This window comes from Amia ocellicauda, chromosome 8 (genome assembly GCF_036373705.1).
Source record: "Amia ocellicauda isolate fAmiCal2 chromosome 8, fAmiCal2.hap1, whole genome shotgun sequence".
Lineage (NCBI taxonomy): Eukaryota > Metazoa > Chordata > Actinopteri > Amiiformes > Amiidae > Amia > Amia ocellicauda.
In genome coordinates this window covers 114,607-258,295 of record NC_089857.1, presented here as the reverse complement: position 1 = coordinate 258,295, position 143,689 = coordinate 114,607, and the positions used below count along the sequence as shown (strand labels likewise).

At 42.0% G+C, this 143,689-nt stretch overlaps 36 non-coding genes across 36 annotated transcripts; all 36 read left to right on the top strand.

Moving 5' to 3' along the window:
- Window positions 1-45,586: 45,586 nt before the first annotated feature.
- trnag-gcc (transfer RNA glycine (anticodon GCC)) lies at window positions 45,587-45,657 on the top strand. The gene has a single exon. It is a non-coding gene; the product is annotated as a tRNA-Gly (tRNA).
- Window positions 45,658-46,012: 355 nt separating this feature from the next.
- On the top strand, window positions 46,013-46,083 carry trnag-gcc (transfer RNA glycine (anticodon GCC)). Its single transcript has one exon. It is a non-coding gene; the product is annotated as a tRNA-Gly (tRNA).
- A 570-nt stretch (window positions 46,084-46,653) lies between these two features.
- On the top strand, window positions 46,654-46,724 carry trnag-gcc (transfer RNA glycine (anticodon GCC)). Its single transcript has one exon. It is a non-coding gene; the product is annotated as a tRNA-Gly (tRNA).
- Window positions 46,725-47,927: 1,203 nt separating this feature from the next.
- On the top strand, window positions 47,928-47,998 carry trnag-gcc (transfer RNA glycine (anticodon GCC)). The gene has a single exon. It is a non-coding gene; the product is annotated as a tRNA-Gly (tRNA).
- Window positions 47,999-50,359: 2,361 nt separating this feature from the next.
- On the top strand, window positions 50,360-50,430 carry trnag-gcc (transfer RNA glycine (anticodon GCC)). Its single transcript has one exon. It is a non-coding gene; the product is annotated as a tRNA-Gly (tRNA).
- Window positions 50,431-53,922: 3,492 nt separating this feature from the next.
- trnag-gcc (transfer RNA glycine (anticodon GCC)) lies at window positions 53,923-53,993 on the top strand. Its single transcript has one exon. It is a non-coding gene; the product is annotated as a tRNA-Gly (tRNA).
- Window positions 53,994-56,644: 2,651 nt separating this feature from the next.
- Window positions 56,645-56,715, top strand: trnag-gcc (transfer RNA glycine (anticodon GCC)). Its single transcript has one exon. It is a non-coding gene; the product is annotated as a tRNA-Gly (tRNA).
- A 1,073-nt stretch (window positions 56,716-57,788) lies between these two features.
- trnag-gcc (transfer RNA glycine (anticodon GCC)) lies at window positions 57,789-57,859 on the top strand. Its single transcript has one exon. It is a non-coding gene; the product is annotated as a tRNA-Gly (tRNA).
- A 6,943-nt stretch (window positions 57,860-64,802) lies between these two features.
- trnag-gcc (transfer RNA glycine (anticodon GCC)) lies at window positions 64,803-64,873 on the top strand. Its single transcript has one exon. It is a non-coding gene; the product is annotated as a tRNA-Gly (tRNA).
- A 356-nt stretch (window positions 64,874-65,229) lies between these two features.
- trnag-gcc (transfer RNA glycine (anticodon GCC)) lies at window positions 65,230-65,300 on the top strand. Its single transcript has one exon. It is a non-coding gene; the product is annotated as a tRNA-Gly (tRNA).
- Window positions 65,301-66,571: 1,271 nt separating this feature from the next.
- trnag-gcc (transfer RNA glycine (anticodon GCC)) lies at window positions 66,572-66,642 on the top strand. The gene has a single exon. It is a non-coding gene; the product is annotated as a tRNA-Gly (tRNA).
- Window positions 66,643-67,913: 1,271 nt separating this feature from the next.
- trnag-gcc (transfer RNA glycine (anticodon GCC)) lies at window positions 67,914-67,984 on the top strand. The gene has a single exon. It is a non-coding gene; the product is annotated as a tRNA-Gly (tRNA).
- Window positions 67,985-69,255: 1,271 nt separating this feature from the next.
- trnag-gcc (transfer RNA glycine (anticodon GCC)) lies at window positions 69,256-69,326 on the top strand. The gene has a single exon. It is a non-coding gene; the product is annotated as a tRNA-Gly (tRNA).
- Window positions 69,327-70,307: 981 nt separating this feature from the next.
- trnag-gcc (transfer RNA glycine (anticodon GCC)) lies at window positions 70,308-70,378 on the top strand. Its single transcript has one exon. It is a non-coding gene; the product is annotated as a tRNA-Gly (tRNA).
- Window positions 70,379-73,454: 3,076 nt separating this feature from the next.
- Window positions 73,455-73,525, top strand: trnag-gcc (transfer RNA glycine (anticodon GCC)). Its single transcript has one exon. It is a non-coding gene; the product is annotated as a tRNA-Gly (tRNA).
- A 3,076-nt stretch (window positions 73,526-76,601) lies between these two features.
- Window positions 76,602-76,672, top strand: trnag-gcc (transfer RNA glycine (anticodon GCC)). Its single transcript has one exon. It is a non-coding gene; the product is annotated as a tRNA-Gly (tRNA).
- A 1,408-nt stretch (window positions 76,673-78,080) lies between these two features.
- On the top strand, window positions 78,081-78,151 carry trnag-gcc (transfer RNA glycine (anticodon GCC)). Its single transcript has one exon. It is a non-coding gene; the product is annotated as a tRNA-Gly (tRNA).
- Window positions 78,152-78,503: 352 nt separating this feature from the next.
- Window positions 78,504-78,574, top strand: trnag-gcc (transfer RNA glycine (anticodon GCC)). The gene has a single exon. It is a non-coding gene; the product is annotated as a tRNA-Gly (tRNA).
- Window positions 78,575-79,848: 1,274 nt separating this feature from the next.
- Window positions 79,849-79,919, top strand: trnag-gcc (transfer RNA glycine (anticodon GCC)). The gene has a single exon. It is a non-coding gene; the product is annotated as a tRNA-Gly (tRNA).
- A 1,562-nt stretch (window positions 79,920-81,481) lies between these two features.
- Window positions 81,482-81,552, top strand: trnag-gcc (transfer RNA glycine (anticodon GCC)). Its single transcript has one exon. It is a non-coding gene; the product is annotated as a tRNA-Gly (tRNA).
- A 1,562-nt stretch (window positions 81,553-83,114) lies between these two features.
- On the top strand, window positions 83,115-83,185 carry trnag-gcc (transfer RNA glycine (anticodon GCC)). Its single transcript has one exon. It is a non-coding gene; the product is annotated as a tRNA-Gly (tRNA).
- Window positions 83,186-84,166: 981 nt separating this feature from the next.
- trnag-gcc (transfer RNA glycine (anticodon GCC)) lies at window positions 84,167-84,237 on the top strand. The gene has a single exon. It is a non-coding gene; the product is annotated as a tRNA-Gly (tRNA).
- A 1,652-nt stretch (window positions 84,238-85,889) lies between these two features.
- On the top strand, window positions 85,890-85,960 carry trnag-gcc (transfer RNA glycine (anticodon GCC)). The gene has a single exon. It is a non-coding gene; the product is annotated as a tRNA-Gly (tRNA).
- A 981-nt stretch (window positions 85,961-86,941) lies between these two features.
- trnag-gcc (transfer RNA glycine (anticodon GCC)) lies at window positions 86,942-87,012 on the top strand. Its single transcript has one exon. It is a non-coding gene; the product is annotated as a tRNA-Gly (tRNA).
- Window positions 87,013-90,088: 3,076 nt separating this feature from the next.
- trnag-gcc (transfer RNA glycine (anticodon GCC)) lies at window positions 90,089-90,159 on the top strand. The gene has a single exon. It is a non-coding gene; the product is annotated as a tRNA-Gly (tRNA).
- A 3,700-nt stretch (window positions 90,160-93,859) lies between these two features.
- trnag-gcc (transfer RNA glycine (anticodon GCC)) lies at window positions 93,860-93,930 on the top strand. The gene has a single exon. It is a non-coding gene; the product is annotated as a tRNA-Gly (tRNA).
- Window positions 93,931-94,705: 775 nt separating this feature from the next.
- Window positions 94,706-94,776, top strand: trnag-gcc (transfer RNA glycine (anticodon GCC)). The gene has a single exon. It is a non-coding gene; the product is annotated as a tRNA-Gly (tRNA).
- Window positions 94,777-97,849: 3,073 nt separating this feature from the next.
- On the top strand, window positions 97,850-97,920 carry trnag-gcc (transfer RNA glycine (anticodon GCC)). The gene has a single exon. It is a non-coding gene; the product is annotated as a tRNA-Gly (tRNA).
- A 2,166-nt stretch (window positions 97,921-100,086) lies between these two features.
- On the top strand, window positions 100,087-100,157 carry trnag-gcc (transfer RNA glycine (anticodon GCC)). The gene has a single exon. It is a non-coding gene; the product is annotated as a tRNA-Gly (tRNA).
- Window positions 100,158-101,023: 866 nt separating this feature from the next.
- On the top strand, window positions 101,024-101,094 carry trnag-gcc (transfer RNA glycine (anticodon GCC)). The gene has a single exon. It is a non-coding gene; the product is annotated as a tRNA-Gly (tRNA).
- A 2,183-nt stretch (window positions 101,095-103,277) lies between these two features.
- trnag-gcc (transfer RNA glycine (anticodon GCC)) lies at window positions 103,278-103,348 on the top strand. The gene has a single exon. It is a non-coding gene; the product is annotated as a tRNA-Gly (tRNA).
- Window positions 103,349-105,101: 1,753 nt separating this feature from the next.
- trnag-gcc (transfer RNA glycine (anticodon GCC)) lies at window positions 105,102-105,172 on the top strand. The gene has a single exon. It is a non-coding gene; the product is annotated as a tRNA-Gly (tRNA).
- A 794-nt stretch (window positions 105,173-105,966) lies between these two features.
- Window positions 105,967-106,037, top strand: trnag-gcc (transfer RNA glycine (anticodon GCC)). The gene has a single exon. It is a non-coding gene; the product is annotated as a tRNA-Gly (tRNA).
- A 2,743-nt stretch (window positions 106,038-108,780) lies between these two features.
- trnag-gcc (transfer RNA glycine (anticodon GCC)) lies at window positions 108,781-108,851 on the top strand. Its single transcript has one exon. It is a non-coding gene; the product is annotated as a tRNA-Gly (tRNA).
- Window positions 108,852-111,596: 2,745 nt separating this feature from the next.
- Window positions 111,597-111,667, top strand: trnag-gcc (transfer RNA glycine (anticodon GCC)). The gene has a single exon. It is a non-coding gene; the product is annotated as a tRNA-Gly (tRNA).
- Window positions 111,668-114,273: 2,606 nt separating this feature from the next.
- Window positions 114,274-114,344, top strand: trnag-gcc (transfer RNA glycine (anticodon GCC)). Its single transcript has one exon. It is a non-coding gene; the product is annotated as a tRNA-Gly (tRNA).
- Window positions 114,345-143,689: the final 29,345 nt, after the last annotated feature.

Genomic DNA, 143,689 nt, shown 5'->3' with positions numbered 1-143,689 from the left:
ATGAATTGTTAGGTTTTCTTGCACATAGTAATGTAAGGTCTTCACCTATGACAGAGAATGATCTTAAGTATAGTGTGGGAGCAAATCAAGCTGAGAGAAGCTTGTTTTGTATGGTTTTGCAATATCATCATTCTGTTAAAGTTACATATGCTCAACTGCATTACACATGCTTACAAATACAATTTGACAACATTTCATGTTGTTTCAGGTGAGAATGAACTTGGTTTCAAGATTTTAATGAATTGCTAGGTTTTCTTGCACATAGTAATGTAAGGTCTTCACCTATGACAGAGAATGATCTTAAGTATAGTGTGGGAGCAAATCAGGCTGAGAGAAGCTTGTTTTGTATGGTTTTGCAATATCTTCATTCTGTAAAGTTAGATATGCTCAATTGCATTGCATGTGCTTACAAATACAATTTTAAAACATTTTAAGATGTTTCAGGTTAGATCTGACTTGTTTTGTGTGGTTTTGCAATATCTTCATTCTGTAAAGTTTGATAAGCTCAATTGCATAGCATATGGTTACAAATACATTTTTAAAACAATTCATGTTGTTTCAGGTACGAATTAACTTGGTTTCAAGACTTTAATGAATTGTTAGGTTTTCTTGCACATAGTAATGTAAGGTCTTCACCTATGTCAGAGAATGATCTTAAGTATAGTGTGGTAGCAAATCAAGCTGAGAGAAGCTTGTTTTGTATGGTTTTGCAATATCTTCATTCTGTAATGTTAGATGAGCTCAATTGCATTGCATATGGTTACAAATACAATTTTACAACATTTCATGTTGTTTCAGGTACGAATGAACTTGGTTTCAAGATTTTAATGAATTGTTAGGTTTTCTTGCACATAGTAATGTAAGGTCTTCACCTATGACAGAGAATGATCTTAAGTATAGTGTGGGAGAAAATCAAGCTGAGAGAAGCTTGTTTTGTATGGTTTTGCAATATCTTCATTCTGTAATTTTAGATGAGCTCAATTGCATTGCATATGGTTACAAATACAATTTTACAACATTTAATTTGGTTTCAGGTTAGAATTAACTTGGTTTCAAGACTTTAATTAATTGTTGTGTTTCATGGCAAATAGTAATGTAAGGTCTTCACCTAAGAGACAGAATGATCTTAAGTACAGTGTGGGAGCAAATCAAGCTGAGAGAAGTTTGTTTTGTATGGTTTTGCAATATCTTCATTCTGTAAAGTTAGATATGCTCAATTGCATTGCATGTGCTTACAAATACAATTTTAAAACATTTTATGTTGTTTCAGGTGAGAATGAACTTGGCTTCAAGATTTTAATGAATTGTAATGTTTTCTTGTAAAAATACATGTAAACTCTTCACCTATTACAGAGAATGCCCTTAAGTATAGTGTGGGAGCAAATCAAGCTAAGAGAAGCTTGTTTTGTATGGTTTTGCAATATCATCATTCTGTTAAAGTTACATATGCTCAACTGCATTACACATGCTTACAAATACAATTTGACAACATTTCATGTTGTTTCAGGTGAGAAAGAACTTGGTTTCAAGATTTTAATGAATTGTAATGTATTCTTGTAAAAATACATGTAAACTCTTCACCTATTACAGAGAATGCCCTTAAGTATAGTGTGGGAGCAAATCAGGCTGAGAGAAGCTTGTTTTGTATGGTTTTGCAATATCTTCATTCTGTACAATTAGATATGCTCAGTTGCATTGCATGTGCTTACAAATACAATTTAAAGACATTTTAAGATGTTTCAGGTTAGATCTGACTTGTTTTGTGTGGTTTTGCAATATCTTCACTCTGTAAAGTCTGATAAGCTCAATTGCATTGCATATGGTTACAAATACGATTTTACAACATTTCAAGTTGTTTCAGGTACGAATTAACTTGGTTTCAAGATTTTAATGAATTGTTAGGTTTTCTTGCACATAGTAATGTAAGGTCTTCACCTATGACAGAGAATGATCTTAAGTATAGTGTGGGAGCAAATCAAGCTGAGAGAAGCTTGTTTTGTATGGTTTTGCAATATCATCATTCTGTTAAAGTTACATATGCTCAACTGCATTACACATGCTTACAAATACAATTTGACAACATTTCATGTTGTTTCAGGTGAGAATGAACTTGGTTTCAAGATTTTAATGAATTGCTAGGTTTTCTTGCACATAGTAATGTAAGGTCTTCACCTATGACAGAGAATGATCTTAAGTATAGTGTGGGAGCAAATCAAGCTGAGAGAAGCTTGTTTGTATGGTTTTGCAATATCTTCATTCTGTAATGTTAGATGAGCTCAATTGCATTGCATATGGTTACAAATACAATTTTACAACATTTCATGTTGTTTCAGGTACGAATGAACTTGGTTTCAAGATTTTAATGAATTGTTAGGTTATCTTGCACATAGTAATGTAAGGTCTTCACCTATGACAGAGAATGATCTTAAGTATAGTGTGGGAGAAAATCAAGCTGAGAGAAGCTTGTTTTGTATGGTTTTGCAATATCTTCATTCTGTAATGTTAGATGAGCTCAATTGCATTGCATATGGTTACAAATACAATTTTACAACATTTCATTTGGTTTCAGGTTAGAATTAACTTGGTTTCAAGACTTTAATTAATTGTTGTGTTTCATGGCAAATAGTAATGTAAGGTCTTCACCTAAGAGACAGAATGATCTTAAGTACAGTGTGGGAGCAAATCAAGCTGAGAGAAGTTTGTTTTGTATGGTTTTGCAATAGCTTCATTCTGTAAAGCTAGATATGCTCAATTGCATTGCATGTGCTTACAAATACAATTTTAAAACATTTTAAGATGTTTCAGGTGAGAATTAACTTGGTTTCAAGACTTTAATTAATTGTTGTGTTTCATGGCAAATATACATGTAAACTCTTCACCTATTACAGAGAATGCCCTTAAGTATAGTGTGGGAGCAAATCAAGCTAAGAGAAGCTTGTTTTGTATGGTTTTGCAATATCATCATTCTGTAAAGTTAAATGAGCTCAATTGCATTGCATATGAATACAAATACAATTTTACAACATTTTATGTTGTTTCAGGTGAGAATGAACTTGGCTTCAAGATTTTAATGAATTGTAATGTTTTCTTGTAAAAATACATGTAAACTCTTCACCTATTACAGAGAATGCCCTTAAGTATAGTGTGGGAGCAAATCAGGCTGAGAGAAGCTTGTTTTGTATGGTTTTGCAATATCTTCATTCTGTAATGTTAGATGAGCTCAATTGCATTGCATATGGTTACAAATACAATTTTACAACATTTCTATGGTTTCAGGTTAGAATTAACTTGGATTCAAGACTTTAATTATTTGTTGTGTTTCATGGCAAATAGTAATGTAAGGTCTTCACCTATGAGACAGAATGATCTTAAGTACAGTGTGGGAGCAAATCAAGCTGAGAGAAGTTTGTTTTGTATGGTTTTGCAATATCTTCATTCTGTAAAGTTAGATATGCTGAATTGCATTGCATGTGCTTACAAATACAATTTTAAAACATTTTAAGATGTTTCAGGTTAGATCTGACTTGTTTTGTGTGGTTTTGCAATATCTTCATTCTTTAAAGTTTGATAAGCTCAATTGCATTGCATATGGTTACAAATACGATTTTATAACATTTCATGTTGTTTCAGGTACGAATGAACTTGGTTTCAAGATTTTAATGAATTGTTAGGTTTTCTTGCACATAGTAATGTAAGGTCTTCACCTATGACAGAGAATGATCTTAAGTATAGTGTGGTAGCAAATCAAGCTGAGAGAAGCATGTTTTGTATGGTTTTGCAATATCTTCATTCTGTAAAGTTAGATATGCTCAACTGCATTACATATGCTTCCAAATACAAATTGACAACATTTCATGTTGTTTCAAGTGAGAATGAACTTGGTTTCAAGAATTTGATGAATTGTATTGTTGTTTTGCAAATATAAATCTAAGCTCTTCACCTATGACAGAGAATGCCCTTAAGTGTAGTGTGGGAACAAATCAGGCTGAGAGAAGCTTGTTTTGTATGGTTTTGCAATATCATCATTCTGTAAAGTTACATATGCTCAACTGCATTACATATGCTTCCAAAAAGAATTTGACAACATTTCATGTTGTTTCAGGTGAGAATGAACTTGGTTTCAAGATTTTAATGAATTGTAATGTTTTCTTGTAAAAATACATGTAAACTCTTCACCTATTACAGAGAATGCCCTTAAGTATAGTGTGGGAGCAAATCAGGCTGAGAGAAGCTTGTTTTGTATGGTTTTGCAATATCTTCATTCTGTAAAGTTAGATATGCTCAATTGCATTGCATGTGCTTACAAATACAATTTAACAACATTTCATGTTGATTCAGGTTAGATCTGATTTGTTTTGTGTGGTTTTGCAATATCTTCATTCTGTAAAGATAGATATGCTCAATTGCATTGCATGTGCTTACAAATACAATTTTACAACATTTTAAGATGTTTCAGGTTAGATCTGACTTGTTTTGTATTGTTTTGCAATATCTTCATTCTGTAAATTTAGATGTGCTTCACTGCATTACATATGCTTACAAATACAATTTTACAACATATCATGTTGTTTCAGGTGAGAATGAACTTGGTTTCAAGATTTTAATGAATTGTAATGTTTTCTTGTAAAAATACATGTAAACTCTTCACCTATTACAGAGAATGCCCTTAAGTATAGTGTGGGAGCAAATCAGGCTGAGAGAAGCTTGTTTTGTATGGTTTTGCAATATCTTCATTCTGTAAAGTTAGATATGCTCAATTGCATTGCATGTGCTTACAAATACAATTTTAAAACATTTTAAGATGTTTCAGGTCAGATCTGACTTGTTTTGTGTGGTTTTGAAATATCTTCATTCTGTAAAGGTAGATGAGCTCAATTGCATTGCATCTGGTTACAAATACAATTTTACAACATTTCAGTTGGTTTCAGATTAGAATTAACTTGGTTTCAAGACTTTAATTAATTGTTGTATTTCATGGCAAATAGTAATGTAAGGTCTTCACCTAAGAGAGAGAATGATCATAAGTACAGTGTGGGAGCAAATCAAGCTGAGAGAAGTTTGTTTAGTATGGTTTTGCAATATCTTCATTCTGTAAAGTTAGATGAGCTCAATTGCATTGCATATGAATACAAATGCAATTTTACAACATTTTATGTTGTTTCAGGTGAGAATGAACTTGGTTTCAAGATTTTAAAGAATTGTAATGTTTTCTTGTAAAAATACATGTAAACTCTTCACCTGTTACAGAGAATGCCCTTAAGTATAGTGTGGGAGCAAATCAGGCTGAGAGAAGCTTGTTTTGTATGGTTTTGCAATATCTTCATTCTGTAAAGTTAGATATGCTCAATTGCATTGCATGTGCTTACAAATACAATTTTAAAACATTTTAAGATGTTTCAGGTTAGATCTGACTTGTTTTGTGTGGTTTTGCAATATCTTCATTCTGTAAAGTCTGATAAGCTCAATTGCATTGCATATGGTTACAAAATCGATTTTACAACATTTCATGTTGTTTCAGGTACGAATGAACTTGGTTTCAAGATTTTAATGAATTGTTAGGTTTTCTTGCACATAGTAATGTAAGGTATTCACCTATGACAGAGAATGATCTTAAGTATAGTGTGGGAGCAAATCAGGCTGAGAGAAGCTTGTTTTGTATGGTTTTGCAATATCTTCATTCTGTAAAGTTAGATATGCTCAATTGCATTGCATGTGCTTACAAATACAATTTTAAAACATTTTAAGATGTTTCAGGTCAGATCTGACTTGTTTTGTGTGGTTTTGCAATATCTTCATTCTGTAAAGGTAGATGAGCTCAATTGCATTGCATATGCTTACAAATACAATTTGACAACATTTCTTGCTGTATCAGGTCTGATCTGACTTGGTTTCAAGATTTTAATGAATTGGTAGGTTTTCTTGCACATAGTAATGTAAGGTCTTCACCTATGACAGAGAATGATCTTAAGTATAGTGTGGTAGCAAATCAAGTTGCGAGAAGCTTGTTTTGTATGGTTTTGCAATATCTTCATTCTGTAATGTTAGATGAGCTCAATTGCATTGCATATGGTTACAAATTCATTTTTACAACATTTCATTTGGTTTCAGGTTAGAATTAACTTGGTTTCAAGACTTTAATTAATTGCTGTGTATCATGGCAAATAGTAATGTAAGGTCTTCACCTAAGAGACAGAATGATCTTAAGTACAGTGTGGGAGCAAATCAAGCTGAGAGAAGTTTGTTTTGTATGGTTTGCAATATCTTCATTCTGTAAAGTTAGATATGCTCAATTGAATAGCATATGGTTACAAATACAATTTTACAACATTTAAAGTTGTTTCAGGTTAGATCTGACTTGTATTGTATGGTATTGCAATATCTTCATGCTGTAAAGTTTGATGAGCTCAATTGCATTGCATATGGTTACAAATACGATTTTACAACATTTCATGTTGTTTCAGGTACGAATGAACTTGGTTTCAAGATTTTAATGATTTGTTAGGTTTTCTTGCACATAGTAATGTAAGGTCTTCACCTATGACAGAGAATGATCTTAAGTATAGTGTGGGAGCAAATCAAGCTGAGAGAAGCTTGTTTTGTATGTTTTTGCAATATCATCATTCTGTTAAAGTTACATATGCTAAACTGCATTACACATGCTTACAAATACAATTTGACAACATTTCATGTTGTTTCAGGTGAGAATGAACTTGGTTTCAAGATTTTAATGAATTGCTAGGTTTTCTTGCACATAGTAATGTAAGGTCTTCACCTATGACAGAGAATGATCTTAAGTATAGTGTGGGAGCAAATCAGGCTGAGAGAAGCTTGTTTTGTATGGTTTTGCAATATCTTCATTCTGTAAAGTTAGATATGCTCAATTGCATTGCATGTGCTTACAAATACAATTTTAAAACATTTTAAGATGTTTCAGGTTAGATCTGACTTGTTTTGTGTGGTTTTGCAATATCTTCATTCTGTAAAGTTTGATAAGCTCAATTGCATAGCATATGGTTACAAATACATTTTTAAAACAATTCATGTTGTTTCAGGTACGAATTAACTTGGTTTCAAGACTTTAATGAATTGTTAGGTTTTCTTGCACATAGTAATGTAAGGTCTTCACCTATGTCAGAGAATGATCTTAAGTATAGTGTGGTAGCAAATCAAGCTGAGAGAAGCTTGTTTTGTATGGTTTTGCAATATCTTCATTCTGTAATGTTAGATGAGCTCAATTGCATTGCATATGGTTACAAATACAATTTTACAACATTTCATGTTGTTTCAGGTACGAATGAACTTGGTTTCAAGATTTTAATGAATTGTTAGGTTTTCTTGCACATAGTAATGTAAGGTCTTCACCTATGACAGAGAATGATCTTAAGTATAGTGTGGGAGAAAATCAAGCTGAGAGAAGCTTGTTTTGTATGGTTTTGCAATATCTTCGTTCTGTAATTTTAGATGAGCTCAATTGCATTGCATATGGTTACAAATACAATTTTACAACATTTCATTTGGTTTCAGGTTAGAATTAACTTGGTTTCAAGACTTTAATTAATTGTTGTGTTTCATGGCAAATAGTAATGTAAGGTCTTCACCTAAGAGACAGAATGATCTTAAGTACAGTGTGGGAGCAAATCAAGCTGAGAGAAGTTTGTTTTGTATGGTTTTGCAATATCTTCATTCTGTAAAGTTAGATATGCTCAATTGCATTGCATGTGCTTACAAATACAATTTTAAAACATTTTATGTTGTTTCAGGTGAGAATGAACTTGGCTTCAAGATTTTAATGAATTGTAATGTTTTCTTGTAAAAATACATGTAAACTCTTCACCTATTACAGAGAATGCCCTTAAGTATAGTGTGGGAGCAAATCAAGCTAAGAGAAGCTTGTTTTGTATGGTTTTGCAATATCATCATTCTGTACAATTAGATATGCTCAGTTGCATTGCATGTGCTTACAAATACAATTTAAAGACATTTTAAGATGTTTCAGGTTAGATCTGACTTGTTTTGTGTGGTTTTGCAATATCTTCACTCTGTAAAGTCTGATAAGCTCAATTGCATTGCATATGGTTACAAATACGATTTTACAACATTTCAAGTTGTTTCAGGTACGAATTAACTTGGTTTCAAGATTTTAATGAATTGTTAGGTTTTCTTGCACATAGTAATGTAAGGTCTTCACCTATGACAGAGAATGATCTTAAGTATAGTGTGGGAGCAAATCAAGCTGAGAGAAGCTTGTTTTGTATGGTTTTGCAATATCATCATTCTGTTAAAGTTACATATGCTCAACTGCATTACACATGCTTACAAATACAATTTGACAACATTTCATGTTGTTTCAGGTGAGAATGAACTTGGTTTCAAGATTTTAATGAATTGCTAGGTTTTCTTGCACATAGTAATGTAAGGTCTTCACCTATGACAGAGAATGATCTTAAGTATAGTGTGGGAGCAAATCAAGCTGAGAGAAGCTTGTTTGTATGGTTTTGCAATATCTTCATTCTGTAATGTTAGATGAGCTCAATTGCATTGCATATGGTTACAAATACAATTTTACAACATTTCATGTTGTTTCAGGTACGAATGAACTTGGTTTCAAGATTTTAATGAATTGTTAGGTTATCTTGCACATAGTAATGTAAGGTCTTCACCTATGACAGAGAATGATCTTAAGTATAGTGTGGGAGAAAATCAAGCTGAGAGAAGCTTGTTTTGTATGGTTTTGCAATATCTTCATTCTGTAATGTTAGATGAGCTCAATTGCATTGCATATGGTTACAAATACAATTTTACAACATTTCATTTGGTTTCAGGTTAGAATTAACTTGGTTTCAAGACTTTAATTAATTGTTGTGTTTATTGGCAAATAGTAATGTAAGGTCTTCACCTAAGAGACAGAATGATCTTAAGTACAGTGTGGGAGCAAATCAAGCTGAGAGAAGTTTGTTTTGTATGGTTTTGCAATAGCTTCATTCTGTAAAGCTAGATATGCTCAATTGCATTGCATGTGCTTACAAATACAATTTTAAAACATTTTAAGATGTTTCAGGTGAGAATTAACTTGGTTTCAAGACTTTAATTAATTGTTGTGTTTCATGGCAAATATACATGTAAACTCTTCACCTATTACAGAGAATGCCCTTAAGTATAGTGTGGGAGCAAATCAAGCTAAGAGAAGCTTGTTTTGTATGGTTTTGCAATATCATCATTCTGTAAAGTTAAATGAGCTCAATTGCATTGCATATGAATACAAATACAATTTTACAACATTTTATGTTGTTTCAGGTGAGAATGAACTTGGCTTCAAGATTTTAATGAATTGTAATGTTTTCTTGTAAAAATACATGTAAACTCTTCACCTATTACAGAGAATGCCCTTAAGTATAGTGTGGGAGCAAATCAGGCTGAGAGAAGCTTGTTTTGTATGGTTTTGCAAAATCTTCATTCTGTAAAGTTAGATATGCTCAATTGCATTGCATGTGCTTACAAATACAATTTTAAAACATTTTAAGATGTTACTGGTTAGATCTGACTTGTTTTGTGTGGTTTTGCAATATCTTCATTCTGTAAAGTTTGATAAGCTCAATTGCATTGCATATGGTTACAAATACGATTTTACAACATTTCATGTTGTTTCAGGTACGAATGAACTTGGTTTCAAGATTTTAATGAATTGTTAGGTTTTCTTGCACATAGTAATGTAAGGTCTTTACCTATGACAGAGAATGATCTTAAGTATAGTGTGGTAGCAAATCAAGCTGAGAGAAACTTGTTTTCTATGGTGTTGCAATATCTTCATTCTGTAATGTTAGATGAGCTCAATTGCATTGCATATGGTTACAAATACAATTTTACAACATTTCTATGGTTTCAGGTTAGAATTAACTTGGATTCAAGACTTTAATTATTTGTTGTGTTTCATGGCAAATAGTAATGTAAGGTCTTCACCTATGAGACAGAATGATCTTAAGTACAGTGTGGGAGCAAATCAAGCTGAGAGAAGTTTGTTTTGTATGGTTTTGCAATATCTTCATTCTGTAAAGTTAGATATGCTGAATTGCATTGCATGTGCTTACAAATACAATTTTAAAACATTTTAAGATGTTTCAGGTTAGATCTGACTTGTTTTGTGTGGTTTTGCAATATCTTCATTCTTTAAAGTTTGATAAGCTCAATTGCATTGCATATGGTTACAAATACGATTTTATAACATTTCATGTTGTTTCAGGTACGAATGAACTTGGTTTCAAGATTTTAATGAATTGTTAGGTTTTCTTGCACATAGTAATGTAAGGTCTTCACCTATGACAGAGAATGATCTTAAGTATAGTGTGGTAGCAAATCAAGCTGAGAGAAGCATGTTTTGTATGGTTTTGCAATATCTTCATTCTGTAAAGTTAGATATGCTCAACTGCATTACATATGCTTCCAAATACAAATTGACAACATTTCATGTTGTTTCAAGTGAGAATGAACTTGGTTTCAAGAATTTGATGAATTGTATTGTTGTTTTGCAAATATAAATCTAAGCTCTTCACCTATGACAGAGAATGCCCTTAAGTGTAGTGTGGGAACAAATCAGGCTGAGAGAAGCTTGTTTTGTATGGTTTTGCAATATCATCATTCTGTAAAGTTACATATGCTCAACTGCATTACATATGCTTCCAAAAAGAATTTGACAACATTTCATGTTGTTTCAGGTGAGAATGAACTTGGTTTCAAGATTTTAATGAATTGTAATGTTTTCTTGTAAAAATACATGTAAACTCTTCACCTATTACAGAGAATGCCCTTAAGTATAGTGTGGGAGCAAATCAGGCTGAGAGAAGCTTGTTTTGTATGGTTTTGCAATATCTTCATTCTGTAAAGTTAGATATGCTCAATTGCATTGCATGTGCTTACAAATACAATTTAACAACATTTCATGTTGATTCAGGTTAGATCTGATTTGTTTTGTGTGGTTTTGCAATATCTTCATTCTGTAAAGATAGATATGCTCAATTGCATTGCATGTGCTTACAAATACAATTTTACAACATTTTAAGATGTTTCAGGTTAGATCTGACTTGTTTTGTATTGTTTTGCAATATCTTCATTCTGTAAATTTAGATGTGCTTCACTGCATTACATATGCTTACAAATACAATTTTACAACATATCATGTTGTTTCAGGTGAGAATGAACTTGGTTTCAAGATTTTAATGAATTGTAATGTTTTCTTGTAAAAATACATGTAAACTCTTCACCTATGAACGAGATTGCCCTTAAGTATAAAGTGGTAGGAAATCAGGCTGAGAGAAGCTTGTTTTGTATGGTTTTGCAATATCATCAATCTGTAAAGTTAGATATGCTCAATTGCATTGCATGTGCTTACTAATACAATTTTACAACATTTTAAGATGTTTCAGGTTAGATCTGACTTGTTTTGTATGGTTTTGCTATATCTTCATTCTGTAAAGTTAGATGAGCTCAATTGCATTGCATATGATTAAAAATACAATTTTACAACATTTCATTTTGTTTCAGGTTAGAATTAACTTGGTTTCAAGACTTTGATTAATTGTTATGTTTCATGGAAAATAGTAATGAAAGGTCTTCACCTAAGAAAGAGAATGATCTTAAGTATAGTGTGGGAGCAAATCAAGCTGAGAGAAGCTTGTACTGTATGGTTTTGCAATATCATCATTCTGTAAATTTACATATGCTCAACTGCATTACATATGCTTCCAAATACAAATTGACAACATTTCATGTTGTTTCAAGTGAGAATGAACTTGGTTTCAAGAATTTGATGAATTGTATTGTTGTTTTGCAAATATAAATCTAAGCTCTTCACCTATGACAGAGAATGCCCTTAAGTTTAGTGTGGGAGCAAATCAGGCTGAGAGAAGCTTATTTTTGTATGGTATTGCAGTATTATCATTCTGTAAAGTTAGATATGCTCAACTGCATTACATATGCTTCCAAAAAGAATTTGACAACATTTCATGTTGTTTCAGGTGAGAATGAACTTGGTTTCAAGATTTTAATGAATTGTAATGTTTTCTTGTAAATATACATGTAAACTCTTCACCTGTGAAAGAGATTGCCCTTAAGTTTAGTGTGGGAGCAAATCAGGCTGAGAGAAGCTTATTTTTGTATGGTATTGCAGTATTATCATTCTGTAAAGTAAGATATGCTCAACTGCATTGCATGTGCTTACAAATACAATTTTACAACAGTTTATGTCGTTTCAGGTTAGAGCTAACTTGCTTTGTATGGTATTGCAATATCTTCATTCTGTAAAATTAGATGTGCTTCACTGCATTACAAATGCTTAAAAATACAATTTAACAACATTTCATGTTGATTCAGGTTAGATCTGATTTGTTTTGTGTGGTTTTGCAATATCTTCATTCTGTAAATTTAGATGTGCTTCACTGCATTACATATGCTTACAAATACAATTTGACAACATATCATGTTGTTTCAGGTGAGAATGAACTTGGTTTCAAGATTTTAATGAATTGTAATGTTTTCTTGTAAAAATACATGTAAACTCTTCACCTATTACAGAGAATGCCCTTAAGTATTGTGTGGGAGCAAATCAGGCTGAGAGAAGCTTGTTTTGTATGGTTTTGCAATATCTTCATTCTGTAAAGTTAGATATGCTCAATTGCATTGCATGTGCTTACAAATACAATTTTAAAACATTTTAAGATGTTTCAGGTTAGATCTGACTTGTTTTGTGTGGTTTTACAATATCTTCATTCTGTAAAGGTAGATGAGCTCAATTGCATTGCATATGCTTACAAATACAATTAGACAACATTTCTTGCTGTATCAGGTCAGAACTGACTTGGTTTCAAAAGTTTGATAAATGGTGTTTTCTTGAAAATATACATGTAAGCTCTTCACCTATGAAAGAGAATGCCCTTAAGTATAGTGTGGGAGCAAATCAGGCTAAGAGAAGCTTGTTTTGTATGGTTTTGCAATATCATCATTCTGTAAAGTTACATATGCTCAACTGCATTACACATGCTTACAAATACAATTTGATAACATTTCATGTTGTTTCAGGTGAGAATGAACTTGGTTTCAAGATTTTAATGAATTGCTAGGTTTCCTTGCACATAGTAATGTAAGGTCTTCACCTATGACAGAGAATGATCTTAAGTATAGTGTGGGAGCAAATCAAGCTGAGAGAAGCTTGTTTTGTATGGTATTGCAATATCTTCATTCTGTAAAGTTAGATGAGCTCAATTGCATTGCATGTGGTTACAAATACAATTTTACAACATTTGATGTTGTTTCAGGTGAGAATGAACTTGGTTTCAAGATTATAATTAATTGTTGTGTTTCATGGCAAATAGTAATGTAAGGTCTTCACCTAAGAGACAGAATGATCTTAAGTACAGTGTGGGAGCAAATCAAGCTGAGAGAAGTTTGTTTTGTATGGTTTTGCAATATCTTCATTCTGTAAAGTTAGATATGCTCAATTGCATTGCATGTGCTTACAAATAAAATTTTAAAACATTTTAAGATGTTTCAGGTTAGATCTGACTTGTTTTGTGTGGTTTTGCAATATCTTCATTCTGTAAAGTTTGATAAGCTCAATTGCATTGCATATGGTTACAAATACGATTTTACAACATTTTATGTTGTTTCAGGTGAGAATGAACTTGGTTTCAAGATTTTAATGAATTGTAATGTTTTCTTGTAAATATTCATGTAAACTCTTCACCTATTACAGAGAATGCCCTTAAGTATAGTGTGGGAGCAAATCAAGCTAAGAGAAGGTTGTTTTGTATGGTTTTGCAATATCTTCATTCTGTAAAGTTAGATATGCTCAATTGCATTGCATGCGCTTACAAATACAATTTTAAAACATTTTAAGATGTTTCAGGTTAGATCTGACTTGTTTTGTGTGGTTTTACAATATCTTCATTCTGTAAAGGTAGATGAGCTCAATTGCATTGCATATGCTTACAAATACAATTAGACAACATTTCTTGCTGTATCAGGTCAGAACTGACTTGGTTTCAAAAGTTTGATAAATGGTGTTTTCTTGTAAATATACATGTAAACTCTTCACCTATGAAAGAGAATGCCCTTAAGTATAGTGTGGGAGCAAATCAGGCTAAGAGAAGCTTGATTTGTATGGTTTTGCAATATCATCATTCTGTAAAGTTACATATGCTCAACTGCATTACAATTGCTTAGAAATACGATTTGACAACATTTCATGTTGTTTCAGGTGAGAATGAACTTGGTTTCAAGATTTTAATGAATTGCTAGGTTTTCTTGCACATAGTAATGTAAGGTCTTCACCTATGACAGAGAATGATCTTAAGTATAGTGTGGGAGCAAATCAAGCTAAAAGAAGCTTGTTTTGGTATGGTTTTGCAATATCTTCATTCTGTAAAGTTAGATGAGCTCAATTGAATTGCATATGGTTACAAATACAATTTTACAACATTTGATGTTGTTTCAGGTGAGAATGAACTTGGTTTCAAGATTATAATTAATTGTAATGTTTTCTTGTAAATATACATGTAAGCTCTTCACCTATGAACGAGATTGCCCTTAAGTATAAAGTGGTAGCAAATCAGGCTGAGAGAAGCTTGTTTTGTATGGTTTTGCAATATCATCAATCTGTAAAGTTAGATATGCTCAATTGCATTGCATGTGCTTACTAAAACAATTTTACAACATTTTAAGATGTTTCAGGTTAGATCTGACTTGTTTTGTATGGTTTTGCTATATCTTTATTCTGTAAAGTTAGATGAGCTCAATTGCATTGCATATGATTAGAAATACAATTTTACAACATTTCATTTTGTTTCAGGTTAGAATTAACTTGGTTTCAAGACTTTGATTAATTGTTATGTTTCATGGAAAATAGTAATGAAAGGTCTTCACCTAAGAAAGAGAATGATCTTAAGTATAGTGTGGGAGCAAATCAAGCTGAGAGAAGCTTGTACTGTATGGTTTTGCAATATCATCATTCTGTAAATTTACATATGCTCAACTGCATTACATATGCTTCCAAATACAAATTGACAACATTTCATGTTGTTTCAAGTGAGAATGAACTTGGTTTCAAGAATTTGATGAATTGTATTGTTGTTTTGCAAATATAAATCTAAGCTCTTCACCTATGACAGAGAATGCCCTTAAGTGTAGTGTGGGAACAAATCAGGCTGAGAGAAGCTTGTTTTGTATGGTTTTGCAATATCATCATTCTGTAAAGTTACATATGCTCAACTGCATTACATATGCTTCCAAAAAGAATTTGACAACATTTCATGTTGTTTCAGGTGAGAATGAACTTGGTTTCAAGAATTTAATGAATTGTAATGTTTTCTTGTAAATATACATGTAAACTCTTCACCTGTGAAAGAGATTGCCCTTAAGTTTAGTGTGGGAGCAAATCAGGCTGAGAGAAGCTTATTTTTGTAAGGTATTGCAGTATTATCATTCTGTAAAGTTAGATATGCTCAACTGCATTGCATGTGCTTACAAATACAATTTTACAACAGTTTATGTCGTTTCAGGTTAGAGCTAACTTGCTTTGTATGGTATTGCAATATCTTCATTCTGTAAAGTTAGATATGCTCAATTGCATTGCATGTGCTTACAAATACAATTTAACAACATTTCATGTTGTTTCAGGTTAGATCTGATTTGTTTTGTATGGTTTTGCAATATCTTCATTTTGTAAAATTAGATGTGCTTCACTGCATTACAAATGCTTAAAAATACAATTTAACAACATTTCATGTTGTTTCAGGTTAGATCTGATTTGTTTTGTGTGGTTTTGCAATATCTTCATTCTGTAAGGATAGATATGCTCAATTGCATTGCATGTGCTTACAAATACAATTTTACAACATTTTAAGATGTTTCAGGTTAGATCTGACTTGTATTGTATTGTTTTGCAATATCTTCATTCTGTAAATTTAGATGTGCTTCACTGTATTACATATGCTTACAAATACAATTTTACAACATGTCATGTTGTTTCAGGTGAGAATGAACTTGATTTCAAGAATTTGATGAATTGTAATGTTGTTTTGCAAATTTAAATGTAAACTCTTCACCTATGACAGAGAATGCCCTTAAGTATAGTGTGGGAGCAAATCAGGCTGAGAGAAGCTTGTTTTGTATGTTTTTGCAATATCATCATTCTGTAAAGTTAGACATGCTCAATTGCATTACATATGTTTTTAAATACAATTTTACAACTTTTCATGTTGTTTCAGGTGAGAATAAACTTGGTTTCAAGATATTGATGAATTGTAATGTTTTCTTGTAAATACACATGTAAGGTCTTCAGCTATGACAGAGAATGCTTTTCTAATGCTAGTGTAGGAGCAAAACAGGCTAAGAGAATCTTGATTTGGAGAGAGTGAATGACATCCATACTCGTATATAAATGTTATGGGTTGTTACATCAAATCATGTGATTTAAATCCCTAACTCCGAAACATGATATCCCAACGAACAGATGTCCTATCCACTCCAAATTTTAGTTGGGCACCCCCAATTTACCCTGGCATGTTCGTGCCAAACTTCAGACCCCTGTCTTCAAAGGGAAAGGTTATTGGAAGTTTTGAAAGTGATCAGAGTGTATGGCATCCAAACTCGCATATAAACGTACGGGTTGTTACATCCAATCATGTGATATAAATCCCTAACTCCGAAACATGATATCCAAACGAACAGGTGTCCTATCCACTTCAAATGTTAGTGGGCACCGTTAATGTACCCTGTCATGTCTGTGCCAAATTTCAGAACACTTTTTTCAATGGGGCAGGTTTCAGGAAGTTTTGAAAGTGATCTGAGTGTATGGCATCCAATCCCACATATAAACGTATGGGTTATTAGATCCAATCATGTGATATAAATCCCTAACTCCAAAACATGATATCCAAACGAACAGGTGTCCTATCCAGTCCAAATTTTCGTTGGGCACCCCCTCATGTCTGTGCCAAATTTCAGACCCCTGTATTCAAAGGGTATATTGTAGGAAGTCTTGAAAGTGATCTGAGTGTATGGCATCCATAGTCGCATATATATGTATGGGTTGTAACATCCAATCATGTGATATAAATCCTTTACTCCAAAACATGATATCCAAACGAACAGGTGTCCTATCCTCTTCAAATGTTAGTTGGGCACCGTTAATGTACTTTGGCATGTTTGTTCCAAACTTCAGACCCCTGTCTTCAAAGGGGCAGGTTTAACGAAGTTTTGAAAGTGATCTGAGTGTATGGCATCCATACTCGCATGTAAATGTATGGGTTGCTACTTCCAATCATGTGATATAAATCCCTAACTCTGAAACTTGATGTCGAAACAAAGAAGTGTCCTATCCACTCCAAATTTTAGTTGGGCACCCCCAATTTATCCTGTCATGTCTGTGCCACATTTCAGACCCCTGTATTCAAAGGGTATGTTGTAGGAAGTCTAGAAAGTGATCTGAGTGAATGGCATCCGTACTCGCATATAAACGTATGGGCTGTTACATCCAATCATGTGATATAAATCCCTAATACCAAACATGATGTCCAAAATAACAGGCCTCCCTTTGTCATATTCTCTCCAAATTTTAGTTGGGCAACCCCAATGTACCCTGTCATGTCTGTGCCAAATTTCAGACCCCTGTATTCAAAGGGTATATTGTAGGACGACTAGAAAGTGATCTGAGTGTATGGCATCCAAAGTCGCATATATATGTATGGGTTGTAACATCCAATCATGTGATATAAATCCCTAAATCCGAAACATGATGTCCAAACTATCAGGTGTCCTATCCACTCCAAATTTTCGTTAGGCAACCCCAATGTACCCTGTCATGTCTGTGCTTAATTTCAGAACCCTGTTTTCAAAGGGGCAGGTTTCAGGTAGTTTTGAAAGTGATCTGAGTGTTTGGTATCCAATCTCGCATATAAATGTATGGGTTATTAGATCTAATCATGTGATATAAATCCTTAATTCCAAAACATGATATCCAATGAACAGGTGTCCTATCCACTTCAAATGTTAGATGGGCACCTATAATGTACCCTGGCATGTTTGTTCCAAACTTCAGACCCCTGTCTTCAAAGGGGCAGGTTTTAAAAAAATTTGAAAGTGATCTGAGTGTATGGCATCCATACTCGCATATAAATGTATGGGTTGTTACATCCAATCATGTGATATAAATCCCTAACTCTGAAACTTGATGTCGAAACAAACAAGTGTCCTATCCACTCCAAATTTTAGTTGGGCACCCCCAATTTACCCTGTCATGTCTGTGCCAAATTTCAGACCCCTGTATTCAAAGGGTATATTGAAGGAAGTCTTGAAAGTGATCTGAGTGTATGGCATCCAAAGTCGCATATATATTTATGGGTTGTAACATCCAATCATGTAATATAAATCCCTAACTCCGAAACATGATGTCCAAACTATCAGGTGTCCTATCCACTCCAAATTTTCGTTGGGCAACCCCAATGTACCCTGTCATGTCTGTGCTTAATTTCAGAACCCTGTTTTGAAAGGGGCAGGTTTCAGGAAGTTTTGAAAGTGATCTGAGTGTTTGGTATCCAATCTCGCATATAAACGTATGGGTTATTAGATCCAATCATGTGATATAAATCCCTAACTCCAAAACATGATATCCAAACGAACAGGTGTCCTATCCAGTCCAAATTTTCGTTGGGCACCCCCTCATGTCTGTGCCAAATTTCAGACCCCTGTATTCAAAGGGTATATTGTAGGAAGTCTTGAAAGTGATCTGAGTGTATGGCATCCATAGTCGCATATATATGTATGGGTTGTAACATCCAATCATGTGATATAAATCCTTTACTCCAAAACATGATATCCAAACGAACAGGTGTCCTATCCTCTTCAAATGTTAGTTGGGCACCGTTAATGTACTTTGGCATGTTTGTTCCAAACTTCAGACCCCTGTCTTCAAAGGGGCAGGTTTAACGAAGTTTTGAAAGTGATCTGAGTGTATGGCATCCATACTCGCATGTAAATGTATGGGTTGCTACTTCCAATCATGTGATATAAATCCCTAACTCTGAAACTTGATGTCGAAACAAAGAAGTGTCCTATCCACTCCAAATTTTAGTTGGGCACCCCCAATTTATCCTGTCATGTCTGTGCCACATTTCAGACCCCTGTATTCAAAGGGTATGTTGTAGGAAGTCTAGAAAGTGATCTGAGTGAATGGCATCCGTACTCGCATATAAACGTATGGGCTGTTACATCCAATCATGTGATATAAATCCCTAATACCAAACATGATGTCCAAAATAACAGGCCTCCCTTTGTCATATTCTCTCCAAATTTTAGTTGGGCAACCCCAATGTACCCTGTCATGTCTGTGCCAAATTTCAGACCCCTGTATTCAAAGGGTATATTGTAGGACGACTAGAAAGTGATCTGAGTGTATGGCATCCAAAGTCGCATATATATGTATGGGTTGTAACATCCAATCATGTGATATAAATCCCTAAATCCGAAACATGATGTCCAAACTATCAGGTGTCCTATCCACTCCAAATTTTCGTTAGGCAACCCCAATGTACCCTGTCATGTCTGTGCTTAATTTCAGAACCCTGTTTTCAAAGGGGCAGGTTTCAGGTAGTTTTGAAAGTGATCTGAGTGTTTGGTATCCAATCTCGCATATAAATGTATGGGTTATTAGATCTAATCATGTGATATAAATCCTTAATTCCAAAACATGATATCCAATGAACAGGTGTCCTATCCACTTCAAATGTTAGATGGGCACCTATAATGTACCCTGGCATGTTTGTTCCAAACTTCAGACCCCTGTCTTCAAAGGGGCAGGTTTTAAAAAAATTTGAAAGTGATCTGAGTGTATGGCATCCATACTCGCATATAAATGTATGGGTTGTTACATCCAATCATGTGATATAAATCCCTAACTCTGAAACTTGATGTCGAAACAAACAAGTGTCCTATCCACTCCAAATTTTAGTTGGGCACCCCCAATTTACCCTGTCATGACTGTGCCAAATTTCAGACCCCTGTATTCAAAGGGTATATTGAAGGAAGTCTTGAAAGTGATCTGAGTGTATGGCATCCAAAGTCGCATATATATTTATGGGTTGTAACATCCAATCATGTAATATAAATCCCTAACTCCGAAACATGATGTCCAAACTATCAGGTGTCCTATCCACTCCAAATTTTCGTTGGGCAACCCCAATGTACCCTGTCATGTCTGTGCTTAATTTCAGAACCCTGTTTTGAAAGGGGCAGGTTTCAGGAAGTTTTGAAAGTGATCTGAGTGTTTGGTATCCAATCTCGCATATAAACGTATGGGTTATTAGATCTAATCATGTGATATAAATCCTTAATTCCAAAACATGATATCCAATGAACAGGTGTCCTATCCACTTCAAATGTTAGTTGGGCACCGTTAATGTACCCTGGCATGTTTGTTCCAAACTTCAGACCCCTGTCTTCAAAGGGGCAGGTTTTAAAAAGTTTTGAAAGTGATCTGAGTGTATGGCATTCATACGCGCATAGAGATGTATGGGTTGTTACATCCAAACATGTGATATAAATCCCTAACTCTGAAACTTGATGTCCAAACTATCAGGTGTCCTATCCACTCCAAATTTTCGTTGGGCAACCCCAATGTACCCTGTCATGTCTGTGCCAAATTTCAGAACCCTGTTTTCAAAGGGGCAGGTTTCAGGAAGTTTTGAAAGTGATCTGAGTGTTTGGCATCCAATCTCGCATATAAACGTATGGGTTATTAGATCCAATCATGTGATATAAATCCCTAATTCCAAAACATGATATCCAAACAAACAGGTGTCCTATCCACTTCAAATGTTAATTGGGCACCGTTAATGTTCCATGGCATGTTTGTTCCAAACTTCAGACCCCTGTCTTCAAAGGGGCAGGTTTTAAAACGTTTTGGAAGTGATCTGAGTGTATGGCATCCATACTCGCATATAAATGTATGGGTTGTTACATCCAATCATGTGATATAAATACCTAACTCTGAAACTTGATGTCGAAACAAACAAGTGTCCTATCCACTCCAAATTTTAGTTGGGCACCCCCAATTTACCCTGTCATGTCTGTGCCAAATTTCAGACCCCTGTATTCAAAGGGTATATTGTAGGAAGTCTTGAAAGTGATCGGAGTGTATGGCATCCATAGTCGCATATATATGTATGGGTTGTTACATCCAATCAAGTGAAATAAATCCCTAACTTTGAAACATGATGTCCAAACTATCAGGTGTCCTATCCACTCCAAATTTTAGGTGGGAACCTCCAATGTATGCCGGCATGTCTGTGTCAAATCTCAGACCCCTGTATTCAAAGGGAAAGGCTTTATGAAGTTTTGAAAGTGATCTGAGTATATGGCATCCATACTCGCATACCTATGAAAGAGAATGCCGTTAAGCATAGTGTGGGAGCAAATCAGGCTGAGAGAAGCTTGTTTTGTATGGTTTTGCAATATCATCATTCTGTAAAGTTAGATATGCTCAATTGCATTGCATATGGTAACAAATACAATTTTACAACATTTTAAGATGTTTCAGGTTAGATCTGACTTGTTTTGTGTGGTTTTGCAATATCTTCATTCTGTAAAGATAGATGAGCTCATTTGCAATGCATATGGTTACAAATACAATTTTACATCATTTCATGTTGTTTCAGGTTAGATCTGACTTGTTTTGTGTGGTTTTGCAATATCTTCATTCTGTAAAGTTAGATATGCTCAATTGCATTGCATGTGCTTACAAATACAATTTTACATCATTTCTTGCTGTATCAGGTCAGAACTGACTTGGTTTCAAGAGTTAGATAAAGGGTGATGTTGTCTTGCAAATACACATGTAAGGTCTTCACCTATGAAAGAGAATGCCCTTTAGTATAGTGTGGGAGCAAATCAGGCTGAGAGAAGCTTGTTTTGGATGGTTTTGCAATATCTTTATTCTGTAAAGTTAGATAAGCTCAAATTGCATTGCATTATGTTTACAAATTCAATTTTACAACTTTACATGTTGTTTCAGGTGAGAATTAACTTGGTTTCAAGATTTTAATAAATTGTAATGTTTTCTTGTAAATACACATGTAAGGTCTTCAACTATGAAAGAGAATGCCCAAAAGTATAGTGTGGGAACAAATCAGGCTGAGAAGCTTGTTTTGTATTGTTTTGCAATATCATCATTCTGTAAAGTTACATTTGCTCAACTGCATTACATATGCTTACAAATACAATTTTACAACATGTCTTGCTGTATCAGGTCAGAACTGACTTAGTTTCAAGAGTTTGATAAATGGTGATGTTTTCTTGCAAATACACATGTAAGGTCTTCACCTATGAAAGAGAATGCCCTTAAGTATAGTGTGGGAGCAAATCAGGCTGACAGAAGCTTGTTTTGTAATGTTTTGCAATATCTTTATTCTGTAAAGTTACATATGCTCAACTGCATTGCATATGGTTTCAAATACAATTGAACAACATTTCATGTTGTTTTAGGTTAGATCTGACTTATCTTGTATGGTTTTGCAATATCTTCATTCTGTTAAGTTAAATATGCTCAACTGCATTACATATGCTTACAAATACAATTGAACAACATTTCATGTTGTTTCAGGTGAGAATTAACTTGGTTTCAAGATTTTAATGAATTGAAATGTTTTCTTGTAAATACACATGTAAGGTCTTCACTTATGAAAGAGAATGCCCATACGTATAGTGTGGGAGCAAATCAGGCTAAGAGAAGCTTGTTTTGGATGGTTTTGCAATATCTTCATTCTGTAAATTTAGATGTGCTTCACTGCATTACATATGCTTACAAATTAAATTTGACAACATTTCATGTTGTTTCAGTATAGAACTGACTTGTTTTGTGTGGTTTTGCAATATCTTCATTCTGTAAAGGTAGATGTGCTCAATTGCATTGCATATGCTTACAAATTAAATTTGACAACATTTCTTGCTGTATCAGGTCAGAACTGACTTGGTTTCAAGAGTTTGATAAATGGTGATGTTTTCTTGTAAATATACATGTAAACTCTTCACCTATGAAGGAGAATGCCCTTAAGTATAGTGTGGGAGCAAATCAGGCTGAGAGAAGCTTGTTTTGTATGGTTTTGCAATATCATCATTCTGTAAAGTTAGATATGCTCAATTGCATTGACTGTGCTTACAAATACAATTTTACAAAATTTTAAGATGTTTCAGGTTTGATCTGATTTGTTTTGTATGGTTTTGCAATATCTTCATTCTGTAAAGTTAGATGAGCTCAATTGCATTGCATATGGTTACAAATTCAATTTTACATCATTTCATGTTGTTTCAGGTGAGAATGAACTTGGTTTCAAGATTTTCATGAATTGTAATGTTTTCTTGTAAATATACATGTATACTCTTAACCTATGAAAGAGATTGTCCTTAAGTATAGTGTGGGATCAAATCAGGCTGAGAGAAGCTTGTTGTGTATGGTTTTGCAATATCATCATTCTGTAAAGTTAGATATGCTCAATTGCATTGCATATACTTTACGTAACTTCCTTATTTTCTCTCATATTCCATTCAATCGCCATCAAAACTCTTGTGCTGAAAGTGGCAGCACATTTCTTTCACTCATACCAAACTCCCTTTTTTCAGCTTCCCAAGCCTCATCAACTTTTAAACCCCTTGTCAACTTCCTCAAACATTCATCAACATCGCTCAGACTCTCTGAAAACATCACTCTGTATCCTAACAGCTGTTCTTTCTCCTTTTCCTAATTTCTTACTAGACAATTCAAGTTATATTTATTGACATGTATTATTACTTTTTATACACATATTTTGCTCCATTATTTGAGTTAATAAATTCAGATATTTGCCTAATAAAATATATTTTTAGAAAATAAGCATTTTAATTTATTTCAATAATGATTCCCAGATACCTCAGGAAAACTAATTTTCAAAACATTTGTTCAGTCAATGATTTCACCAATGAAGAGCCTGCTTGGGCACTAAGACTGTCCGCCTCATATATGTCTTTATTGTGTCACTTCCTCCTATTGAAGTCCAATCTACACCGGTACAGGTTCAGAAGAACTGTTCCCAAAGCCAGATTGAACTGATCAATAGTTCATTTCTTACCTACACCTTGTATTTAGGGAACTTATATCTGGGGATTTCAAAAACTCTTCATTGTGGAACTCACAGCTACCAAATGACCACACCTTTAATTTCCTGGAGTATCTGGTTATCTATGTATTCATATCTTCACCAAATTTCTCAGATTCCCATTTCAAAAATTCGCTCTAATTCAATTTTCCACATTTCATTTTTTATTTCTGGTTCGTAAAACTCATTCTAATAGTATTTGTATGTTTTATTTTCTCCTTCAAAATTATGCAATACTAATTTTAGCTCACTTATTCAATGCTCATAATTTATATTTCTATAGTATCCTTAAAATTCTTACCCTTTGACTAATTCACTCATCTTAAATCCAAGGTCTAATTTTAACTTTTATTTCAGGTATTTTATGCAATGCACCAATAACCAAATATTTTCTAAAATAAGACTATAATATGTCACTATATTGCTTACATTCTCCTGCTATGGATTTTACATCAGGCTGTCACTCAGGGCTGCACCAGAGTGCTGCTCCTGTGGATTCCAGCCTTTAGTTTTCCTTTAATTTAACTTTACAGAATTTGTCCATAATATGATTTTTAACAAACAAATTCTTGTTCTTCTGAGTCTTAGAGGACACCGTTACTATTTATTTACTTTATTAGTATTATTAATCTATGTATTTAGTGTATATTTTTTATTACTTTAACATTATTCTTATAATAGAATGCATTATTAATTTCTTATTTCTGATGCTTTATGCACTCTGTATACAGTTAAATGTCTAAATCCTCATTAATCTGTTGTTAAAACATCAATAACTGTGTAATTGTAAATATAATTCTGAAATTATTGGTTACTTCCCTTCTCAGTCTTATTCTGGACTATGCACAATATTAAAAATACAAAGCATACAAAACAGACATTTACCTTACATAACCTTCAGACTATTATGTTTATATATATATGTACATAAACACACAAAGCACATACAGATTGAAATCCAAAGATAATTCAGATATTAGATTAGTGGTGTGTTTTGTTGACCCTGCAGCGTCTCAAACAGCCCTTAGCATTTATTTATTCATTATATTGTTCTTATTAAAAATCAGATATAAAATAATCTTTGAATTACACTACTTTGGGGTTTTCTTGATCTATTATGATCAATTTCTTCTCTAAATTCTTATTATTCAGACAAAGAATTATAGAAACTGTCGGTTTTTATCTTGTCTTTACCATTTTAAGTTTAACATTTTAAACTTGTAGGAATTCACATACAGACACGTATTTTAACGCCATTATGCCAATCCTACCTTTGCCAACGATGGGGCTATATCGCTGGACTTTATGTACCTCAGGTTCCTTCTGGCTTTGACTGCCACTGACTGTCTCAGCGTACAAAGGTTTCCTTGCTTAACCTGGGGCTCAGCAGGCCTCGTCGTACTTTCGGTTCCCTTGGTATCTCTCCCCGCAGATCTATCTTACCTGGAGTTCACCCTACTGTGAACCTCCGCTGTACAGTCAACATTTCTATTTTTTTTACCTCAACCTCTCCACAGGTTCTCTTTAAATTACAATCTGAGAGCCTCACACAATCCCGAGATCATATCTAAATATACAGGGTGGTCATTTTTAAAGCTACTCACCCATATTTTGGTCCCGGGAGTGGAGGCAAGTTCAGATCCTCGTTCGTGACGCCAAGTTGTAGAACCGTCTCAGAAATAAGTGGAGAAGTCGCGGAGATAAAGCAAATAGAACTTTAATCGAGCCGGCTCGGAAGCCCCACGTCAGAAATAATTCCTTCAGTGAGACTTAATGTTTACAAACATGAGTACAACTTTATAGGAAAAATGACGTAACATCTTATGGCCGTTCATCCAATCGGAACATACAGGACCATGTCCGTTTACGATCTGTCCTCCCGTGAAGAGGTGATGGATACAAAAAGCAGATGTCCGTCTTTGATGTGCACTAGGAAGATGCGATCCCACGGTGGTCATTTACCTAGTGTCAATCGCTCATTAACAGAAACATTCCTGCCTATCTTGAGAAATGATTAAGTCATAAACAAATTCACAGCAGACATCTGTAGGCAATTTCAGCACTGTGTAATCTTTCATTACTGACAGGAGATTCTAACAAACCAACCTTGTTGACCCTTTACTTGTCCTGCTAAATCTAATCTGCTCAGTCTGTATACAAACTACTTCTAATGCTAGTATTAATATAAAACATTATATAATTATCACAAAACACTTTCTTCAACATCCTATACAGAGTCTTAACTGAGGTCTGGGTCTGATTGGTACTTATTCCTCGTTCTGCATAGAAGATGATGACTGCATCGTGCCATCCAGAGGTTCGTCTGTGCCTCATTGGCTCGTGTTGGCTGCATCTTTCTTGTTTAATGGATTAAAGTTCTGATTGGTACTTATTCCTCCTTCAGCCGGTTCAAACACTTGTCACCTGAGCATTGGTCCTACAGTGGTAGAGTTCTTGCCTGACACGTGGGAGTCCTGGGATCGATTTCGGCCAATGCATTTTCCTCGTTCTGCATAGACGACGATGACTACATCATCCCATCCGGACGTTCCTGATACCCGCGCCTTTGTAATCCCGAGGTCTGGGTCTCATCGGTATTAATTCCTCATTCATCCACTTGATACCCTTCTCACCTGAGCATTGGTCCTACAGACGTAGAGACCTCACCTGCCACTCGGGAGGCCTTTGCTTGATTCGCGGCCAATGGTTTTCCCCGTTCTATATAGAAGAGGATGGCTATTATTGTAAGAACCAGACATTTGTGTCTGTCTCTCTCTCTCACTCACTCATCTATCTATAAAGATTGGTACTTCTTTCTACATCGTCCCATCCGGACGTTCCTGTTTCCCGCGCCTTAGTAATCCCGAGGTCTTGGTCTGATTGGTACTTATTCCTCGTTCAACCACTTGAAACCCTTGTCACCTGAGCAATGGTCCTACAGTGGTAGAGTTCTCGCCTGACACGCGGGACGCCTGGGATCGATTCTCGGCCAATGCATTTTCCTCGTTCTGCATAGACGACAATGACTACTTCGTCCCATCCGGACGTTCCTGATACCCACGCCTTAGTTATCCCAAGGTCTGGGTCTGATTGGGACTTATTCCTCCTGCATAGAAGACGATGACTGCATCGTGCCATCCAGACATTCGTCTGTGCCTCATTGGCTCGTGTGGACTGCATCTTTCTTGTTTAATGGGTTAATGTTCTGATTGGTACTTATTCCTCCTTCAGTCGGTTCAAACACTTGTCACCTGAGTATTGGTCCTACAGTGGTAGAGATCTCACCTGCCACTCGGGAGGTGTCTGCTTGATTCGCGGCCAATTTTTTTTCCCCGTTCTATATAGAAGAGGTTGGCTATTATTGTAGGAACTAGAGATTTGTGTCTCTCTCTCTGTGTCACTCACTCACTCATCTATCTATAATGATTGTTACTTATTCCTCGTTCAACCACTTTAATCCCTTGTCACCTGAGCATTGGTCCTACAGTGGTAGAGATCTCACCTGCCACTCAGGAGGCCTTTGCTTGATTCGCGGCCAATGGCTTTCCCCGTTCTATATAGAAGAGGATGGCAAATAATTGCAACAACCAGACATTTGTGTCTGTCTCACTCACTCACTCATCTATCCAATTATCTTTAATGATTGGTACTTCTTTCCCATTCAACCACTTAAAACTACATCGTCCCATCCGGACGTTCCTGTAACCCGTGCCTTAGTAATCCCGAGATCTAAGTCTCATAGGTACTTATTCCTCTGTAGCGTTATTTTGGGTGTATTTTGATAAGAGCATTTTGGCTCTGAGCTGAAGCACTTATCTAAAGAAGACCTCTCCCCCCCAAAGTTATCAGATTTCCTTAACTCATCAGCTTGGAACTGGTTTGCATCAAAGTGACAGTTTACAGGAGGATGTCACCGAGAAGAGGCCAAATAGTTTGGAATTCTGCTATGAGATGTCTGGAGAAAGGGGCCTGTAGGTGATCAAAACTCTTTGAAGTGGACGAGAGCCGAAATCCCGACATAGAGCTACGAACCCGGGCCAACCGGCATTTCCAAAAGATGGCATGGATTGACATCAGTCATAAATCAAGCCCCCCTCCAATAGGACACTGGGGGATGAAACCGAAATCCAATCTCAAGAACTCAAGAACCAATCACCTATTGATCTGACAGACTATAAGGAACAGCGCACGGTCTCTCTCTCTCTCTCTCTCACCTGAACCAGAAACTCGCTGCCACAGCTCAACCTGTAGCTCTGTTGCCCGAACCGGAACCAGAAACCAACCAAGTCTTTGCCGGCAACAGAAGAGTTAAACTGGGAGAAGGAGATTGAGCCGTACGAAGAATTCTTTTAAAGGACTTTATTAAATAAAGAACTTTACAGACTGCGCTGCCCGCCTGTGCCCACCTGATCAGTGGAGTTTTACAGCTGGACAATTGACTAAGTCGACTGTATACGAAAGTGTCAGTCATTTAAATAGCTATTTGAGTCTTAAGAAACTTGACCCTTGGAACAAACAGGGCCCTGCTTTCCTCAAAGACTTTGTCTTCAAGTAACTACGGTGGAACCCTGCTTACAAAGAAGATTTTGTGCACAACCTTGGAGCCTTCAAACCAGTGGAAAATCTGTTTGGAAAAGACTCTACATTCGCGAAACCCCAACTTCCAGGTGAGTAGATAGTAGGGTTTTTTGGGCGCGGCCTATTTTGTTATGACGTATGCCCTAAGCTTATTAATATTCCTACGTCATAATTGGGGGGCGTGATTTTAGGTAGAGTTATTTCCTTAATTATTCCTATGTCATATCCGTCAGAAAGTGTACACCCATAAAACCCTGAACAACAAGGCCGCCCATAACCCATTGTTCTTGTTGTTCTTGTTGGTTAACTGTAGAGTGTGAATGGGTCGGCTCTTCCTGTAGTGGTTGGGTGGTCTTTTTTAAATATACATGTAATGGTTTAGTAAATCTAAACCGTTATAAGATCAACAAGTTCTGTTGTCTGTAATGGTCCCAGGTCTTAACAATGCCAGTTTTGAATAGTGCGTTTATCATATTCACACTGTCTCTGTCTCTGTCTGTCTCTCTCTCTCTCTCTCGCCCAATCATTTTATAAGATCAACAAGTTCTGTTGTCTGTAATGGTCCCAGGTCCTAACAATGCCTGTTTTGCATAGGGTACTTATGTTATCCACACTGTCTCTGTCTCTGTCTGTCTCTCTCTCTCTCTCGCCCAATCATTGTATAAGATCAACAAGTTCTGTTGTCTGTAATGGTGCCAGGTCCTAACAATGCCTGTTTTGCATAGGGTACTTATGTTATCCACACTGTATCTGGCTCTGTCTCTCCCCTCAAATTTAATTAAAAATAAAATTAAAAAAGAGTGTGTGTGTGTGTGGGTGTTTGTGTGTATAGGTTAATTGTTTTTGTAAAAAAAAAAAAAAGCTGTGGTTATTTTTTATCTCTCACATAATGTGTTCATTCGTTTTACTTAAATACATTCTAGGGTCTTAAAGCTCATAAGGGTTAGACTTAAGATAAGGATATGCTTTTAAGGTATTTTAGCGGTCTCAATCCCTGATGATAAGGAATCATTTAAAAAATAAAAACAACTGATCACTCAATGCTAAATAGATCACAACACTCAATGCTAAATCACTCACACCATGGGGGGTGGGGGTGGGCTCAGACAACAGTAGGTATGGCGTGTGGTATCAAAACATTCAGAATACTTTTAACCTATATAATTTATAAGCTTTGTAAAATAAACCCAAATATCTCTTTTGCTGGGATAAAAGCTGTTCTGAGTAGTTTGTGACTTGTTTAATACCAAACAAAGCATCGCTATTAAAAAAAAAAAAAAAAAATCACTGTAAAAGCGCTAGTTATTTTAGATCTTTATAGTTATTTTCTTGGCTCAGGTTGTTTTTTAGCGCTTATAAAGGCCTGAAATATTGTTAGTGGTTGTTGACTATAGGTCTAGATGCTTAAAAATGTTTTTTTGAGAGACCAAAAGGTTCTAATAAAAGTTTAGAGTAGAGAGGAGAGAGATCGTCTCCATCTTGGTTTCTATTTGAAATTTGATGCAGTGTCATTTTATTGGTTGGTTTTGATATGTTAATTGGTAACAGGGCGGCACAAAGGCCAGACCAGAACAATGCCTTACAAGCAGATCCGGCATGTGGCCATCAGTATAAGTATGAAGGTCTGGTCTTCAGCTCGACAGACTCATACTGACCTTTTGATTTAAGACTAAAGATCAACAATGTCCGGAAACAACATCAGCGACTTTTTAGGTAAGTCTTCAGATTATTTTCATTGACTCAGAGCGTGTTGTGTGCATGTATTGTAAATAAGGCTATAACATCTGTTTTAAGTTCTGTAAAATTATTTTTCAGCCAGTCAACAGGAGTTAATTCCCAACGCTGAGGAGATCATCTGGAACAACGACGGTAAGATTTTTGTGTTTGCGCTCATGGGTTCTTATGTATGGGTGTGTGTGGTTTTGAAGCGGCTCATTAGAGTTATGAAAACATTTTAATATATATTAATGCCGGTCTCTTTAATTACACAGAAACTATCGAAAGGCCTGTGATTAATGTGTCCGAGGATCGACCAAGAGAAATGGTTGTCCCTAGACAGGCTGTCTGCCGACCGGGTAAGAACTAAACCCCCGTTTGTTTGTATAACGTTTCTGTAAGATGTTTGAGTCCAGTTTTGTTAATTTAAAAAAATTATCCTTTCTAACAGTATTAAGAAATGTGGTTCGAGACAACGAAAGGCCTTCCACATCGAGGGCTTGTTTCGTTTTACCTTCGAGAACAGTAACCTTTCAAGAATCTGAAAGGCCGTCAGCCCCAGTATCTGATAGCTATGAGTATATATCTGCAGTCTGTAAATAAGAGGTTAAAGCTTTTTATAAAGCGGTGTGGTTAAAGGTTAAACATGTCTCTTACCTTCACAGCGGTGCAAAAAGCTAAACCAGCCGAAAAACATAAGAAACGATTATTCTGTGGAGGTAAGTAAGATCTTTCAAACTTTAATGTTTTTAAAAGGGCTTTGTTTGCCTGTTGAGGGCTAATATTTAAGCGATGTGTGCCTGTTTCCTGTAGGGCGGGGGGTTCTGGGAAAGATCTTTAGAAGTCCGGACAGGTCTAGGCTTGTTTCTGGGGAACGTGTTTAGAAATTACCGATTGCCGTACCGTCTGGTTAGGAAGTTAAGCCGTCCGAAAGGGTTTAGTAAGTTGTTTGGCTTATCTCCCACTATTATACTTCTGTTTTAAAGTGGTTGTGGGAAAAGGCTTGAAGGTGTTCATTGTATTTAATATTTAAACAGATCGTGAAAACGTTTGTGAAACAGGAAGTCCCGGGATCAGGAAGCGTTTACACTTGGAAGGTTCGTTTAAAAATTAAATGTTGTTGTGTGTGTGTGTGTATAAAAGTGTTTTATTAACAATATTACAGTTTTTAAAGAAACATTTAAGAAACAGTTTATTTACAGCGGCTTCTCTGTTTTACATTTATTATCAAGTCCTAATAAATATATTGTCTGTAAATAATAAGGCGTTGTAGTGAATGTCTAAGGCTATTTTCAAAGGTCTAAAAAAGCTAAAGGTTTTGAATGTCCTGGACATGTTGTTTTAAGTTTGATTTCTGTCACCGTTTAAAGATGTAAATGTAATGTATATTTTTATTCTTCCCAAGACTCTTGGGATAGTCATTCTCTGGATGAGCTATTGAGGACAATTACCCCGTCAGTGGGATCAAACATCTTCCCCGGTGAGATCACCGAGAGGATCCCCCACAGGGGTCTTGGAGACCCCCCAACATCTACTCAGGCCACAGCCTTCTGGGGGTAATTCAACACCCCAGATTCAGCCCGCCGCATTGTCGGGCGGAACAAATACAGCCATCCAACAACCTCAGGGGTCGCCGTCAGTCAGGGCTGACACACCACCCAACGACGGCCTGGTTTCAACATCGTCCCCCCAGACCCGTTTCTTGGCTACAGAAACGCGGAACAGTACCCCGCGCTTGGCCAGGGTGTCACCGCAAAGGCCTTCATGGTCTCCGTCCGTGAGTATACGCTCGCTCCCTGCCTCCTTCGACCGAGATTTACCGGAGCGACCATCCTTTGAAGCTGAGCCAGGCCACCAGCCTACTTCCAGCTACTTCCTGAAGGTCGGCATGAGTTGCTACATACTTTGTTACAAAATCAAAGACTTGTGTTAGTGGGGCAAAACCTGGTGATAGAGTGCCAAAACACCCTTATTAATACCCTTACTAACTAATTGTACCGTATTTAATGTTTTAATAGACACAAAACGCCTTACTATTGTGGGTTGTTGGAAAAATAAAAAATAAATTAAAAAATGTCCGGACTTGGTAAAAGAACTCACGAACTAAAGGATTATGAACAAGCTAGGGCCCCAAAAAGACCTTCCCGAGAGAACATCCCCGGTCCTGTTGTGAACTCCTCTGATGTCCCAATGAACCTGGAACTATTACAAATGATAAATGATTTAAATAACCCCCAATTACCACCGATAGAAGGTGAATTAACAGACTTACCGGTGAACCCCGACCTGTTACTGATGGTCAATCCTGATTTGTTTGAAATGGTGGAGGCTTTGGAGGAGCTACCCCGACCAAATTCTGCCCCTATTATAAATTATTTGAGTCAATTAGAACACAGGATGGCTGCAGAAGCAGCCGTCACTATAGAGGAGGATCTTGACATTAACCGGTTGGATATCTTTGAAGGACTTTTACAGGCTTTAAATGAGCCTCCTCAAAAAGGGGGTTTTGTAGATGTCAGCGTTTTTTTGCAGAACTTTTAAATTGTGACAATTATGCAGAAATATTTGTCAACATACACGAGGCCTTGCAAAACATGCTTGAACAGGTTGCTGAAAGGGTCAGACCTCAAGATGTTGTACAGTTAGAACTCCGAGGGGATGACTTGTTTAGCAACCTATCTGTAATGCTGAGTGGAGATAATTTAGATGTTGATGAATTTCTGGCTAAAATCGAAGCGTTGTTGCAAAGTAACGCGGCCATCTTAGCTGATGAAAGTCTGTCTCTGGTAATGAATGTGGTTCGTAACCCTAAGGGTGGGGCGCTTAGAAGACTGTCGAAATGCTTGAAGAACGACATAATTAGGACCAAGCTCAGGCAATTAGTGGTGAGTTCCAGTGGGGACAATAAGCTCTGTTTTGCTTACAGTTTAATAAAACTACTCACCCCCGACATGCCTGAACCCCAAGCTCTGCAAGAGGCTTTAATGCTTCATCAGAGGGCCGGCTTAAACTCTCAACAGATGATTGCCTTTTCAGACATTACCAAGTTTGAGGAGTTGTTGTCTTTAAAAATTGTTGTGTGGTACCGTTGTGAGGTAAAGGAAGTATTTGTGAAATTTCAGACACATCCTGAAACCCATACACAGACTCTGTTTCTCTTCCTAAGTGATAGTCATTACTTTGGAATAAAGAGTTTGACGGCTTTTTTGGGTTGTTCGTATGTTTGTCATTGGTGTTATAAGGCCTTCAATGATAAGCTTAAGCACCGCTGTGACGGTTACTGTAACGTCTGTTTCAATCCGCAATGTCGTAAGGATTTGGCCCCTACCATCCGATGTAAAGATTGCTTAAGGATTTGTCTCTCAGCGTTCTGTTTTTCCGAGCATAAGGAACAGAGGGCCGCTGCTGAGGGGGTAAAAAAACGGAGTTATTGTGATCAAACTAAATATTGCCCGCAGTGTTGCCTCCAGTACCGTTTTCATGAGGTTAAACCACACAAATGTCTGGAGCCGAGATGCAGGATCTGTAATGCTGATTTAACCCCGGGGTCCGAGCACCAGTGCTTTATTCAGCCGGTTAAAAAGGAGCCTCCGCACAACCGGTATGTCTTTTTTTATTTTGAATGTCGGCAAGAAAACGGGACCATGTTGCTAATTATATACACTGTATTGACATGTTGGATCGTGAGTGGTCAGCTAGCGGTGAGAGTTGTGTCAAGGATTTCTTTACGCGGTATCGCGGTCCAAAATACCTCAATTACACATTTATTGCCCACAATGCTAAGGGTTATGATTCTTACATTTTGATGAAGTATCTGGTGGAAAATGGGGTGACCCCAAAAATAATAGCTCAGATCATGTGTTTCACTGACGAAGCTTTCAACCAACGTTACATAGACTCGTTAAATTTCCTCCCCATGAAATTGAGCGCTTTGCCTAAAGCTCTGGGTTTTGAGGCTCAGAAGAAAGGTTGGTTCTGCCATTTTTTTAATACTAAGGACACTCAAAATTATCGAGGGTCCTACCCGCCCGTCTCTTATTATGGGGTTGATACTATGATGTCTCATGAGAGGGAGGAATTCTTTAAATGGTACAATATGGTTAAGGGAGGTGTTTTTGATTTCAGAGAAGAGATGGCGGCTTATTGTAAAAATGATGTGGTGATCCTTAAAGAAGCCTGTGTGCGTTTCCGTGCTGAGGTTATCAACACCTCGGGTCTCGACCCTTTGCAAAGTGTGACCATAGCGTCTCTCTGCATGAAAATGTATCGGTCCAATTTCTTGCAGAAAAACGCTATAGCGGTCACCACTTCTGACAACTATCGTGCTAGACAAAATAACTTTTCGACTGTCTCCATACAGTGGCTGGAATACCTGAGTGCCAGGGATAACATCTTCATCAGACATGCTTTAAATCAAGGGGAAGTCAAAATGGGGCCTTACTACTTAGACGGTTTTAGCGGCGTACCGCTTATGAGTATGCTGGTTGTATTTACCATGGCTGTCCTCAGTGCTTCGACCCAAACACCTTTAACACCGTAACACAAAAACTCTGCGGTGATATGTACTATGATTTCCAGGAACGAATTGAAACTTTAAAAAACACCTATGGTTTGAACGTGCTGGTGATTTGGGAACACGAGTGGACGATCCTGAAGCAACAGGATGCGGGGGTACAACGGTTTATGGAAACATTGGACTTTCCTGAACGTCTAGAGCCCCGGGATGCGTTATTTGGGGGTCGTACCAACGCCCTCTGTTTACATTATGAGGTAAAGGAGGGTGAGAGAGTAGATTACTATGATTTCACCAGTCTGTACCCTTATGTCAACAAGACCAAAATGTACCCGGTGGGGCATCCAACCATTGTTTATCGTGACTTTCTCGAAATCGGACATTACTTTGGTTTGATCAAGGTCACCATGTACCCTCCTCGTGAGCTGTTCTTACCAGTGTTGCCTTGCAGGTGTTCGGGAAAATTGATGTTCCCTCTGTGTAGAACGTGTGTGGAAACTGAAAATCAGACTACCTCTTGTCTGCACAGTGATGAAGAGAGAGCGCTGACGGGTGTCTGGTGTAGCATTGAGCTTGACAAGGCGGTGGAGAAAGGTTACAGAGTCGGTAAGGTGTATGAGGTTTGGCATTTTTCTGAAAAATCTGATACTCTTTTTGCTGATTACATTATGACCCATCTGAAAGGGAAACAGGAGGCATCGGGCTATCCCTCATGGTGTGTTGACGCCGCGGCCAAAGAGCGATACGTTCAGCAATATTTTGAAAAGGAAGGGATCCGTCTAGAGCCGGGGAACATAACTGTAAACCCCGCCAAGAGACAAATGTCCAAACTGATTTTAAACAGTCTGTGGGGTCAGTTTGGGGAAAGAAATAACCGTCTAAACACAACCTTGATTAAAACCCCTGAACAGTTTATAGAATTTATGTTTTCCAAACAACATGCTGTATCACACTTTCAATTCTTAAATGACCATGTGGCACAGGTCCAGTGGAGGGCCCCTAAAGATTTCCCCACCAAACAGGGGAACGTTAATGTTTTCATAGCGGTTTTTACCACGGCTTATGCCCGGCTTGAACTGTACAACTTAATGGATCAGTTGCAGGAACGCACGCTCTATCATGATACTGACTCTGTAATCTTTGTCACCAAGCCAGGGGATTGGGTCCCGCCCCTCGGGGACTACCTTGGGGAGTTAACGAGCGAACTAGATCCTCAGGACCACATAGTGGAGTTTGTTTCAGGGGGTCCTAAGACTTACGCATACAGAACGGCTGCGGGTAAGACCTGTATGAAAGTTAAGGGTTTCACTCTGAACCATTGTAACAACAAGCTCATTAACATCAAGTCTCTGACGACCCTGGTACAAAGTTTTGTAACCGAGAAAGACACCTCCTCGTGAGATTATTACTGCCGGAAATCAGATCTATCGCAATAAAAAAGGGGTACACGTTGGAAAATAGATCACTAAACAAATGGTTCAGGGTGGTGTACAATAAAAGAGTGTTGAAGACTGATTATACCACTCTGCCTTATGGATATTAGCGGTGGTTTTGATAACAGACTTCAACACCCTTTCTCCTGTATTATAGCCGGTCCCTCCAATTCGGGTAAGAGCTATCTTATAAAGAACATCATAGAAGATGTGGACGCAACCGTGTCCCAAGCTCTTGACAACATAGTGTGGTGTTACTCTTGCTGGCAACCTCTCTACGATGATTTGGCTTCTAAAAAAAAAAATCTGAAATTTGTGCAAGGTCTCCCCGCCTCGTTGTGTGACGATGACTTGTTCCCACCCGGTCAATCTAATCTAGTGATCCTTGATGACCTGATGGAGCAGGCCGGTGACAACAGTGAAGTGGAAAAAGCTTTCACAAAGTGCACTCATCATAGGAATTTAAGTATTATTTATTTAGTTCAAAATCTATTTTTTCAAGGTAAAAAAAGCCGCACTATTAATTTAAACGCCAATTATATAATTCTTTTTAAAAACCCCAGAGATAAACTACAGGTCACCGGCTTGGCTCGTCAAATGTACCCAAACCAGACCAAGTTCTTTTTGGAGGCATTGAGGATGCCACCAAAAAACCCTACGGGTACTTGATTGCGGACTTAAAAGCACAAACCCCAGAAGACTTTCGCCTCAGAACAGGTTTGTGCCCGCCCGATTGGCCGGCAGTGTATGTGCTAAAGAAAAGGAAATAAATAAGAATGTCTGTTCGGATTAAAAGAAATCTGCCGCTTTTGCAAATGTTATTTGAGGGGAGCCCGCACCATAGGAAAGCTGTGCTGGCAGGGGCCCCCTCGGATTTGATCGAGACCCTGTGTGAAATAGCTTTTAACATCTTACGCGGTAATATACCCCTAACCCCTTCTCAACATTCTAAACTCAAAAAACAAAAAGCGGTTATCAAGATCATCGCTAATAAGAAGTATTCTATTAAAAGAAAAAGAAAGAAGATTAATCAAACCGGGGGTTTTATTGGCCCGCTGTTGAGCATAGCCGTGCCTTTCCTAACCAGTCTTCTAGCTTCCAGAGTGGGTTAATAATGGAATATGCTCAGAAAATGTTTTTGATCCCTCAGGAGCAGCTTGAGAAACTGAGAAAAAATGTTGTCGGGCCAGAGCCCATTAGACAAACGGCCAAAAACAACCTGGACTCTGAAATGAAAGCTATACTGGCCAGGGCCGATTTAAATCAGTATTCCAAAGCCCAGTTGTATAGCAACACGTTACAGCGCTACCTCCGTCTGGTTAGACAGGGTGAAAAAGATCAAAACACTTTAACTTTAACCATGGCCTCTCAAGAAAATGGTTCTGGGGCTGATGCGGGGGCTATGGTTGATAAAGATGTTGCGGTGACCGAACCTGTTGAGAGTTCAGAGGGAGATGTTGTAACTGATGTTTTGAGAAACATGCCGTCCAGATACAAAAGACATGCAGAATATATCCTGCACAAAATGGTTCAGAAACCGCGGGTAACGGCTTGGAATGAACAGGGTGAATTTGTTTTTAAAGGACAACTGATCAAAGGTTCACACATGTTTGATTTGTTGAAGAGTGTCACTAGCACTAATAAGGTACCCGATAGTCGCCGACCTGTAGGCTGGAATGCTTTCCTATGCTTTTCCAACAGTTCCTAACCAGGAAACGCGACAATAAATCCGTCTGTGTAAAGAGGTGGAGACTGATCTGACTCCGATATCTCATTACTCTGACCGTGCTGAGCGACCATCCTCAGGATCTATCCATCGTTGTGAAGCTTATTAATCTCATGTTTTTATTTGTCTCCCCTGTAAATAATGACCCGACAAACAATTTTTTTTTTTTTTTTTTTTCAAATGTTGTACATTTATTTATAACTTTGTATAAGAATTGTGTTGAATAAAAACAAAACTAATGATTCAAAGGCTGTTTTCATTATTTTTTCACCTTAACACGCATGACATCTTTTAAAATCCTCACAAGAACACCCCCTCTGTATACATGGCAGGCTAGGGTCATAAGTCATTGTGTTATAAGGGGGGGTCCACAGTGTCCTGACAAACTCTGCCACTTTTTTATAATTTTAGCCTAAATCCTCACTGTACAAGGCCATAATATTGGGGTATGACCTTCCTTTAGATCTATGATATAAGAAAAACACACATTGTTGACCACAAGTGAAGGTCTGAAGACTTTGTACTTGACGACCGCTGTAAATGGTTTCTTGACAGTTGTTGAGCAGAAAGTTATTGATCTTCTGAGGGAAAGTCTGAAATCCGGGGGGTTTCCATAGGAATAAAAAAATTCACCACGGTGGTCCTCCCTTAGATAAATAGCCAGCCAATGTTCTCCGGGCATATTTTTAGGGTGTGTGTTGATTATGTACATTGCAGGTAAATTCTTGATCTTAAATTTAGGCAGCTGGTCGCAGGCGTAGACTCCTTGAAACAGTTTCCGTGAGCCGGCCAGGGCATTCATGATGTGGTTGAGCTCTCTGGTGTTCATTTTAATAATAATCATACAGAACATTTCTCCTCTGATTCACCTCAATAATGTTGTCAAACACAGCGTACACGACCATATTTACAGTGCGTGGTAGAGGCTGCTTGAAACGCATCTCCAAACGCATATTGCCCGTCTTCATCAGTGAAAAATGTTGTCCACACTCTTCGTCAGGGGTCAGGTTGAAACCGTACAGGGTGTAACCGCTGCAGTATTCCCGGCGATCGATCAGCAGAGGTTGATCCTTGAGATGGCGACCCGTAGCCAGTACTAGACTGTAATATTCACGAACCGCATTGCCGTTTTCAAAGTCAGGTTGAAAAGGTCTGGATGGAACCTGCACACCATCGACGTACAACGCTATAAATTCCGCGTTATAATGTTTAAAGTTAAAGGGGTTCTTGTTGTAAACCCCGGTAAATGCATCATTATCCACGAGACCTATAATAACCTGTTTTGGGAGCTGTCCTAGAAACAGATTTTCCTGTTTCATCACCCGTGTCCCTGCGGGGATACTGTGGACTTTCATATAGACTCTTTCGATCGGGTACTTGGCGTTTGCCGTCATTAACGCCTGCGCATGTCCTAGTTTAACCGCCGGGGAGACGGACACTTTTTTCACAAACAGCGAGGCCGATAATATGGTCAGTTTATATTTTTCAGTATCAGGGGTCATCAGACAAAAAGCACTTTTACTACAGATCATTTTAATTTTAATGTCTACCCCGTTGAGCATGAGTTTTTCTTGGAAAAATATGTCTGCATGGATATGCCCCATTAGCTCAAAGGTCCGCCCTTCTGTTGAAAAGGCCGTTCTTTTTTGCAAACCCTTATTGAGTCCCTCTGGATCCTTGTCGTCCATAGCTTCCGGTGTGTCTTTGAAGAAAAGGCCGGGGCTGAACTGTTTGCTTAGGGTCTCCTCACTATAATTAAGGATACACTGCATCATGGCTCTATAGGGGTAAGTATTGCTGCTTTGACTAATGAGCCGATCTCCCAGGGTCACATCCACCTGTGAAAACATGGTGGCCACCGGGTAATTGATGACCCCAGCATTGGCCGTCTTCTCGATTGCATCGCCATCCTCATCAGTCACTTTACAGTTCATTAAAATAAATGTGTTATTCAAATCAATGTAATCCTCGCCATTGCCGGCTATAAAAAACTCCAGAGGGGCCGTGTCTGAAATTGCGGAAAGAGGGGGAATCTCTACATATATGCTCTTATCTATACTCGTTTGAGTGTATGGAACTGTAAACAGATCCAGTTCTGATTTGACGCATTCTTCCGATAGACTGTGGACAAAAGACATGTTTAAAAGATGTATGCTGAGGCTCTATTTGTCTTTCTTTGAGACTTTCTTTTTGCAGGTTTTTTCTTGTGCTGCTTCCTTCCCCGAGTGTTTCCACGATATGTTGGAGAATGAGCGATTCTTCGTTTTTTGTTAGCCACGGATCTTCATCGCCCTGGTGGACACATGCTGTTTCTTCTTTTACCACCCCTCCTCGCCATTACCATGAGACCCAAACCCTCCTGATGCTCATGGCTAGCTGCCCGGTTCATAACATTGGTGAACACATCACTAACAATGTTTTTAGCCGCTGATTTCAAGTGGGGTCTGGCTATAGCAAAGCCTCTCTTAAGCAGGGGTACGGCCATTCTAAAGAGACCACGAAAGAGCCCTCCTAGACCGGCACCATACATTGTGGGGGCTCCTACAAAACCGGGCAAGCCGTTCCCGGCTTGCGTCTTGTAATAATCCACATAGGCGCTAGGATCTACATAACCCCTCGAGGTAGCCATTTTAATAATGTACACACTGTTTCAGGGGTCGAAAATGTAGTTTGACAATAACGTTGATATTCTGATCCGATTTTACTTCGATCGTGATGTTGTCAAAGTGGGTCTTTGAGACTGGTACGTAGTGTGGCTTGTCATAAGTAATTGTGACCATGTCATTGCTTTTACCTTTAATAAGTACATTTCTCAAAAGGGGGACATAACTATCCCCGACCCTCTGGTGGGTTATGATATCCGTATACACATAAAGAGTGTAAAAGCCGCCCCTGATGTCAGCCGGGAAGGGGGCCACCACTTCTGAGAACCTGCTCTCTGTGTCAGAATAGAACCCTAATATACGCCCCAGTTGGCCGCTGGTTTGAATGCTAATACCTGGTTTTGACACCTTGTACACTCTGTTTTTAATAGGGTTGTAATATAGCTTGATGTTGGGGGTGCCTTCTGAGAACTGTTTATGCATCTCATCTAATATTTTATCCACATTGTCATAATAACCTCCTTGTATCGTGAATGTCCATTGACTCTTTTTAACATCATCAAAAATGGCGAAGGTGGCATCCTTATCTTGTAAAACAGCCCAAGTGTAAGGATACTGTATTTCCGCCAACCCCACTTCCCACGACCCCCTTAGATCTATAGATTTTCCAAATTGTACCGTGTAACTGGATATTTCATTTTTAGGATATATATCGAGAGAGGCGTTACTGGGTAGAGTCACGTAGAAGCCTCCTGATTCCATCTTGAGTATCGAAAGTAATGCCCCCAACACACCCGCGGGCATGTTGTTATAAGGATTGAATATCGCAAACCTGTTGTTCCGGGACCCAACTATTGAACTTTTCAGGCCATCCAAGCCATTTCACCAACACATATTTTTTCCGGTTCTGGGTTTTTTCAGCTAATATCTTTTCAACTCTGTATACACTGTCTTTACCCACAATAATTTTTTGTAACTCGGTTTCGTAAAACGTTCCTTCTATATCCTCCCCATCATAGTCTTTTAACCGGTACACGGGGGGGTCTCTAGCCAACTGTTCGGTAACTGTAAAATATTAGTCAGAAAATGTTTGTTCATAACCTTTGGCAAAAGTACTCCTTAGCTTTGAAACGCGAACCACATCACCGATGTTGAACTTATAAGTAGTTTTTCCCTTCTTAATAAATGGTCCCTATAAATTTTTATAGACCTTAAAAGAATTACTTTGATCAACATCTATAGGCTTCATTTTAATACTGGTGTGATACCCTTGGTTGTAAGCATCGATAAAATCCTGAACTTTATCAAAATACTTGAACGTGTTGACCGCTGTAAAATATCTCCACATTTTGGTCTTTATGGTGCGGTTAAACCTCTCCACTACCGATGCCTTAAGCTCATTACCGGTGGTGAAATGATGTATTTTGTGTCTCTTCAGTAGATTCTGAAATTCTCTGTTGAGAAACTTTTTTCCTTTATCAGTCTGCAGTTTTTTAGGACATCGACCCTGGGACAATATATCCTCAAAGGCCCTTGTCACCGCCCGACCTGTTTTATTATGTAGAATGCGAGCCCAGGCATATTTTGATAACACATCGATACACATCAACATAAATTTGTGACCATTGTTATGTTTTGATAAATTTGACATATCGACTAGATCCATTTGCCATTGTGAGTCTATGTCAGTTGCATATACGTGGTTTCTTTTAAAGTTAATCCTGAGAGGTTTATTTAAGGTATAGGCGTCTTGTTCCCGTAAGCATTCTGAAACAACCACATCATTAACCTTCACTCCGGCCTCAGCGAGTCCTCTTTGAAAACCCTTCTTACCCGCCAAACCCCCAACCTTGGCTGGGTTGTAGTATAGTTCCTGCATTTGGAGAGCTTGCCGAGTCATTCTGTCAAATAACCACACAGACCCACACTATGCACAAAGTTTTTATACAAGGTTTTTTATTCAACTTCAGGAGAGCAGATACCCCTTTTTAGACATTTGAGAAAAGTATAACATACACAACAATTTGTTCTACGGTCCAGACAAAAAGAAATCAGATGATTGGTTACTTGATCTATATCAACAAATACCTGTTTCTTTATCTTGTAGGCACACACCTCAGTTACATATGTAAATAAAACAACAAAAAAGTAAACAGAGGTGTATTAAACATGCTCAGTAAAAGGTCATACAGATGTTGATGAAATGGCCTAATATCATTCTTGGCCCCCTTGAGCGCTTCATCCCAGTGTTCGTACCCCCCGGTCTTTGTTACAGCAGCCATTAACTTTTCCTTTTCTGTAGAGAAAAGGCTCGCGTTGGCTACTTTTCTGTCAAGCACATGGTGTAATAGCGCTCTCAGGTTAGCTGCAGAGTGTTGATGACAGAACCAGTTGCAGAAGCAGTCCAGAACATTCCCCATATTCAAAGTCCCTTAGTTCAGGTCAGAGTCTGAATCAGTGGCGTAGATGTCGAATTCTTCGTCGCTGCCCCCAGCTTTAATTTCTTTACGGAAGAAATAAGCTTTTAGCTTGCCAGCGGTTTTTCTACTCGGCTCATCCAGGTCATTGAGCAGCTGACCAAGTTTCTCTATTATAAACGGCTCCTTTTTCAGCTCCAGCAAAATCTCATCTATGATTTTCTGGACTTGTCCCGCAGTGACATGTATGTGGGAGTAAGACAGCGCCTTGATTAGTGCCGGTTTCAGCCACGGTTTGTTCAGTCTTCTGTAGAACACGTTGAAATAGAACAGGAAATAGTTACGGTCTGGTTCAAACAAACAACTGTGTCTCAACTGACTGGGGTGATTCACGTCACACCCCCGACAGACTTCTTTCAGAGCTCGGTCGATGAGAGCACTCAGAATATACACCAGGGTGCTTTTAACCACTCTGCTTACTTGGTCACATACCCCGGGCATAAATCCTGCGTCTTCATCACGCCCCCGGGACAGTCCGATGCTCATTGGGTTGCCTGGTGGTTTGTGGGGTGTTTCTACATCCATTGGACTGACCCCCTCCTGAGACGCACAGACGGTAGACAGTTCGGCAAAAATCGAGGCCCCCCATGAGCTCCAGAGGCTGGGGATCACCGAGACTCATTTGGACATCCATCGCACGCATGTTGTTTCGTCCTGAGGGACCGGGGTCTGAGGTCTTGGAGGGTAACCGCAGTCAGAGGGTTCCGGAGTGTATACAAAATCTGGGGAATAGAACCAGGGGAGATCCCGGGTTTGAAGAGGCATGTAGAGCCTGTCGACGTCCGCAGCTTTCGGGTAAGACATTCTCTTTAATTTTAAACCATGAATGAATTGTTGCGCCTTTTATCCTATCTCTTCACTACGTCACGACACACCGTCCTCTTAGAAAAGAGTAGCCCCTGAGCCGTCAGACCCCCCTCCAAAACCCCACACGTCGTCTGTTTTATCATCGTCCTCGTCCTTCAAGGGGGATATATAATCCATAATCCATCATATTCTCCTTCTAACCGAATCCAGTTGCGAACATTTGGTCAAGATGTCAAAACCGTCATTTATACAGGTTATGACCTCTTTCAAGAATGGCCAGTCCACGGCGTCAAACATAATTTCAGTAACCTGTTTTTCTGGATCCTCCACACCCCCTTCAATAGGGTTTGTAATCAGGGTACTGCTAAACAAAACCTTACGATCTGTAGTTAGAGATAGACTCTTCACCACTCTACCATAGTTCGGCAAGCTTTCCCATTCACACCTTTCAAAACCCTGAGTCGGAGACTCCGTTTCGCATTCTCTTGGACCCTTTTGCAAGCCTTCTAGAGTCTTATCCACAAGCCCCAGATCTCTCCAGGCCATCACCTTCAACCAGTCCTCATAAGAGTATTCAATTACCATCTCAAAAGGTTCCAACGTACCCTCCTTCTCTCCCAAAGCAAAAAGCTCCACTCCAACATAGCTGGGGTCCCTTTTAAAGCGGTAACCCCGTCGACCCCCCCAGAACAACACCCAGGAGCATTCAATCTTCAAATTGGTGAGTACAGGAACCCTTGCCCGGGATTGTTTCTTGCGGGGTTTCATGTTGATGTCGCTGGACATGTTGAATAAGCGGGATGTATCAGATGCTGAGAATTAAAGAGGTATTGCCTAAAAGCAGCGCGGGTTCTTAAATAAAGAGGAGAGTTTCGGGGCGTTGCCTTCAGAGGGGTGGGGGTATTTATGGGTGGCCTTGTTGTTCAGGGTTTTATGGGTGTACACTTTCTGACGGATATGACATAGGAATAATTAAGGAAATAACTCTACCTAAAATCACGCCCCCCAATTATGACGTAGGAATACTAATAAGCTTAGGGCATACGTCATAACAAAATAGGCCGCGCCCAAAAAACCCTACTATCTACTCAGGTGCATCGACTGAGTGGAAGTTCTTGGACAAAGCCGAACCGGACTGCCTTTGTTCCAACCACACGGACCTCATGCCGTGTGCTGTTATCTGAGCCCGAAGCCAGAGAGGCCTCTCTGCGACAAAGTTCAGATAAGAAGACAATGATTACATCGTCCCATCCGGACGTTACTGTAACCCGTGACTTAGTAATCCCGAGATCTAAGTCTCATCGGTACTTATTCCTCTTTCATCCACTTGAAACCCTTGTCACCTGAGCATTTGTGCTACAGTGGTAGAGATCTCACCATCCACTCGGGAGGTTGTTGCTTGATTCGCGGCCAATGGTTTTCCCCATTCTATGTAGAAGGGGATGGCTTTTATTGTAACAACCAGACATTTGTGTCTGTCTCACTCACTCACTCATCTATCCAATTATCTTTAATGATTGGAACTTCTTTCCCATTCAACCACTTAAGATTTTCATAACCTGAGCATTGATGGTTCAGTGGTAGAATTCTCGCCTGCCACGCGGGAGGCCCGTGTTCGATTCCCGGCCAATGCATTTTCCTCGTTCTGCAAAGAAGACAATGATTACATCGTCCCATCCGGACGTTACTGTAACCCGTGACTTAGTAATCCCGAGATCTAAGTCTCATCGGTACTTATTCCTCTTTCATCCACTTGAAACCCTTGTCACCTGAGCATTTGTGCTACAGTGGTAGAGATCTCACCATCCACTCGGGAGGTTGTTGCTTGATTCGCGGCCAATGGTTTTCCCCATTCTATGTAGAAGAGGATGGCTTTTATTGTAACAACCAGACATTTGTGTCTGTCTCACTCACTCACTCATCTATCCAATTATCTTTAATGATTGGAACTTCTTTCCCATTCAACCACTTAAGATTTTCATAACCTGAGCATTGATGGTTCAGTGGTAGAATTCTCGCCTGCCACGCGGGAGGCCCGTGTTCGATTCCCGGCCAATGCATTTTCCTCGTTCTGCAAAGAAGACAATGATTACATCGTCCCATCCGGACGTTACTGTAACCCGTGACTTAGTAATCCCGAGATCTAAGTCTCATCGGTACTTATTCCTCGTTCATCCACTTGAAACCCTTGTCACCTGAGCATTTGTGCTACAGTGGTAGAGATCTCACCTGCCACTCGGGAGGTGTCTGCTTGATTCCCGGCCAATTATTTTCTCCATTCTATATAGAAGAGGTTGGCTATTATTGTAACAACCAGACATTTGTCTCTCTCTCTCTGTCACTCACTCACTCATCTATCTATAATGATTGTTACTTATTCCTTGTTCAACCACTCGAAACCCTTGTCACCTGAGCATTGGTCCTACAGACGTAGAGACCTCACCTGCCACTCGGGAGGCCTTTGCTTGATTCGCGGCCAATGGTTTTCCCCGTTCTATATAGTAGAGGATGGCAAATAATTGCAACAACCAGACATTTGTGTCTGTCTCACTCACTCACTCATCTATCCAATTATCTTTAATGATTGGTACTTCTTTCCCATTCAACCACTTAAGATTTTCATAACCTGAGCATTGGTTGTTCAGTGGTCGAATTCTCGCCTGCCACGCGGGAGGCCCGGGTTCGGTTCCCGGCCAATGCATTTTCCTCGTTCTGCAAAGAAGACAATGATTACATCGTCCCATCCGGACGTTACTGTAACCCGTGACTTAGTAATCCCGAGATCTAAGTCTCATCGGTACTTATTCCTCGTTCATCCACTTGAAACCCTTGTCACCTGAGCATTTGTGCTACAGTGGTAGAGATCTCACCTGCCACTCGGGAGGTGTCTGCTTGATTTGCGGCCAATTATTTTCTCCATTCTATATAGAAGAGGTTGGCTATTATTGTAACAACCAGACATTTGTCTCTCTCTCTCTGTCACTCACTCACTCATCTATCTATAATGATTGTTACTTATTCCTCGTTCATCCACTTGAAACCCTTGTCACCTGAGCATTTGTGCTACAGTGGTAGAGATCTCACCATCCACTCGGGAGGTTGTTGCTTGACTCGCAGCCAATGGTTATCCTCGATCTATATAGAAGAGGATGGCTATAATTGTAACAACCAGACATTTGTGTCTGTCTCTCTCTCTCTTTCACTCACTCACTCATCTATCTATAATGATTGGTACTTCTTTCTACATCATCCCATCCGGACGTTCCTGTTTCCCGCGCCTTAGTAATCCCGAGGTCTTGGTCTGATTGGTACTTTTTCCTCCTTCTGCATAGACGACGATGACTGCATCGTGCCATCCAGAGGTTCGTCTGTGCCTCATTGGCTCGTGTTGGCTGCATCATTCATGTTTTATGGGTTAAAGTTCTGATTGGTACTTATTCCTCCTTCAGCCAGTTCAAATACTTATCACCTGAGAATTGGTCCTACAGTGGTAGAGATCTCACCTACCACTCGGGAGGTGTCTGCTTGATTCGCGGCCAATTTTTTTCTCCGTTCTATATAGAAGAGGTTAGCTATTATTGTAACAACCAGACATTTGTCTCTCTCTCTCTGTCACTCACTCACTCATCTATCTATAATGATTGTTACTTATTCCTTGTTCAACTACTCGAAACCCTTGTCACCTGAGCATTGGTCCTACAGATGTAGAGACCTCACCTGCCACTCGGGAGGCCTTTGCTTGATTCGCGGCCAATGGTTTTCCCCGTTCTATATAGTAGAGGATGGCAAATAATTGCAACAACCGGACATTTGTGTCTGTCTCACTCACTCACTCATCTATCCAATTATCTTTAATGATTGGTACTTCTTTTCCATTCAACCACTTAAGATTTTCATAACCTGAGCATTGGTTGTTCAGTGGTAGAATTCTCGCCTGCCACGCGGGAGGCCCGGGTTCGATTCCCGGCCAATGCATTTTCCTCGTTCTGCAAAGAAGACAATGATTACATCGTCCCATCCGGACGTTACTGTAACCCGTGATTTAGTAATCCCAAGATCTAAGTCTCATCGGTACTTATTCCTCTTTCATCCACTTGAAACCCTTGTCACCTGACCATTGGTCCGACAGTGGTAGAGATCTCACCTGCCACTCGGGAGGTTGTTGCTTGATTCGCGGCCAATGGTTTTCCCCATTCTATGTAGAAGAGGATGGCTATTATTGTAACAACCAGACATTTGTGTCTGTCTCTCTCTCTCTTTCACTCACTCACTCATCTATCTATAATGATTGGTACTTCTTTCTACATCATCCCATCCGAACGTTCCTGTTTCCCGCGCCTTAGTAATCCCGAGGTCTTGGTCTGATTGGTACTTTTTCCTCCTTCTGCATAGACGACGATGACTGCATCGTGCCATCCAGAGGTTCGTCTGTGCCTCATTGGCTCGTGTTGGCTGCATCATTCATGTTTTATGGGTTAAAGTTCTGATTGGTACTTATTCCTCCTTCAGCCGGTTCAAACACTTATCACCTGAGAATTGGTCCTACAGTGGTTGAGATCTCACCTGCCACTCGGGAGGTGTCTGCTTGATTCGCGGCCAATTTTTTTCTCCGTTCTATATAGAAGAGGTTAGCTATTATTGTAACAACCAGACATTTGTCTCTCTCTCTCTGTCACTCAATCACTCATCTATCTATAATGATTGGTACTTCTTTCTACATCATCCCATCCGGACGTTCCTGTTTCCCGCGCCTTAGTAATCCCGAGGTCTTGGTCTGATTGGTACTTATTCATCGTTCAACCATTTCAAACCCTTGTCACCTGACCATTGGTCCGACAGTATTAGAAATCTCACCTGCCACTCGGGAGGTTGTTGCTTGATTCGCGGCCAATGGTTATCCTCGATCTATATAGAAGAGGATGGCTATTATTGTAATAACCAGACATTTGTGTATGTCTCTCTCTCTCACTCACTCATCTATCTACAGAGATTGGTACCTCTTTCTACATCGTCCCATCCAGACGTTCCTGTTTCCCGTGCCTTAGTTATCCCGAGGTCTGGGTATGATTGGAACTTATTCCTCTTTCAACCATTTGAAACCCATGTCACCTGAGCATTGGTCCTACATTGGTAGAGATCTCAGCTGCCACGCGGGAATTCATTGCTTGATTCGCGGCCAATGGTTTTCCCCGTTCTATATAGAACAGGATGGCAAATAATTGCAACAACCAGACATTTGTGTCTGTCTCTCTCTCTCACTCACTCATCTATCTATAAAGATTGGTACCTCTTTCTACATCGTCCCATCCGGACGTTCCTGTTTCCCGTGCCTTAGTTATCCCGAGGTCTGGGTCTGATTGGTACTTTTTCCTCCTTCTGCATAGACGACGATGACTGCATCGTGCCATCCAGAGGTTCGTCTGTGCCTCATTGGCTCGTGTTGGCTGCATCATTCATGTTTTATGGGTTAAAGTTCTCATTGGTACTTATTCCTCGTTCATCCACTTGAAACCCTTGTCACCTGAGCATTTGTTCTACAGTGGTAGAGATCTCACCTTCCACTCGGGAGGTTGTTGCTTGATTCGCGGCCAATGGTTATCCTCGATCTATATAGAAGAGGATGGCTATTATTGTAACAACCAGACATTTGTGTCTGTCTCTCTCTCTCATTCACTCACTCACTCATCTATCTATAATGATTGGTACTTCTTTCTACATCATCCCATCCGGACGTTCCTGTTTCCCGCGCCTTAGTAATCCCGAGGTCTTGGTCTGATTGGTACTTATTCATCGTTCAACCATTTCAAACCCTTGTCACCTGACCATTGGTCCGACAGTGGTAGAGATCTCACCTGCCACTCGGGAGGTTGTTGCTTGATTCGCGGCCAATGGTTATCCTCGATCCTTATAGAAGAGGATGGCTATTATTGTAACAACCAGACATTTGTGTCTGTCTTTCTCTCTCTTTCACTCACTCACTCATCTATCTATAATGATTGGTACTTCTTTCTACATCATCCCATCCGGACGTTCCTATTTCCCGCGCCTTAGTAATCCCGAGGTCTTGGTCTGATTGGTACTTATTCATCGTTCAACCATTTCAAACCCTTGTCACCTGACCATTGGTACAACAGTGGTAGAGATCTCACCTGCCAATCGGGAGGTGTTTGCTTGATTCGCGGCCAATTTTTTTCTCCGTTCTATATAGTAGAGGATGGCAAATAATTGCAACAACCAGACATTTGTGTCTGTCTCACTCACTCACTCATCTATCCAATTTTCTTTAATGATTGGTACTTCTTTTCCATTCAACCACTTAAGATTTTCATAACCTGAGCATTGGTTGTTCAGTGGTAGAATTCTCGCCTGCCACGCGGGAGGCCCGGGTTCGATTCCCGGCCAATGCATTTTCCTCGTTCTGCAAAGAAGACAATGATTACATCGTCCCATCCGGACGTTACTGTAACCCGTGACTTAGTAATCCCGAGATCTAAGTCTCATCTGGTACTTATTCCTCTTTCATCCACTTGAAACCCTTGTCACCTGAGCATTTGTGCTACAGTGGTAGAGATCTCACCATCCACTCGGGAGGTTGTTGCTTGATTCGCGGCCAATGGTTTTCCCCATTCTATGTAGAAGAGGATGGCTATTATTGTAACAACCAGACATTTGTGTCTGTCTCTCTCTCTCTTTCACTCACTCACTCATCTATCTATAATGATTGGTACTTCTTTCTACATCATCCCATCCGAACGTTCCTGTTTCCCGCGCCTTAGTAATCCCGAGGTCTTGGTCTGATTGGTACTTATTCATCGTTCAACCATTTCAAACCCTTGTCACCTGACCATTGGTCCGACAGTGGTAGAGATCTCACCTGCCACTCGGGAGGTTGTTGCTTGATTCGCGGCCAATGGTTATCCTCGATCCTTATAGAAGAGGATGGCTATTATTGTAACAACCAGACATTTGTGTCTGTCTTTCACTCACTCACTCATCTATCTATAATGATTGGTACTTCTTTCTACATCATCCCATCCGGACGTTCCTATTTCCCGCGCCTTAGTAATCCCGAGGTCTTGGTCTGATTGGTACTTTTTCCTCCTTCTGCCTAGACGACGATGACTGCATCGTGCCATCCAGAGGTTCGTCTGTGCCTCATTGGCTCGTGTTGGCTGCATCATTCATGTGTTATGGGTTAAAGTTCTGATTGGTACTTATTCCTCCTTCAGCCGGTTCAAACACTTATCACCTGAGAATTGGTCTTACAGTGGTAGAGATCTCACCTGCCACTCGGGAGGTGTCTGCTTGATTCGCAGCCAATTTTTTTCTCCGTTCTATATAGAAGAGGTTGGCTATTATTGTAACAACCAGACACTTGTCTCTCTCTCTCTGTCACTCACTCACTCATCTATCTATAATGATTGTTACTTATTCCTTGTTCAACTACTCGAAACCCTTGTCACCTGAGCATTGGTCCTACAGACGTAGAGACCTCACCTGCCACGCGGGAGGCCCGGGTTCGATTCCCGGCCAATGCATTTTCCTCGTTCTGCAAAGAAGACAATGATTACATCGTCCCATCCGGACGTTACTGTAACCCGTGATTTAGTAATCCCGAGATCTAAGTCTCATCGGTACTTATTCCTCGTTCATCCACTTGAAACCCTTGTCACCTGAGCATTGGTCCGACATTGGTAGAGATCTCACCTTCCACTCGGGAGGTTGTTGCTTGATTCGCGGCCAATGGTTTTCCCCATTCTATGTAGAAGAGGATGGCTATTATTGTAACAACCAGACATTTGTGTCTGTCTCTCTCTCTCTTTCACTCACTCACTCATCTATCTATAATGATTGGTACTTCTTTCTACATCATCCCATCCGAACGTTCCTGTTTCCCGCGCCTTAGTAATCCCGAGGTCTTGGTCTGATTGGTACTTTTTCCTCCTTCTGCATAGACGACGATGACTGCATCGTGCCATCCAGAGGTTCGTCTGTGCCTCATTGGCTCGTGTTGGCTGCATCATTCATGTTTTATGGGTTAAAGTTCTGATTGGTACTTATTCCTCCTTCAGCCGGTTCAAACACTTATCACCTGAGAATTGGTCCTACAGTGGTTGAGATCTCACCTGCCACTCGGGAGGTGTCTGCTTGATTCGCGGCCAATTTTTTTCTCCGTTCCATATAGAAGAGGTTAGCTATTATTGTAACAACCAGACATTTGTCTCTCTCTCTCTGTCACTCAATCACTCATCTATCTATAATGATTGGTACTTCTTTCTACATCATCCCATCCGGACGTTCCTGTTTCCCGCGCCTTAGTAATCCCGAGGTCTTGGTCTGATTGGTACTTATTCATCGTTCAACCATTTCAAACCCTTGTCACCTGACCATTGGTCCGACAGTATTAGAAATCTCACCTGCCACTCGGGAGGTTGTTGTTTGATTCGCGGCCAATGGTTATCCTCGATCTATATAGAAGAGGATGGCTATTATTGTAATAACCAGACATTTGTGTATGTCTCTCTCTCTCACTCACTCATCTATCTACAGAGATTGGTACCTCTTTCTACATCGTCCCATCCAGACGTTCCTGTTTCCCGTGCCTTAGTTATCCCGAGGTCTGGGTATGATTGGAACTTATTCCTCTTTCAACCATTTGAAACCCATGTCACCTGAGCATTGGTCCTACATTGGTAGAGATCTCAGCTGCCACGCGGGAATTCATTGCTTGATTCGCGGCCAATGGTTTTCCCCGTTCTATATAGAACAGGATGGCAAATAATTGCAACAACCAGACATTTGTGTCTGTCTCTCTCTCTCACTCACTCATCTATCTATAAAGATTGGTACCTCTTTCTACATCGTCCCATCCGGACGTTCCTGTTTCCCGTGCCTTAGTTATCCCGAGGTCTGGGTCTGATTGGTACTTTTTCCTCCTTCTGCATAGACGACGATGACTGCATCGTGCCATCCAGAGGTTCGTCTGTGCCTCATTGGCTCGTGTTGGCTGCATCATTCATGTTTTATGGGTTAAAGTTCTCATTGGTACTTATTCCTCGTTCATCAACTTGAAACCCTTGTCACCTGAGCATTTGTTCTACAGTGGTAGAGATCTCACCTTCCACTCGGGAGGTTGTTGCTTGATTCGCGGCCAATGGTTATCCTCGATCTATATAGAAGAGGATGGCTATTATTGTAACAACCAGACATTTGTGTCTGTCTCTCTCTCTCATTCACTCACTCACTCATCTATCTATAATGATTGGTACTTCTTTCTACATCATCCCATCCGGACGTTCCTGTTTCCCGCGCCTTAGTAATCCCGAGGTCTTGGTCTGATTGGTACTTATTCATCGTTCAACCATTTCAAACCCTTGTCACCTGACCATTGGTCCGACAGTGGTAGAGATCTCACCTGCCACTCGGGAGGTTGTTGCTTGATTCGCGGCCAATGGTTATCCTCGATCCTTATAGAAGAGGATGGCTATTATTGTAACAACCAGACATTTGTGTCTGTCTTTCTCTCTCTTTCACTCACTCACTCATCTATCTATAATGATTGGTACTTCTTTCTACATCATCCCATCCGGACGTTCCTATTTCCCGCGCCTTAGTAATCCCGAGGTCTTGGTCTGATTGGTACTTATTCATCGTTCAACCATTTCAAACCCTTGTCACCTGACCATTGGTACAACAGTGGTAGAGATCTCACCTGCCAATCGGGAGGTGTTTGCTTGATTCGCGGCCAATTTTTTTCTCCGTTCTATATAGTAGAGGATGGCAAATAATTGCAACAACCAGACATTTGTGTCTGTCTCACTCACTCACTCATCTATCCAATTTTCTTTAATGATTGGTACTTCTTTTCCATTCAACCACTTAAGATTTTCATAACCTGAGCATTGGTTGTTCAGTGGTAGAATTCTCGCCTGCCACGCGGGAGGCCCGGGTTCGATTCCCGGCCAATGCATTTTCCTCGTTCTGCAAAGAAGACAATGATTACATCGTCCCATCCGGACGTTACTGTAACCCGTGACTTAGTAATCCCGAGATCTAAGTCTCATCTGGTACTTATTCCTCTTTCATCCACTTGAAACCCTTGTCACCTGAGCATTTGTGCTACAGTGGTAGAGATCTCACCATCCACTCGGGAGGTTGTTGCTTGATTCGCGGCCAATGGTTTTCCCCATTCTATGTAGAAGAGGATGGCTATTATTGTAACAACCAGACATTTGTGTCTGTCTCTCTCTCTCTTTCACTCACTCACTCATCTATCTATAATGATTGGTACTTCTTTCTACATCATCCCATCCGAACGTTCCTGTTTCCCGTGCCTTAGTAATCCCGAGGTCTTGGTCTGATTGGTACTTATTCATCGTTCAACCATTTCAAACCCTTGTCACCTGACCATTGGTCCGACAGTGGTAGAGATCTCACCTGCCACTCGGGAGGTTGTTGCTTGATTCGCGGCCAATGGTTATCCTCGATCCTTATAGAAGAGGATGGCTATTATTGTAACAACCAGACATTTGTGTCTGTCTTTCACTCACTCACTCATCTATCTATAATGATTGGTACTTCTTTCTACATCAACCCATCCGGACGTTCCTATTTCCCGCGCCTTAGTAATCCCGAGGTCTTGGTCTGATTGGTACTTTTTCCTCCTTCTGCCTAGACGACGATGACTGCATCGTGCCATCCAGAGGTTCGTCTGTGCCTCATTGGCTCGTGTTGGCTGCATCATTCATGTGTTATGGGTTAAAGTTCTGATTGGTACTTATTCCTCCTTCAGCCGGTTCAAACACTTATCACCTGAGAATTGGTCTTACAGTGGTAGAGATCTCACCTGCCACTCGGGAGGTGTCTGCTTGATTCGCAGCCAATTTTTTTCTCCGTTCTATATAGAAGAGGTTGGCTATTATTGTAACAACCAGACACTTGTCTCTCTCTCTCTCTGTCACTCAATCACTCATCTATCTATAATGATTGGTACTTCTTTCTAAATCATCCCATCCGGACGTTCCAGTTTCCCGCGCCTTAGTAATCCCGAGGTCTTGGTCTGATTGGTACTTATTCATCGTTCAACCATTTCAAACCCTTGTCACCTGACCATTGGTCCGACAGTATTAGAAATCTCACCTGCCACTCGGGAGGTTGTTGCTTGATTCGCGGCCAATGGTTATCCTCGATCTATATAGAAGAGGATGGCTATTATTGTAATAACCAGACATTTGTGTATGTCTCTCTCTCTCACTCACTCATCTATCTACAGAGATTGGTACCTCTTTCTACATCGTCCCATCCAGACGTTCCTGTTTCCCGTGCCTTAGTTATCCCGAGGTCTGGGTATGATTGGAACTTATTCCTCTTTCAACCATTTGAAACCCATGTCACCTGAGCATTGGTCCTACATTGGTAGAGATCTCAGCTGCCACGCGGGAATTCATTGCTTGATTCGCGGCCAATGGTTTTCCCCGTTCTATATAGAACAGGATGGCAAATAATTGCAACAACCAGACATTTGTGTCTGTCTCTCTCTCTCACTCACTCATCTATCTATAAAGATTGGTACCTCTTTCTACATCGTCCCATCCGGACGTTCCTGTTTCCCGTGCCTTAGTTATCCCGAGGTCTGGGTCTGATTGGTACTTTTTCCTCCTTCTGCATAGACGACGATGACTGCATCGTGCCATCCAGAGGTTCGTCTGTGCCTCATTGGCTCGTGTTGGCTGCATCATTCATGTTTTATGGGTTAAAGTTCTCATTGGTACTTATTCCTCGTTCATCCACTTGAAACCCTTGTCACCTGAGCATTTGTTCTACAGTGGTAGAGATCTCACCTTCCACTCGGGAGGTTGTTGCTTGATTCGCGGCCAATGGTTATCCTCGATCTATATAGAAGAGGATGGCTATTATTGTAACAACCAGACATTTGTGTCTGTCTCTCTCTCTCATTCACTCACTCACTCATCTATCTATAATGATTGGTACTTCTTTCTACATCATCCCATCCGGACGTTCCTGTTTCCCGCGCCTTAGTAATCCCGAGGTCTTGGTCTGATTGGTACTTATTCATCGTTCAACCATTTCAAACCCTTGTCACCTGACCATTGGTCCGACAGTGGTAGAGATCTCACCTGCCACTCGGGAGGTTGTTGCTTGATTCGCGGCCAATGGTTATCCTCGATCCTTATAGAAGAGGATGGCTATTATTGTAACAACCAGACATTTGTGTCTGTCTTTCTCTCTCTTTCACTCACTCACTCATCTATCTATAATGATTGGTACTTCTTTCTACATCATCCCATCCGGACGTTCCTATTTCCCGCGCCTTAGTAATCCCGAGGTCTTGGTCTGATTGGTACTTATTCATCGTTCAACCATTTCAAACCCTTGTCACCTGACCATTGGTACAACAGTGGTAGAGATCTCACCTGCCAATCGGGAGGTGTTTGCTTGATTCGCGGCCAATTTTTTTCTCCGTTCTATATAGTAGAGGATGGCAAATAATTGCAACAACCAGACATTTGTGTCTGTCTCACTCACTCACTCATCTATCCAATTTTCTTTAATGATTGGTACTTCTTTTCCATTCAACCACTTAAGATTTTCATAACCTGAGCATTGGTTGTTCAGTGGTAGAATTCTCGCCTGCCACGCGGGAGGCCCGGGTTCGATTCCCGGCCAATGCATTTTCCTCGTTCTGCAAAGAAGACAATGATTACATCGTCCCATCCGGACGTTACTGTAACCCGTGACTTAGTAATCCCGAGATCTAAGTCTCATCTGGTACTTATTCCTCTTTCATCCACTTGAAACCCTTGTCACCTGAGCATTTGTGCTACAGTGGTAGAGATCTCACCATCCACTCGGGAGGTTGTTGCTTGATTCGCGGCCAATGGTTTTCCCCATTCTATGTAGAAGAGGATGGCTATTATTGTAACAACCAGACATTTGTGTCTGTCTCTCTCTCTCTTTCACTCACTCACTCATCTATCTATAATGATTGGTACTTCTTTCTACATCATCCCATCCGAACGTTCCTGTTTCCCGCGCCTTAGTAATCCCGAGGTCTTGGTCTGATTGGTACTTATTCATCGTTCAACCATTTCAAACCCTTGTCACCTGACCATTGGTCCGACAGTGGTAGAGATCTCACCTGCCACTCGGGAGGTTGTTGCTTGATTCGCGGCCAATGGTTATCCTCGATCTATATAGAAGATGATGGCTATTATTGTAACAACCAGACATTTGTGTCTTTCTGTCTCTCTCTCTCACTAACTCAGTCATCTATTTATAATGATTGGTACTTCTTTCTACTTCGTCCCATCTGGACGTTCCTGATACCCGCGCCTTAGTAATCCTGAGGTCTGGGTCTGATTGGTACTTTTTCCTCCTTCTGCATAGACGACGATGACTGCATCGTGCCATCCAGAGGTTCGTCTGTGCCTCATTGGCTCGTGTTGGCTGCATCATTCATGTTTTATGGGTTAAAGTTCTGATTGGTACTTATTCCTCCTTCAGCCGGTTCAAACACTTATCACCTGAGAATTGGTCTTACAGTGGTAGAGACCTCACCTGCCACTCGGGAGGCCTTTGCTTGATTCGCGGCCAATGGTTTTCCCCGTTCTTTATAGTAGAGGATGGCAAATAATTGCAACAACCGGACATTTGTGTCTGTCTCACTCACTCACTCATCTATCCAATTATCTTTAATGATTGGTACTTCTTTTCCATTCAACCACTTAAGATTTTCATAACCTGAGCATTGGTTGTTCAGTGGTAGAATTCTCGCCTGCCACGCGGGAGGCCCGGGTTCGATTCCCGGCCAATGCATTTTCCTCGTTCTGCAAAGAAGACAATGATTACATCGTCCCATCCGGACGTTCCTGTTTCCCGCGCCTTAGTAATCCCGAGGTCTTGGTTTGATTGGTACTTATTCATCGTTCAACCATTTCAAACCCTTGTCACCTGACCATTGGTCCGACAGTGGTAGAGATCTCACCTGCCACTTGGGAGGTTGTTGCTTGATTCGCGGCCAATGGTTATCCTCGATCCTTATAGAAGAGGATGGCTATTATTGTAACAACCAGACATTTGTGTCTGTCTTTCTCTCTCTTTCACTCACTCACTCATCTATCTATAATGATTGGTACTTCTTTCTACATCATCCCATCCGGACGTTCCTATTTCCCGCGCCTTAGTAATCCCGAGGTCGTGGTCTGATTGGTACTTTTTCCTCCTTCTGCATAGACGACGATGACTGCATCGTGCCATCCAGAGGTTCGTCTGTGCCTCATTGGCTCGTGTTGGCTGCATCATTCATGTTTTATGGGTTAAAGTTCTGATTGGTACTTATTCCTCCTTCAGCCAGTTCAAACACTTATCACCTGAGAATTGGTCCTACAGTGGTTGAGATCTCACCTGCCACTCGGGAGGTGTCTGCTTGATTCGCGGCCAATTTTTTTCTCCGTTCTATATAGAAGAGGTTAGCTATTATTGTAACAACCAGACATTTGTCTCTCTCTCTCTGTCACTCACTCACTCATCTATCTATAATGATTGGTACTTCTTTCTACATCATCCCATCCGGACGTTCCTGTTTCCCGCGCCTTAGTAATCCCGAGGTCTTGGTCTGATTGGTACTTATTCATCGTTCAACCATTTCAAACCCTTGTCACCTGACCATTGGTCCGACAGTATTAGAAATCTCACCTGCCACTCGGGAGGTTGTTGCTTGATTCGCGTCCAATGGTTATCCTCGATCTATATAGAAGAGGATGGCTATTATTGTAATAACCAGACATTTGTGTATGTCTCTCTCTGTCACTCACTCACTCATCTATCTATCATGATTGTTACTTATTCCTTGTTCATCCACTTGAAACCCTTGTCACCTGAGCATTTGTGCTACAGTGGTAGAGATCTCACCTGCCACTCGGGAGGTGTCTGCTTGATTCGCGGCCAATTTTTTTCTCCGTTCTATATAGAAGAGGTTAGCTATTATTGTAACAACCAGACATTTCTCTCTCTCTCTCTGTCACTCACTCACTCATCTATCTATAATGATTGGTACTTCTTTCTACATCATCCCATCCGGACGTTCCTGTTTCCCGCGCCTTAGTAATCCCGAGGTCTTGGTCTGATTGGTACTTATTCATCGTTCAACCATTTCAAACCCTTGTCACCTGACCATTGGTCCTACAGATGTAGAGACCTCACCTGCCACTCGGGAGGCCTTTGCTTGATTCGCGGCCAATGGATTTCCTCGTTCTATATAGTAGAGGATGGCAAATCATTGCAACAACCAGACATTTGTGTCTGTCTCTCTCTCTCTCTCACTTACTCTGTCATCTATTTATAATGATTGGTACTTCTTTCTACTTCGTCCCATCTGGACGTTCCTGATACCCGCGCCTTTGTAATCCTGAGGTCTGGGTCTGATTGGTACTTTTTCCTCCTTCTGCATAGACGATGATGACTGCATCGTGCCATCCAGAGGTTCGTCTGTGCCTCATTGGCTCGTGTTGGCTGCATCATTCATGTTTTATGGGTTAAAGTTCTGATTGGTACTTATTCCTCCTTCAGCCGGTTCAAACACCTATCACCTGAGAATTGGTCCTACAGTGGTAGAGATCTCACCTGCCACTCGGAGGAGTCTGCTTGATTCGTGGCCAATTTTTTTCTCCGTTCTATATAGAAGAGGATGGGAATTATTGTAACAACCAGACATTTGTGTCTGTCTCTCTCTCTCTCTTTCACTCACTCACTCATCTATCTATAATGATTGGTACTTCTTTCTACATCATCCCATCCGGACGTTACTGTAACCTGTGACTTAGTAATCCCGAGATCTAAGTCTCATCGTTACTTATTCCTCATTCATCCACTTGAAACCCTTGTCACCTGAGCATTGGTACGACAGTGGTAGCGATCTCACCTGCCACTCGGGAGGTTGTTGCTTGATTCGCGGCCAATGGTTTTCCCCATTCTATGTAGAAGAGGATGGCTATTATTGTAACAACCAGACATTTGTGTCTGTCTCTCTCTCTCACTAACTCACTCATCTATCTATAATGATTGGTACTTCTTTCTACATCATCCCATCCGGACGTTCCTGTTTCCCGCGCCTTAGTAATCCCGAGGTCTTGGTCTGATTGGTACTTATTCCTCGTTCATCCATTTGATACCCTTGTCACCTGAGCATTGGTCCTACAGTGGTAGAGATCTCAGCTGCCACGCAGGAATTCATTGCTCGATTCGCGGCCAATGGTTTTCCCCGTTCTATATAGAACAGGATGGCAAATAATTGCAACAACCAGACATTTGTGTCTGTCTCTCTCTCTCACTCACTCATCTATCTATAAAGATTGGTACCTCTTTCTACATCGTCCCATCCGGACGTTCCTGTTTCCCGTGCCTTAGTTATCCCGAGGTCTGGGTCTGATTGGTACTTTTTCCTCCTTCTGCATAGACGACGATGACTGCATCGTGCCATCCAGAGGTTCGTCTGTGCCTCATTGGCTCGTGTTGGCTGCATCATTCATGTTTTATGGGTTAAAGTTCTCATTGGTACTTATTCCTCGTTCATCCACTTGAAACCCTTGTCACCTGAGCATTTGTTCTACAGTGGTAGAGATCTCACCTTCCACTCGGGAGGTTGTTGCTTGATTCGCGGCCAATGGTTATCCTCGATCTATATAGAAGAGGATGGCTATTATTGTAACAACCAGACATTTGTGTCTGTCTCTCTCTCTCTTTCACTCACTCACTCATCTATCTATAATGATTGGTACTTCTTTCTACATCATCCCATCCAGACGTTCCTGTTTCCCGCGCCTTAGTAATCCCGAGGTCTTGGTCTGATTGGTACTTATTCCTCGTTCATCCACTTGATACCCTTGTCACCTGAGCATTGGTCCTACAGTGGTAGAGATCTCAGCTGCCACGCAGGAATTCATTGCTCGATTCGCGGCCAATGGTTTTCCCCGTTCTATATAGAACAGGATGGCAAATAATTGCAACAACCAGACATTTGTGTCTGTCTCTCTCTCTCACTCACTCATCTATCTATAAAGATTGGTACCTCTTTCTACATCGTCCCATCCGGACATTCCTGTTTCCCGTGCCTTAGTTATCCCGAGGTCTGGGTCTGATTGGTACTTATTCCTCTTTCAACCATTTGAAACCCTTGTCACCTGAGCATTGGTCCTACAGTGGTAGAGATCTCACCTGCCACTCGGAGGTGTCTGCTTGATTCGTGGCCAATTTTTTTCTCCGTTCTACACTCACCTAAAGGATTATTAGGAACACCTGTTCAATTTCTCATTAATGCAATTATCTAACCAACCAATCACATGGCAGTTGCTTCAATGCATTTAGGGGTGTGGTCCTGGTCAAGACAATCTCCTGAACTCCAAACTGAATGTCTGAATGGGAAAGAAAGGTGATTTAAGCAATTTTGAGCGTGGCATGGTTGTTGGTGCCAGACGGGCCGTTCTGAGTATTTCACAATCTGCTCAGTTACTGGGATTTTCACGCACAACCATTTCTAGGGTTTACAAAGAATGGTGTGAAAAGGGAAAAACATCCAGTATGCGGCAGTCCTGTGGGCGAAAATGCCTTGTTGATGCTAGAGGTCAGAGGAGAATGGGCCGACTGATTCAAGCTGATAGAAGAGCAACTTTGACTGAAATAACCACTCGTTACAACCGAGATATGCAGCAAAGCATTTGTGAAGCCACAACACGTACAACCTTGAGGCGGATGGGCTACAACAGCAGAAGACCCCACCAGGTACCACTCATCTCCACTACAAATAGGAAAAAGAGGCTACAATTTGCACAAGCTCACCAAAATTGGACAGTTGAAGACTGGAAAAATGTTGCCTGGTCTGATGAGTCTCGATTTCTGTTGAGACATTCAGATGGTAGAGTCAGAATTTGGCGTAAACAGATTGAGAACATGGATCCATCATGCCTTGTTACCACTGTGCAGGCTGGTGGTGGTGGTGTAATGGTGTGGGGGATGTTTTCTTGGCACACTTTATGCCCCTTAGTGCCAATTGGGCATCGTTTAAATGCCACGGCCTACCTGAGCATTGTTTCTGACCATGTCCATCCCTTTATGACCACCATGTACCCATCCTCTGATGGCTACTTCCAGCAGGATAATGCACCATGTCACAAAGGTCGAATCATTTCAAATTGGTTTCTTGAACATGACAATGAGTTCACTGTACTAAACTGGCCCCCACAGTCACCAGATCTCAACCCAATAGAGCATCTTTGGGATGTGGTGGAATGGGAATTTGGTGCCCTGGATGTGCATCCCACAAATCTCCATGAACTGCAAGATGCTCTCCTATCAATATGGGCCAACATTTCTAAAGAATGCTTTCAGCACCTTGTTGAATCAATGCCACATAGAATTAAGGCAGTTCTGAAGGCGAAAGGGGGTCAAACACAGTATTAGTATGGTGTTCCTAATAATCCTTTAGGTGAGTGTATATAGAAGAGGATGGGAATTATTGTAACAACCAGACATTTGTGTCTGTCTCTCTCTCTCTTTCACTCACTCACTCATCTATATATAATGATTGGTACTTCTTTCTACATCATCCCATCCGGACGTTCCTGTTTCCCGCGCCTTAGTAATCCCGAGGTCTTGGTCTGATTGGTACTTATTCATCGTTCAACCATTTCAAACCCTTGTCACCTGACCATTGGTCCGACAGTGGTAGAGATCTCACCTGCCACTCGGGAGGTTGTTGCTTGATTCGCGGCCAATGGTTATCCTCGATCTGTATAGAAGAGGGTGACTATTATTGTAACAACCAGACATTTGTGTCTGTCTCTCTCTCTCACTAACTCAGTCATCTTTTAATAATGATTGGTACTTCTTTCTACTTCGTCCCATCTGGACGTTCCTGAAACCCGCGCCTTAGTAATCCTGAGGTCTGGGTCTGATTGGTACTTATTCATCGTTCAACCATTTGAAACCCTTGTCACCTGACCATTTGTCCAACAGTGGTAGAGATCTCACCTTCCACTCGGGAGGTTGTTGCTTGATTCGCAGCCAATGGTTTTCCCCATTCTATGTAGAAGAGGATGGCTATTATTGTAACAACCAGACATTTGTGTCTTTCTGTCTCTCTCTCTCACTAACTCAGTCATCTATTTATAATGATTGGTACTTCTTTCTACTTCGTCCCATCTGGACGTTCCTGATACCCGCGCCTTAGTAATCCTGAGGTCTGGGTCTGATTGGTACTTTTTCCTCCTTCTGCATAGACGACGATGACTGCATCGTGCCATCCAGAGGTTCGTCTGTGCCTCATTGGCTCGTGTTGGCTGCATCATTCATGTTTTATGGGTTAAAGTTCTGATTGGTACTTATTCCTCCTTCAGCCGGTTCAAACACTTATCACCTGAGAATTGGTCCTACAGTGGTAGAGATCTCACCTGCCACTCGGGAGGTGTCTGCTTGATTCGCGGCCAATTTTTTTCTCCGTTCTATATAGAAGAGGTTAGCTATTATTGTAACAACCAGACATTTGTCTCTCTCTCTCTGTCACTCACTCACTCATCTATCTATAATGATTGTTACTTATTCCTTGTTCAACTACTCGAAACCCTTGTCACCTGAGCATTGGTCCTACAGACGTAGAGACCTCACCTGCCACTCGGGAGGCCTTTGCTTGATTCGCGGCCAATGGTTATCCTCGATCTATATAGAAGAGGATGGCTATTATTGTAATAACCAGACATTTGTGTATGTCTCTCTCTCTCACTCACTCATCTATCTACAAAGATTGGTACCTCTTTCTACATCGTCCCATCCAGACGTTCCTGTTTCCCGTGCCTTAGTAATCCCGAGATCTAAGTCTCATCGGTACTTATTCCTCGTTCATCCACTTGAAACCCTTGTCATCTGAGCATTGGTCTGACAGTGGTAGAGATCTCAGCTGCCACGCGGGAATTCATTGCTTGATTCGCGGCCAATGGTTTTCCCCGTTCTATATAGAACAGGATGGCAAATAATTGCAACAACCAGACATTTGTGTCTGTCTCTCTCTCTCACTCACTCATCTATCTATAAAGATTGGTACCTCTTTCTACATCGTCCCATCCGGACGTTCCTGTTTCCCGTGCCTTAGTTATCCCGAGGTCTGGGTCTGATTGGTACTTTTTCCTCCTTCTGCATAGACGATGATGACTGCATCGTGCCATCCAGAGGTTCGTCTGTGCCTCATTGGCTCGTGTTGGCTGCATCATTCATGTTTTATGGGTTCAAGTTCTGATTGGTACTTATTCCTCCTTCAGCCGGTTCAAATACTTATCACCTGAGAATTGGTCCTACAGTGGTAGAGATCTCACCTACCACTCGGGAGGTGTCTGCTTGATTCGCGGCCAATTTTTTTCTCCGTTCTATATAGAAGAGGTTAGCTATTATTGTAACAACCAGACATTTGTCTCTCTCTCTCTGTCACTCACTCACTCATCTATCTATAATGATTGTTACTTATTCCTTGTTCAACTACTCGAAACCCTTGTCACCTGAGCATTGGTCCTACAGACGTAGAGACCTCACCTGCCACTCGGGAGGCCTTTGCTTGATTCGCGGCCAATGGTTTTCCCCGTTCTATATAGTAGAGGATGGCAAATAATTGCAACAACCGGACATTTGTGTCTGTCTCACTCACTCACTCATCTATCCAATTATCTTTAATGATTGGTACTTCTTTTCCATTCAACCACTTAAGATTTTCATAACCTGAGCATTGGTTGTTCAGTGGTAGAATTCTCGCCGGCCACGCAGGAGGCCCGGGTTCGATTCCCGGCCAATGCATTTTCCTCGTTCCGCAAAGAAGACAATGATTACATCGTCCCATCCGGACGTTACTGTAACCCGTGACATAGTAATCCCGAGATCTAAGTCTCATCGGTACTTATTCCTCGTTCATCCACTTGAAACCCTTGTCACCTGAGCATTTGTGCTACAGTGGTAGAGATCTCACCTTCCACTCGGGAGGCCTTTGCTTGATTCGCGGCCAATGGTTTTCCCGGTTCTATATAGTAGAGGATGGCAAATAATTGCAACAACCGGACATTTGTGTCTGTCTCACTCACTCACTCATCTTTCCTATTATCTTTAATGATTAGTACTTCTCTCCCATTCAACCACTTAAGATTTTCATAACCTGAGCATTGGTTGTTCAGTGGTAGAATTCTCGCCTGCCACGCGGGAGGCCCGGGTTCGATTCCCGGCCGATGCATTTTCCTCGTTCTGCAAAGAAGACAATGATTACATCGTCCCATCCGGACGTTACTGTAACCCGTGATTTAGTAATCCCGAGATCTAAGTCTCATCGGTACTTATTCCTCGTTCATCCACTTGAAACCCTTGTCATCTGAGCATTGGTCTGACAGTGGTAGAGATCTCACCTGCCACTCGGGAGGTTGTTGCTTGATTCGCGGCCAATGGTTATCCTCGATCTATATAGAAGAGGATGGCTATTATTGTAATAACCAGACATTTGTGTATGTCTCTCTCTCTCACTCACTCATCTATCTACAAAGATTGGTATCTCTTTCTACATCGTCCCATCCAGACGTTCCTGTTTCCCGTGCCTTAGTAATCCCGAGATCTAAGTCTCATCGGTACTTATTCCTCGTTCATCCACTTGAAACCCTTGTCATCTGAGCATTGGTCTGACAGTGGTAGAGATCTCAGCTGCCACGCGGGAATTCATTGCTTGATTCGCGGCCAATGGTTTTCCCCGTTCTATATAGAACAGGATGGCAAATAATTGCAACAACCAGACATTTGTGTCTGTCTCTCTCTCTCACTCACTCATCTATCTATAAAGATTGGTACCTCTTTCTACATCGTCCCATCCGGACGTTCCTGTTTCCCGTGCCTTAGTTATCCCGAGGTCTGGGTCTGATTGGTACTTTTTCCTCCTTCTGCATAGACGACGATGACTGCATCGTGCCATCCAGAGGTTCGTCTGTGCCTCATTGGCTCGTGTTGGCTGCATCATTCATGTTTTATGGGTTAAAGTTCTGATTGGTACTTATTCCTCCTTCAGCCGGTTCAAATACTTATCACCTGAGAATTGGTCCTACAGTGGTAGAGATCTCACCTACCACTCGGGAGGTGTCTGCTTGATTCGCGGCCAATTTTATTCTCCGTTCTATATAGAAGAGGTTAGCTATTATTGTAACAACCAGACATTTGTCTCTCTCTCTCTGTCACTCACTCACTCATCTATCTATAATGATTGTTACTTATTCCTTGTTCAACTACTCGAAACCCTTGTCACCTGAGCATTGGTCCTACAGACGTAGAGACCTCACCTGCCACTCGGGAGGCCTTTGCTTGATTCGCGGCCAATGGTTTTCCCCGTTCTATATAGTAGAGGATGGCAAATAATTGCAACAACCGGACATTTGTGTCTGTCTCACTCACTCACTCATCTATCCAATTATCTTTAATGATTGGTACTTCTTTTCCATTCAACCACTTAAGATTTTCATAACCTGAGCATTGGTTGTTCAGTGGTAGAATTCTCGCCTGCCACGCGGGAGGCCCGGGTTCGATTCCCGGCCAATGCATTTTCCTCGTTCCGCAAAGAAGACAATGATTACATCGTCCCATCCGGACGTTACTGTAACCCGTGATTTAGTAATCCCGAGATCTAAGTCTCATCGGTACTTATTCCTCGTTCATCCACTTGAAACCCTTGTCATCTGAGCATTGGTCTGACAGTGGTAGAGATCTCACCTGCCACTCGGGAGGTTGTTGCTTGATTCGCGGCCAATGGTTATCCTCGATCTATATAGAAGAGGATGGCTATTATTGTAATAACCAGACATTTGTGTATGTCTCTCTCTCTCACTCACTCATCTATCTACAAAGATTGGTACCTCTTTCTACATCGTCCCATCCAGACGTTCCTGTTTCCCGTGCCTTAGTAATCCCGAGATCTAAGTCTCATCGGTACTTATTCCTCGTTCATCCACTTGAAACCCTTGTCATCTGAGCATTGGTCTGACAGTGGTAGAGATCTCAGCTGCCACGCGGGAATTCATTGCTTGATTCGCGGCCAATGGTTTTCCCCGTTCTATATAGAACAGGATGGCAAATAATTGCAACAACCAGACATTTGTGTCTGTCTCTCTCTCTCACTCACTCATCTATCTATAAAGATTGGTACCTCTTTCTACATCGTCCCATCTGGACGTTCCTGTTTCCCGTGCCTTAGTTATCCCGAGGTCTGGGTCTGATTGGTACTTTTTCCTCCTTCTGCATAGACGACGATGACTGCATCGTGCCATCCAGAGGTTCGTCTGTGCCTCATTGGCTCGTGTTGGCTGCATCATTCATGTTTTATGGGTTAAAGTTCTGATTGGTACTTATTCCTCCTTCAGCCGGTTCAAATACTTATCACCTGAGAATTGGTCCTACAGTGGTAGAGATCTCACCTACCACTCGGGAGGTGTCTGCTTGATTCGCGGCCAATTTTTTTCTCCGTTCTATATAGAAGAGGTTAGCTATTATTGTAACAACCAGACATTTGTCTCTCTCTCTCTGTCACTCACTCACTCATCTATCTATAATGATTGTTACTTATTCCTTGTTCAACTACTCGAAACCCTTGTCACCTGAGCATTGGTCCTACAGACGTAGAGACCTCACCTGCCACTCGGGAGGCCTTTGCTTGATTCGCGGCCAATGGTTTTCCCCGTTCTATATAGTAGAGGATGGCAAATAATTGCAACAACCGGACATTTGTGTCTGTCTCACTCACTCACTCATCTATCCAATTATCTTTAATGATTGGTACTTCTTTTCCATTCAACCACTTAAGATTTTCATAACCTGAGCATTGGTTGTTCAGTGGTAGAATTCTCGCCTGCCACGCGGGAGGCCCGGGTTCGATTCCCGGCCAATGCATTTTCCTCGTTCCGCAAAGAAGACAATGATTACATCGTCCCATCCGGACGTTACTGTAACCCGTGATTTAGTAATCCCGAGATCTAAGTCTCATCGGTACTTATTCCTCGTTCATCCACTTGAAACCCTTGTCATCTGAGCATTGGTCTGACAGTGGTAGAGATCTCACCTGCCACTCGGGAGGTTGTTGCTTGATTCGCGGCCAATGGTTATCCTCGATCTATATAGAAGAGGATGGCTATTATTGTAATAACCAGACATTTGTGTATGTCTCTCTCTCTCACTCACTCATCTATCTACAAAGATTGGTACCTCTTTCTACATCGTCCCATCCAGACGTTCCTGTTTCCCGTGCCTTAGTAATCCCGAGATCTAAGTCTCATCGGTACTTATTCCTCGTTCATCCACTTGAAACCCTTGTCATCTGAGCATTGGTCTGACAGTGGTAGAGATCTCAGCTGCCACGCGGGAATTCATTGCTTGATTCGCGGCCAATGGTTTTCCCCGTTCTATATAGAACAGGATGGCAAATAATTGCAACAACCAGACATTTGTGTCTGTCTCTCTCTCTCACTCACTCATCTATCTATAAAGATTGGTACCTCTTTCTACATCGTCCCATCTGGACGTTCCTGTTTCCCGTGCCTTAGTTATCCCGAGGTCTGGGTCTGATTGGTACTTTTTCCTCCTTCTGCATAGACGACGATGACTGCATCGTGCCATCCAGAGGTTCGTCTGTGCCTCATTGGCTCGTGTTGGCTGCATCATTCATGTTTTATGGGTTAAAGTTCTGATTGGTACTTATTCCTCCTTCAGCCGGTTCAAATACTTATCACCTGAGAATTGGTCCTACAGTGGTAGAGATCTCACCTACCACTCGGGAGGTGTCTGCTTGATTCGCGGCCAATTTTTTTCTCCGTTCTATATAGAAGAGGTTAGCTATTATTGTAACAACCAGACATTTGTCTCTCTCTCTCTGTCACTCACTCACTCATCTATCTATAATGATTGTTACTTATTCCTTGTTCAACTACTCGAAACCCTTGTCACCTGAGCATTGGTCCTACAGACGTAGAGACCTCACCTGCCACTCGGGAGGCCTTTGCTTGATTCGCGGCCAATGGTTTTCCCCGTTCTATATAGTAGAGGATGGCAAATAATTGCAACAACCGGACATTTGTGTCTGTCTCACTCACTCACTCATCTATCCAATTATCTTTAATGATTGGTACTTCTTTTCCATTCAACCACTTAAGATTTTCATAACCTGAGCATTGGTTGTTCAGTGGTAGAATTCTCGCCTGCCACGCGGGAGGCCCGGGTTCGATTCCCGGCCAATGCATTTTCCTCGTTCTGCAAAGAAGACAATGATTACATCGTCCCATCCGGACGTTACTGTAACCCGTGATTTAGTAATCCCGAGGTCTTGGTCTGATTGGTACTTATTCATCGTTCAACCATTTCAAACCCTTGTCACCTGACCATTGGTCCGACAGTGGTAGAGATCTCACCTGCCACTTGGGAGGTTGTTGCTTGATTCGCGGCCAATGGTTATCCTCGATCCTTATAGAAGAGGATGACTATTATTGTAACAACCAGACATTTGTGTCTGTCTTTCTCTCTCACTCACTCATCTATCTACAAAGATTGGTACCTCTTTCTACATCATCCCATCCGGACGTTCCTATTTCCCGCGCCTTAGTAATCCCGAGGTCGTGGTCTGATTGGTACTTTTTCCTCCTTCTGCATAGACGACGATGACTGCATCGTGCCATCCAGAGGTTCGTCTGTGCCTCATTGGCTCGTGTTGGCTGCATCATTCATGTTTTATGGGTTAAAGTTCTGATTGGTACTTATTCCTCCTTCAGCCGGTTCAAACACTTATCACCTGAGAATTGGTCCTACAGTGGTTGAGATCTCACCTGCCACTCGGGAGGTGTCTGCTTGATTCGCGGCCAATTTTTTTTTCCGTTCTATATAGAAGAGGTTAGCTATTATTGTAACAACCAGACATTTGTCTCTCTCTCTCTGTCACTCACTCACTCATCTATCTATAATGATTGTTACTTATTCCTTGTTCAACTACTCGAAACCCTTGTCAGCTGAGCATTGGTCCTACAGACGTAGAGACCTCATCTGCCACTCGGGAGGCCTTTGCTTGATTCGCGGCCAATGGTTTTCCCCGTTCTTTATAGTAGAGGATGGCAAATAATTGCAACAACCGGACATTTGTGTCTGTCTCACTCACTCACTCATCTATCCAATTATCTTTAATGATTGGTACTTCTTTTCCATTCAACCACTTAAGATTTTCATAACTTGAGCATTGGTTGTTCAGTGGTAGAATTCTCGCCTGCCACGCGAGAGGCCCGGGTTTGATTCCCGGCCAATGCATTTTCCTCGTTCTGCAAAGAAGACAATGATTACATCGTCCCATCCGGACGTTACTGTAACCCGTGATTTAGTAATCCCGAGGTCTTGGTCTGATTGGTACTTATTCATCGTTCAACCATTTCAAACCCTTGTCACCTGACCATTGGTCCGACAGTGGTAGAGATCTCACCTGCCACTCGGGAGGTTGTTGCTTGATTCGCGGCCAATGGTTATCCTCGATCCTTATAGAAGAGGATGGCTATTATTGTAACAACCAGACATTTGTGTCTGTCTTTCTCTCTCTTTCACTCACTCACTCATCTATCTATAATGATTGGTACTTCTTTCTACATCATCCCATCCGGACGTTCCTATTTCCCGCGCCTTAGTAATCCCGAGGTCGTGGTCTGATTGGTACTTTTTCCTCCTTCTGCATAGACGACGATGACTGCATCGTGCCATCCAGAGGTTTGTCTGTGCCTCATTGGCTCGTGTTGGCTGCATCATTCATGTTTTATGGGTTAAAGTTCTGATTGGTACTTATTCCTCCTTCAGCCGGTTCAAACACTTATCACCTGAGAATTGGTCCTACAGTGGTTGAGATCTCACCTGCCACTCGGGAGGTGTCTGCTTGATTCGCGGCCAATTTTTTTCTCCGTTCTATATAGAAGAGGTTAGCTATTATTGTAACAACCAGACATTTGTCTCTCTCTCTCTGTCACTCACTCACTCATCTATCTATAATGATTGGTACTTCTTTCTACATCATCCCATCCGGACGTTCCTGTTTCCCGCGCCTTAGTAATCCCGAGGTCTTGGTCTGATTGGTACTTATTCATCGTTCAACCATTTCAAACCCTTGTCACCTGACCATTGGTCCGACAGTGGTAGAGATCTCACCTGCCAATCGGGAGGTGTTTGCTTGATTCGCGGCCAATTTTTTTCTCCGTTCTATATAGAAGAGGTTGGCTATTATTGTAACAACCAGACATTTGTCTCTCTCTCTCTGTCACTCACTCACTCATCTATCTATAATGATTGGTACTTCTTTCTACATCATCCCATCCGGACGTTCCTGTTTCCCGCGCCTTAGTAATCCCGAGGTCTTGGTCTGATTGGTACTTATTCATCGTTCAACCATTTCAAACCCTTGTCACCTGACCATTGGTCCGACAGTATTAGAAATCTCACCTGCCACTCGGGAGGTTGTTGCTTGATTCGCGGCCAATGGTTATCCTCGATCTATATAGAAGAGGATGGCTATTATTGTAATAACCAGACATTTGTGTATGTCTCTCTCTCTCACTCACTCATCTATCTACAAAGATTGGTACCTCTTTCTACATCGTCCCATCCAGACGTTCCTGTTTCCCGTGCCTTAGTTATCCCGAGGTCTGGGTTTGATTGGAACTTATTCCTCTTTCAACCATTTGAAACCCATGTCACCTGAGCATTGGTCCTACATTGGTAGAGATCTCAGCTGCCACGCGGGAATTCATTGCTTGATTCGCGGCCAATGGTTTTCCCCGTTCTATATAGAACAGGATGGCAAATAATTGCAACAACCAGACATTTGTGTCTGTCTATCTCTCTCACTCACTCATCTATCTATAAAGATTGGTACCTCTTTCTACATCGTACCATCCGGACGTTCCTGTTTCCCGTGCCTTAGTTATCCCGAGGTCTGGGTCTGATTGGTACTTTTTCCTCCTTCTGCATAGACGACGATGACTGCATCGTTCCATCCAGAGGTTCGTCTGTGCCTCATTGGCTCGTGTTGGCTGCATCATTCATGTTTTATGGGTTAAAGTTCTGATTGGTACTTATTCCTCCTTCAGCCGGTTCAAACACTTATCACCTGAGAATTGGTCTTACAGTGGTAGAGATCTCACCTGCCACTCGGGAGGTGTCTGCTTGATTCGCAGCCAATTATTTTCTCCGTTCTATATAGAAGAGGTTGGCTATTATTGTAACAACCAGACACTTGTCTCTCTCTCTCTGTCACTCACTCACTCATCTATCTATAATGATTGTTACTTATTCCTTGTTCAACTACTCGAAACCCTTGTCACCTGAGCATTGGTCCTACAGACGTAGAGACCTCACCTGCCACGCGGGAGGCCCGGGTTCGATTCCCGGCCAATGCATTTTCCTCGTTCTGCAAAGAAGACAATGATTACATCGTCCCATCCGGACGTTACTGTAACCCGTGACTTAGTAATCCCGAGATCTAAGTCTCATCGGTACTTATTCCTCTTTCATCCACTTGAAACCCTTGTCACCTGAGCATTTGTGCTACAGTGGTAGAGATCTCACCATCCACTCGGGAGGTTGTTGCTTGATTCGCGGCCAATGGTTTTCCCCATTCTATGTAGAAGAGGATGGCTATTATTGTAACAACCAGACATTTGTGTCTGTCTCTCTCTCTCTTTCACTCACTCACTCATCTATCTATAATGATTGGTACTTCTTTCTACATCATCCCATCCGGACGTTACTGTAACCCGTGACTTAGTAATCCCGAGGTCTTGGTCTGATTGGTACTTATTCATCGTTCAACCACTTCAAACCCTTGTCACCTGACCATTGGTCCGACAGTAGTAGAGATCTCACCTGCCACTCGGGAGGTTGTTGCTTGATTCGCGGCCAATGGTTATCCTCGATCCTTATAGAAGAGGATGGCTATTATTGTAACAACCAGACATTTGTGTCTGTCTTTCTCTCTCTTTCACTCACTCACTCATCTATCTATAATGATTGGTACTTCTTTCTACATCATCCCATCCGGATGTTCCTATTTCCCGCGCCTTAGTAATCCCGAGGTCTTGGTCTGATTGGTACTTATTCATCGTTCAACCATTTCTAACCCTTGTCACCTGACCATTGGTACGACAGTGGTAGAGATCTCACCTGCCAATCGGGAGGTGTTTGCTTGATTCGCGGCCAATTTTTTTCTCCGTTCTATATAGTAGAGGATGGCAAATAATTGCAACAACCAGACATTTGTGTCTGTCTCACTCACTCACTCATCTATCCAATTTTCTTTAATGATTGGTACTTCTTTTCCATTCAACCACTTAAGATTTTCATAACCTGAGCATTGGTTGTTCAGTGGTAGAATTCTCGCCTGCCACGCGGGAGGCCCGGGTTCGATTCCCGGCCAATGCATTTTCCTCGTTCTGCAAAGAAGACAATGATTACATCGTCCCATCCGGACGTTACTGTAACCCGTGACTTAGTAATCCCGAGATCTAAGTCTCATCGGTACTTATTCCTCTTTCATCCACTTGAAACCCTTGTCACCTGAGCATTTGTGCTACAGTGGTAGAGATCTCACCTGCCACTCGGGAGGTTGTTGCTTGATTCGCGGCCAATGGTTATCCTCGATCCTTATAGAAGAGGATGGCTATTATTGTAACAACCAGACATTTGTGTCTGTCTTTCTCTCTCTTTCACTCACTCACTCATCTATCTATAATGATTGGTACTTCTTTCTACATCATCCCATCCGGACGTTCCTATTTCCCGCGCCTTAGTAATCCCGAGGTCGTGGTCTGATTGGTACTTTTTCCTCCTTCTGCATAGACGACGATGACTGCATCGTGCCATCCAGAGGTTTGTCTGTGCCTCATTGGCTCGTGTTGGCTGCATCATTCATGTTTTATGGGTTAAAGTTCTGATTGGTACTTATTCCTCCTTCAGCCGGTTCAAACACTTATCACCTGAGAATTGGTCCTACAGTGGTTGAGATCTCACCTGCCACTCGGGAGGTGTCTGCTTGATTCGCGGCCAATTTTTTTCTCCGTTCTATATAGAAGAGGTTAGCTATTATTGTAACAACCAGACATTTGTCTCTCTCTCTCTGTCACTCACTCACTCATCTATCTATAATGATTGGTACTTCTTTCTACATCATCCCATCCGGACGTTCCTGTTTCCCGCGCCTTAGTAATCCCGAGGTCTTGGTCTGATTGGTACTTATTCATCGTTCAACCATTTCAAACCCTTGTCACCTGACCATTGGTCCGACAGTGGTAGAGATCTCACCTGCCAATCGGGAGGTGTTTGCTTGATTCGCGGCCAATTTTTTTCTCCGTTCTATATAGAAGAGGTTGGCTATTATTGTAACAACCAGACATTTGTCTCTCTCTCTCTGTCACTCACTCACTCATCTATCTATAATGATTGGTACTTCTTTCTACATCATCCCATCCGGACGTTCCTGTTTCCCGCGCCTTAGTAATCCCGAGGTCTTGGTCTGATTGGTACTTATTCATCGTTCAACCATTTCAAACCCTTGTCACCTGACCATTGGTCCGACAGTATTAGAAATCTCACCTGCCACTCGGGAGGTTGTTGCTTGATTCGCGGCCAATGGTTATCCTCGATCTATATAGAAGAGGATGGCTATTATTGTAATAACCAGACATTTGTGTATGTCTCTCTCTCTCACTCACTCATCTATCTACAAAGATTGGTACCTCTTTCTACATCGTCCCATCCAGACGTTCCTGTTTCCCGTGCCTTAGTTATCCCGAGGTCTGGGTTTGATTGGAACTTATTCCTCTTTCAACCATTTGAAACCCATGTCACCTGAGCATTGGTCCTACATTGGTAGAGATCTCAGCTGCCACGCGGGAATTCATTGCTTGATTCGCGGCCAATGGTTTTCCCCGTTCTATATAGAACAGGATGGCAAATAATTGCAACAACCAGACATTTGTGTCTGTCTATCTCTCTCACTCACTCATCTATCTATAAAGATTGGTACCTCTTTCTACATCGTACCATCCGGACGTTCCTGTTTCCCGTGCCTTAGTTATCCCGAGGTCTGGGTCTGATTGGTACTTTTTCCTCCTTCTGCATAGACGACGATGACTGCATCGTTCCATCCAGAGGTTCGTCTGTGCCTCATTGGCTCGTGTTGGCTGCATCATTCATGTTTTATGGGTTAAAGTTCTGATTGGTACTTATTCCTCCTTCAGCCGGTTCAAACACTTATCACCTGAGAATTGGTCTTACAGTGGTAGAGATCTCACCTGCCACTCGGGAGGTGTCTGCTTGATTCGCAGCCAATTATTTTCTCCGTTCTATATAGAAGAGGTTGGCTATTATTGTAACAACCAGACACTTGTCTCTCTCTCTCTGTCACTCACTCACTCATCTATCTATAATGATTGTTACTTATTCCTTGTTCAACTACTCGAAACCCTTGTCACCTGAGCATTGGTCCTACAGACGTAGAGACCTCACCTGCCACGCGGGAGGCCCGGGTTCGATTCCCGGCCAATGCATTTTCCTCGTTCTGCAAAGAAGACAATGATTACATCGTCCCATCCGGACGTTACTGTAACCCGTGACTTAGTAATCCCGAGATCTAAGTCTCATCGGTACTTATTCCTCTTTCATCCACTTGAAACCCTTGTCACCTGAGCATTTGTGCTACAGTGGTAGAGATCTCACCATCCACTCGGGAGGTTGTTGCTTGATTCGCGGCCAATGGTTTTCCCCATTCTATGTAGAAGAGGATGGCTATTATTGTAACAACCAGACATTTGTGTCTGTCTCTCTCTCTCTTTCACTCACTCACTCATCTATCTATAATGATTGGTACTTCTTTCTACATCATCCCATCCGGACGTTACTGTAACCCGTGACTTAGTAATCCCGAGGTCTTGGTCTGATTGGTACTTATTCATCGTTCAACCACTTCAAACCCTTGTCACCTGACCATTGGTCCGACAGTAGTAGAGATCTCACCTGCCACTCGGGAGGTTGTTGCTTGATTCGCGGCCAATGGTTATCCTCGATCCTTATAGAAGAGGATGGCTATTATTGTAACAACCAGACATTTGTGTCTGTCTTTCTCTCTCTTTCACTCACTCACTCATCTATCTATAATGATTGGTACTTCTTTCTACATCATCCCATCCGGATGTTCCTATTTCCCGCGCCTTAGTAATCCCGAGGTCTTGGTCTGATTGGTACTTATTCATCGTTCAACCATTTCTAACCCTTGTCACCTGACCATTGGTACGACAGTGGTAGAGATCTCACCTGCCAATCGGGAGGTGTTTGCTTGATTCGCGGCCAATTTTTTTCTCCGTTCTATATAGTAGAGGATGGCAAATAATTGCAACAACCAGACATTTGTGTCTGTCTCACTCACTCACTCATCTATCCAATTTTCTTTAATGATTGGTACTTCTTTTCCATTCAACCACTTAAGATTTTCATAACCTGAGCATTGGTTGTTCAGTGGTAGAATTCTCGCCTGCCACGCGGGAGGCCCGGGTTCGATTCCCGGCCAATGCATTTTCCTCGTTCTGCAAAGAAGACAATGATTACATCGTCCCATCCGGACGTTACTGTAACCCGTGACTTAGTAATCCCGAGATCTAAGTCTCATCGGTACTTATTCCTCTTTCATCCACTTGAAACCCTTGTCACCTGAGCATTTGTGCTACAGTGGTAGAGATCTCACCATCCACTCGGGAGGTTGTTGCTTGATTCGCGGCCAATGGTTATCCTCGATCCTTATAGAAGAGGATGGCTATTATTGTAACAACCAGACATTTGTGTCTGTCTTTCTCTCTCTTTCACTCACTCACTCATCTATCTATAATGATTGGTACTTCTTTCTACATCATCCCATCCGGACGTTCCTATTTCCCGCGCCTTAGTAATCCCGAGGTCTTGGTCTGATTGGTACTTTTTCCTCCTTCTGCATAGACGACGATGACTGCATCGTGCCATCCAGAGGTTCGTCTGTGCCTCATTGGCTCGTGTTGGCTGCATCATTCATGTTTTATGGGTTCAAGTTCTGATTGGTACTTATTCCTCCTTCAGCCGGTTCAAATACTTATCACCTGAGAATTGGTCCTACAGTGGTAGAGATCTCACCTACCACTCGGGAGGTGTCTGCTTGATTCGCGGCCAATTTTTTTCTCCGTTCTATATAGAAGAGGTTAGCTATTATTGTAACAACCAGACATTTGTCTCTCTCTCTCTGTCACTCACTCACTCATCTATCTATAATGATTGTTACTTATTCCTTGTTCAACTACTCGAAACCCTTGTCACCTGACCATTGGTCCGACAGTGGTTGAGATCTCACCTGCCACTCGGGAGGTGTCTGCTTGATTCGCGGCCAATTTTTTTCTCCGTTCTATATAGAAGAGGTTAGCTATTATTGTAACAACCAGACATTTGTGTCTTTCTGTCTCTCTCTCTCACTAACTCAGTCATCTATTTATAATGATTGGTACTTCTTTCTACTTCGTCCCATCTGGACGTTCCTGATACCCGCGCCTTAGTAATCCTGAGGTCTGGGTCTGATTGGTACTTTTTCCTCCTTCTGCATAGACGACGATGACTGCATCGTGCCATCCAGAGGTTCGTCTGTGCCTCATTGGCTCGTGTTGGCTGCATCATTCATGTTTTATGGGTTAAAGTTCTGATTGGTACTTATTCCTCCTTCAGCCGGTTCAAACACTTATCACCTGAGAATTGGTCTTACAGTGGTAGAGACCTCACCTGCCACTCGGGAGGCCTTTGCTTGATTCGCGGCCAATGGTTTTCCCCGTTCTATATAGTAGAGGATGGCAAATAATTGCAACAACCGGACATTTGTGTCTGTCTCACTCACTCACTCATCTATCCAATTATCTTTAATGATTGGTACTTCTTTTCCATTCAACCACTTAAGATTTTCATAACCTGAGCATTGGTTGTTCAGTGGTAGAATTCTCGCCGGCCACGCAGGAGGCCCGGGTTCGATTCCCGGCCAATGCATTTTCCTCGTTCCGCAAAGAAGACAATGATTACATCGTCCCATCCGGACGTTACTGTAACCCGTGACATAGTAATCCCGAGATCTAAGTCTCATCGGTACTTATTCCTCGTTCATCCACTTGAAACCCTTGTCACCTGAGCATTTGTGCTACAGTGGTAGAGATCTCACCTTCCACTCGGGAGGCCTTTGCTTGATTCGCGGCCAATGGTTTTCCCGGTTCTATATAGTAGAGGATGGCAAATAATTGCAACAACCGGACATTTGTGTCTGTCTCACTCACTCATCTTTCCTATTATCTTTAATGATTAGTACTTCTCTCCCATTCAACCACTTAAGATTTTCATAACCTGAGCATTGGTTGTTCAGTGGTAGAATTCTCGCCTGCCACGCGGGAGGCCCGGGTTCGATTCCCGGCCGATGCATTTTCCTCGTTCTGCAAAGAAGACAATGATTACATCGTCCCATCCGGACGTTACTGTAACCCGTGATTTAGTAATCCCGAGATCTAAGTCTCATCGGTACTTATTCCTCGTTCATCCACTTGAAACCCTTGTCATCTGAGCATTGGTCTGACAGTGGTAGAGATCTCACCTGCCACTCGGGAGGTTGTTGCTTGATTCGCGGCCAATGGTTATCCTCGATCTATATAGAAGAGGATGGCTATTATTGTAATAACCAGACATTTGTGTATGTCTCTCTCTCTCACTCACTCATCTATCTACAAAGATTGGTATCTCTTTCTACATCGTCCCATCCAGACGTTCCTGTTTCCCGTGCCTTAGTAATCCCGAGATCTAAGTCTCATCGGTACTTATTCCTCGTTCATCCACTTGAAACCCTTGTCATCTGAGCATTGGTCTGACAGTGGTAGAGATCTCAGCTGCCACGCGGGAATTCATTGCTTGATTCGCGGCCAATGGTTTTCCCCGTTCTATATAGAACAGGATGGCAAATAATTGCAACAACCAGACATTTGTGTCTGTCTCTCTCTCTCACTCACTCATCTATCTATAAAGATTGGTACCTCTTTCTACATCGTCCCATCCGGACGTTCCTGTTTCCCGTGCCTTAGTTATCCCGAGGTCTGGGTCTGATTGGTACTTTTTCCTCCTTCTGCATAGACGACGATGACTGCATCGTGCCATCCAGAGGTTCGTCTGTGCCTCATTGGCTCGTGTTGGCTGCATCATTCATGTTTTATGGGTTAAAGTTCTGATTGGTACTTATTCCTCCTTCAGCCGGTTCAAACACTTATCACCTGAGAATTGGTCTTACAGTGGTAGAGACCTCACCTGCCACTCGGGAGGCCTTTGCTTGATTCGCGGCCAATGGTTTTCCCCGTTCTATATAGTAGAGGATGGCAAATAATTGCAACAAACGGACATTTGTGTCTGTCTCACTCACTCACTCATCTATCCAATTATCTTTAATGATTGGTACTTATTCCTTGTTCAACTACTCGAAACCCTTGTCACCTGAGCATTGGTCCTACAGACGTAGAGACCTCACCTGCCACTCGGGAGGCCTTTGCTTGATTCGCGGCCAATGGTTTTCCCCGTTCTATATAGTAGAGGATGGCAAATAATTGCAACAACCGGACATTTGTGTCTGTCTCACTCACTCACTCATCTATCCAATTATCTTTAATGATTGGTACTTCTTTTCCATTCAACCACTTAAGATTTTCATAACCTGAGCATTGGTTGTTCAGTGGTAGAATTCTCGCCTGCCACGCGGGAGGCCCGGGTTCGATTCCCGGCCAATGCATTTTCCTCGTTCTGCAAAGAAAACAATGATTACATCGTCCCATCCGGACGTTACTGTAACCCGTGATTTAGTAATCCCGAGATCTAAGTCTCATCGGTACTTATTCCTCTTTCATCCACTTGAAACCCTTGTCACCTGACCATTGGTCCGACAGTGGTTGAGATCTCACCTGCCACTCGGGAGGTGTCTGCTTGATTCGCGGCCAATTTTTTTCTCCGTTCTATATAGAAGAGGTTAGCTATTATTGTAACAACCAGACATTTGTCTCTCTCTCTCTGTCACTCAATCACTCATCTATCTATAATGATTGGTACTTCTTTCTACATCATCCCATCCGGACGTTCCTGTTTCCCGCGCCTTAGTAATCCCGAGGTCTTGGTCTGATTGGTACTTATTCATCGTTCAACCATTTCAAACCCTTGTCACCTGACCATTGGTCCGACAGTATTAGAAATCTCACCTGCCACTCGGGAGGTTGTTGCTTGATTCGCGGCCAATGGTTATCCTCGATCTATATAGAAGAGGATGGCTATTATTGTAATAACCAGACATTTGTGTATGTCTCTCTCTCTCACTCACTCATCTATCTACAAAGATTGGTACCTCTTTCTACATCGTCCCATCCAGACGTTCCTGTTTCCCGTGCCTTAGTTATCCCGAGGTCTGGGTATGATTGGAACTTATTCCTCTTTCAACCATTTGAAACCCATGTCACCTGAGCATTGGTCCTACATTGGTAGAGATCTCAGCTGCCACGCGGGAATTCATTGCTTGATTCGCGGCCAATGGTTTTCCCCGTTCTATATAGAACAGGATGGCAAATAATTGCAACAACCAGACATTTGTGTCTGTCTCTCTCTCTCACTCACTCATCTATCTATAAAGATTGGTACCTCTTTCTACATCGTCCCATCTGGACGTTCCTGTTTCCCGTGCCTTAGTTATCCCGAGGTCTGGGTCTGATTGGTACTTTTTCCTCCTTCTGCATAGACGACGATGACTGCATCGTGCCATCCAGAGGTTCGTCTGTGCCTCATTGGCTCGTGTTGGCTGCATCATTCATGTTTTATGGGTTAAAGTTCTGATTGGTACTTATTCCTCCTTCAGCCGGTTCAAATACTTATCACCTGAGAATTGGTCCTACAGTGGTAGAGATCTCACCTACCACTCGGGAGGTGTCTGCTTGATTCGCGGCCAATTTTTTTCTCCGTTCTATATAGAAGAGGTTAGCTATTATTGTAACAACCAGACATTTGTCTCTCTCTCTCTGTCACTCACTCACTCATCTATCTATAATGATTGTTACTTATTCCTTGTTCAACTACTCGAAACCCTTGTCACCTGAGCATTGGTCCTACAGACGTAGAGACCTCACCTGCCACTCGGGAGGCCTTTGCTTGATTCGCGGCCAATGGTTTTCCCCGTTCTATATAGTAGAGGATGGCAAATAATTGCAACAACCGGACATTTGTGTCTGTCTCACTCACTCACTCATCTATCCAATTATCTTTAATGATTGGTACTTCTTTTCCATTCAACCACTTAAGATTTTCATAACCTGAGCATTGGTTGTTCAGTGGTAGAATTCTCGCCTGCCACGCGGGAGGCCCGGGTTCGATTCCCGGCCAATGCATTTTCCTCGTTCTGCAAAGAAGACAATGATTACATCGTCCCATCCGGACGTTACTGTAACCCGTGATTTAGTAATCCCGAGATCTAAGTCTCATCGGTACTTATTCCTCTTTCATCCACTTGAAACCCTTGTCACCTGACCATTGGTCCGACAGTGGTTGAGATCTCACCTGCCACTCGGGAGGTGTCTGCTTGATTCGCGGCCAATTTTTTTCTCCGTTCTATATAGAAGAGGTTAGCTATTATTGTAACAACCAGACATTTGTCTCTCTCTCTCTGTCACTCAATCACTCATCTATCTATAATGATTGGTACTTCTTTCTACATCATCCCATCCGGACGTTCCTGTTTCCCGCGCCTTAGTAATCCCGAGGTCTTGGTCTGATTGGTACTTATTCATCGTTCAACCATTTCAAACCCTTGTCACCTGACCATTGGTCCGACAGTATTAGAAATCTCACCTGCCACTCGGGAGGTTGTTGCTTGATTCGCGGCCAATGGTTATCCTCGATCTATATAGAAGAGGATGGCTATTATTGTAATAACCAGACATTTGTGTATGTCTCTCTCTCTCACTCACTCATCTATCTACAAAGATTGGTACCTCTTTCTACATCGTCCCATCCAGACGTTCCTGTTTCCCGTGCCTTAGTTATCCCGAGGTCTGGGTATGATTGGAACTTATTCCTCTTTCAACCATTTGAAACCCATGTCACCTGAGCATTGGTCCTACATTGGTAGAGATCTCAGCTGCCACGCGGGAATTCATTGCTTGATTCGCGGCCAATGGTTTTCCCCGTTCTATATAGAACAGGATGGCAAATAATTGCAACAACCAGACATTTGTGTCTGTCTCTCTCTCTCACTCACTCATCTATCTATAAAGATTGGTACCTCTTTCTACATCGTCCCATCCGGACGTTCCTGTTTCCCGTGCCTTAGTTATCCCGAGGTCTGGGTCTGATTGGTACTTTTTCCTCCTTCTGCATAGACGACGATGACTGCATCGTGCCATCCAGAGGTTCGTCTGTGCCTCATTGGCTCGTGTTGGCTGCATCATTCATGTTTTATGGGTTAAAGTTCTGATTGGTACATATTCCTCCTTCAGCCGGTTCAAATACTTATCACCTGAGAATTGGTCCTACAGTGGTAGAGATCTCACCTACCACTCGGGAGGTGTCTGCTTGATTCGCGGCCAATTTTTTTCTCCGTTCTATATAGAAGAGGTTAGCTATTATTGTAACAACCAGACGTCTGTCTCTCTCTCTCATTCACTCACTCACTCATCTATCTATAATGATTGTTACTTATTCCTTGTTCAACTACTCGAAACCCTTGTCAGCTGAGCATTGGTCCTACAGACGTAGAGACCTCATCTGCCACTCGGGAGGCCTTTGCTTGATTCGCGGCCAATGGTTTTCCCCGTTCTTTATAGTAGAGGATGGCAAATAATTGCAACAACCGGACATTTGTGTCTGTCTCACTCACTCACTCATCTATCCAATTATCTTTAATGATTGGTACTTCTTTTCCATTCAACCACTTAAGATTTTCATAACCTGAGCATTGGTTGTTCAGTGGTAGAATTCTCGCCTGCCACGCGGGAGGCCCGGGTTCGATTCCCGGCCAATGCATTTTCCTCGTTCTGCAAAGAAGACAATGATTACATCGTCCCATCCGGACGTTACTGTAACCCGTGATTTAGTAATCCCGAGGTCTTGGTCTGATTGGTACTTATTCATCGTTCAACCATTTCAAACCCTTGTCACCTGACCATTGGTCCGACAGTGGTAGAGATCTCACCTGCCACTTGGGAGGTTGTTGCTTGATTCGCGGCCAATGGTTATCCTCGATCCTTATAGAAGAGGATGACTATTATTGTAACAACCAGACATTTGTGTCTGTCTTTCTCTCTCACTCACTCATCTATCTACAAAGATTGGTACCTCTTTCTACATCATCCCATCCGGACGTTCCTATTTCCCGCGCCTTAGTAATCCCGAGGTCGTGGTCTGATTGGTACTTTTTCCTCCTTCTGCATAGACGACGATGACTGCATCGTGCCATCCAGAGGTTCGTCTGTGCCTCATTGGCTCGTGTTGGCTGCATCATTCATGTTTTATGGGTTAAAGTTCTGATTGGTACTTATTCCTCCTTCAGCCGGTTCAAACACTTATCACCTGAGAATTGGTCCTACAGTGGTTGAGATCTCACCTGCCACTCGGGAGGTGTCTGCTTGATTCGCGGCCAATTTTTTTTTCCGTTCTATATAGAAGAGGTTAGCTATTATTGTAACAACCAGACATTTGTCTCTCTCTCTCTGTCACTCACTCACTCATCTATCTATAATGATTGTTACTTATTCCTTGTTCAACTACTCGAAACCCTTGTCAGCTGAGCATTGGTCCTACAGACGTAGAGACCTCATCTGCCACTCGGGAGGCCTTTGCTTGATTCGCGGCCAATGGTTTTCCCCGTTCTTTATAGTAGAGGATGGCAAATAATTGCAACAACCGGACATTTGTGTCTGTCTCACTCACTCACTCATCTATCCAATTATCTTTAATGATTGGTACTTCTTTTCCATTCAACCACTTAAGATTTTCATAACTTGAGCATTGGTTGTTCAGTGGTAGAATTCTCGCCTGCCACGCGAGAGGCCCGGGTTTGATTCCCGGCCAATGCATTTTCCTCGTTCTGCAAAGAAGACAATGATTACATCGTCCCATCCGGACGTTACTGTAACCCGTGATTTAGTAATCCCGAGGTCTTGGTCTGATTGGTACTTATTCATCGTTCAACCATTTCAAACCCTTGTCACCTGACCATTGGTCCGACAGTGGTAGAGATCTCACCTGCCACTCGGGAGGTTGTTGCTTGATTCGCGGCCAATGGTTATCCTCGATCCTTATAGAAGAGGATGGCTATTATTGTAACAACCAGACATTTGTGTCTGTCTTTCTCTCTCTTTCACTCACTCACTCATCTATCTATAATGATTGGTACTTCTTTCTACATCATCCCATCCGGACGTTCCTATTTCCCGCGCCTTAGTAATCCCGAGGTCGTGGTCTGATTGGTACTTTTTCCTCCTTCTGCATAGACGACGATGACTGCATCGTGCCATCCAGAGGTTTGTCTGTGCCTCATTGGCTCGTGTTGGCTGCATCATTCATGTTTTATGGGTTAAAGTTCTGATTGGTACTTATTCCTCCTTCAGCCGGTTCAAACACTTATCACCTGAGAATTGGTCCTACAGTGGTTGAGATCTCACCTGCCACTCGGGAGGTGTCTGCTTGATTCGCGGCCGCGGCCAATTTTTTTCTCCGTTCTATATAGAAGAGGTTAGCTATTATTGTAACAACCAGACATTTGTCTCTCTCTCTCTGTCACTCACTCACTCATCTATCTATAATGATTGGTACTTCTTTCTACATCATCCCATCCGGACGTTCCTGTTTCCCGCGCCTTAGTAATCCCGAGGTCTTGGTCTGATTGGTACTTATTCATCGTTCAACCATTTCAAACCCTTGTCACCTGACCATTGGTCCGACAGTGGTAGAGATCTCACCTGCCAATCGGGAGGTGTTTGCTTGATTCGCGGCCAATTTTTTTCTCCGTTCTATATAGAAGAGGTTGGCTATTATTGTAACAACCAGACATTTGTCTCTCTCTCTCTGTCACTCACTCACTCATCTATCTATAATGATTGGTACTTCTTTCTACATCATCCCATCCGGACGTTCCTGTTTCCCGCGCCTTAGTAATCCCGAGGTCTTGGTCTGATTGGTACTTATTCATCGTTCAACCATTTCAAACCCTTGTCACCTGACCATTGGTCCGACAGTATTAGAAATCTCACCTGCCACTCGGGAGGTTGTTGCTTGATTCGCGGCCAATGGTTATCCTCGATCTATATAGAAGAGGATGGCTATTATTGTAATAACCAGACATTTGTGTATGTCTCTCTCTCTCACTCACTCATCTATCTACAAAGATTGGTACCTCTTTCTACATCGTCCCATCCAGACGTTCCTGTTTCCCGTGCCTTAGTTATCCCGAGGTCTGGGTTTGATTGGAACTTATTCCTCTTTCAACCATTTGAAACCCATGTCACCTGAGCATTGGTCCTACATTGGTAGAGATCTCAGCTGCCACGCGGGAATTCATTGCTTGATTCGCGGCCAATGGTTTTCCCCGTTCTATATAGAACAGGATGGCAAATAATTGCAACAACCGGACATTTGTGTCTGTCTCACTCACTCACTCATCTATCCAATTATCTTTAATGATTGGTACTTCTTTTCCATTCAACCACTTAAGATTTTCATAACTTGAGCATTGGTTGTTCAGTGGTAGAATTCTCGCCTGCCACGCGAGAGGCCCGGGTTTGATTCCCGGCCAATGCATTTTCCTCGTTCTGCAAAGAAGACAATGATTACATCGTCCCATCCGGACGTTACTGTAACCCGTGATTTAGTAATCCCGAGGTCTTGGTCTGATTGGTACTTATTCATCGTTCAACCATTTCAAACCCTTGTCACCTGACCATTGGTCCGACAGTGGTAGAGATCTCACCTGCCACTTGGGAGGTTGTTGCTTGATTCGCGGCCAATGGTTATCCTCGATCCTTATAGAAGAGGATGACTATTATTGTAACAACCAGACATTTGTGTCTGTCTTTCTCTCTCACTCACTCATCTATCTACAAAGATTGGTACCTCTTTCTACATCATCCCATCCGGACGTTCCTATTTCCCGCGCCTTAGTAATCCCGAGGTCGTGGTCTGATTGGTACTTTTTCCTCCTTCTGCATAGACGACGATGACTGCATCGTGCCATCCAGAGGTTCGTCTGTGCCTCATTGGCTCGTGTTGGCTGCATCATTCATGTTTTATGGGTTAAAGTTCTGATTGGTACTTATTCCTCCTTCAGCCGGTTCAAACACTTATCACCTGAGAATTGGTCCTACAGTGGTTGAGATCTCACCTGCCACTCGGGAGGTGTCTGCTTGATTCGCGGCCAATTTTTTTTTCCGTTCTATATAGAAGAGGTTAGCTATTATTGTAACAACCAGACATTTGTCTCTCTCTCTCTGTCACTCACTCACTCATCTATCTATAATGATTGTTACTTATTCCTTGTTCAACTACTCGAAACCCTTGTCAGCTGAGCATTGGTCCTACAGACGTAGAGACCTCATCTGCCACTCGGGAGGCCTTTGCTTGATTCGCGGCCAATGGTTTTCCCCGTTCTTTATAGTAGAGGATGGCAAATAATTGCAACAACCGGACATTTGTGTCTGTCTCACTCACTCACTCATCTATCCAATTATCTTTAATGATTGGTACTTCTTTTCCATTCAACCACTTAAGATTTTCATAACTTGAGCATTGGTTGTTCAGTGGTAGAATTCTCGCCTGCCACGCGAGAGGCCCGGGTTTGATTCCCGGCCAATGCATTTTCCTCGTTCTGCAAAGAAGACAATGATTACATCGTCCCATCCGGACGTTACTGTAACCCGTGATTTAGTAATCCCGAGGTCTTGGTCTGATTGGTACTTATTCATCGTTCAACCATTTCAAACCCTTGTCACCTGACCATTGGTCCGACAGTGGTAGAGATCTCACCTGCCACTCGGGAGGTTGTTGCTTGATTCGCGGCCAATGGTTATCCTCGATCCTTATAGAAGAGGATGGCTATTATTGTAACAACCAGACATTTGTGTCTGTCTTTCTCTCTCTTTCACTCACTCACTCATCTATCTATAATGATTGGTACTTCTTTCTACATCATCCCATCCGGACGTTCCTATTTCCCGCGCCTTAGTAATCCCGAGGTCGTGGTCTGATTGGTACTTTTTCCTCCTTCTGCATAGACGACGATGACTGCATCGTGCCATCCAGAGGTTTGTCTGTGCCTCATTGGCTCGTGTTGGCTGCATCATTCATGTTTTATGGGTTAAAGTTCTGATTGGTACTTATTCCTCCTTCAGCCGGTTCAAACACTTATCACCTGAGAATTGGTCCTACAGTGGTTGAGATCTCACCTGCCACTCGGGAGGTGTCTGCTTGATTCGCGGCCAATTTTTTTCTCCGTTCTATATAGAAGAGGTTAGCTATTATTGTAACAACCAGACATTTGTCTCTCTCTCTCTGTCACTCACTCACTCATCTATCTATAATGATTGGTACTTCTTTCTACATCATCCCATCCGGACGTTCCTGTTTCCCGCGCCTTAGTAATCCCGAGGTCTTGGTCTGATTGGTACTTATTCATCGTTCAACCATTTCAAACCCTTGTCACCTGACCATTGGTCCGACAGTGGTAGAGATCTCACCTGCCAATCGGGAGGTGTTTGCTTGATTCGCGGCCAATTTTTTTCTCCGTTCTATATAGAAGAGGTTGGCTATTATTGTAACAACCAGACATTTGTCTCTCTCTCTCTGTCACTCACTCACTCATCTATCTATAATGATTGGTACTTCTTTCTACATCATCCCATCCGGACGTTCCTGTTTCCCGCGCCTTAGTAATCCCGAGGTCTTGGTCTGATTGGTACTTATTCATCGTTCAACCATTTCAAACCCTTGTCACCTGACCATTGGTCCGACAGTATTAGAAATCTCACCTGCCACTCGGGAGGTTGTTGCTTGATTCGCGGCCAATGGTTATCCTCGATCTATATAGAAGAGGATGGCTATTATTGTAATAACCAGACATTTGTGTATGTCTCTCTCTCTCACTCACTCATCTATCTACAAAGATTGGTACCTCTTTCTACATCGTCCCATCCAGACGTTCCTGTTTCCCGTGCCTTAGTTATCCCGAGGTCTGGGTTTGATTGGAACTTATTCCTCTTTCAACCATTTGAAACCCATGTCACCTGAGCATTGGTCCTACATTGGTAGAGATCTCAGCTGCCACGCGGGAATTCATTGCTTGATTCGCGGCCAATGGTTTTCCCCGTTCTATATAGAACAGGATGGCAAATAATTGCAACAACCAGACATTTGTGTCTGTCTATCTCTCTCACTCACTCATCTATCTATAAAGATTGGTACCTCTTTCTACATCGTACCATCCGGACGTTCCTGTTTCCCGTGCCTTAGTTATCCCGAGGTCTGGGTCTGATTGGTACTTTTTCCTCCTTCTGCATAGACGACGATGACTGCATCGTTCCATCCAGAGGTTCGTCTGTGCCTCATTGGCTCGTGTTGGCTGCATCATTCATGTTTTATGGGTTAAAGTTCTGATTGGTACTTATTCCTCCTTCAGCCGGTTCAAACACTTATCACCTGAGAATTGGTCTTACAGTGGTAGAGATCTCACCTGCCACTCGGGAGGTGTCTGCTTGATTCGCAGCCAATTATTTTCTCCGTTCTATATAGAAGAGGTTGGCTATTATTGTAACAACCAGACACTTGTCTCTCTCTCTCTGTCACTCACTCACTCATCTATCTATAATGATTGTTACTTATTCCTTGTTCAACTACTCGAAACCCTTGTCACCTGAGCATTGGTCCTACAGACGTAGAGACCTCACCTGCCACGCGGGAGGCCCGGGTTCGATTCCCGGCCAATGCATTTTCCTCGTTCTGCAAAGAAGACAATGATTACATCGTCCCATCCGGACGTTACTGTAACCCGTGACTTAGTAATCCCGAGATCTAAGTCTCATCGGTACTTATTCCTCTTTCATCCACTTGAAACCCTTGTCACCTGAGCATTTGTGCTACAGTGGTAGAGATCTCACCATCCACTCGGGAGGTTGTTGCTTGATTCGCGGCCAATGGTTTTCCCCATTCTATGTAGAAGAGGATGGCTATTATTGTAACAACCAGACATTTGTGTCTGTCTCTCTCTCTCTTTCACTCACTCACTCATCTATCTATAATGATTGGTACTTCTTTCTACATCATCCCATCCGGACGTTACTGTAACCCGTGACTTAGTAATCCCGAGGTCTTGGTCTGATTGGTACTTATTCATCGTTCAACCACTTCAAACCCTTGTCACCTGACCATTGGTCCGACAGTAGTAGAGATCTCACCTGCCACTCGGGAGGTTGTTGCTTGATTCGCGGCCAATGGTTATCCTCGATCCTTATAGAAGAGGATGGCTATTATTGTAACAACCAGACATTTGTGTCTGTCTTTCTCTCTCTTTCACTCACTCACTCATCTATCTATAATGATTGGTACTTCTTTCTACATCATCCCATCCGGATGTTCCTATTTCCCGCGCCTTAGTAATCCCGAGGTCTTGGTCTGATTGGTACTTATTCATCGTTCAACCATTTCTAACCCTTGTCACCTGACCATTGGTACGACAGTGGTAGAGATCTCACCTGCCAATCGGGAGGTGTTTGCTTGATTCGCGGCCAATTTTTTTCTCCGTTCTATATAGTAGAGGATGGCAAATAATTGCAACAACCAGACATTTGTGTCTGTCTCACTCACTCACTCATCTATCCAATTTTCTTTAATGATTGGTACTTCTTTTCCATTCAACCACTTAAGATTTTCATAACCTGAGCATTGGTTGTTCAGTGGTAGAATTCTCGCCTGCCACGCGGGAGGCCCGGGTTCGATTCCCGGCCAATGCATTTTCCTCGTTCTGCAAAGAAGACAATGATTACATCGTCCCATCCGGACGTTACTGTAACCCGTGACTTAGTAATCCCGAGATCTAAGTCTCATCGGTACTTATTCCTCTTTCATCCACTTGAAACCCTTGTCACCTGAGCATTTGTGCTACAGTGGTAGAGATCTCACCATCCACTCGGGAGGTTGTTGCTTGATTCGCGGCCAATGGTTATCCTCGATCCTTATAGAAGAGGATGGCTATTATTGTAACAACCAGACATTTGTGTCTGTCTTTCTCTCTCTTTCACTCACTCACTCATCTATCTATAATGATTGGTACTTCTTTCTACATCATCCCATCCGGACGTTCCTATTTCCCGCGCCTTAGTAATCCCGAGGTCTTGGTCTGATTGGTACTTTTTCCTCCTTCTGCATAGACGACGATGACTGCATCGTGCCATCCAGAGGTTCGTCTGTGCCTCATTGGCTCGTGTTGGCTGCATCATTCATGTTTTATGGGTTAAAGTTCTGATTGGTACTTATTCCTCCTTCAGCCGGTTCAAACACTTATCACCTGAGAATTGGTCCTACAGTGGTTGAGATCTCACCTGCCACTCGGGAGGTGTCTGCTTGATTCGCGGCCAATTTTTTTCTCCGTTCTATATAGAAGAGGTTAGCTATTATTGTAACAACCAGACATTTGTGTCTCTCTCTCTGTCACTCACTCACTCATCTATCTATAATGATTGGTACTTCTTTCTACATCATCCCATCCGGACGTTCCTGTTTCCCGCGCCTTAGTAATCCCGAGGTCTTGGTCTGATTGGTACTTATTCATCGTTCAACCATTTCAAACCCTTGTCACCTGACCATTGGTCCGACAGTATTAGAAATCTCACCTGCCACTCGGGAGGTTGTTGCTTGATTCGCGGCCAATGGTTATCCTCGATCTATATAGAAGAGGATGGCTATTATTGTAATAACCAGACATTTGTGTATGTCTCTCTCTCTCACTCACTCATCTATCTACAAAGATTGGTACCTCTTTCTACATCGTCCCATCCAAACGTTCCTGTTTCCCGTGCCTTAGTTATCCCGAGGTCTGGGTTTGATTGGAACTTATTCCTCTTTCAACCATTTGAAACCCATGTCACCTGAGCATTGGTCCTACATTGGTAGAGATCTCAGCTGCCACGCGGGAATTCATTGCTTGATTCGCGGCCAATGGTTTTCCCCGTTCTATATAGAACAGGATGGCAAATAATTGCAACAACCAGACATTTGTGTCTGTCTATCTCTCTCACTCACTCATCTATCTATAAAGATTGGTACCTCTTTCTACATCGTCCCATCCGGACGTTCCTGTTTCCCGTGCCTTAGTTATCCCGAGGTCTGGGTCTGATTGGTACTTTTTCCTCCTTCTGCATAGACGACGATGACTGCATCGTTCCATCCAGAGGTTCGTCTGTGCCTCATTGGCTCGTGTTGGCTGCATCATTCATGTTTTATGGGTTAAAGTTCTGATTGGTACTTATTCCTCCTTCAGCCGGTTCAAACACTTATCACCTGAGAATTGGTCTTACAGTGGTAGAGATCTCACCTGCCACTCGGGAGGTGTCTGCTTGATTCGCAGCCAATTTTTTTCTCCGTTCTATATAGAAGAGGTTGGCTATTATTGTAACAACCAGACACTTGTCTCTCTCTCTCTGTCACTCACTCACTCATCTATCTATAATGATTGTTACTTATTCCTTGTTCAACTACTCGAAACCCTTGTCACCTGAGCATTGGTCCTACAGACGTAGAGACCTCACCTGCCACGCGGGAGGCCCGGGTTCGATTCCCGGCCAATGCATTTTCCTCGTTCTGCAAAGAAGACAATGATTACATCGTCCCATCCGGACGTTACTGTAACCCGTGACTTAGTAATCCCGAGATCTAAGTCTCATCGGTACTTATTCCTCGTTCATCCACTTGAAACCCTTGTCACCTGAGCATTTGTGATACAGTGGTAGAGATCTCACCTTCCACTCGGGAGGTTGTTGCTTGATTCGCGGCCAATGGTTATCCTCGATCTATATAGAAGAGGATGGCTATTATTGTAACAACCAGACATTTGTGTCTGTCTCTCTCTCTCATTCACTCACTCACTCATCTATCTATAATGATTGGTACTTCTTTCTACATCATCCCATCCGGACGTTCCTGTTTCCCGCGCCTTAGTAATCCCGAGGTCTTGGTCTGATTGGTACTTATTCATCGTTCAACCATTTCAAACCCTTGTCACCTGACCATTGGTCCGACAGTGGTAGAGATCTCACCTGCCACTTGGGAGGTTGTTGCTTGATTCGCGGCCAATGGTTATCCTCGATCCTTATAGAAGAGGATGGCTATTATTGTAACAACCAGACATTTGTGTCTGTCTTTCTCTCTCTTTCACTCACTCACTCATCTATCTATAATGATTGGTACTTCTTTCTACATCATCCCATCCGGACGTTCCTATTTCCCGCGCCTTAGTAATCCCGAGGTCTTGGTCTGATTGGTACTTATTCATCGTTCAACCATTTCAAACCCTTGTCACCTGACCATTGGTCCGACAGTATTAGAAATCTCACCTGCCACTCGGGAGGTTGTTGCTTGATTCGCGTCCAATGGTTATCCTCGATCTATATAGAAGAGGATGGCTATTATTGTAATAACCAGACATTTGTGTATGTCTCTCTCTCTCACTCACTCATCTATCTACAAAGATTGGTACCTCTTTCTACATTGTCCCATCCAGACGTTCCTGTTTCCCGTGCCTTAGTTATCCCGAGGTCTGGGTATGATTGGAACTTATTCCTCTTTCAACCATTTGAAACCCATGTCACCTGAGCATTGGTCCTACATTAGTAGAGATCTCAGCTGCCACGCGGGAATTCATTGCTTGATTCGCGGCCAATGGTTTTCCCCGTTCTATATAGAACAGGATGGCAAATAATTGCAACAACCAGACATTTGTGTCTGTCTCTCTCTCTCACTCACTCATCTATCTATAAAGATTGGTACCTCTTTCTACATCGTCCCATCCGGACGTTCCTGTTTCCCGTGCCTTAGTTATCCCGAGGTCTGGGTCTGATTGGTACTTTTTCCTCCTTCTGCATAGACGATGATGACTGCATCGTGCCATCCAGAGGTTCGTCTGTGCCTCATTGGCTCGTGTTGGCTGCATCATTCATGTTTTATGGGTTCAAGTTCTGATTGGTACTTATTCCTCCTTCAGCCGGTTCAAATACTTATCACCTGAGAATTGGTCCTACAGTGGTAGAGATCTCACCTACCACTCGGGAGGTGTCTGCTTGATTCGCGGCCAATTTTTTTCTCCGTTCTATATAGAAGAGGTTAGCTATTATTGTAACAACCAGACATTTGTCTCTCTCTCTCTGTCACTCACTCACTCATCTATCTATAATGATTGTTACTTATTCCTTGTTCAACTACTCGAAACCCTTGTCACCTGAGCATTGGTCCTACAGACGTAGAGACCTCACCTGCCACTCGGGAGGCCTTTGCTTGATTCGCGGCCAATGGTTTTCCCCGTTCTATATAGTAGAGGATGGCAAATAATTGCAACAACCGGACATTTGTGTCTGTCTCACTCACTCACTCATCTATCCAATTATCTTTAATGATTGGTACTTCTTTTCCATTCAACCACTTAAGATTTTCATAACCTGAGCATTGGTTGTTCAGTGGTAGAATTCTCGCCTGCCACGCGGGAGGCCCGGGTTCGATTCCCGGCCAATGCATTTTCCTCGTTCTGCAAAGAAGACAATGATTACATCGTCCCATCCGGACGTTACTGTAACCCGTGATTTAGTAATCCCGAGATCTAAGTCTCATCGGTACTTATTCCTCTTTCATCCACTTGAAACCCTTGTCACCTGACCATTGGTCCGACAGTGTTTGAGATCTCACCTGCCACTCGGGAGGTGTCTGCTTGATTCGCGGCCAATTTTTTTCTCCGTTCTATATAGAAGAGGTTAGCTATTATTGTAACAACCAGACATTTGTGTCTTTCTGTCTCTCTCTCTCACTAACTCAGTCATCTATTTATAATGATTGGTACTTCTTTCTACTTCGTCCCATCTGGACGTTCCTGATACCCGCGCCTTAGTAATCCTGAGGTCTGGGTCTGATTGGTACTTTTTCCTCCTTCTGCATAGACGACGATGACTGCATCGTGCCATCCAGAGGTTCGTCTGTGCCTCATTGGCTCGTGTTGGCTGCATCATTCATGTTTTATGGGTTAAAGTTCTGATTGGTACTTATTCCTCCTTCAGCCGGTTCAAACACTTATCACCTGAGAATTGGTCTTACAGTGGTAGAGACCTCACCTGCCACTCGGGAGGCCTTTGCTTGATTCGCGGCCAATGGTTTTCCCCGTTCTATATAGTAGAGGATGGCAAATAATTGCAACAACCGGACATTTGTGTCTGTCTCACTCACTCACTCATCTATCCAATTATCTTTAATGATTGGTACTTCTTTTCCATTCAACCACTTAAGATTTTCATAACCTGAGCATTGGTTGTTCAGTGGTAGAATTCTCGCCTGCCACGCGGGAGGCCCGGGTTCGATTCCCGGCCAATGCATTTTCCTCGTTCTGCAAAGAAGACAATGATTACATCGTCCCATCCGGACGTTACTGTAACCCGTGATTTAGTAATCCCGAGATCTAAGTCTCATCGGTACTTATTCCTCGTTCATCCACTTGAAACCCTTGTCACCTGCCCATTGGTCCGACAGTGGTAGAGATCTCACCTGCCACTCGGGAGGTTGTTGCTTGATTCGCGGCCAATGGTTATCCTCGATCCTTATAGAAGAGGATGGCTATTATTGTAACAACCAGACATTTGTGTCTGTCTTTCTCTCTCTTTCACTCACTCACTCATCTATCTATAATGATTGGTACTTCTTTCTACATCATCCCATCCGGACGTTCCTGTTTCCCGCGCCTTAGTAATCCCGAGGTCTTGGTCTGATTGGTACTTATTCATCGTTCAACCATTTCAAACCCTTGTCACCTGACCATTGGTCCGACAGTATTAGAAATCTCACCTGCCACTCGGGAGGTTGTTGCTTGATTCGCGGCCAATGGTTATCCTCGATCTATATAGAAGAGGATGGCTATTATTGTAATAACCAGACATTTGTGTATGTCTCTCTCTCTCACTCACTCATCTATCTACAAAGATTGGTACCTCTTTCTACATCGTCCCATCCAGACGTTCCTGTTTCCCGTGCCTTAGTTATCCCGAGGTCTGGGTATGATTGGAACTTATTCCTCTTTCAACCATTTGAAACCCATGTCACCTGAGCATTGGTCCTACATTGGTAGAGATCTCAGCTGCCACGCGGGAATTCATTGCTTGATTCGCGGCCAATGGTTTTCCCCGTTCTATATAGAACAGGATGGCAAATAATTGCAACAACCAGACATTTGTGTCTGTCTCTCTCTCTCACTCACTCATCTATCTATAAAGATTGGTACCTCTTTCTACATCGTCCCATCCGGACGTTCCTGTTTCCCGTGCCTTAGTTATCCCGAGGTCTGGGTCTGATTGGTACTTTTTCCTCCTTCTGCATAGACGACGATGACTGCATCGTTCCATCCAGAGGTTCGTCTGTGCCTCATTGGCTCGTGTTGGCTGCATCATTCATGTTTTATGGGTTAAAGTTCTGATTGGTACTTATTCCTCCTTCAGCCGGTTCAAACACTTATCACCTGAGAATTGGTCTTACAGTGGTAGAGATCTCACCTGCCACTCGGGAGGTGTCTGCTTGATTCGCAGCCAATTTTTTTCTCCGTTCTATATAGAAGAGGTTGGCTATTATTGTAACAACCAGACACTTGTCTCTCTCTCTCTGTCACTCACTCACTCATCTATCTATAATGATTGTTACTTATTCCTTGTTCAACTACTCGAAACCCTTGTCACCTGAGCATTGGTCCTACAGACGTAGAGACCTCACCTGCCACGCGGGAGGCCCGGGTTCGATTCCTGGCCAATGCATTTTCCTCGTTCTGCAAAGAAGACAATGATTACATCATCCCATCCGGACGTTCCTGTTTCCCGCGCCTTAGTAATCCCGAGGTCTTGGTCTGATTGGTACTTATTCATCGTTCAACCATTTCAAACCCTTGTCACCTGACCATTGGTCCGACAGTGGTAGAGATCTCACCTGCCACTTGGGAGGTTGTTGCTTGATTCGCGGCCAATGGTTATCCTCGATCCTTATAGAAGAGGATGGCTATTATTGTAACAACCAGACATTTGTGTCTGTCTTTCTCTCTCTTTCACTCACTCACTCATCTATCTATAATGATTGGTACTTCTTTCTACATCATCCCATCCGAACGTTCCTGTTTCCCGCGTCTTAGTAATCCCGAGGTCTTGGTCTGATTGGTACTTATTCATCGTTCAACCATTTCAAACCCTTGTCACCTGACCATTGGTCCGACAGTATTAGAAATCTCACCTGCCACTCGGGAGGTTGTTGCTTCATTCGCGTCCAATGGTTATCCTCGATCTATATAGAAGAGGATGGCTATTATTGTAATAACCAGACATTTGTGTATGTCTCTCTCTCTCACTCACTCATCTATCTACAAAGATTGGTACCTCTTTCTACATCGTCCCATCCAGACGTTCCTGTTTCCCGTGCCTTAGTTATCCCGAGGTCTGGGTATGATTGGAACTTATTCCTCTTTCAACCATTTGAAACCCATGTCACCTGAGCATTGGTCCTACATTAGTAGAGATCTCAGCTGCCACGCGGGAATTCATTGCTTGATTCGCGGCCAATGGTTTTCCCCGTTCTATATAGAACAGGATGGCAAATAATTGCAACAACCAGACATTTGTGTCTATCTCTCTCTCTCACTCACTCATCTATCTATAAAGATTGGTACCTCTTTCTACATCGTCCCATCCGGACGTTCCTGTTTCCCGCGCCTTAGTAATCCTGAGGTCTGGGTCTGATTGGTACTTATTCATCGTTCAACCATTTCAAACCCTTGTCACCTGACCATTGGTCCGACAGTGGTAGAGATCTCACCTGCCACTTGGGAGGTTGTTGCTTGATTCGCGGCCAATGGTTATCCTCGATCCTTATAGAAGAGGATGGCTATTATTGTAACAACCAGACATTTGTGTCTGTCTTTCTCTCTCTTTCACTCACTCACTCATCTATCTATAATGATTGGTACTTCTTTCTACATCATCCCATCCGAACGTTCCTGTTTCCCGCGTCTTAGTAATCCCGAAGTCTTGGTCTGATTGGTACTTTTTCCTCCTTCTGCATAGACGACGATGACTGCATCGTGCCATCCAGAGGTTCGTCTGTGCCTCATTGGCTCGTGTTGGCTGCATCATTCATGTTTTATGGGTTAAAGTTCTGATTGGTACTTATTCCTCCTTCAGCCGGTTCAAACACTTATCACCTGAGAATTGGTCCTACAGTGGTAGAGACCTCACCTGCCACTCGGGAGGCCTTTGCTTGATTCGCGGCCAATGGTTTTCCCCGTTCTATATAGTAGAGGATGGCAAATAATTGCAACAACCGGACATTTGTGTCTGTCTCACTCACTCACACATCTATCCAATTATCTTTAATGATTGGTACTTCTTTTCCATTCAACCACTTAAGATTTTCATAACCTGAGCATTGGTTGTTCAGTGGTAGAATTCTCGCCTGCCACGCGGGAGGCCCGGGTTCGATTCCCGGCCAATGCATTTTCCTCGTTCTGCAAAGAAGACAATGATTACATCGTCCCATCCGGACGTTACTGTAACCCGTGACTTAGTAATCCCGAGATCTAAGTCTCATCGGTACTTATTTCTCTTTCATCCACTTGAAACCCTTGTCACCTGAGCATTTGTCCGACAGTGGTAGAGATCTCACCATCCACTCGGGAGGTTGTTGCTTGATTCGCGGCCAATGGTTTTCCCCATTCTATGTAGAAGAGGATGGCTATTATTGTAACAACCAGACATTTGTGTCTGTCTCTCTCTCTCTTTCACTCACTCACTCATCTATCTATAATGATTGGTACTTCATTCTACATCATCCCATCCGGACGTTACTGTAACCCGTGACTTAGTAATCCCGAGATCTAAGTCTCATCGGTACTTATTCATCGTTCAACCATTTCAAACCCTTGTCACCTGACCATTGGTCCGACAGTGGTAGAGATCTCACCTGCCACTCGGGAGGTTGTTGCTTGATTCGCGGCCAATGGTTATCCTCGATCTATATAGAAGAGGATGGCTATTATTGTAACAACCAGACATTTGTGTCTGTCTCTCTCTCTCTTTCACTCACTCACTCATCTATCTATAATGATTGGTACTTCTTTCTACTTCGTCCCATCTGGACGTTCCTGAAACCCGCGCCTTAGTAATCCTGAGGTCTGGGTCTGATTGGTACTTATTCATCGTTCAACCATTTGAAACCCTTGTCACCTGACCATTGGTCCAACAGTGGTAGAGATCTCACCTTCCACTCGGGAGGTTGTTGCTTGATTCGCGGCCAATGGTTTTCCCCATTCTATGTAGAAGAGGATGGCTATTATTGTAACAACCAGACATTTGTGTCTGTCTCTCTCTCTCTCTCACTCACTCATCTATCTATAAAGATTGGTACCTCTTTCTACATCGTCCCATCCAGACGTTCCTGATTCCCGTGCCCTAGTTATCCCGAGGTCTGGGTATGATTGGAACTTATTCCTCTTTCAACCATTTGAAACCCATGTTACCTGAGCATTGGTCCTACAGTGGTAGAGATCTCAGCTGCCACGCGGGAATTCATTGCTTGATTCGCGGCCGATGGTTCTCCCCGTTCTATATAGAACAGGATGGCAAATAATTGCAACAACCAGAGATTTGTGTCTGTCTCTCTCTCTCACTCACTCATCTATCTATAAAGATTGGTACCTCTTTCTACATCGTCCCATCCAGACGTTACTGTTTCCCGTGCCCTAGTTATCCCGAGGTCTGGGTCTGATTGGTACTTTTTCATCGTTCAACCATTTTAAACCCTTGTCACCTGACCATTGGTCCGACAGTAGTAGAGATCTCACCTGCCACTCGGGAGGTTGTTGCTTGATTCGCGGCCAATTGTTATCCTCGATCTATATAGAAGAGGATGGCTATTATTGTAACAACCAGACATTTGTGTCTTTCTGTCTCTCTCTCTCACTAACTCAGTCATCTATTTATAATGATTGGTACTTCTTTCTACTTCGTCCCATCTGGACGTTCCTGATACCCACGCCTTAGTAATCCTGAGGTCTGCGTCTGATTGGTACTTTTTCCTCCTTCTGCATAGACGACGATGACTGCATCGTGCCATCCAGAGGTTCGTCTGTGCCTCATTGGCTCGTGTTGGCTGCATCATTCATGTTTTATGGGTTAAAGTTCTGATTGGTACTTATTCCTCCTTCAGCCGGTTCAAACACTTATCACCTGAGAATTGGTCCTACAGTGGTAGAGATCTCACCTGCCACTCGGGAGGTGTCTGCTTGATTCGCGGCAAATTTTTTTCTCCGTTCTATATAGAAGAGGTTAGCTATTATTGTAACAACCAGACATTTGTCTCTCTCTCTCTGTCACTCACTCACTCATCTATCTATAATGATTGTTACTTATTCCTTGTTCAACTACTCGAAACCCTTGTCACCTGAGCATTGGTCCTACAGACGTAGAGACCTCACCTGCCACTCGGGAGGCCTTTGCTTGATTCGCGGCCAATGGTTTTCCCCGTTCTATATAGTAGAGGATGGCAAATAATTGCAACAACCGGACATTTGTGTCTGTCTCACTCACTCACTCATCTATCCAATTATCTTTAATGATTGGTACTTCTTTTCCATTCAACCACTTAAGATTTTCATAACCTGAGCATTGGTTGTTCAGTGGTAGAATTCTCGCCTGCCACGCGGGAGGCCCGGGTTCGATTCCCGGCCAATGCATTTTCCTCGTTCTGCAAAGAAGACAATGATTACATCGTCCCATCCGAACGTTCCTGTTTCCCGCGCCTTAGTAATCCCTAGGTCATGGTCTGATTGGTACTTATTCATCGTTCAACCATTTCAAACCCTTGTCACCTGACCATTGGTCGACAGTGGTAGAGATCTCACCTGCCACTCGGGAGGTTGTTGCTTGATTCGCGGCCAATGGTTATCCTCGATCCTTATAGAAGAGGATGGCTATTATTGTAACAACCAGACATTTGTGTCTGTCTTTCTCTCTCTTTCACTCACTCACTCATCTATCTATAATGATTGGTACTTCTTTCTACATCATCCCATCCGGACATTCCTATTTCCCGCGCCTTAGTAATCCCGAGGTCTTGGTCTGATTGGTACTTATTCATCGTTCAACCATTTCAAACCCTTGTCACCTGACCATTGGTGCGAAAGTGGTAAAGATCTCACCTGCCACTCGGGAGGTGTCTGCTTGATTCGCGGCCAATTTTTTTCTCCGTTCTATATAGAAGAGGTTGGCTATTATTGTAACAACCAGACATTTGTCTCTCTCTCTCTGTCACTCACTCACTCATCTATCTATAATGATTGTTACTTATTCCTTGTTCAACCACTCGACACCCTTGTCACCTGAGCATTGGTCCTACAGACGTAGAGACCTCACCTGCCACTCGGGAGGCTTTTGCTTGATTCGCGGCCAATGGTTTTCCCCGTTCTATATAGTAGAGGATGGCAAATAATTGCAACAACCAGACATTTGTGTCTGTCTCACTCACTCACTCATCTATCCTATTATCTATAATGATTGGTACTTCTTTCCCATTCAACCACTTAAGATTTTCATAGCCTGAGCATTGGCTGTTCAGTGGTAGAATTCTCGCCTGCCATGCGGGAGGCCCGGGTTCGATTCCCGGCCAATGCATTTTCCTCGTTCTGCAAAGAAGACAATGATTACATCGTCCCATCCGGCTGTTACTGTAACCCGTGACTTAGTAATCCCGAGATCTAAGTCTCATCGGTACTTATTCCTCTTTCATCCACTTGAAACCCTTGTCACCTGACCATTGGTCGACAGTGGTAGAGATCTCACCATCCACTCGGGAGGTTGTTGCTTGATTCGCGGCCAATGGTTATCCTCGATCTATATAGAAGAGGATGGCTATTATTGTAACAATCAAACATTTGTGTCTGTCTCTCTATGTCTTTCACTCACTCACTCATCTATCTATAATGATTGGAACTTCTTTCTACATCATCCCATCCGGACGTTCCTGTTTCCCGCGCCTTAGTAATCCCGAGGTCTTGGTCTGATTGGTACTTATTCATCGTTCAACCATTTCAAACCCTTGTCACCTGACCATTGGTCCGACAGTGGTAGAGATCTCACTTGCCACTCGGGAGGTTGTTGCTTGATTCGCGGCCAATGGTTATCCTCGATCTATATAGAAGAGGATGGCTATTATTGTAACAACCAGACATTTGTGTCTGTCTCTCTCTCTCTCTCACTAACTCAGTCATCTATTTATAATGATTGGTACTTCTTTCTACTTCGTCCCATCTGGTCGTTCCTGATACCCGCGCCTTAGTAATCCTGAGGTCTGGGTCTGATTGGTACTTTTTCCTCCTTGTGCATAGACGATGATGACTGCATCGTGCCATCCAGAGGTTCGTCTGTGCCTCATTGGCTCGTGTTGGCTGCATCATTCATGTTTTATGGGTTAAAGTTCTGATTGGTACTTATTCCTCCTTCAGCCGGTTCAAACACTTATCACCTGAGAATTGGTCCTACAGTGGTAGAGATCTCACCTGCCACTCGGGAGGTGTCTGCTTGATTCGCGGCCAATTTTTTTCTCCGTTCTATATAGAAGAAGTTAGCTATTATTGTAACAACCAGACATTTGTCTCTCTCTCTCTGTCACTCACTCACTCATCTATCTATAATGATTGTTACTTATTCCTTGTTCAACTAGTCGAAACCCTTGTCACCTGAGCATTGGTCCTACAGACGTAGAGATCTCACCATCCACTCGGGAGGTTGTTGCTTGATTCGCGGCCAATGGTTATCCTCGATCTATATAGAAGAGGATGGCTATTATTGTAACAACCAGACATTTGTGTCAGTCTCTCTCTCTCTTTCACTCACTCACTCATCTATCTATAATGATTGGTTCTTCTTTCTACATCATCCCATCCGGACGTTCCTATTTCCCGCGCCTTAGTAATCCCGAGGTCTTGGTCTGATTGGTACTTATTCATCGTTCAACCATTTCAAACCTTTGTCACCTGACCATTGGTCCGAAGTGGTAGAGATCTCACCTGCCACTCGGGAGGTGTCTGCTTGATTCGCGGCCAATTTTTTTCTCCGTTCTATATAGAAGAGGTTGGCTATTATTGTAACAACCAGACATTTGTCTCTCTCTCTCTGTCACTCACTCACTCATCTATCTATAATGATTGTTACTTATTCCTTGTTCAACCACTCGAAACCCTTGTCACCTGAGCATTGGTCCTACAGACGTAGAGACCTCACCTGCCACTCGGGAGGCCTTTGCTTGATTCGCGGCCAATGGTTTTCCCCGTTCTATATAGTAGAGGATGGCAAATAATTGCAACAACCAGACATTTGTGTCTGTCTCACTCACTCACTCATCTATCCAATTATCCATCCATCTGGACGTTCCTGATACCCGCGCCTTAGTAATCCTGAGGTCTGGGTCTGATTGTCACTTTTTCCTCCTTCTGCATAGACGACGATGACTGCATCGTGCCATCCAGAGGTTCGTCTGTGCCTCATTGGCTCGTGTTGGCTGCATCATTCATGTTTTATGGGTTAAAGTTCTGATTGGTACTTATTCCTCCTTCAGCCGGTTCAAACACTTATCACCTGAGAATTGGTCCTACAGTGGTAGAGACCTCACCTGCCACTCGGGAAGCCTTTGCTTGATTCCCGGCCAATGGTTTTCCCCGTTCTATATAGTAGAGGATGGCAAATAATTGCAACAACCAGACATTTGTGTCTGTCTCACTCACTCACTCATCTATCCAATTATCTTTAATGATTGGTACTTCTTTCCCATTCAACCACTTAAGATTTTCATAACCTGAGCATTGGTTGTTCAGTGGTAGAATTCTCGCCTGCCACGCGGGAGGCCCGGGTTCGATTCCCGGCCAATGCATTTTCCTCGTTCTGCAAAGAAGACAATGATTACATCGTCCCATCCGGACGTTACTGTAACCCGTGACTTAGTAATCCCGAGATCTAAGTCTCATCGGTACTTATTCCTCGTTCGTCCACTTGAAACCCTTGTCGCCTGAGCATTGGTCCGACAGTGGTAGAGATCTCACCTGCCACTCGGGAGGTTGTTTCTTGATTCGCGGCCATTGGTTTTCCCCATTCTATGTAGAAGAGGATGGCTATTATTGTAACAACCAGACATTTGTGTCTGTCTCTCTCTCTCATTCACTCACTCACTCATCTATCTATAATGATTGGTACTTCATTCTACATCATCCCATCCGGACGTTACTGTAACCCGTGACTTAGTAATCCCGAGATCTAAGTCTCATCGGTACTTATTCATCGTTCAACCATTTCAAACCCTTGTCACCTGACCATTGGTCCAACAGTGGTAGAGATCTCACCTGCCACTCGGGAGGTTGTTGCTTGATTCGAGGCCAATGGTTATCCTCGATCTATATAGAAGAGGATGGCTATTATTGTAACAACCAGACATTTGTGTCTGTCTCTCTCTCTCTATCACTCACTCACTCATCTATCTATAATGATTGGTACTTCTTTCTACTTCGTCCCATCTGGACGTTCCTGAAACCCACGCCTTAGTAATCCTGAGGTCTGGGTCTGATTGGTACTTATTCATCGTTCAACCATTTGAAACCCATGTCACCTGAGCATTGGTCCTACAGTGGTAGAGATCTCAGCTGCCATGCGGGAATTCATTGCTTGATTCGCGGCCAATGGTTCTCCCCGTTCTATATAGAACAGGATGGCAAATAATTGCAACAACCAGAGATTTGTGTCTGTCTCTCTCTCTCTCACTCACTCATCTATCTATAAAGATTGGTACCTCTTTCTACATCGTCCCATCCAGACGTTACTGTTTCCCGTGCCCTAGTTATCCCGAGGTCTGGGTCTGATTGGTACTTATTCATCGTTCAACCATTTTAAACCCTTGTCACCTGACCATTGGTCCGACAGTAGTAGAGATCTCACCTGCCACTCGGGAGGTTGTTGCTTGATTCGCGGCCAATTGTTATCCTCGATCTATATAGAAGAATCCTCTTCTATATAGATCGAGGATAACAATTGGCCGCGAATCAAGCAACAACCTCCCGAGTGGCAGGTGAGATTTCTACTACTGTCGGACCATCCGGCTATTATTGTAACAACCAGACATTTGTGTCTTTCTGTCTCTCTCTCTCACTAACTCAGTCATCTATTTATAATGATTGGTACTTCTTTCTACTTCGTCCCATCTGGACGTTCCTGATACCCGCGCCTTAGTAATCCTGAGGTCTGTGTCTGATTGGTACTTTTTCCTCCTTCTGCATAGACGACGATGACTGCATCGTGCCATCCAGAGGTTCGTCTGTGCCTCATTGGCTCGTGTTGGCTGCATCATTCATGTTTTATGGGTTAAAGTTCTGATTGGTACTTATTCCTCCTTCAGCCGGTTCAAACACTTATCACCTGAGAATTGGTCCTACAGTGGTAGAGACCTCACCTGCCACTCGGGAAGCCTTTGCTTGATTCCCGGCCAATGGTTTTCCCCGTTCTATATAGTAGAGGATGGCAAATAATTGCAACAACCAGACATTTGTGTCTGTCTCACTCACTCACTCATCTATCCAATTATCTTTAATGATTGGTACTTCTTTCCCATTCAACCACTTAAGATATTCATAACCTGAGCATTGGTTGTTCAGTGGTAGAATTCTCGCCTGCCACGCGGGAGGCCCGGGTTCGATTCCCGGCCAATGCATTTTCCTCGTTCTGCAAAGAAGACAATGATTACATCGTCCCATCCGGACGTTACTGTAACCCGTGACTTAGTAATCCCGAGATCTAAGTCTCATCGGTACTTATTCCTCTTTCATCCACTTGAAACCCTTGTCACCTGAGCATTTGTGCTACAGTGGTAGAGATCTCACCATCCACTCGGGAAGTTGTTGCTTGATTCGCGGCCAATGGTTATCCTGCATAGACGACGATGACTGCATCGTGCCATCCAGAGGTTCGTCTGTGCCTCATTGGCTCGTGTTGGCTGCATCATTCATGTTTTATGGATTAAAGTTCTGATTGGTACTTATTCTTCCTTCAGCCGGTTCAAACACTTATCACCTGAGAATTGGTCCTACAGTGGTAGAGATCTCACCTGCCACTCGGGAGGTGTCTGCTTGATTCGCGGCCAATTTTTTTCTCCGTTCTATATAGAAGAGGTTAGCTATTATTGTAACAACCAGACATTTGTCTCTCTCTCTCTGTCATTTACTCACTCATCTATCTATAATGATTGTTACTTATTCCTTGTTCAACTACTCGAAACCCTTGTCACCTGAGCATTGGTCCTACAGACGTAGAGACCTCACCTGCCACTCGGGAGGCCTTTGCTTGATTCGCGGCCAATGGTTTTCCTCGCTCTATATAGTAGAGGATGGCAAATAATTGCAACAACCAGACATTTGTGTCTGTCTCACTCACTCACTCATCTATCCTATTATCTATAATGATTGTTACTCCTTTCCCATTCAACCACTTAAGATTTTCATAAACTGAGCATTGGCTATTCAGTGGTAGAATTCTCGCCTGCCACGCGGGAGGCCCGGGTTCGATTCCCGGCCAATGCATTTTCCTCGTTCTGCAAAGAAGACAATGATTACATCGTCCCATCCGGACGTTACTGTAACCCGTGACTTAGTAATCCCGAGATCTAAGTCTCATCGGTACTTATTCCTCTTTCATCCACTTGAAACCCTTGTCACCTTAGCATTTGTGCTACAGTGGTAGAGATCTCACCATCCACTCGGGAGGTTGTTGCTTGATTCGCGGCCAATGGTTATCCTCGATCTATATAGAAGAGGATGGCTATTATTGTAACAACCAGACATTTGTGTCTGTCTCTCTCTCTCTTTCACTCACTCACTCATCTATCTATAATGATTAGTACTTCTTTCTACATCATCCCATCCGGACGTTCCTGTTTCCCGCGCCTTAGTAATCCCGAGGTCTTGGTCTGATTGGTACTTATTCATCGTTCAACCATTTCAAACCCTTGTCACCTGACCATTGGTCCGACAGTGGTAGAGATCTCACCTGCCACTCGGGAGGTTGTTGCTTGATTCGCGGCCAATGGTTATCCTCGATCTATACAGAAGAGGATGGCTATTATTGTAACAACCAGACATTTGTGTCTGTCTCTCTCTCTCACTAACTCAGTCATCTATTTATAATGATTGGTACTTCTTTCTACTTCGTCCCATCTGGACGTTCCTGATACCCGCGCCTTAGTAATCCTGAGGTCTGGGTCTGATTGGTACTTATTCATCGTTCAAACATTTGAAACCCTTGTCACCTGACCATTGGTCCAACAGAGGTAGAGATCTCACCTTCCACTCGGGAGGTTGTTGCTTGATTCGCGGCCAATGGTTTTCCCCATTCTATGTAGAAGAGGATGGCTATTATTGTAACAACCAGACATTTGTGTCTGTCTCTCGCTCTCTCTCACTCACTCATTTATCTATAAAGATTGGTACCTCTTTCTACATCGTCCCATCCAGACGTTCCTGTTTCCCGTGCCTTAGTTATCCCGAGGTCTTGGTCTGATTGGTACTTATTCATCGTTCAACCATTTCAAACCCTTGTCACCTGACCATTGGTCCGACAGTGGTAGAGATCTCACCTGCCACTCGGGAGGTTGTTGCTTGATTCGCGGCTAATGGTTATCCTCGATCTATATAGAAGTGGATGGCTATTATTGTAACAACCAGACATTTGTCTCTCTCTCTCTGTCACTCACTCATCTATCTACAAAGATTGGTACCTCTTTCTACATCGTCTCATCCAGACGTTCCTGATTCCCGTGCCCTAGTTATCCCGAGGTCTGGGTATTATTGGAACTTATTCCTCTTTCAACCATTTGAAACCCATGTCACCTGAGCATTGGTCCTACAGTGGTAGATCTCAGCTGCCACGCGGGAATTCATTGCTTGATTCGCGGCCAATGGTTTTCCCCGTTCTATATAGAACAGGATGGCAAATAATTGCAACAACCAGACATTTGTGTCTGTCTCTCTCTCTCACTCACTCATCTATCTATAAAGATTGGTACCTCTTTCTACATCATCCCATACGGACGTTCCTGTTTCCCGCGCCTTAGTAATCCCGAGGTCTAAGTCTCATCGGTACTTATTCCTCGTTCATCCATTTGAAACCCTTGTAACCTGAGCATTGGTCGGCAGTAGTAGAGATCTCACCTGCCACTCGGGAGGTTGTTGCTTGATTCGCGGCCAATGGTTTTCCCCATTCTATGTAGAAGAGGATGGCTATTATTGTAACAACCAGACATTTGTGTCTGTCTCTCTCTCTCTTTCACTCACTCACTCATCTATCTATAATGATTGGTACTTCTTTCTACATCATCCCATCCGGACGTTCCTGTTTCCCGCGCCTTAGTAATCCCGAGGTCTTGGTCTGATTGGTACTTATTCATCGTTCAACCATTTCAAACCCTTGTCACCTGACCATTGGTCCGACAGTAGTAGAGATCTCACCTGCCACTCGGGAGGTTGTTGCTTGATTCGCGGCCAATGGTTATCCTCGATCTATATAGAAGAGGATGGCTATTATTGTAACAACCAGACATTTGTGTCTTTCTGTCTCTCTCTCTCACTAACTCAGTCATCTATTTATAATGATTGGTACTTCTTTCTACTTCGTCCCATCTGGACGTTCCTGATACCCGCGCCTTAGTAATCCTGAGGTCTGGGTCTGATTGGTATTTTTTCCTCCTTCTGCATAGACGACGATGACTGCATCGTGCCATCCAGAGGTTCGTCTGTGCCTCATTGGCTCGTGATGGCTGCATCATTCATGTTTTATGGGTTAAAGTTCTGATTGGTACTTATTCCTCCTTCAGCCGGTTCAAACACTTATCACCTGAGAATTGGTCCTACAGTGGTAGAGATCTCACCTGCCACTCGGGAGGTGTCTGCTTGATTCGCGTTCAATTTTTTTCTCCGTTCTATATAGAAGAGGTTAGCTATTATTGTAACAACCAGACATTTGTCTCTCTCTCTCTGTCACTCACTCACTCATCTATCTATAATGATTGTTACTTATTCCTTGTTCAACTACTCGAAACCCTTGTCACCTGAGCATTGGTCCTACAGACGTAGAGACCTCACCTGCCACTAGGGAGGCCTTCGCTTGATTCGCGGCCAATGGTTTTCCTCGTTCTATATAGTAGAGGATGGCAAATAATTGCAACAACCAGACATTTGTGTCTGTCTCACTCACTCACTCATCTATCCTATTATCTATAATGATTGTTACTCCTTTCCCATTCAACCACTTAAGATTTTCATAAACTGAGCATTGGCTATTCAGTGGTAGAATTCTCGCCTGCCACGCGGGAGGCCCGGGTTCGATTCCCGGCCAATGCATTTTCCTCGTTCTGCAAAGAAGACAATGATTACATCGTCCCATCCGGACGTTACTGTAACCCGTGACTTAGTAATCCCGAGATCTAAGTCTCATCGGTACTTATTCCTCTTTCATCCACTTGAAACCCTTGTCACCTTAGCATTTGTGCTACAGTGGTAGAGATCTCACCATCCACTCGGGAGGTTGTTGCTTGATTCGCGGCCAATGGTTATCCTCGATCTATATAGAAGAGGATGGCTATTATTGTAACAACCAGACATTTGTGTCTGTCTCTCTCTCTCTTTCACTCACTCACTCATCTATCTATAATGATTAGTACTTCTTTCTACATCATCCCATCCGGACGTTCCTGTTTCCCGCGCCTTAGTAATCCCGAGGTCTTGGTCTGATTGGTACTTATTCATCGTTCAACCATTTCAAACCCTTGTCACCTGACCATTGGTCCGACAGTGGTAGAGATCTCACCTGCCACTCGGGAGGTTGTTGCTTGATTCGCGGCCAATGGTTATCCTCGATCTATACAGAAGAGGATGGCTATTATTGTAACAACCAGACATTTGTGTCTGTCTCTCTCTCTCACTAACTCAGTCATCTATTTATAATGATTGGTACTTCTTTCTACTTCGTCCCATCTGGACGTTCCTGATACCCGCGCCTTAGTAATCCTGAGGTCTGGGTCTGATTGGTACTTATTCATCGTTCAAACATTTGAAACCCTTGTCACCTGACCATTGGTCCAACAGAGGTAGAGATCTCACCTTCCACTCGGGAGGTTGTTGCTTGATTCGCGGCCAATGGTTTTCCCCATTCTATGTAGAAGAGGATGGCTATTATTGTAACAACCAGACATTTGTGTCTGTCTCTCGCTCTCTCTCACTCACTCATTTATCTATAAAGATTGGTACCTCTTTCTACATCGTCCCATCCAGACGTTCCTGTTTCCCGTGCCTTAGTTATCCCGAGGTCTTGGTCTGATTGGTACTTATTCATCGTTCAACCATTTCAAACCCTTGTCACCTGACCATTGGTCCGACAGTGGTAGAGATCTCACCTGCCACTCGGGAGGTTGTTGCTTGATTCGCGGCTAATGGTTATCCTCGATCTATATAGAAGTGGATGGCTATTATTGTAACAACCAGACATTTGTCTCTCTCTCTCTGTCACTCACTCATCTATCTACAAAGATTGGTACCTCTTTCTACATCGTCTCATCCAGACGTTCCTGATTCCCGTGCCCTAGTTATCCCGAGGTCTGGGTATTATTGGAACTTATTCCTCTTTCAACCATTTGAAACCCATGTCACCTGAGCATTGGTCCTACAGTGGTAGAGATCTCAGCTGCCACGCGGGAATTCATTGCTTGATTCGCGGCCAATGGTTTTCCCCGTTCTATATAGAACAGGATGGCAAATAATTGCAACAACCAGACATTTGTGTCTGTCTCTCTCTCTCACTCACTCATCTATCTATAAAGATTGGTACCTCTTTCTACATCATCCCATACGGACGTTCCTGTTTCCCGCGCCTTAGTAATCCCGAGGTCTAAGTCTCATCGGTACTTATTCCTCGTTCATCCATTTGAAACCCTTGTAACCTGAGCATTGGTCGGCAGTAGTAGAGATCTCACCTGCCACTCGGGAGGTTGTTGCTTGATTCGCGGCCAATGGTTTTCCCCATTCTATGTAGAAGAGGATGGCTATTATTGTAACAACCAGACATTTGTGTCTGTCTCTCTCTCTCTTTCACTCACTCACTCATCTATCTATAATGATTGGTACTTCTTTCTACATCATCCCATCCGGACGTTCCTGTTTCCCGCGCCTTAGTAATCCCGAGGTCTTGGTCTGATTGGTACTTATTCATCGTTCAACCATTTCAAACCCTTGTCACCTGACCATTGGTCCGACAGTAGTAGAGATCTCACCTGCCACTCGGGAGGTTGTTGCTTGATTCGCGGCCAATGGTTATCCTCGATCTATATAGAAGAGGATGGCTATTATTGTAACAACCAGACATTTGTGTCTTTCTGTCTCTCTCTCTCACTAACTCAGTCATCTATTTATAATGATTGGTACTTCTTTCTACTTCGTCCCATCTGGACGTTCCTGATACCCGCGCCTTAGTAATCCTGAGGTCTGGGTCTGATTGGTATTTTTTCCTCCTTCTGCATAGACGACGATGACTGCATCGTGCCATCCAGAGGTTCGTCTGTGCCTCATTGGCTCGTGATGGCTGCATCATTCATGTTTTATGGGTTAAAGTTCTGATTGGTACTTATTCCTCCTTCAGCCGGTTCAAACACTTATCACCTGAGAATTGGTCCTACAGTGGTAGAGATCTCACCTGCCACTCGGGAGGTGTCTGCTTGATTCGCGTTCAATTTTTTTCTCCGTTCTATATAGAAGAGGTTAGCTATTATTGTAACAACCAGACATTTGTCTCTCTCTCTCTGTCACTCACTCACTCATCTATCTATAATGATTGTTACTTATTCCTTGTTCAACTACTCGAAACCCTTGTCACCTGAGCATTGGTCCTACAGACGTAGAGACCTCACCTGCCACTAGGGAGGCCTTCGCTTGATTCGCGGCCAATGGTTTTCCTCGTTCTATATAGTAGAGGATGGCAAATAATTGCAACAACCAGACATTTGTGTCTGTCTCACTCACTCACTCATCTATCCTATTATCTATAATGATTAGTACTTCTTTCCCATTCAACCACTTAAGATTTTCATAACCTGAGCATTGGTTGTTCAGTGGTAGAATTCTCGCCTGCCACGCGGGAGGCCCGGGTTCGATTCCCGGCCAATGCATTTTCCTCGTTCTGCAAAGAAGACAATGATTACATCGTCCCATCCGGAGGTTACTGTAACCCGTGATTTAGTAATCCCGAGATCTAAATCTCATCGGTACTTATTCCTCTTTCAGCCACTTGAAACCCTTGTCACCTGAGCATTTGTGCTACAGTGGTAGAGATCTCACCATCCACTCGGGAGGTTGTTGCTTGATTCGCGGCCAATGGTTATCCTCGATCTATATAGAAGAGGATGGCTATTATTGTAACAACAAGACATTTGTGTCTGTCTCTCTCTCTCTTTCACTCACTCACTCATCTATCTATAATGATTAGTACTTCTTTCTACATCATCCCATCCGGACGTTCCTGTTTCCCGCGCCTTAGTAATCCCGAGGTCTGGGTCTCATCTATATTAATTCCTCGTTCATCCACTTGATACCCTTGTCACCTGAGCATTGGTCCTTCAGTGGTAGAGACCTCACCTGCCACTCGGGAGGCCTTTGCTTGATTCGCGGCCAATGGTTTTCCTCGTTGTATATATAAGAGTATGGCAAATAATTGCAACAACCTGACATTTGTGTCTATCTCACTCTCTCACTCATCTAACCAATTTTCTTTAATGATTGGTACTTCTTTCCCATTCATCCACTTAAGATTCTCTTGACCTCAGCATTGGTTGTTCAGTGGTAGACTTCTCGCCTGCCACGCGCGAGGCCTGGGTTCGATTCCCGGCCAATGTTTTTTCCTCGTTCTGCAAGGAAGACGATGACTGCATCGTCCCATCCGGACGTCACTGTAACCCATGCCTTAGTAATCCCGAGATCTCAGTCTCATCGGTACTTATTCCTCGTTCAACCACGTGAAACCCTTGTCACCTGAGCATTTGTGCTACAGTCAGAAATAATTCCGTCAGTGAGACTTCATGTTTACAAACATGAATACAACTTTATAGGAAAAATTACGTAACATCTAATGGCCGTTCATCCAATCGGAAGATACAGGTCCGGGTCCGTTTACGATCTGTCCTCCCGTGAAGAGGTGATGGATACAAAAAGCAGATGTCCGTCTTTGATGTGCACTAGGAAGATGCGATCCCACGGTGGTCATTTACCTAGTGTCAATTGCTCATTAACAGAAACATTCCTGCCTATCTTGAGAAACGATTAAGTCATAAACAAATTCACAGCAGACATCTGTAGGCTATTTCAGCACTGTGTAATCTTTCATTACTGACAGGAGATTCTAACAAACCAACCTTGTTGACCCTTTACTTGTCCTGCTAAATCTAATCTGCTCAGTCTGTATACAAACTACTTCTAATGCTAGTATTAATATAAAACATTATATAATTATCACAAAACACTTTCTTCAACATCCTATACAGAGTCTTCACTGAGGTCTGGGTCTGATTGGTACTTTTTCCTCCTTCTGCAAAGAAGACGATGACTGCATCGTGCCATCCAGAGGTTCGTCTGTGCCTCATTGGCTGCATCTTTCTTGTTTAATGGGTTAAAGTTCTGATTGGTACTTATTCCTCCTTCAGCCGGTTCAAACACTTGTCACCTGAGCATTAGTCCTACAGTGGTGGTAGAGATCTCAGCTGCCACTCGGGAGGTCGTTGCTTGATTCGTGTCCAATGGTTTTCCCTGTTCTATATAGAAGAGGATGGCTATTATTGTAAGAACCAGACATTTGTGTCAGTCTCTCTCTCTCACTCACTCATCTATCTATAATGATTGGTACTTCTTTCTACATCGTCCCATCAGGACGTTCCTGTTTCCCACGCCTTAGTAATCCCGAGGTCTGGGTCTGATTGGTACTTATTCCGCGTTCAACCACTTGAATCCCTTGTCACCTGAGCAATGGTCCTACAGTGGTAGAGTTCTCGTCTGACACGCGGGAGGCCTGTAATTGATTCTCAGCCAATGCATTTTCCTCGTTCTGCATAGACGAAAATGACTACTTCGTCCCATCCGGACGTTCCTGATACCCACGCCTTAGTTATCCCAAGGTCTGAGTCTGATTGGGACTTATTCCTCCTTCTGCATAGAAGACGATGACTGCATCGTGCCATCCAGGCATTTGTCTGTGCCTCATTGGCTCGTGTTGGCTGCATCTTTCTTGTTTAATGGGTTAAAGTTCTGATTGGTACTTATTCCTCCTTCAGCCGGTTCAAACAATTGTCACCTGAGTATTGGTCCTACAGAGGTAGAGATCTCACCTGCCACTCTGGAGGTGTCTGCTTGATTCGCGGCCAATTTTTTTCCCCGTTCTATATAGAAGAGGTTGGCTATTATTGTAGGAACCAGACATTTGTGTCTCTCTCTCTGTCACTCACTCACTCATCTATCTATAATGATTGTTACTAATTCCTCGTTCAACCACTTGAATCCCTTGTCACCTGAGCATTGGTCCTACAGTGGTAGAGATCTGACCTGCCACTCAGGAGGCCTTTGCTTGATTCGCGGCCATTGGTTTTCCCTGTTCTATATAGAAGAGGATGGCAAATAATTGCAACAACCAGACATTTGTGTCTGTCTCACTCACTCACTCATCTATCCTATTATCTATAATGATTAGTACTTCTTTCCCATTCAACCACTTAAGATTTTCATAACCTGAGCATTGGTTGTTCAGTGGTAGAATTCTCGCCTGCCACGCGGGAGGCCCGGGTTCGATTCCCGGCCAATGCATTTTCCTCGTTCTGCAAAGAAGACAATGATTACATCGTCCCATCCGGAGGTTACTGTAACCCGTGATTTAGTAATCCCGAGATCTAAATCTCATCGGTACTTATTCCTCTTTCAGCCACTTGAAACCCTTGTCACCTGAGCATTTGTGCTACAGTGGTAGAGATCTCACCATCCACTCGGGAGGTTGTTGCTTGATTCGCGGCCAATGGTTATCCTCGATCTATATAGAAGAGGATGGCTATTATTGTAACAACAAGACATTTGTGTCTGTCTCTCTCTCTCTTTCACTCACTCACTCATCTATCTATAATGATTAGTACTTCTTTCTACATCATCCCATCCGGACGTTCCTGTTTCCCGCGCCTTAGTAATCCCGAGGTCTTGGTCTGATTGGTACTTATTCATCGTTCAACCATTTCAAACCCTTGTCACCTGACCATTGGTCCGACAGTGGTAGAGATCTCACCTGCCACTCGGGAGGTTGTTGCTTGATTCGCGGCCAATGGTTATCCTCGATCTATATAGAAGAGGATGGCTATTATTGTAACAACCAGACATTTGTGTCTGTCTCTCTCTCTCACTAACTCAGTCATCTATTTATAATGATTGGTACTTCTTTCTACTTCGTCCCATCTGGACGTTCCTGATACCCGCGCCTTAGTAATCCTGAGGTCTGGGTCTGATTGGTACTTATTCATCGTTCAAACATTTGAAACCCTTGTCACCTGACCATTGGTCCAACAGAGGTAGAGATCTCACCTTCCACTCGGGAGGTTGTTGCTTGATTCGCGGCCAATGGTTTTCCCCATTCTATGTAGAAGAGGATGGCTATTATTGTAACAACCAGACATTTGTGTCTGTCTCTCGCTCTCTCTCACTCACTCATTTATCTATAAAGATTGGTACCTCTTTCTACATCGTCCCATCCAGACGTTCCTGTTTCCCGTGCCTTAGTTATCCCGAGGTCTTGGTCTGATTGGTACGTTTTCCTCCTTCTGCATAGACGACGATGACTGCATCGTGCCATCCAGAGGATCGTCTGTGCCTCATTGGCTCGTGTTGGCAGCGTCTTTCATGTTTAATGGGTTAAAGTTCTGATTGGTACTTATTCCTCCTTCAGCCAGTTCAAACACTTGTCACCTGAGCATTTCAGCTACAGTGGTAGAGATCTCACCTTCCACTCATGAGGTTGTTGCTTGATTCGCGGCCAATGGTTTACTCCGTTCTATAAAGAAGAGGATGGGTATTATTGTAACAACCAGACATTTGTTTCTGTCTCTCTCACTCTCTTACTCATCTATCTATAATGATTGGTACTTTTTTCTACATCATTCCATCTGGACGTTCCTGTTTCTCGTGCCTTAGTTATCCCGAGGTCTGGGTCTGATTGGTACTTATTCCTCGTTCAACCAACTTGAAACCCTTGTCACCTGAGCATTGGTCCTACAGTGGTAGAGTTTTCGCCTGACACGTGGGAGGTCTGGGATCGATTCTCAGCCAATGCATTTTCCTTGTTCTGCATAGACAACGATGACTACATCGTCACATCCAGATGTTCCTGATACCCACGCCTTAGTAATCCCGAGGTCTGGGTCTCATCTATATTAATTCCTCGTTCATCCACTTGATACCCTTGTCACCTGAGCATTGGTCCTTCAGTGGTAGAGACCTCACCTGCCACTCGGGAGGCCTTTGCTTGATTCGCGGCCAATGGTTTTCCTCGTTGTATATATAAGAGTATGGCAAATAATTGCAACAACCTGACATTTGTGTCTATCTCACTCTCTCACTCATCTAACCAATTTTCTTTAATGATTGGTACTTCTTTCCCATTCATCCACTTAAGATTCTCTTGACCTCAGCATTGGTTGTTCAGTGGTAGACTTCTCGCCTGCCACGCGCGAGGCCTGGGTTCGATTCCCGGCCAATGTTTTTTCCTCGTTCTGCAAGGAAGACGATGACTGCATCGTCCCATCCGGACGTCACTGTAACCCATGCCTTAGTAATCCCGAGATCTCAGTCTCATCGGTACTTATTCCTCGTTCAACCACGTGAAACCCTTGTCACCTGAGCATTTGTGCTACAGTCAGAAATAATTCCGTCAGTGAGACTTCATGTTTACAAACATGAATACAACTTTATAGGAAAAATTACGTAACATCTAATGGCCGTTCATCCAATCGGAAGATACAGGTCCGGGTCCGTTTACGATCTGTCCTCCCGTGAAGAGGTGATGGATACAAAAAGCAGATGTCCGTCTTTGATGTGCACTAGGAAGATGCGATCCCACGGTGGTCATTTACCTAGTGTCAATTGCTCATTAACAGAAACATTCCTGCCTATCTTGAGAAACGATTAAGTCATAAACAAATTCACAGCAGACATCTGTAGGCTATTTCAGCACTGTGTAATCTTTCATTACTGACAGGAGATTCTAACAAACCAACCTTGTTGACCCTTTACTTGTCCTGCTAAATCTAATCTGCTCAGTCTGTATACAAACTACTTCTAATGCTAGTATTAATATAAAACATTATATAATTATCACAAAACACTTTCTTCAACATCCTATACAGAGTCTTCACTGAGGTCTGGGTCTGATTGGTACTTTTTCCTCCTTCTGCAAAGAAGACGATGACTGCATCGTGCCATCCAGAGGTTCGTCTGTGCCTCATTGGCTGCATCTTTCTTGTTTAATGGGTTAAAGTTCTGATTGGTACTTATTCCTCCTTCAGCCGGTTCAAACACTTGTCACCTGAGCATTAGTCCTACAGTGGTGGTAGAGATCTCAGCTGCCACTCGGGAGGTCGTTGCTTGATTCGTGTCCAATGGTTTTCCCTGTTCTATATAGAAGAGGATGGCTATTATTGTAAGAACCAGACATTTGTGTCAGTCTCTCTCTCTCACTCACTCATCTATCTATAATGATTGGTACTTCTTTCTACATCGTCCCATCAGGACGTTCCTGTTTCCCACGCCTTAGTAATCCCGAGGTCTGGGTCTGATTGGTACTTATTCCGCGTTCAACCACTTGAATCCCTTGTCACCTGAGCAATGGTCCTACAGTGGTAGAGTTCTCGTCTGACACGCGGGAGGCCTGTAATTGATTCTCAGCCAATGCATTTTCCTCGTTCTGCATAGACGAAAATGACTACTTCGTCCCATCCGGACGTTCCTGATACCCACGCCTTAGTTATCCCAAGGTCTGAGTCTGATTGGGACTTATTCCTCCTTCTGCATAGAAGACGATGACTGCATCGTGCCATCCAGGCATTTGTCTGTGCCTCATTGGCTCGTGTTGGCTGCATCTTTCTTGTTTAATGGGTTAAAGTTCTGATTGGTACTTATTCCTCCTTCAGCCGGTTCAAACAATTGTCACCTGAGTATTGGTCCTACAGAGGTAGAGATCTCACCTGCCACTCTGGAGGTGTCTGCTTGATTCGCGGCCAATTTTTTTCCCCGTTCTATATAGAAGAGGTTGGCTATTATTGTAGGAACCAGACATTTGTGTCTCTCTCTCTGTCACTCACTCACTCATCTATCTATAATGATTGTTACTAATTCCTCGTTCAACCACTTGAATCCCTTGTCACCTGAGCATTGGTCCTACAGTGGTAGAGATCTGACCTGCCACTCAGGAGGCCTTTGCTTGATTCGCGGCCATTGGTTTTCCCTGTTCTATATAGAAGAGGATGGCAAATAATTGCAACAACCAGACATTTGTGTCTGTCTCACTCACTCACTCATCTATCCAATTATCTTTAATGATTGGTACTTCTTTCCCATTCAACCACTTAAAAACTACATCGTCCCATCCGGACGTTCCTGTAGCCCGTGCCTTAGTAATCCCGAGATCTAAGTCTCATAGGTACTTATTCCTCTGTAGCGTTATTTTGGGTGTATTTTGATAAGAGATAAGGAGATAAGGCTCTGAGCTGAAGCACTGTTCTAAAGAATAGCTCTCCCCCCCCAAAGTTATCAGATTTCCTTAGCTCATCAGCTTGGAACTGGTTTGCATCAAAGTGACAGTTTTGGGGAGGATGGCACCGAGAAGAGGCCAAATAGTTTGGAATTCTGCTATGAGATGTCTGGAGAAAGGGGCTTGTAGGTGATAAAAACTCTTTGAAGTGGACGAGAGCCGAAATCCCGACATAGAGCTACGAACCCGGGCCAACTGGCATTTCCAAAACATGGCATGGATTGATATCAGTCATAAATCAAGCCCCCCTCCAATAGGACACTGGGGGATGAAACCGAAATCCAATCTCAAGAACTCAAGAACCAATCACCTATTGATCTGACAGACTATAAGGAACAGCGCACGGTCTCTCTCTCTCTCTCACCTGAACCAGAAACTCGCTGCCACAGCTCAACCTGTAGCTCTGTTGCCCGAACCGGAACCAGAAACCAACCAAGTCTTTGCCGGCAACAGAAGAGTTAAACTGGGAGAAGGAGATTGAGCTGTACGAAGAATTCTTTTAAAGGACTTTATTAAATGAAGAACTTTACAGACTGCGCATGCCCGCCTGTGCCCACCTGATCAGTGGAGTTTTACAGCTGGACAATTGACTGTATACGAAAGTGTCAGTCATTTAAATAGCTATTTGAGTCTTAAGAAACTTGACCCTTGGAACAAACAGGGCCCTGCTTTCCTCAAAGACTTTGTCTTCAAGTAACTACGGTGGAATCCTGCTTACAAAGAAGATTTTGTGCACAACCTTGGAGCCTTCAAACCAGTGGAAAATCTGTTTGGAAAAGACGCTACATTCGCGAAACCCCAACTTCCAGGTGAGTAGATAGTAGGGTTTTTTGGGCGCGGCCTATTTTGTTATGACGTATGCCCTAAGCCTATTAATATTCCTACGTCATAATTGGGGGGCGTGATTTTAGGTAGAGTTATTTCCTTAATTATTCCTATGTCATATCCGTCAGAAAGTGTACACCCATAAAACCCTGAACAACAAGGCCGCCCATAACCCGTTGTTCTTGTTGTTCTTGTTGGTCAACAGTAGAGTGTGAATGGGTCGGCTCTTCCTGTAGTGTTTGGGGGTCTTTTTTAAATATACATGTAATGGTTTAGTAAATCTAAATCGTTATAAGATCAACAAGTTCTGTTGTCTGTAATGGTCCCAGGTCCTAAAAATGCCAGTTTTGAATACTGCGTTTTTCATATTCACACTGTCTCTGTCTCTGTCTGTCTCTCTCTCTCTCTCTCGCCCAATCATTTTATAAGATCAACAAGTTCTGTTGTTTGTAATGGTCCCAGGTCCTAACAATGCCTGTTTTGCATAGGGTACTTATGTTATCCACACTGTATCTGGCTCTTTCTCTCCCCTCAAATGTAATTAAAAATAAAATTAAAAAAGAGTGTGTGTGTGTGTGGGTGTTTGTGTGTATAGGTTAATTGTTTTTGTAAAAAAAAAAAAAAAAAAAAAAAGCTGTGTTTATATTTTATCTCTCACATAATGTGTTCATTCATTTTACTTAAATACATTCTAGGGTCTTAAAGCTCATAAGAGTTAGACTTAAGATAAGGATATGCTTTTAAGGTATTTTAGCGGTCTCAATCCCTGATGATAAGGAATCGTATAAAAAATAAAAACAACTGATCACTCAATGCTAAATAGATCACAACACTCAAGGCTAAATCACTCACACCATGGGGGGCGGGGGTGGGCTCAGACAACAGTAGGTATGGCGTGTGGTATCAAAACATTCAGAATACTTTTAACGTATATAATTTATAAGCTTTGTAAAATAAACCCAAATATCTCTTTTGCGGGGATAAACGCTGTTCTGAGTAGTTTGTGGCTTGTTTAATAACAAACAAAGCATCGCTATTAAAAAAAAAAAAAAATCACTGTAAAAGCGCTAGTTATTTTAGATCTTTATAGTTATTTTCTTGGCTCAGGTTGTTTTTTAGCGCTTATAAAGGCCTGAAATATTCTTAGTGGTTGTTGACTATAGGTCTAGATGCTTAAAAATGTTTTTTTGAGAGACCAAAACGTTCTAATTAAAGTTTGGAGTAGAGAGGAGAGAGATCGTCTCCATCTTGGTTTGTATTTGAAATTTGATGCAGTGTCATTTTATTGGTTGGTTTTGATATGTTAATTGGTAACAGGGCGGCACAAAGGCCAGACCAGAACAATGCCTTACAAGCAGATCCGGCATGTGGCCATCAGTATAAGTATGAAGGTCTGGTCTTCAGCTCGACAGACACATACTGACCTTTCGATTTAAGACTAAAGATCAACAATGTCCGGAAACAACATCAGCGACTTCGATTTATACGAGTTTTTAGGTAAGTCTTCAGATTATTTTCATTGACTCAGAGCGTGTTGTGTGCATGTATTGTAAATAAGGCTATAACATCTGTTTTAAGTTCTGTAAAATTATTTTTCTGCCAGTCAACAGGAGTTAATTCCCAACGCTGAGGAGATCATCTGGAACAACGACGGTAAGATTTTTGTGTTTGCGCTCATGGGTTCTTATGTATGGGTGTGTGTGGTTTTGAAGCGGCTCATTAGAGTTATGAAAATGTTTAATATATATCAATGCAAGTCTCTTTAATTACACAGAAACTATCGAAAGGCCTGTGATTAATGTCTCCGAGGATCGACCAAGAGAAGTGGTTGTCCCTAGACAGGCTGTCTGCCGACCGGGTAAGAACTAAACCCCCGTTTGTTTGTATAACGTTTCTGTAAGATGTTTGAGTCCAGTTTTGTTAATTTAAAAAAATTATCCTTTCTAACAGTATTAAGAAACGTGGTTCAAGACTACGAAAGGCCTTCCACATCGAGGGCTTGTTTCGTTTTACCTTCAAGAACCGTAACCTTTCAAGAATCTGAAAGGCCGTCAGCCCCAGTATCTGATAGCTGTGAGTATATATCTGCAGTCTGTAAATAAGAGGTTAAAGCTTTTTATAAAGCGGTGTGGTTAAAGGTTAAACATGTCTCTTACCTTCACAGCGGTGCAAAAAGCTAAACCAGCCGAAAAACATAAGAAACGATTATTCTGTGGAGGTAAGTAAGATCTTTCAAACTTTAATGTTTTTAAAAGGGCTTTGTTTGCCCGTTGAGGGCTAATATTTAAGCGATGTGTGCCTGTTTCCTGTAGGGCGGGGGGTTCTGGGAAAGATCTTTAGAAGTCCGGACAGGTCTAGGCTTGTTTCTGGGGAACGTGTTTAGAAATGACCGATTGCCGTACCGTCTGGTTAGGAAGTTAAGCCGTCCGAAAGGGTTTAGTAAGTTGTTTGGCTTATCTCCCGCTATTATACTTCTGTTTTAAAGTGGTTGTGGGAAAAGGCTTGAAGGTGTTCATTGTATTTAATATTTAAACAGATCGTGAAAACGTTTGTGAAACAAGAAGTCCCGGGATCAGGAAGCGTTTACACTTGGAAGGTTCGTTTAAAAATGAAATGTTGTTGTGTGTGTGTGTATAAAAGTGTTTTATTAACAATATTACAGTTTTTAAAGAAACATTTAAGAAACAGTTTATTTACAGCGGCTTCTCTGTTTTACATTTATTATCAAGTCCTAATAAATATATTGTCTGTAAATAATAAGGCGTTGTAGTGAATGTCTAAGGCTATTTTCAAAGGTCTAAAAAAGCTAAAGGTTTTGAATGTCCTGGACATGTTGTTTTAAGTTTGATTTCTGTCACCGTTTAAAGATGTAAATGTAATGTATATTTTTATTCTTCCAAAGACTCTTGGGATAGTCATTCTGTGGATGAGCTATTGAGGACAATTACCCCGTCTAAGTGGGATCAAAAATCTTCCCCGGTGAGATCACCGAGAGGATCCCCCACGGTGGTCTTGGAGACCCCCCAACATCTACTCAGGCCACAGCCTTCTGGGGGTAATTCAACACCCCAGATTCAGCCCGCCGCATTGTCGGGCGGAACAAATACAGCCATCCAACAACCTCAGGGGTCGCCGTCAGTCAGGGCTGACACACCACCCAACGACGGCCTGGTTTCAACATCGTCCCCCCAGACCCGTTTCTTGGCTACAGAAACGCGGAACAGTACCCCGCGCTTGGCCAGGGTGTCACCGCAAAGGCCTTCATGGTCTCCGTCCGTGAGTATACGCTCGCTCCCTGCCTCCTTCGACCGAGATTTACCGGAGCGACCATCCTTTGAAGCTGAGCCAGGCCACCAGCCTACTTCCAGCTACTTCCTGAAGGTCGGCATGAGTTGCTACATACTTTGTTACAAAATCAAAGACTTGTGTTAGTGGGGCAAAACTTGGTGATAGAGTGCCAAAACACCCTTATTAATACCCTTACTAACGAATTGTACCGTATTTAATGTTTTAATAGACACAAAACGCCTTACTATTGTGGGTTGTTGGAAAAATAAAAAATAAATTAAAAAATGTCCGGACTTGGTAAAAGAACTCACGAACTAAAGGATTATGAACAAGCTAGGGCCCCAAAAAGACCTTCCCGAGAGAACATCCCCGGCCCTGTTGTGAACTCCTCTGATGTCCCAATGAACCTGGAACTATTACAAATGATAAATGATTTAAATAACCCCCAATTACCACCGATAGAAGGTGAATTAACAGACTTACCGGTGAACCCCGACCTGTTACAGATGGTCAATGATCTAAATAACCCCCTCCCACCGGTAGCGCCTATAGAGGTTCACCCCCTAGTTCACCCCGATTTGTTTGAAATGGTGGAGGCTTTGGAGGAGCTACCCCGACCAAATTCTGCCCCTATTATAAATTATTTGAGTCAATTAGAACACAGGATGGCTGCAGAAGCTGCCGTCACTATAGAGGAGGATCTTGACATTAACCGGTTGGATATCTTTGAAGGACTTTTACAGGCTTTAAATGAGCCTCCTCAAAAAGGGGGTTTTGTAGATGTCAGCAGTGGGGGTGTTCGGAATGTGGAGGGTTCTGAGACTGATAAGGCTGTGGAGGACATGCTCTGTGAGAATGTAGGGGGTGAAGGCTTTGTTCAAAATGATGATGTGTCCAAGAGTTCCAGTGAGCTCGTGATTATAGATAGACTGGCCTATAACAATTTTGAAATGATTCAGCGTTTTAATTTTGCAGAACTTTTAAATTGTGACAATTATGCAGAAATATTTGTCAACATACACGAGGCCTTGCAAAACATGCTTGAACAGGTTGCTGAAAGGGTCAGACCTCGAGATGTTGTACAGTTAGAACTCCGAGGGGATGATTTGTTTAGCAACCTATCTGTAATGCTGAGTGGAGATTATTTAGATGTTGATGAATTTCTGGCTAAAATCGAAGCGTTGTTGCAAAGTAACACGGCCATCTTAGCTGATGAAAGTCTGTCTCTGGTAATGAATGTGGTTCGTAACCCTGAGGGTGGGGCGCTTAGAAGACTGTCGAAATGCTTGAAGAATGACATAATTAGGACCAAGCTCAGGAAATTAGTGGTGAGTTCCAGTGGGGACAATAAGCTCTGTTTTGCTTACAGTTTAATAAAACTACTCACCCCCGACATGCCTGAACCCCAAGCTCTGCAAGAAGCTTTAATGCTTCATCAGAGGGCCGGCTTAAACTCTCAACAGATGATTGCCTTTTCAGACATTACCAAGTTTGAGGAGTTGTTGTCATTAAAAATTGTTGTGTGGTACCGTTGTGAGGTAAAGGAAGTATTTGTGAAATTTCAGACACATCCTGAAACCCATACACGGACTCTGTTTCTCTTCCTAAGTGATAGTCATTTCTTTGGAATAAAGAGTTTGACGGCTTTTTTGGGTTGTTCGTATGTTTGTCATTGGTGTTATAAGGCCTTCAATGATAAGCTTAAGCACCGCTGTGATGGTTACTGTAACGTCTGTTTCAATCCGCAATGTCGTAAGGGTTTGGCCCCTACCATCCGATGTAAAGATTGCTTAAGGATTTGTCTTTGAGCGTTCTGTTTTTCCGAGCATAAGGAACAGAGGACCGCTGCTGAGGGGGTTAAAAAACGGAGTTATTGTGATCAAACTAAATATTGCCCGCAGTGTTGCCTCCAGTACCGTTTTCATGAGGTTAAACCACACAAATGTCTGGAGCCGAGATGCAGGATCTGTAATGCTGATTTAACCCCGGGGTCCGAGCACCAGTGCTTTATTCAGCCGGTTAAAAAGGAGCCGCCGCACAACCGGTATGTCTTTTTTGATTTTGAATGTCGGCAAGAAAACGGGGTCCACGTTGCTAATTATATACACTGTATTGACATGTTGGATCGTGAGTGGTCAGCTAGCGGTGAGAGTTGTGTCAAGGATTTCTTTACGCGGTATCGCGGTCCAAAATACCTCAATTACACATTTATTGCCCACAATGCTAAGGGTTATGATTCTTACATTTTGATGAAGTATCTGGTGGAAAATGGGGTGACCCCAAAAATAATAGCTCAGGGTAGCAAGATCATGTGTTTCACCGACGAAGCTTTCAACCAACGTTACATAGACTCGTTAAATTTCCTCCCCATGAAATTGAGTGCTTTGCCTAAAGCTCTGGGTTTGAGGCTCAGAAGAAAGGTTGGTTCTGCCATTTTTTTAATACTAAAGACACTCAAAATGATCGAGGGTCCTACCCGCCCGCCTCTTATTATGGGGTTGATACTATGATGTCTCATGAGAGGGAGGAATTCTTTAAATGGTACAATATGGTTAAGGGAGGTGTTTTTGATTTCAGAGAAGAGATGGTCGCTTATTGTAAAAATGATGTGGTGATCCTAAAAGAAGCCTGTGTGCATTTCCGCGCTGAGGTTATCAACACCTCAGGTCTCGACCCTTTGCAAAGTGTGACCATAGCGTCTCTCTGCATGAAAATGTATCGGTCCGATTTCTTGCAGAAAAACACTATAGCGGTCACCACTTCTGACAACTATCGTGCTAGACAAAATAACTTTTTGACTGTCTCCATACAGTGGCTGGAATACCTGAGTGCCAGGGATAACATCTTAATCAGACATGCTTTAAATCAAGGGGAAGTCAAAATGGGGCCTTACTACTTAGACGATTTTAGCGACGTGTCCGGGCGGCGTACCGCTTATGAGTTTGCTGGTTGTATTTACCATGGCTGTCCTCAGTGCTTCGACCCAAACACCTTTAACCCCATAACACAAAAACTCTGCGGTGATATGTACTATGATTTCCAGGAACGAATTGAAACTTTAAAAAACACCTATGGTTTGAACGTGCTGGTGATTTGGGAACACGAGTGGACGATCCTGAAGCAACAGGATGCGGGGGTACAACGGTTTATGGAAACCTTGGACTTTCCTGAACGTCTAGAGCCCCGGGATGCGTTATTTGGGGGTCGTACCAACGCCCTCTGTTTACATTATGAGGTAAAGGAGGGTGAGAGAGTATATTACTATGATTTCACCAGTCTGTACCCTTATGTCAACAAGACCAAAATGTACCCGGTGGGGCATCCAACCATTGTTTATCGTGACTTTCTCGAAATCGGACATTACTTTGGTTTGATCAAGGTCACCATGTTCCCTCCTCGCGAGCTGTTCTTACCAGTGTTGCCTTACAGGTGTTCGGGAAAATTGATGTTACCTCTGTGTAGAACGTGTGTGGAAACTGAAAATCAGACTACCTCTTGTCTGCACAGTGATGAATAGAGAGCGCTGACGGGTGTCTGATGTAGCATTGAGCTTGACAACGTGGTGGAGAAAGGTTACAGAGTCGGTAAGGTGTATGAGGTTTGGCATTTTTCTGAAAAATCTGATACTCTTTTTGCTGATTACATTATGACCCATCTGAAAGGGAAACAGGAGGCATCGGGCTATCCCTCATGGTGTGTTGACGCCGCGGCCAAAGAGCGATATGTTCAGCAATATTTTGAAAAGGAAGGGATCCGTCTAGAGCCGGGGAACATAACTGTAAACCCCGCCAAGAGACAAATGTCCAAACTGATTTTAAACAGTCTGTGGGGTAAGTTTGGGGAAAGAAATAATCGTCTAAACACAACCTTGATTAAAACCCCTGATCAGTTTATAGAATTTATGTTTTCCAAACAACATGCTGTATCACACTTTCAATTCTTAAATGACCACGTGGCACAGGTCCAGTGGAGGGCCCCTAAAGATTTCCCCACCAAACAGGGCAACGTTAATGTTTTCATAGCGGTTTTTACCACGGCTTACACCCGGCTTGAACTGTACAACTTAATGGATCAGTTGCAGGAACGCACGCTCTATCATGATACTGACTCTGTAAACTTTGTCACCAGGCCAGGGGATTGGGTCCCTCCCCTCGGGGACTACCTTGGGGAGTTAACGAGCGAACTAGATCCTCGGGACCACATAGTGGAGTTTGTTTCAGGGGGTCCTAAGACTTACGCATACAGAACGGCTGCGGGTAAGACATGTATGAAAGTTAAGGGTTTCACTCTGAACCATTGTAACAACAAGCTCATTAACATCATGTCTTTGACGACCCTGGTACAAAGTTTTGTAACCAAGAAAGACGCGCCTCCTCGTGAGATTATTACTGCCGGAAATCAGATCTATCGCAAGGTCTCCCCGCCTCATTGTGTGACGATGACTTGTTCCCGCCCGGTCAAACTAATCTAGTGATCCTTGATGACCTGATGGAGTGAAGTGGAAAAAGCTTTCACAAAGTACACTCATCATAGGAATTTAAGTATTATTTATTTAGTTCAAAATTTATTTTTTCAAGATAAAAAAGCCGCACTATTAATTTAAACGCCAATTATATAATTAGTTTTAAAAACCCCAGAGATAAACTACAGGTCACCGTCTTGGCTCGTCAAATGTACCCTAACCAGACCAAGTTCTTTTTGGAGGCATTTGAGGATGCCACCAAAAAACCCTACGGGTACTTGATTGCGGACTTAAAAGCACAAACCCCAGAAGACTTCCGCCTCAGAACAGGTTTGTGCCTGCCCGATTGGCCGGCAGTGTATGTGCTAAAGAATAGGAAATAAATAAGAATGTCTGTTCGGATTAAAAGAAATCTGCCGCTTTTGCAAATGTTATTTGAGGGGAGCCCACGCTATAGGAAAGCTGTGCTGGCAGGGGCCCCCTCGGATTTGATCGAGACCCTGTGTAAAATAGCTTTAAACATCTTACGCGGTAATATACCCCTAACCCCTTCTCAACATTCTAAACTCAAAGAACAAAAAGCTGTTATCAAGATCATCGCTAATAAGAAGTATTCTATTAAAAGAAAAAGAAAGAAGATTAATCAAACCAGGGGTTTTATTGGACCGCTGTTGAGCATAGCCGTGCCTTTCCTAACCAGTCTTCTAGCTTCCAGAGTGGGTTAATAATGGAATATGCTCAGAAAATGTTTTTGATCCCTCAGGAGCAGCTTGAGAAACTGAGAAAAAATGTTGTCGGGCCAGAGCCCATTAGACAAACGGCCGAAAACAACCTGGACTCTGAAATGAAATCTATACTGACCAGGGCCGATTTAAATCAGTATTCCAAAGCCCAGTTGTATAGCAACACGTTACAGCGCTACCTCCGTCTGGTTAGACAGGGTGATAAAGATCAAAACACTTTAACTTTAACTATGGCCTCTCAAGAAAATGGTTCTGGGGCTGATGCGGGGGCTACGGTTGATAAAGATGTTGAGGTGACCGAACCTGTTGAGAGTTCAGAGGGAGATGTTGTAACTGATGTTTTGAGAAACATGCCGGCCAGAAGCAAAAGACATGTAGAATATATCCTGCACAAAATGGTTCAGAAACCGCGGGTAACGGCTTGGAATGTACAGGGTGAATTTGTTGAGCGACTATCCTCAGGATCTATCCATCGTTGGGAAGCTTATTAATCTCATGTTTTTATTTGTCCCCCCCTGTAAATAATGACCCGACAAACAATGTTTTTTTTTTTTTTTTTAATTTCAAATGTTGTACATTTATTTATAACATAACCCCTGCTTTGTATAAGAATTGTGTTGAATATAAACAAAACTAATGATTCAAAGGCTGTTTTCATTATTTTTTCACCTTAACACTCATGACCTCTTTTAAAATCCTCGCAAGAACACCCCATCTGTGTACATGGTTGGCTAGGGTCGTAAGGCAATGTGTTATAAGGGGGGGTCCACAGTGTCCTGACAAACTCTTTTTATCATTTTGGCCTAAATCCTCACTGTACAAGGCCATAATATTGGGGTATGACCTTCCTTTAGATCTATGATATAAGAAAAACACACAGTGTTGACCACAAGTGAATGTCTGTAGACTTTGTACTTGACGACCGCTGTAAATGGTTTCTTGACAGTTGTTGAGCTGAAAGTTATTGATCTTCCGAGGGAAAGGTCTGAAATCCGGGGGGTTTCCATAGGAATCAAAAAATTCACCACGGTGGTCCTCCCTTAGATAAATAGCCAGCCAATGTTCTCCGGGCATATTTTTAGGGTGTGTGTTGATTATGTACATAGCAGGTAAATTCTTGATCTTAAATTTAGGCAGCTGGTCGCAGGCGTAGACTCCTTGAAACAGTTTCCGTGAGCCGGCCAGGGCATTCATGATGTGGTTGAGCTCTCTGGTGTTCATTTTAATAATAATCATACAGAACGTTTCTCCTCTGATTCACCTCAATAATGTTGTCAAACACAGCATACACGACCATATTTACAGTGCGTGGTAGAGGCTGCTTGAAACGCATCTCCAAACGCATATTGCCCATCTTCATCAGTGAAAAATGTTGTCCACACTCTTCGGTCAGGTTGAAACCGTACAGGGTGTAACCGCTGCAGTATTCCCGGCGATCGATCAGCAGAGGTTGATCCTTGAGATGGCGACCCGTAGCCAGTACTAGACTGTAATATTCACGAACAGCATTGCCGTTTTCAAAGTCAGGTTGAAAAGGTCTGGATGGAACCTGCACACCATCGACGTACAACGCTATAAATTCCGCGTTATAATGTTTAAAGTTAAAGGGATTCTTGTTGTAAACCCCGGTAAATGCATCATTATCCACGAGACCTATAATAACCTGTTTTGGGAGCTGTCCTAGAAACAGATTTTCCTGGTTCATCACCCGTGTCCCTGCGGGGATACTGTGGACTTTCATATAGACTCTTTCGATCGGGTACTTGGCGTTTGCCATCATTAACGCCTGCGCATGTCCTAGTTTAACCGCCGGGGAGACGGACACTTTTTTCATAAACAGCGAGGCCGATAATATGGTCAGTTTATATTTTTCAGTATCAGGGGTCATCAGACAAAAAGCACTTTTACTACAGATCATTTTAATTTTAATGTCTACTCCGTTGAGCATGAGTTTTTCTTGGAAAACTATGTCTGCATAAATATGCCCCATTAGCTCAAAGGTCCGCCCTTCTGTTGAAAAGGCCTTTCTTTTTTGCAAACCTTTATTGAGTGCCTCTGGATCCTTGTCGTCCATAGCTCCCGGGGTGTCTTTGAAGAAAAGGCCGGGGCTGAACTGTTTACTTAGGGTCTCCTCACTATAATTAAGGATACACTCCATCATGGCTCTATAGGGGTAAGTATTGCTGCTTTGACTAATGAGCCGATCTCCCAGGGTCACATCAACCTGTGAAAACATGGTGGCCACCGGGTAATTGATGACCCCAGCGTTGGACGTCTTCTCGATTGCATCGCCATCCTCATCAGCCACTTTACAGTTCATTAAAATAAATGTGTCATTCAAATCAAAATAATCCTCGCCATTGCTGGCTATAAAAAACTCCAGAGGGGCCGTGTCTGAAATTGCTGAAAGAGGGGGAATCTCCACATATATGCTCTTATCTATACTCGTTTGAGTGTATGGAACTGTAAACAGATCCAGTTCTGATTTGACGCATTCTTCCGATAGACTGTGGACAAAAGACATGTTTAAAAGATGTATCCTGAGGCTCTATTTGTCTTTCTTTGAGACTTTCTTTTTGCAGGTTTTTTCTTGTGCTGCTTCCTTCTCCGAGTGTTTCCACGATATGTTGGAGAATGAGCGATTCTTCGTTTTTTGTTAGCCACGGATCTTCGTTGCCCTGGTGGACACATGCTGTTTCTTCTTTTCCCCCCCTCCTCGCCATTACCATGAGACCCGAACCCTCCTGATGCTCATGGCTCGCTACCCGGTTCATAACATTGGTGAACACGTCACTAACAATGTTTTTAGCCGCTGATTTCAAGTGGGGTCTGGCTATAGCAAAGCCTCTCTTAAGTAGGGGTACGGCCATTCTAAAGAGCCCACGAAAGAGCCCTCCTAGACCGCACCATACATTGTGGGGGCTCCTACAAAACCGGGCAAGCCGTTCCCGGCTTGCGTCTTGTAATAATCCACATAGGCGCTAGGATCGACATAACCCCTCGAGGTATCCATTTTAATAATGTACACACTGTTTCAGGGGTCGAAAATTTAGTTTGACAATAACTTTACCGAAGTGGAAGGGTACGTTGATATTCTGATCCGATTTTACTTCGATCGTGATGTTGTCAAAGTGGGTCTTTGAGACTGGTACGTAGTGCGGCTTGTCATAAGTAATTGTGACCATGTCATTGCTTTTACCATTAATAAGTACATTTCTCAAAAGGGGGACATAACTATCCCTGACCCTCTGGTGGGTTATGATATCCGTATACACATAAAGAGTGTAAAAGCCGCCCCTGATGTCAGCCGGGAAGGGGGCCACCACTTCTGAGAACCTGCTCTCTGTGTCAGAATAGAACCCTAATATACGCCCCAGTTGACCGCTGGTTTGAATGCTAATACCCGGTTTTGACACCTTATACACTCTGTTTTTAATAGGGTTGTAATATAGTTTGATGTTGGGGGTGCCTTCTGAGAACTGTTTATGCATCTCATCTAATATTTTATCCACATTGTCATAATAACCTCCTTGTATCGTGAATGTCCATTGACTCTTTTTAACATCATGGTGAAGTTGGCGTCCTTATCTTGTAAAACAGCCCAAGTGTAAGGATACTGTATTTCCGCCAACCCCACTTCCCACGACCCCCTTAGATCTATAGATTTTCCAAATTGTACCGTGTAACCGGATATTTCATTTTTAGGATATATATCGAGAGAGGCGTTACTGGGTAGAGTCACGTAGAAGCCTCCTGATTCCATCTTGAATATCGAAAGTAATGCCCCCAACACACCTGCGGTCATGTTGTTATAAGGATTGAATATCGCAAACCTGTTGTTCCGGGATCCAACTATTGAACTTTTCAGGCCATCCATGCCATTTCACCAACACATATTTTTTCCGGTTCTGGGTTTTTTCAGCTAATATCTTTTCAACTCTGTACACACTGTCGTTACCCACAATAATTTTTTGTAACTCGGCTTCATAAAACGTTCCTTCTATATCCTCCCCGTCATAGTCTTTTAACCGGTACACGGCGGGGTCTCTAGCCAGCTGTTCGGTAACTGTAAAATATTCGTCAGAAAATGTTTGTTCATAACCTTTGGCAAAAGTACTCCGTAGCTTTGAAACCCGAACCACATCACCGATGTTTAACTTATAAGTAGTTTTTCCCTTCTTAATAAATGGTCCGTATAAATTTTTATAGACCTTAAAAGAATTACTTTGATCAACATCTATAGGCTTCATTTTAATACTGGTGTGATACCCTTGGTTGTAAGCATCGATAAAATCCTGAACTTTATCAAAATACTTGAACGTGTTGACCGCTGTAAAATATCTCCACATTTTGGTCTTTATGGTGCGGTTAAACCTCTCCACTACCGATGCCTTAAGCTCATTACTGGTGGTGAAATGATGTATTTTGTGTCTCTTCAGTAGATTCTGAAATTCTCTGTTGAAAACTCTTTTCCTTTATCAGTCTGCAGTTTTTTAGGACATCGACCCTGGGACAATATATCCTCAAAGGCCCTTGTCACCGCCCGACCTGTTTTATTATGTAGAATGCGAGCCCAGGCATATTTTGATAACACATCGATACACATCAACATAAATTTGTGACCATTGTTATGTTTTGATAAATTTGACATATCGACTAGATTCATTTGCCATTGTGAGTCTATGTCAGTTGCATATACGCGGTTTCTTTTAAAGTTAATCCTGAGAGGTTTATGTAAGGTATAGGCGTCTTGTTCCCGTAACCATTCTGAAACAACCACATCATTAACCTTCACTCCGGCCTCAGCGAGTCCTCTTTGAAAACCCTTCTTACCCGCCAAACCCCCAATCTTGGCTGGGTTGTAGTATAGTTCCTGCATTTGGGGAGCTTGCCGAGTCATTCTGTCAAATAACAACACAGACCCACACTATGCGCAAAGTTTATATACAAGGTTTTTTTATTCAACTTCAGGAGAGCAGATACCCCTTTTTAGACATTTGAGAAAAGTATAACATACACAACAATTTTTTCTACGGTCCAGACAAAAAGAAATCAGATGATTGGTTACTTGATCTATATCAACAAATACCTGTTTCTTTATCTTGTAGGCACACACCTCAGTTACATATGTAAATAAAACAACAATATTTACATTTTAAAAGTAAACAGAGGTGTATTAATCATGCTCAGTAAAAGGTCATACAGATGTTGATGAAATGGCCTAATATCATTCTTGGTCCCCTTGAGCGCTTCATCCCAGTGCTCGTACCCCCGGTCCTTGTTACAGCAGCCATTAACTTTTCCAGGTTTGAAAGTTGATCCTCATCGATGGTTAAATCTGTAGAGAAAAGGCTCGCGTTGGCTACTTTTCTGTCAAGCACATGGTGTAATAGCGCTCTCAGGTTAGCTGCAGAGTGTTGATGACAGAACCAGTTGCAGAAGCAGTCCAGAACATTCCCCATGTTCAAAGTCCCTTAGTTCAGGTCAGAGTCTGAATCAGTGGCGTAGATGTCGAATTCTTCGTCGCCGCACCCAGCTTTAACTTCTTTACGGAAGAAATAAGCTTTTAGCTTGCCAGCGGTTTTTCTACTCGGCTCATCCAGGTCATTGAGCAGCTGACCAAGTTTCTCTATTATAAACGGCTCCTTTTTCAGCTCCAGCAAAATCTCATCTATGATTTTCTGGACTTGTCCCGCGGTGACATGTATCTGGGAGTAAGACAGTGCCTTGATTAGCGCCGGTTTCAGCCACGGTTTGTTCAGTCTTCTATAAAACACATTGAAATAGAACAGGAAATAGTAGCGGTCTGGTTCAAACAAACAACTGTGTCTCAACTGACTGGGGTGATTCACTTCACAGCCCCGACAGACTTCTTTCAGAGCTCGGTCGATGAGAGCACTCAGAATATACACCAGGGTGCTTCTAACCACTCTGCTTACTTGGTCACATACCCCGGGCATAAATCCTGCGTCTTCATCACGCCCCCGGGACAGTCCGATGCTCATTGGGTCGCCTGGTGGTTTGTGGGGTGTTTCTACATCCATTGGAACGACCTCCGCCTGAGACGCACAGACGGTAGACAGTTCGGCAAAAATCGAGGCCCCCCATGAGCTCCAGAGGCTGGGGATCACCGAGACTCATTTGGACATCCGTCGCACAGCATGCTGTTTCGTCCTAAGGGACCGAAAGCTGAGGTCTTGGAGGGTAGCCGCAGTCAGAGGGTTCCGGAGTGTATACAAAATCTGGGGAATAGAACCTGGGGAGATCCCGGGTTTGATGAGGCCTGTAGAGACTGTCGACGTCCGCAGCTTTCGGTTAAGACATTCTCTTTCATTTTAAACCATGAATGAATTGTTGCGCCTTTTATCCTATCTCTTCACTACGTCACGACACACCACCCTCTTAGAAGAGAGTCGCCCCTGAGCCATCAGACCCCCCTCCAAAACCCCACATGTCGTCTGTTTTATCATCGTCGTCGTCCTTCAAGGTGGATATATAATCCATAATCCAGCATATTCTCCTTCTAACCAAATCCAGTTGCGAACATTTGGTCAAGATGTCAAAACCGTACTTTATAAAGGTTATGACCTCTTTCAAGAACGGCCAGTCCACGTCGTCAAACATAATTTCAGTAACCTGTTTTTCTGGATCCTCCACACCCCCTTCAATAGGGTTTGTAATCAGGGTACTGCTAAACAAAACCTTGCAAACGGTAGTTAGAGATAGACTCTTCACCACTCTACCGTAGTTCTGCAAGCTTTCCCATTCACACCTTTCAAAACCCTGAGTCGGAGACTCCGTTTCGCATTCTCTTGGACCCTCTTGCAAGCCTTCTAGAGTCTTATCCACAAGCCCCAGATCTCTCCAGGCCATCACCTTCAACCAGTCCTCATCAGAGTATTCAATTACCGTCTCAAAAGGTTCCAACGTACCCTCCTGCTCTCCCAAAGCAAAAAGGTCCACTCCAACATAGCTGGGGTCCCTTTTAAAGCGGTAACCCCGTCGAGCCCCCCAGAACAACACCCAGGAGCGTTCAATCTTCAAATTGGTGAGTACAGGAACCCTTGCCAGGGAATGTTTCTTGCGGGGTTTCATGTTAATGTCGCTGGACATGTTGAAGAAACGGGATGTTTCAGATGCTGAGAATTAAAGTGGTATTGCCGAAAAGCAGCGCGGGTTCTTAAATAGAGAGGAGAGTTTCATTGTGTTGCCTTCAGAGGGGTGGGGGTATTCATGGGTGGCCTTGTTGTTCAGGGTTTTATGGGTTTACACTATCTGACGGATATGACGTAGGAATAATTAAGGACATAAAACTCTACCAAAAATCATGCCCCCCAATTATGACGTAGGAATATTAATGAGCTAAGGGCTTACGTCATAACAAAATAGGCCGCGCCCAAAATACCCTACTATCTACTTTCGCGGCCAATGGTTTACCCCGTTCTATATAGAAGAGGATGGCTATTATTGTAACAACCAGCTCTTCATTGGTGAAATCATTGACTGAACAAATGTTTTGAAAAATAGTTTCCCTGAGGTATCTGGGAATCATTATTGAAATAAATTAAAATGCTTATTTTCTAAAAATATATTTTATTTGGAAAATATCTGAATTTATTAACTCAAATAATGGAGCAAAATATGTGTATAAATAGTAATAATACATGTCAATCAATATAACTTGAATTGTCTAGTAAGAAATTAGGAAAAGGAGAAAGAACAGCTGTTAGGATACAGAGTGATGTTTTCAGAGGGTCTGAACGATGTTGATGAAGGTTTGAGGAAGTTGACAAGTTGGGTTAGGGTTAGGGTTAGGGTCAGGGTTAGGGTTAGGGAAAGGGTCAGGGTTAGGGAAAGGGTCAGGGTTAGGGAAAGGGTCAGGGTCAGGGTTAGGGTTGAGTTTAAGGGTTAGGTTTAGGGGTTGGGTTTAGGGTTTAGGTTCAGGGGTAGGTTTAAGCTTGAAGGCCTAATTAAATTATGGGTTATTCATATTTGAGGTTAAATTTAGGGGTTAAATTTAGGGTTAGGGTTGGGGTTAGGGTTGGGTTTAGGGTTGGGTTTAGGGTTGGGTTTAGGGTTGGGGTTAGGGTTGGGGTTAGGGTTGGGGTTAGGTGTAGGTTTGAGTGCCTAGTTAAATTGTGGGGTAATTGTATTTTAGGGTTGAGTTTAAGGGTTAAGTTTGGGGTTTGAGTCTTAAGTTAAGGTTAGGTGTTGAGTTTAATTAGTCTAATTGTATTTTTGGGTTGAGTTTTAGGAGTTAAATTTCGGGGTTAAGTTTGAGGGCCTAATTAAATTGTGAGATTGAATTAGGTGATAAAGTTTAGGGATTGGGTCTAAAATTTGGGTTGGAGATTAAGTTTGATGGCCTTGTTGGGTTTTTGGGGTTGGGTCTGAGGTTAGGTTAGGGTTGGGTTTTGGGGCTAAGTTTTTAAGTTTTAGATTAAATTTTGGGACTACATTAAGGGGTAGAGGGTAGGTTGTAGTTTTGTATTTAGGGTTAAGGAGTAAGTTTGGGATTCGACTTATTATTTATTTTTTGACTTGTAAAATTGGGGGTTGTGATTGAGCTGAACGAATTGCTTGAAATTGAAGTTAAATTTTTTGGGGTGTAGGAAGTTAAATGTGGGTAGGTCTAAGGGCAACTACTGGGATTTTTTTGTGTTTGTTTTAAATCTTTCATTGAGTCCTAATGGGTAAATTGTATTTAGTTTGTGAATCCAGTGTCTCTCTCTTATTTGTCGTTGCATTGTATTCCAATTATGATTAGTTTCTAGACCTGTAACTGTCATTTGTTGTGTGTGATGTTCTATGAAGTGTTGCACTAAATGTGTGTGTCTATCCTTTTGTTTGTTAATATTATAAATGTGTTGACCTATTCTAGTACTAATCTGGTTTTTAGTCTCTCCGATGTATTTTAAATTGCAAGTTTTACATTGAATGAGGTATATTGCATTTTTTGTTTTATGTGTGATGCCTGACTGTAACTTGAATGTAGTTTTATTGCTTGTATTGGTGATATAGGCCAGCTGACGGAAGTAGGTTGGTTTAGACTTGGGTTTTCGGTTGGTGTTTTGGCATTTACTATGGACTAGTAGGTTATGTAGACTTTTGTTTTTCCGATATGCAGATATTATTTTGTGATTTGGGAGTATCTGGTGTCTGGATTGTTGTTTTTGAAAGTTTAGTTTAATGGAGTTGTTGATTTGAACTGTATATTGGGAATAAGTAGTGATTAGAGGTATAATAGTTTTATTGTCTTTAATTTTAGGTTGCAAAAATGTTTTTTTAATGTTCCTGAGGAAGGTTCTACTGTACCCTCTCTTGTAGAGTGCTGTAAATAGTGTATTGGTGGCCTTCTTGAATTCTGTGTCTTCTGTGCAGATGCGGTGAAATCTTAATAACTGTGATTTGATAAGACCTTTAAAGGTGTGCTTTGGATGGAAACTGTGTCTATGTAGTAGTGTATGTGTATCGGTTTCTTTAAAAAAAACTTTTGTGTCTAAAGTGTTGGTGCTCAAAAATTGTGGACCTTTATAAGTGCAAGTGTCCAGAAAATTAATTTCGGTCTTGTGAATGGTGCTCGTTACTTTAATGTGAGGGTGATGGTGATTGAGTTTCTGTATAAAAGTGTTGAATTCTGTTAAAGGATGGGGCCAGATTCCCCAAATGTCATCTAAAAATCTGTAGTAGTGGGTAGGTAGCAGTGTACATTGTTCTAGTATCGTCTGTTCCCAGTCAGCCATATAGATATTAGCATATGCTGGTGCAAACCTTTTTCCCCATAGCTGTGCCCTTTATTTGTAAAAAGTGTTTGTTATTGAATTCAAAGTCATTTCTTTCTAGGCTAATTTGTAATAATTGTAGGATTTGGTTGTCTGGTCTGTTGATGTCTGGATAAAGTTTGAACCATTTTGAGACTGTGTTTAAACCTGTTATTGTATCTATGTTAGTGTAGAGATTTGTGACATCAATGGAGAAGAGCCAGGCATCATGTGGTACTATTATGCATTTTATTTTGTTGATGAAGTCATAGGTGTCTTTTATATAACTGGGGTGTTTTTGCGAGATGGGGTTAAGGAAATGGTCAATGTATTCCGCAATGTGGTATGTTTCGCTGTTACAATCTGATACTATGGGTCTACCAGTGGGGATTTGATAGGGAATGGTCCATGTGGAAGGGTGTTTGTGAATCTTTGGAAGTAGATAAAATTGTCTTGGTCTGGGTGCATTGGTCCCTCTTAAATATTGTTCCTGTTTGTTATTGATGTATTGTGTATGTCTAAGGGTCTGTAATATGTCCCGTATGTATATTTGATTTTGTAAGTAAATGGGTTCTGTTAATTGTTGATAATGCTAGATATTGTGTTTTGTCCATAATTGCTATTCTGCCCCCTTTATCCGCTGGTTTTATAATAATGTTCTTATTTTTTTGTAATTGTTGTAAAGCTCTCCTTTCCCCCTGTGTTAGGTTATCCAAGCGGTTATCTTGATTGTATTGTATATTGTAGCTGTAATTTTGGTCTGTTGTTATTAGTTGTCTTATATGTGGATGTATTTGATTATTTTTTGGTTCCCAAGTTGATTTGGGAATAAAAGGTCTAGGTGAATGTTGTGTATCCTTAAAGAAATCTGCTAATTTTAATCTACGATGATATGTTTGTATGTCTGCTTTAAGCTGTGTAGAAAAAATAAGGTCGGGGGTCGGGACAAAGGAAAGCCCTTTGTTTAAGAGATTCCTCTGTTCCATATTTAATCTGAATATTCTGGATAAGTTCAATATGTTAGGTGTGTCCTGTTGTATTAATTCTGTAGTGTTCCCGTTCACTGAAATGTTTGTGCACACAGTATTTATAAGTTTAAATGCCTTATCCAGTGGTATAGGATTGTTTGTGCTGTTTGGGTAGTCCAGTGGATGTCATCGGAGAGAGTTCTATATGTTGTTGGGTCTATTGACGTGATATTATTGTAATTGTTCATTATGTATGAGTTTATTTCTCTAATGTTGTTTTGTGTATGTTCCTCCAGATGAGTTGAAAAGTTGATCATAGGGATATGTATCTGTGCCCGAGGAAATTTTATTTCTGCTGTTCGAACCATTTTCTGTAATTGCTTAATTGCGGTTTCTTTTACTTTTTGGTCCCTGTTATTGATTCCAAATGAAAGGATTAGATGTTGTACTTCCTTATTGAGGGCTGTGCGTTCTAGAATACTGGCAGCATGTATAAATTTGGCTCCTGGGTAGCTATCGATTTGTATATGTGAATTATTATGTTGCCCTATGGTATCCAAATTGGAATCCCCTATGATTACTATCGGTTTTGTTGTAGTTAAATGGCAATCTGTTAGTTTTCTCTCTGTGTTTGGGTGTCTATGAACCGTATATCGTGTATTTTCATGAGGTGGTGTTGTATTGAGGCTATCATTGTTTTCAAATTGTGAATCTGTTCCATCAGTATTATCCTGATCTGCGTCAATATTACTTGTGTCTATTATGGGGCTGTCCAGTGGAATCATATTTGTTGTAGAGTGGTGTATCTGGGCTGGTATTGTGGTTTGTCTAGGTTTGGCTATGGTTCGGGGAGGTAAGGGGCTAGTATATGGTAGTCTAGGGAGGCTGGGGTTTTCTTCTATTGGGGTTGATATTATGGTTGGTCTTGGTTTGGGTATATTGTGTGGGAGCAAGGGACTAGAATATGATAGTCTTGTAGGGATAGGAGTTTCTTCTATAGGGGACGAGTGAATGCCTTGTGAATCCGAAACTACCACATTACTGTAGAATCTAGCAGTTTTGGGTCTCTGTGTAGATAGGTTGGGTTCTAGTGTGGCTAAAGGAGCAAACTGATTACTTAGTTGTGAATTAACATTCTGTGTGTCTATGAATCCGTTTGTTGATGCGATTTGTGTTTGATTAGTTAGGAGGATTTCAATTCGGTGCTTGGTTTTATGTAGAATTTCTGGCTTTAATCTATTTCCATAATTTCGTTTTGCCCATGTCATAGCTTGGTCCAGTTTATCTTTCCAGTTCGTTCCTTTGTATTGTAGAATGTCTTCTAGTAATGTGTTTAATGCATTTTCATAATGTACTTGCAATATCTGTAAATTTGTGTGCATCCAATTAATTGCGTTAGCTGTCAGTAGTTCTAAAGTATCAAATGTAGGGATAGCAGGTTTGATGTACTGTCCTAGTATTTTAGTTTGTCTTTGGAAGGCTATTGGTAATTTGTCTTGATAAATAGCACTATTTGTTATTGTTAGGTGATGACTAATCTGTATAATTTTGTAGAAATGTTTAACCATTTGTGTTCTGTCCATAGTGTTTGTAGATAGGATACAATACTATATAGTATGACAATTTATTTATTAATGGTTTTAAAAAAAAGGAAAAAATAATGTTGTAGTTAGCATTAACAAATTGCTCCAGCTAGTAAAAACAAAGGCTCTGCTATTGTTGTTCTTTAAGAAACCTCAGTATGATGTGCTTAAAATATCCTAAAAACAGAGCATAAAACAGTCTTTTAAAACAAAAATATACAGGAGTAATACAGATAAAAGAAAAGTCATACAAAATGCATCAATATATCGTACATAGGTAGGATGACTTTTTTCCGGTTTTGGGTTTAAAAGCAAGAGTAAATAAGTCCAATTCCTACCCTTGTAATTCCGTTGAAAGTCTTCCAAGTCCTGGTATCCGGTGTGTTGTCCGTTCTGTATCCGAGTTTGCAGAAAATAACAGTATGAATGTGTTGGTGGCCGTAGCGCTCCAGCCACTGTTCTCCAACCCGGGTTGGTTGAAGTTGATCTTCTTCTCCTGATCTTTTGGTGAATTTGCACGACGTTTCGCCAATTGTTAGGCTTTTTCAAGTGCTATATAATTCCCGTAATAGAAGGTGAGTATATTGGTGATTTGCAGTTATTATCCTGCAGTTTTAGGTCTTCATAATGCACTATGGGATTTGCTCCTTTGAATAAATGAAGTACCCATAGTGCTTTGGTCTTTTTTAATTCCCTTTTTAAAGGTGTAATTGACCTCCTGATCTTAATATAATCTGCAAAAGGAAACAAACTGTATAATTCTTCTGTATCAATCATTTGTACATTTCTTGAATTTTGTTGACTTATCATGTAGCCTAACCTGGTGGCACTGGCTGGTTAGGTTTAAAAAAATAGGTTATTGAGGTTGTCAGGTGAATCAAACCTTTGGTTCCTCTGACATCCTCAAGTGCACTGGCACTCACAGGTGTTGAGGCTATTGTTGTGTCCTTAAAAGATGCATCCGAAAGTATTCGTTCTATAGTCTGTTTTGTTAAGGTAATTCAGTGGGATGAGTTGTGGTGTAATTGAATGATGTGAAGTTTGTATGTACAAGAATACGTCTTAAAAGTAAGGGGAATGTTTGGAATTGGGATTAAAATTTAATTATGGAGTCTGGAAGTCTATTACCTAGGTTTTTAAGGGAGTCTGGGTTTTGTTTTGGGGGGAATAAGTTATGGGGAATAAATTTAAGGATAAGTTGTGAAATTGATTATTGGGGATAGGATTGAGGGTTACATTTGAATAATGGTTAGGTTTAGGGATTGGGTTTAGAGGTTGGTTTGAGTGCCTAGTTAAATTGTGGGCTAATTATATTTTAGGGTTAGGGTTGGGGTTATTTTAGGGTTGAGTTTAAGGGTTAAGTTTAAGGGATAGGGTTAGGGTTGGGGTTATTTTAGGGTTGAGTTTTAGGGTTAAGTTTAAGGGATAGGTTTAGGGTTTAGGTTCAGGGGTAGGTTTAAGCTTGAAGGCCTAATTAAATTATGGGTTATTCATATTTGAGGTTAAATTTAGGGTTAGGGTTGGGGTTAGGGTTGGGGTTAGGGGTTGAGTTTAAGGGTTAGGTTTAGGGATTGGGTTTAGGGGTAGGTTTGAGTGCCTAGTTAAATTGTGGGGTAATTGTATTTTAGGGTTGAGTTTAAGGGTTAAGTTTGGGGTTTGAGTCTTAAGTTAAGGTTAGGGGTTGAGTTTAATTAGTCTAATTGTATTTTTGGGTTGAGTTTTAGGAGTTAAATTTCGGGGTTAAGTTTGAGGGCCTAATTAAATTGTGAGATTGAATTAGGTGATAAAGTTTAGGGATTGGGTCTAAAATTTGGGTTGGAGATTAAGTTTGATGGCCTTGTTGGGTTTTTGGGGTTGGGTCTGAGGTTAGGTTAGGGTTGGGTTTTGGGGCTAAGTTTTTAAGTTTTAGATTAAATTTTGGGACTACATTAAGGGGTAGAGGGTAGGTTGTAGTTTTGTATTTAGGGTTAAGGAGTAAGTTTGGGATTCGACTTATTATTTATTTTTTGACTTGTAAAATTGGGGGTTGTGATTGAGCTGAATGAATTGCTTGAAATTGAAGTTTAATTTTTTGGGGTGTAGGAAGTTAAATGTGGGTAGGTCTAAGGGCAACTACTGGGATTTTTTTGTGTTTGTTTTAAATCTTTCATTGAGTCCTAATGGGTAAATTGTATTTAGTTTGTGAATCCAGTGTCTCTCTCTTATTTGTCGTTGCATTGTATTCCAATTATGATTAGTTTCTAGACCTGTAACTGTCATTTGTTGTGTGTGATGTTCTATGAAGTGTTGCACTAAATGTGTGCGTCTATCCTTTTGTTTGTTAATATTATAAATGTGTTGACCTATTCTAGTACTAATCTGGTTTTTAGTCTCTCCGATGTATTTTAAATTGCAAGTTTTACATTGAATGAGGTATATTGCATTTTTTGTTTTATGTGTGATGCCTGACTGTAACTTGAATGTAGTTTTATTGCTTGTATTGGTGATATAGGCCAGCTGACGGAAGTAGGTTGGTTTAGACTTGGGTTTTCGGTTGGTGTTTTGGCATTTACTATGGACTAGTAGGTTATGTAGACTTTTGTTTTTCCGATATGCAGATATTATTTTGTGATTTGGGAGTATCTGGTGTCTGGATTGTTGTTTTTGAAAGTTTAGTTTAATGGAGTTGTTGATTTGAACTGTATATTGGGAATAAGTAGTGATTAGAGGTATAATAGTTTTATTGTCTTTAATTTTAGGTTGCAAAAATGTTTTTTTAATGTTCCTGAGGAAGGTTCTACTGTACCCTCTCTTGTAGAGTGCTGTAAATAGTGTATTGGTGGCCTTCTTGAATTCTGTGTCTTCTGTGCAGATGCGGTGAAATCTTAATAACTGTGATTTGATAAGACCTTTAAAGGTGTGCTTTGGATGGAAACTGTGTCTATGTAGTAGTGTATGTGTATCGGTTTCTTTAAAAAAAACTTGTGTGTCTAAAGTGTTGGTGCTCAAAAATTGTGGACCTTTATACACTCACCTAAAGGATTATTAGGAACACCATACTAATACTGTGTTTGACCCCCTTTCGCCTTCAGAACTGCCTTAATTCTACGTGGCATTGATTCAACAAGGTGCTGAAAGCATTCTTTAGAAATGTTGGCCCATATTGATAGGATAGCATCTTGCAGTTGATGGAGATTTGTGGGATGCACATCCAGGGCACGAAGCTCCCGTTCCACCACATCCCAAAGATGCTCTATTGGGTTGAGATCTGGTGACTGTGGGGGCCAGTTTAGTACAGTGAACTCATTGTCATGTTCAAGAAACCAATTTGAAATGATTCGACCTTTGTGACATGGTGCATTATCCTGCTGGAAGTAGCCATCAGAGGATGGGTACATGGTGGTCATAAAGGGATGGACATGGTCAGAAACAATGCTCAGGTAGGCCGTGGCATTTAAACGATGCCCAATTGGCACTAAGGGGCCTAAAGTGTGCCAAGAAGACATCCCCCACACCATTACACCACCACCACCAGCCTGCACAGTGGTAACAAGGCATGATGGATCCATGTTCTCATTGTGTTTACGCCAAATTCTGACTCTACCATCTGAATGTTTCAACAGAAATCGAGACTCATTAGACCAGGCAACATTTTTCCAGTCTTCAACTGTCCAATTTTGGTGAGCTTGTGCAAATTGTAGCCTCTTTTTCCTATTTGTAGTGGAGATGAGTGGTACCCGGTGGGGTCTTCTGCTGT